Source organism: Thermobia domestica, chromosome 8, assembly GCF_964235325.1.
Source record: "Thermobia domestica chromosome 8, izTheDome1.hap1.1, whole genome shotgun sequence".
In the NCBI taxonomy this organism is placed as follows: domain Eukaryota; kingdom Metazoa; phylum Arthropoda; class Insecta; order Zygentoma; family Lepismatidae; genus Thermobia; species Thermobia domestica.
Genome location: NC_137461.1, coordinates 162,986,213 through 163,130,391, shown reverse-complemented (window position 1 = coordinate 163,130,391; position 144,179 = coordinate 162,986,213). Strand labels below are relative to the sequence as shown.

The 144,179-nt window shown below is 35.4% G+C and overlaps 1 protein-coding gene across 1 annotated transcript; it reads left to right on the top strand.

The window, feature by feature from the left end:
- The first annotated feature begins 31,880 nt into the window (after positions 1-31,880).
- gbb (TGF-beta family member glass bottom boat) lies at positions 31,881-123,972 on the top strand. Its single transcript, XM_081769217.1, has 6 exons — positions 31,881-32,486; positions 71,287-71,464; positions 86,466-86,617; positions 93,189-93,380; positions 119,544-119,620; positions 123,167-123,972. The coding sequence occupies exons 1-6, from the start codon at positions 32,120-32,122 to the stop codon at positions 123,425-123,427; spliced, it is 1,227 nt and encodes a 408-aa protein (XP_081625343.1). The 5' UTR covers positions 31,881-32,119; the 3' UTR covers positions 123,428-123,972.
- The last annotated feature ends 20,207 nt before the right edge of the window (positions 123,973-144,179 follow it).

Below are 144,179 nucleotides of genomic sequence, written 5' to 3'. Positions count from 1 at the left end.
GTGCCAAGTTTGAAGTAAACCGGATGATGAAAAACCCTTGTGAAATTATTTCCTTTACACTTTCACTTTTTGGACTTCACGGGTTTTTGCCACAAAGTCTTCATATGTACTCATGCTTACTGATGACCAATGATGTAACGTTAGAGCCTGCAATGCGGAGTCTCCGTAGTTTGGGGACCGCATATTCTTCCCTTTTCTGAATAAGAAAAGTTATCTTATGTAATACGGCGCTTTTGAACGATTGTCTTAAGTATTCATTATGGGTAGAACACAGGAACTATTAAAATATTTTAGTTTTGTTGTAAGAATACTCATTACCTTTAAGAATGGTGTAAAGGGCCAAGTTTTGTGAATAGATGTCACTACAATCTTCATATATCTCACATGTATTTTTCACCTTTCACGAAAATTTACAATTTCTCTTACAAATTTCAACCTAGAGACCTCAATTTTTTTAGAGAAGGAACTTCATAACTTATGGAGGGCAACAATCCGTGCCGATTTTTTATTTAGAATTTTCTTCATTGTTGAAACAGTACTGTTGTTAGAGGTTAGGATATCCATATCAACAATCAAGCCATTTCAGCAATGAAGAAAATTCTAAATGAAAAATCGGCACGGATTGTTGCCTTCGATAGGTTATGAAGTTTCTTCTCTAAAAATTTCAAGTCTATAGGCTGAAATTTATAAGAGAATCGTGAATTTTCGTGAAAGGTAAAAAATACATGAGACAAATACGGCGATTGTAGTGACATCTATCGGCAAAACTTGTCCCTTTAAACTAATCTTAAATAAAAATGCTGATAAATAATAGTATATCGTTATTGCACGCATGCTGCTTTCCTTTTTTCTAGTATGTACTGTGCTAGCCATGAAATCAGGAGAATCCACCATAAAACAGCAGGAGATATGAAAAACCGAAGTATAAATGTATAAATGTAAGCATAAAATTATAATGGACTTTATCTTTATGGTGCCCGTCTCTACTACACCCAATTAAGAAATTTAAGATTAATCTCTTGTCAATATTTTTCACTGCTATAAAGTAAATTTAATCTATTTTAGGAAATAAAGTGTGAATGAAGAAATGACACTGGGATTTTAATAATAATCTCACCCTGTACATTGTTTTTATGCTTAAACGACTCCTAAGTTTTGCTTTCATCGAATTCCTTGATTTAACAAATTTTGCACTCAAATGAGGAAGACTCAATAGGCACCATAAAAGCGTTGATAATAGTAGAATTATATAATAATGAAATCGCAGCACGTGTTTTCATTCCCAACTGAAAACTCCACGTGGTTGAATTTCATTAAAGGTCAATGTGAATACAATTTAATAAATATTTAAAATGTATGCAGTAGATAAAATACATGGTTACTGAAAGTTGAATTTCTGCTGTCTATATTAATACAAAACATTAATAACTTATTTGCTAAATAAATGCTTAGCACAGATAATGATAATGATAAACAGTACATTACTTCAATTTTTGTCTGCTGCAATATGCCATAGCTAATTGTAACTCATTTTGCTTTGTAAGTGTTTACTGTATATTCAGAAGGACCGAAATTTATTTTTGTAGATGGGCTCATATAGTTACCGTTATACCATTGTTGGTGACCAGAGGCGTACGCAGAATTTTGTCAAGAGCGGGGTTCAAACACTGTTTTTTGTAGGACGTTTTATTTTTGTATATACAATAAATGTTTATTTTGCCGTAAGGTCTGGCTCAAGGAGGCTTATACCTCGAAACGGCAACTCGCGTACGCCACTGCTGATTACTGCACAATAAATGTCTTGCTGGAAAAGCTGACTGATCCCGAACGTGAGGCGTTAGAAAATATATTTTAAATGTAGTTCTAATATTTCTTTTCCCGTACTAAATGTTGACAAAGTAAAAAGTTGTAAGAAAGAAAAGAAATTTAAAACGAAAATACATTTTTCTGTATACTGAACTATGTCCTCATTTGTCAGCTCCTATTACCGTTTTCGATCTATTGCAATTAATATTGAAATTGTAAGCAGTATATATTTCTACCATTTCTGGTTGCAGTAGTCTAATAAAGTTGAAGATGAGGCTTATTCCAACGATATTAACTCCGTATTGGAAGACTGCTTCCTCTCTATGTATTACCGTTTCGCACTATTACAATCATTATTGAATCCGGAAATTGCATATTTCTACCACTTCTGGTTCATACATAGTGATAAAAGCCAAATTAAAAGTTTTTTAGACGTTGTATGGATTCGGAAAAACTGCTTCACGATGTTTCTCACAATTGTTTTGCTCTGATTTTAAAAATCAACATTTAAGCCGCCATTTCTAATTCAGAAACACAAGAAGGAGAAGATAGAATATTCTCTAAAGACACTAGACGGATTGCAAAAGAATCGTTTACTGCTTTCAGTTACTGTTTCCATTCCATGGAGATCAACGGTCAAACCAGCAGTGACTTATTTCTACCACTTTTAATTTGAATATAGAGATGTGGAGATGAAATCTATTCTTTGAACACTGAATGTATTCGAAAAAAAAACACTTCTTGATATATTGTACCGTTTTGGCTCTATGGATCTGAATATTGAAACCGGAAGTATTAGTAAACATCTACCACTTTCAGTTTTAGTAGAATGTTATGGATGGAAACGGAACTTAAATTTTGGACGTTGAATCTATTTTGAAAAAGCGCTCCTCAATATCAATTTTCAATTACCATTTTGTCTCTGCGAGTATCAATATTGAAACCGCAAATACTAGTGAATTTCTACCACTTCAGATTTTAAGAGTCTTAATGGTGGAAATGGTATATTTTCCTGATACGCTGAATCCATAAAAAAAATCTTATTGCTATTTATTAACAGTCACCATATTTGTTCTATGGCGATCAACGTTGGAACCGGAATCTGATTCCACCACTTCCGATTTCAATAGAAGATGATTGGAGGAGGTGGAACGTATCCTTGAAATGCTGAATCGAATGCAAAAACCCATCTCGATATCTCTTACCACTTTACTCTGAAACCTGTCAACATTGTTGGACGGACATGGCCGTTCTATACATTTCCGACACTTATAGATAGCACAGTTTGGAATTCAAATAATGAATTGTCATAGTAAAGAATGAGTTCTCTGTTAGATGTTAAAGCACTCATTTCTAATGTGTGAGGTACCTGGTCCGATTCCAGCTCACGCCAACTGGGTTTTGTAGTGGACAAGCACCATTTACGTAGGTTTTCTGCCTTCCTTCCACTTCCTTCATTTATTATAATCTCCATCTTACTGAGCCTCGGTGCATGATCGTGGGATGATAAACTGAGAAGACAAACCTTCTCTTTTGATCGACAGAACAAAATTGTGGCAGGAGGCGTAAGCGAACATAGTCTCCTACATATATATATATATATATATATATATATATATATATATATATATATATATATATATATATATATATATATATATATATACATGTAAATATATTATAACAAGTAATGAGACTTTTGTAAATTATTGCGTATAAATTATTTTGCTTGTTTCCCTATATTCGTAAAAAAAATAAATAAAAAATAGTTTCCCTCTCTATCTGAAAACATTACGCTTAGTATCGAAACCAAAATTGGTTTCAGGAAACACTGGGTATGCTTCGGAGAGCTGTCTACTTGAAGACCTCACTTGAAAATTGCAGGTCTTTCGATGGAGTTAAATCATATGAACTGTGTTGCGAATATTTTCCCTATCTCCTGTCATTTATAAGACAAAATTCTTTATTTCGTGACTGAATTTAATATTCTATACATTTGGTAGAGTAATTCTCTCTTAAAGTAATACATACTGATCTCTGTTTCTAAGCTACATAGCAAGTTTCGAGAGTTAAAAACAATTTACAGAAGTGTAGTCTACATTTTATTTTTTCAATATGAACAGTAACTTCTCTCGGCCATCTCGTCTCGTGTCTCATTTAAGAGAAGCGAGTGGAGACAGACATTTAGTTCATCTCGTCTCGTGGCCATTCATAATTTTAAGCACCTTGATTGCTGGTAATTCATGCTACTACTCTGTACAAAATATCTTCACATCGCACAGTGGGGCCAAAACACTGAATTCTTGGCAAAAAGTAGAAATGCGCAATATGAAGCAGAAAATTGTAAGAAAACCCAATTAGTTCGGTGTGTGCAGTGGTTACAATAATGTATTCAATATATAGAAGAAAGATTTGGGCATAAAATAAATTTACAAGCAAATAACAACAAAATACAGTTTTTAGGTTGCACGCACCAAGATGCATTATATGAACATGTCTTTGAAAGTGTAAAAGAAGATCCGTGGACTGAAATGTTTATGTTATTTCGACATTATTTCATTAAAAAAATAGTTTTACATCACGAAACGAAGTATTCCTTATATTCTTGCCAAAATTATATAAGATTATATGATTGGCATAAACACACGCATGGGCAATATGCTTTGATTTGGCAATTTACTATTTGCTCACATTTTTTGGCGTGAAAGTAAAAGGTAAGGATAAAAAGTGTAATTATACAATCCACAATTGAAGAATAATAAAATTAAAGAAAATTTTTTGCCTCTCAAAGTTATTTCAAAGTTGTGGAGGATTCGACATAACAATGATGATGCAAGGACGCTTCAATACATAAAAATCATCTCATCGCAAATTCTCGATATGAATATATTATCAAATATATTAAACATATGATTTACACGCATCGGTAAACTGTTCAGGTTGTTTCATATATTGCATCGTGCAATACGTGGGTTCATTTCAGGACTTTGATTGGAACACTGAGCTGGAGCAAGAGGAGGCTGATTACAGTTGATTCCAATGTCACTTCTGTGCACGCATCACAAAAAAACAAAACACTGAATTGATCAACACCATTTTTAATATGGTGCTACCTTATGGTCCATAGATTGTTTACCAAACATTGTCGTTTCAAAATGTCGCCACCATTAATCAAATATGGTTGACCAGAGTGTAGTTCTGTTGGTGAATGCCAGAGAAGTATGACTAGGGTTAGTTTTAGACGGAAACCTTTATCGTAGCAAAAGTCGTATCATCGATATCCTACCGTGTAAAGTAGCAAATGCTATAGCATTTCCCATGTCATGGCATATCCTATGGCATTTCTTATCAATAGAACCTGCTCTATTTCGTAGCATTTCTGGTCCGATTAAGCGTCGTGGTGTGTTAAAAGGAAGCGAAAGATTGTGTGCCAAATATCCATGCTCTTTGTTTTGTGTGGGAAATTGAGTTGTAGTAAAGAAAAATGAGTTGGTGTATGGATGCTCTTTGCCCACATACTTCTTTGTGGTTTTCGTTTTTTAATATGACTGGCGAGAACTGCTATTAGAATTACTATAGCTTTAGCTACCTCACGCTTAATTTCGGAGCCATAATTGCGCTCTTCTCCAGTGATTTGTTTGTTACGTCACGGAGATGCTTATCAAAATGCTACCGTTTAAAAGCACCATATACTTTTGATGCCATAGAATATTATACGAGATTTTTGGCAGCACATCTGCTACGAGAAATGCTACTATAAATGCTTCCGTCTAAAACTAGCCTAGATATTGGGAACAAGTTGAGGCTTGGGGGCGAAGCCTCCAACGAGGTCTGGGGGCAAAATTCCGAGAATCGACTTACTCGTATATTCAACTTTGTCAGTGCGTGTATGGGGATAACACGTCTAATAGAAAGCGCAACACTTGCTGTATCGACATTTGCGGTACTTCAAGTATCGACATTTGTGGTACTGGGATATTTGCGGTACTATTTAAAATAATTTGTTATTCTCCAAGCTGAGAGAGAATATTTTCGGGTGTTCAGTTAGAGGATAGGCACAGAGTATTAACTGCTACACAAAGGCCACGTTTTATCACATTGGTGTAGCCAGCAAGTTGTTCTATGGGAAGTAACATGACTTTTTAAGGGGACCCTGGGTTTTTGCATACTAAAAGCAGACAAAAAGCCAATATTATGAAACCAATATTAACTCGCCAGACACACATATGAACCTTTCTTATAGCGCCTAAGAACATACACCGTGTATAAACGCAAATATGATGATCAATTATATAGAAAAGTGCAAGAACAGTTACTTGTGATACATGGTAACACATCCGAAAGACGTCAACAAATGTTTGTTTGGGATTGGTCAAAACTGGAAAATGTAAACAAATCCTATCTCTGGTTGATCTAACCTGACCATGATATTTAAAGGGAACTCATAGAAATATTTACAATTTTTTTTGTTTTCTTTTATAGTTTTTTTCTTAAAAGCTTTCCAATAACTATTTGTAAGTGGTTACTCAGAGTTGAATATAATATTCTTCTTTCTTCACTTTTAACATATCAGGATATTTGTAATTACGCGTGAGCATTATGAGATTATCCAAAGAGCAACTTGGTAGCTGAGTAATTTGTCACAAGTCACTCATTTGGGACATAGTTATCCATTGTTCTAAGCATGTTTAGGAATTTTTGGTCAGATCAAGCTGGAAATAAGTATAAGAAACAAAGGCAAAATTAACGTTCAATGAATTAGTAATTTTTAATTTTGCCTTTGTTTCTTATACTATAGCATTTGCTATTTTACACGGTAGGATATCGATGATACGACTTTTGCTACGATAAAGGTTTCCGTCTAAAACTAACCCTAGTCATACTTCTCTGGCATTCACCAACAGAACTACACTCTGGTCAACCATATTTGATTAATGGTGGCGACATTTTGAAACGACAATGTTTGGTAAACAATCTATGGACCATAAGGTAGCACCATATTAAAAATGGTGTTGATCAATTCAGTGTTTTGTTTTTTTGTGATGCGTGCACAGAAGTGACATTGGAATCAACTGTAATCAGCCTCCTCTTGCTCCAGCTCAGTGTTCCAATCAAAGTCCTGAAATGAACCCACGTATTGCACGATGCAATATATGAAACAACCTGAACAGTTTACCGATGCGTGTAAATCATATGTTTAATATATTTGATAATATATTCATATCGAGAATTTGCGATGAGATGATTTTTATGTATTGAAGCGTCCTTGCATCATCATTGTTATGTCGAATCCTCCACAACTTTGAAATAACTTTGAGAGGCAAAAAATTTTCTTTAATTTTATTATTCTTCAATTGTGGATTGTATAATTACACTTTTTATCCTTACCTTTTACTTTCACGCCAAAAAATGTGAGCAAATAGTAAATTGCCAAATCAAAGCATATTGCCCATGCGTGTGTTTATGCCAATCATATAATCTTATATAATTTTGGCAAGAATATAAGGGATACTTCGTTTCGTGATGTAAAACTATTTTTTTAATGAAATAATGTCGAAATAACATAAACATTTCAGTCCACGGATCTTCTTTTACACTTTCAAAGACATGTTCATATAATGCATCTTGGTGCGTGCAACCTAAAAACTGTATTTTGTTGTTATTTGCTTGTAAATTTATTTTATGCCCAAATCTTTCTTCTATATATTGAATACATTATTGTAACCACTGCACACACCGAACTAATTGGGTTTTCTTGCAATTTTCTGCTTCATATTGCGCATTTCTACTTTTTGCCAAGAATTCAGTGTTTTGGCCCCACTGTGCGATGTGAAGATATTTTGTACAGAGTAGTAGCATGAATTACCAGCAATCAAGGTGCTTAAAATTATGAATGGCCACGAGACGAGATGAACTAAATGTCTGTCTCCACTCGCTTCTCTTAAATGAGACACGAGACGAGATGGCCGAGAGAAGTTACTGTTCATATTGAAAAAATAAAATGTAGACTACACTTCTGTAAATTGTTTTTAACTCTCGAAACTTGCTATGTAGCTTAGAAACAGAGATCAGTATATATTACTTTAAGAGAGAATTACTCTACCAAATGTATAGAATATTAAATTCAGTCACGAAATAAAGAATTTTGTCTTATAAGTGACAGGAGATAGGGAAAATATTCGCAACACAGTTCATATGATTTAACTCCATCGAAAGACCTGCAATTTTCAAGTGAGGTCTTCAAGTAGACAGCTCTCCGAAGCATACCCAGTGTTTCCTGAAACCAATTTTGGTTTCGATACTAAGCGTAATGTTTTCAGATAGAGAGGGAAACTATTTTTTATTTATTTTTTTTACGAATATAGGGAAACAAGCAAAATAATTTATACGCAATAATTTACAAAAGTCTCATTACTTGTTATAATATATTTACATGTATATATATATATATATATATGTAGGAGACTATGTTCGCTTACGCCTCCTGCCACAATTTTGTTCTGTCGATCAAAAGAGAAGGTTTGTCTTCTCAGTTTATCATCCCACGATCATGCACCGAGGCTCAGTAAGATGGAGATTATAATAAATGAAGGAAGTGGAAGGAAGGCAGAAAACCTACGTAAATGGTGCTTGTCCACTACAAAACCCAGTTGGCGTGAGCTGGAATCGGACCAGGTACCTCACACATTAGAAATGAGTGCTTTAACATCTAACAGAGAACTCATTCTTTACTATGACAATTCATTATTTGAATTCCAAACTGTGCTATCTATAAGTGTCGGAAATGTATAGAACGGCCATGTCCGTCCAACAATGTTGACAGGTTTCAGAGTAAAGTGGTAAGAGATATCGAGATGGGTTTTTGCATTCGATTCAGCATTTCAAGGATACGTTCCACCTCCTCCAATCATCTTCTATTGAAATCGGAAGTGGTGGAATCAGATTCCGGTTCCAACGTTGATCGCCATAGAACAAATATGGTGACTGTTAATAAATAGCAATAAGATTTTTTTTATGGATTCAGCGTATCAGGAAAATATACCATTTCCACCATTAAGACTCTTAAAATCTGAAGTGGTAGAAATTCACTAGTATTTGCGGTTTCAATATTGATACTCGCAGAGACAAAATGGTAATTGAAAATTGATATTGAGGAGCGCTTTTTCAAAATAGATTCAACGTCCAAAATTTAAGTTCCGTTTCCATCCATAACATTCTACTAAAACTGAAAGTGGTAGATGTTTACTAATACTTCCGGTTTCAATATTCAGATCCATAGAGCCAAAACGGTACAATATATCAAGAAGTGTTTTTTTTTCGAATACATTCAGTGTTCAAAGAATAGATTTCATCTCCACATCTCTATATTCAAATTAAAAGTGGTAGAAATAAGTCACTGCTGGTTTGACCGTTGATCTCCATGGAATGGAAACAGTAACTGAAAGCAGTAAACGATTCTTTTGCAATCCGTCTAGTGTCTTTAGAGAATATTCTATCTTCTCCTTCTTGTGTTTCTGAATTAGAAATGGCGGCTTAAATGTTGATTTTTAAAATCAGAGCAAAACAATTGTGAGAAACATCGTGAAGCAGTTTTTCCGAATCCATACAACGTCTAAAAAACTTTTAATTTGGCTTTTATCACTATGTATGAACCAGAAGTGGTAGAAATATGCAATTTCCGGATTCAATAATGATTGTAATAGTGCGAAACGGTAATACATAGAGAGGAAGCAGTCTTCCAATACGGAGTTAATATCGTTGGAATAAGCCTCATCTTCAACTTTATTAGACTACTGCAACCAGAAATGGTAGAAATATATACTGCTTACAATTTCAATATTAATTGCAATAGATCGAAAACGGTAATAGGAGCTGACAAATGAGGACATAGTTCAGTATACAGAAAAATGTATTTTCGTTTTAAATTTCTTTTCTTTCTTACAACTTTTTACTTTGTCAACATTTAGTACGGGAAAAGAAATATTAGAACTACATTTAAAATATATTTTCTAACGCCTCACGTTCGGGATCAGTCAGCTTTTCCAGCAAGACATTTATTGTGCAGTAATCAGCAGTGGCGTACGCGAGTTGCCGTTTTGAGGTATAAGCCTCCTTGAGCCAGACCTTACGGCAAAATAAACATTTATTGTATATACAAAAATAAAACGTCCTACAAAAAACAGTGTTTGAACCCCGCTCTTGACAAAATTCTGCGTACGCCTCTGGTCACCAACAATGGTATAACGGTAACTATATGAGCCCATCTACAAAAATAAATTTCGGTCCTTCTGAATATACAGTAAACACTTACAAAGCAAAATGAGTTACAATTAGCTATGGCATATTGCAGCAGACAAAAATTGAAGTAATGTACTGTTTATCATTATCATTATCTGTGCTAAGCATTTATTTAGCAAATAAGTTATTAATGTTTTGTATTAATATAGACAGCAGAAATTCAACTTTCAGTAACCATGTATTTTATCTACTGCATACGTTTTAAATATTTATTAAATTGTATTCACATTGACGTTTAATGAAATTCAACCACGTGGAGTTTTCAGTTGGGAATGAAAACACGTGCTGCGATTTCATTATTATATAATTCTACTATTACACTAGTTAACAAATTTAAACTTTTTGTTTGTTACATGAGAAAAATCACCTGATCTTAAAGGAACTTTTTGCGCTGAATTCGAATATGCACTCGGTTTCTCTCCATCACGTAAAGTTTTCCCGTAACAGAGGGATTTTCGGGAAATTCCCACAAAAATTTCCCTTTTTCAGATATTTTATTCCCCTAGCTCCTGTCCCCTTACATATAGTAACATAGAAATTATACCTAAGTATACCTTGATTTATATTTAATAAACCCTAAAAGTTTCGTAAAAATCGCTTTGTTCTTTCTAGAGAAATAAATATATTTGTATGTATACTGTGTGCACTGTTTATTGCACCTGATAGTAATGCTTTCAGATCTCCTGAGTTGGGGTAAAAACGATTTGCTTTATTACTACAAACGCAGACATAAAAATGAATATTTACAATAGTCAACAACACACTTGTATTGCTCTCTGTAAATTAGAAACGTGTATAAAAATAGAATGTACTTCCAACATATATTTTTTTAAACGTACAGTATATGTATATCTTAATACATATATATACAATTCTCCAAGTTTTTTCGTTTTGTTCATGAAATGGTTATCAATATTTGTTATCAAATGTAACAGAATGCAAAAGAAAGAAAGAATGGAATACAGACTCATTGTTGACAACAATGAACTAATGCAGTCTGAATTTTCCACTACGGTATCGTTTCCCCCCTCACCCCGCGCATTTCTTTCTTTCTTGTGTTCTTGACACCTGGTGAGGGAGTTTTGTACATTTTTATATTGACGTGTGGTTTAACACTACTTCACTTTCAAAGTTGTCTTTGCTGCTAAGAGTGCTTTCATGTTTGATCTTAACGGCATTATACCCAACTAAGACCAGAAGTTTAGTTTGTGATCAGTACAATGGCGTCAAGAGGACGGCGTTCGTGTGTTAACTCACCAAATAGTTTTTGTTATGTGTGTGGCCAGTTTGTAGTTAAAAGGACAGTGTAGATCCATTACGCCATCGGTGAAACTAGCATATTATATATATTTCGGATGTCGTGTGGGAGATCAGGACAAAACTTGGGCACCCAACATAATTTGTGCGTCGTGCTACGTCACTTTACTTGCATGGGCCAAAGGGAAACGGAGGTTCATGAAATTTGCTGTACCAATGGTGTGGAGAGAACCCACCAACCATCTGGATGATTGTTATTTTTGTCTCACAGTAGTTAAGGAACATTCTAAAAAAAGCAAATACACAATAAGTTATCCCAACGTTAAATCCGCAATTAGACCTATTCCGCACGGGGATGAACTTCCACTTCCCGAGCCCCCTACCAACTGGGAAGAGATATGGCCAAAAGACTCTGATGATGATCATGACCTTGATGAACCATCGACATCAACATGTACATCCAAGGATCCAACGTTCATCCCTGACTGTGTTCGCGAGCCACATTTCATCCGGCAATGTGAACTTAATGACCTAGTCCGTGATTTGCACCTGACAAAACAAGAGGCGGAACTTCTGGGATCAAGACTCCAGGAGTGGAACTTATTGGATGCAGAAACGAACGTATCAGTGTACAGAAAAAGGCATGTTCAATTTTCAAGCTATTTCTCAATGCAAGATAATGTGTTCGTATGTACGGATATAAATGGGTTGATGGCGGAGCTAGGAATTCCTTACGTTCCAGAACAATGGAGGTTATTTATCGATGCGTCAAAGGTCAGCCTTAAAGCTGTCCTTTTACATAATGGAAATAAAAAACCTTCTATACCACTTGCGCACTCAGTGAAGATTAAGGAATCCTATGACACCATGTCAACTTTGCTAAATCTTATAAATTACAAGGACCATTGTTGGCAAATATGTTGTGATCTCAAGGTAGTTGGTATTTTATTAGGACTGCAGTGCGGTTACACGAAGTACCAATGTTTTTTATGTTTATGGGATAGCCGAGCTGATGACAAACATTATGAAGTGAAGGAATGGGAACCTAGAGTGAATTACGTACCTGGAGAATGCAACGTCAAATACGCTCCTTTGGTAGATCCTAATAAGATATTACTACCGCCACTTCATATCAAGTTAGGACTTATGAAAAACTTTGTCAAAGCCATGGACACATCTGGTGAAGGTTTCAAGTATTTGCGAGATAAGTTCCCTAACCTGAGTGATGCTAAGATTTCAGCGGGAGTGTTTATTGGTCCCCAAATTAGGAAATTAATGCTTGATGATAGCTTTAACAGCAAGTTAAACAGTGCTGAGCTAGCTGCCTGGACAGCATTTAAGTGTGTTGTGCGCAACTTTCTGGGCAATAACAAAGCTGAGAGTTACACAGAAATCGTACAGGACATGATACAGAAATACAAAGAGTTGGGTTGTAGGATGTCTTTAAAAATCCACTTTTTGCACTCCCACCTCAGCTTCTTTCCTGCTAACCTAGCTGCTCTCAGCGACGAACAGGGGGAAAGATTCCACCAAGATATAATGGCAATGGAGAAAAGGTACCAGGGACGATGGGATCCTTCAATGATGGGGGACTATTGTTGGGGTCTTGTTAGAGAATGCAACATTTCTTACAAAAGAAGGAAGTAGTGTACGTTTTTGTAACCCAATGGAAGTTTCATATATTGTGATAGTTTTGATTGTCTTTTCATGACCTTTTGGTACATTTGTATTATTGTTTATTGTAAATTGTCACACTTGTAAATTATATTGTATTATATTTTATATATGTGTTTGTGGTAATAAAGCAAAACGTTTTACCTCAACTTCAGAGATCTGAAAGCATTACTATAAGGTGCAATAAACAGTACACACAGTATACATACAAACATATTTATATCTATAGAAAGAATAAAGCGATTATTACGAAACTTGGAGGGTTTGTTAAATATGAATCAAAGTATACTTAGGTATAATTTCTATGTTAGTATATGCAAGGGGACAAGATCTTGGGGTGTAAAATAAACGAAAAGGGAAATTTTTGAGGGATTTTCCCGAAAATCCCTCTGTTACGGGAAAATCGTACGTGATGGAGAAAAACCGAGTGCATATTCGAATTCAGCGCAAAAAGTTCCTTTAAGAACAGGTATTTCCTTTTATGTAACAAAACCTTTGTTAACTAGTGTTATCAACGCTTTTATGGTGCCTATTGAGTCTTCCTCATTTGAGTGCAAAATTTGTTAAATCAAGGAATTCGATGAAAGCAAAACTTAGGAGTCGTTTAAGCATAAAAACAATGTACAGGGTGAGATTATTATTAAAATCCCAGTGTCATTTCTTCATTCACACTTTATTTCCTAAAATAGATTAAATTTACTTTATAGCAGTGAAAAATATTGACAAGAGATTAATCTTAAATTTCTTAATTGGGTGTAGTAGAGACGGGCACCATAAAGATAAAGTCCATTATAATTTTATGCTTACATTTATACATTTATACTTCGGTTTTTCATATCTCCTGCTGTTTTATGGTGGATTCTCCTGATTTCATGGCTAGCACAGTACATACTAGAAAAAAGGAAAGCAGCATGCGTGCAATAACGATATACTATTATTTATCAGCATTTTTATTTAAGATTAGTTTAAAGGGACAAGTTTTGCCGATAGATGTCACTACAATCGCCGTATTTGTCTCATGTATTTTTTACCTTTCACGAAAATTCACGATTCTCTTATAAATTTCAGCCTATAGACTTGAAATTTTTAGAGAAGAAACTTCATAACCTATCGAAGGCAACAATCCGTGCCGATTTTTCATTTAGAATTTTCTTCATTGCTGAAATGGCTTGATTGTTGATATGGATATCCTAACCTCTAACAACAGTACTGTTTCAACAATGAAGAAAATTCTAAATAAAAAATCGGCACGGATTGTTGCCCTCCATAAGTTATGAAGTTCCTTCTCTAAAAAAATTGAGGTCTCTAGGTTGAAATTTGTAAGAGAAATTGTAAATTTTCGTGAAAGGTGAAAAATACATGTGAGATATATGAAGATTGTAGTGACATCTATTCACAAAACTTGGCCCTTTACACCATTCTTAAAGGTAATGAGTATTCTTACAACAAAACTAAAATATTTTAATAGTTCCTGTGTTCTACCCATAATGAATACTTAAGACAATCGTTCAAAAGCGCCGTATTACATAAGATAACTTTTCTTATTCAGAAAAGGGAAGAATATGCGGTCCCCAAACTACGGAGACTCCGCATTGCAGGCTCTAACGTTACATCATTGGTCATCAGTAAGCATGAGTACATATGAAGACTTTGTGACAAAAACCCGTGAAGTCCAAAAAGTGAAAGTGTAAAGGAAATAATTTCACAAGGGTTTTTCATCATCCGGTTTACTTCAAACTTGGCACATATATACTAGACCGAAAATAAATCGACATGTATTTTTTTGGTTTCTTTTGGATAATAGGTTAAGGGGGACAAAGGGCCCCTTTTCAAAAAAGGGCTCCCTTCATTAAAAGGGACACATTAAACAAACGAAACTGCCGATACAAAGATGACTTCAAAGCAGGAAATACGGGTTTTGTCGTTTTTGCGAGAAAAGTGTTGCAGGGGCAATGCCCTCCTCGAAATGATAAAGGATCCCACACAACTCTTACGGAAATTGGATTTCGGTGAAATTGCTTGAAACCGTGATATGTTGTATATATGGTCTTCCTGAGAAAAAGTCTCAATGGGCACAACCACCAATCACTGACCGTTTGGCTACTGCGAGGACACTTTTTTGAAAACAGCCGAAGATAGTGATATTCTAGATTTCGATTAATATGACTGAAACTGTGATATGTTGTAGATATTGTGATTCTGAGAAAAAGTCTCAATAAGCACTACTACCAATCAATGACCGTCTGGCCAGTACAAGGCCTTTTTTTTTTTTTTTTTTTTGAAAAGAAAGTAACGGTATTCTGGATTTCGGTGAAATTGCTTGAAACCGTAAATGTTGTATAAATTGTGATCCTGAGAAAAAGTCTCAAGAGAGACAACCACCCATCACTGACCGTTTGGCCACTATGGGAAACTTTTAAAGCGAGCAGGATGTAACAGTATTCTGGATTTCGGTGTAATTTCTTGAAACTGTGATATGTTGTAGATATTGTGATCCTGAGAAAAAGTCTCAATGGACACAACCCCAATCAGTGACCATTTGGCAACTACGGAGTCACATTTTTTAAAAGCGCAGAAGATAAGGATAGTTTGGAATTTTGGTAGAATTGTATGAAACCTGAAAAATTCTATCCCACAACCCAGAAAAGGGATGGGGAGAGTAGCGGCCAACATCATTTGAGCATAGACAGATGTTCATCTTGCGGGATAAAGGAAAACCCTGGTAAGCCCTAGACGATTTTTCTCAGGATCACGACATCTACAAGATATCACACTTTCATTCATTTACACCGAAATCAAAAATATCGTTATACCCGGCTGTTTTTAAAAATCTGGACCTTTAGTGGCCAAACGGTCACAATTAGATGGTTGTGTCCATTAAGACTTTTTCTCATAATCAGAAGATCTTAAACATATCTTACCGAAATCCAGAACATCGTTATACTCGGCTGTTTTCAAGAAAGTAGACATGTAGTGACCAAACGATTAGTGATTTGTGGTCGTGTCCATTGAGACTTTTTCTCAGGATGACAATAACTACAACATATCAGGGCTTCTGTCATTTTGACCGAAATCCAGAATATCACTATCTTCGGCTCGGCTGCTTTCAAAAAAGTGGCCTCGTAGCGGCCAAACGGTGAATGATTAGTGATTGTGCCCATTAAGACCTTTTCTCAGAATCACAATTTCTACAACATATCACACTTTCAGTCATTTTCACCGAAATCCAGAACATCACTTTCTTCGGTTGCTTTCAAAAAAGTGGCCAAACGGTCAGTGAGTGGTAGTTCTGCTCATTATTAATACTTTTCCTCAGGATCACAATATCTACAACATATCACGGTTTCAAGCAATTCCACCGAAATCCAGAACACCGTTACCGGTACCTTCTGTTTCCAAAAAAGCGACCCTGTAGTGGCCAAACGGTCAGTAATTGGTGGTTGTGCCTATTGAGACTTTCTCTCAGGATCACCACATCCACAACATATCACAGTTTCAGTCATTTTTACCAAAATCCAGAATGTCGTTATCTTCGGCTGTTTTCAAAAAAGTGGAACTGTAGTGGCCAAACGGTCAGTGATTTGTGGTTGTGCGCATTGAGACTTTTTCTTAGGAACACAATATCTAAAACATATCACGGTTTCAAGCAATTCCATCGAAATCCAGAACACCGTTACCGGTACCTTCTGTTTCCAAAAAAGCGACCCGGTAGTGGCCAAACGGTCAGTAATTGGTGGTTGTGCCTATTGAGACTTTCTCTCAGGATCACCACATCCACAACATATCACAGTTTCAGTCATTTTTACCAAAATCCAGAATGTCGTTATCTTCGGCTGTTTTCAAAAAAGTGGAACTGTAGTGGCCAAACGGTCAGTGATTTGTGGTTGTGCGCATTGAGACTTTTTCTTAGGAACACAATATCTAAAACATATCACGGTTTCAAGCAATTCCACCGAAATCCAATTTCCGGAAGGATTGTGGGGAGTCCTTTGTCATTTTGAAGGGAGTCATTGCTTTTGCAACCTTTTTCTCGCAAAAACGACAAAACCCGTATTTCCTACTTTGAAGTCGTCTTTCCATCGGCAGAATTTCGTTTGTTTAATGTGTCCTTTTTAATTAAGGGGACCCTTTTTTGAAAAGAGGCCCTTTATCCCCCTTAACCTATTGTCCGAAAGAAACAAAAAAAAAAAAGTACGTGTCAATTTATTTTCGGTCTAGTATATATGTGCCAAGTTTGAAGAAAATCGGATGATGGGAAATCCTTGTGAAGCTATCTCTTTTACACTTTCACTTTTTGGACTTGACGAGTTTTTGCCCCAAAGTCTTCATATATCGTACATATTTTTTTCGTTAATAACTTTGCAACTAGTCGGCAAGTTTTATTTCAGTTTTCTTTGGTGTATGGAAAACGTAATTCTCTTTACACTACTCGAAACTAGATGGTGAATTTGTCCTAAACTTATTGATAAAAGAACGAGTGTAGTGTTTATGCTTATACGTATTAGCTGGTACACCACTGTAAGCCCTCTTAGCTGGTCTAATGACAAGCGCATGTGATAGCGTTTATCTCAATCTCTTGAGTTTAAAAGCTTGAAATTTAGAGCTTAGACTTTTCCTTTACAATAATTAAACACGTTTCAGGGCTTTTAAATGTTTGACTTAGAAAAAAGAAGACGGTGATTCACTAAGATACCCGTGCAGGTGCATGCCCAGAAATTTATGTTGGAGGAGGTCCAAGCTTTGGGGAAGGGGTCCGATACTACAAGCCAATACGTTTATATAGTATTAAATCACTATACTTCTGAACCCGAAAAAACAATAAATAATTGTAAAATACTTTCTCCTATCTATCTATTAAAATCCTACAATAGCAACAAAAGCGCCTGAGCTCCAACCTATAAATTTGGATTTCAAACTTTTGATTTACGGTTATTTGTGATTTCACGTTCAACAACGAGAAATGTTTTAAATTGTGTGTACTTTAAACAAATCATTTAAATAGACCTTTTCATAAAGTTTGTTTTTTAAATTATTGTTCAAAGCCTTTGTATTTTAATAAGCCTTTTCCAAAATCATTGCAAATGAATTGTGCTGCCATCTTTGGAGTTCTCTTAAGCTATACGTTTGTGGACGTTTACATGTTTGTGGCCAATTCTTTCGACAATGAAATCTCGGAAACTACAGGCTCTAGAAAAATAACGTTTTCACTGATCGATTGCAAATTTTATGTAGATTGTCCAGTTCTAATTGGATATTTAAAAAAACATGGCCAATTAATTTTTACGGGTACACTGGAAGTGTTGAAATTAGGGGAAAAGACTTAAGCATCATATCCTACGGATTATGCATTCCAACACCATACAACTGTATAAAGGGTTACATACCTCTCAGGCGTTTGTTTAATGGCCAAATGATAACGAAAGACGAAGCACAACTATTTCTCTACTCTAAGCTGAATCTTTATTGTTTGGAGTGTTTTGCCCGATGAACACCATATATCACTGACATTATAATTAATTGTGTGCGTAATGTATTTGCTTATTACATACTGCATACAAGAAGAAAGAAAACACTGATCATACGTGAATTAGAAACTCCAACCGCAAATAGGCTCAAAACTTGCAAATGGTGCGAGATATTGAAAAAGTAATCGACAAAATCTCCGCTTTATGGTATCTCTTGCCAATTTATATCAAGACGTCTTTCACTTGTGTCTGTAAAGGGACATGCACAGATGTGAGGAATAACAAGGAGATTCACGTTCATATGTGAATGATGCGCTGTGTAGAGAGCACAGGTTCAGTTAGTATTTTCAGAAAAAATGATAGAACCAGATAGTATTTATAAGAGAAAGAGGTTAAATGAAGAGTAAGATCAAATATTTATTCTACATAAATGATTTTCCTGTTGTACAAGTACAGTTTTATTAAGAAAGTGTACAAATATACACTGTGTGATCAAAAGTATCCAGATACCTTACAAATGAATTACAAATGGCTGAAAATGACTTACAAGTTCGTGGCGCCCTCCATCGATACTGCTGGAATTCAATATAGTGTTGGCCCACCCTTAGCCTTGATGACAGCTTCTACTCTCGCAGGCATACTTTCAATCAGGTACTGGAAGATTTCTTGGGGAATGGCAGCCCATTCTTCACGGAGTGCTGATCTGAGGAGAGGTATCGATGTAGGTTGGAGAGGCCTGGCACGAAGCCGGCCTTCCAACACATCCCAAAGGTGTTCTATAGGATTCAACTCAGGACTCTGTGCAGGCCAGTCCATTACAGAGATGTTATGGTCGTGTAACCACTCCGCCACAGGCCGTGCAGTATGAACAGGTGCTCGATCGTGTTGAAAGATGCAATCGCCATCCCCGAATTGCTCTTCAACAGTGGGAAGCAACCAGCTCTGAATTTTACTGTTGGCACTACACACGCTGACAGATGACGTTCACCGGGCATTCGCCATACCCACACCCTGCCATCGGATCCCCACATTGGGTACCGTGATTCTTCACTCCACACAACGTTTTTCCACTGTTCAATCGTCCAATGTTTACGCTCCTTACACCAAGCGAGGCGTCGTTTGGCATTTATCTGCGTGATGTGTGGCTTATGAGCAGCCGCTCGTCCATGACATCCAAGTTTTCTCACCTCACGCCTAACTGTCATAATACTTGGAGTGGATCCTGATGCAATTTGAAATTCCTGTGTGATGGTCTGGATAGATGTCTGCCTATTTCACTTTACGACCCTCTTCAACTGTCGGCGGTCTCTGTCAGTCAACAGACGAGGTCGGCCTGTACGCTTTTGTGCTGTACGTGTCCCTTCACGTTTCCACTTCACTATCACATCAGACACAGTGGACCTAGGGATGTTTAGGAGTGTGGAAATCTCGCGTGCAGACTTCTGACACAAGTGACACCCGATCACCTGACCACGTTCGAAGTCCATGAGTTCCGCGGAGCGCCCCATTCTGCTTTCTCATGATGTCTAATGACTACTGAGGTCGTTGATAATGAGTACCTGGCAGTAGGTGGAAGCACAATGCACCTAATATGAAAAACGTATGTTTTGGGGGTGTCCGGATACTTTTGATCACATAGTGTATGTTAAGTTAGGAAGTTTTTTGGGTGGGTCTGGACCCAGTGGATCCCCGTGGGTGCGGCTCTGTAACCCTGATAGGCGTTTGAATTTCGTGTGAGACGTATTGTATATAAAGGGTGGAGAAACAAACGCCTAATATTGCCCACCTGTAAACATATGGTATATTTGGTAGCTTCCTATTGTGGAATATTTTGCAATACTGTGAAATTAATGGTTAAGTAGGACCACCCTCGAGTCCTAGAGACCTTTTATCAAATTTTATTTTTTGACAATTCTCAAATATAAGAGACGGGTTAACACATCTCTCCAAAACTTTTAGAAGGAAGCACCAATGTACCCATGTCCTATGAAAGGAAATAGACCCTGTATTCAACTATACAACCATATAACGTGATAAAATCTCATCATACAAGATAAGTGAGATCAATAACCGATCACGTGGTGAACACATGGGAATACGAATGTTTAAGCATTTTTTTATCCACAGAAAGGGATAAGCAGAAGTACCCAAATTTACAGAGTTCAGGTACATATTCCAGCCCTAGATAATATTTACCAAATTTTGGATTTTGTGATTCCCAAATTTAAAGCTGGACCAACGTACTTCTCCCAAAATTTAAGAGAAGTACGCCAATGTACTCATATCTTATGAAAGAGAATAGCCCCAAAACTCAACTGCATAACCAAATATCGTGAAAAAGCCTCGTCAAAGAAGATCAAATAGATCACAAACATCCAAATCTACACTTCTGACACTTTGTTTAATTCAAAAAAGCGAAATATGTGGACCACATAAACTTACAGAGGTATATGCCCCGGTCCTATCCTATATTAGCACACCAAATTTTTAGTTTTAACAATTTCCAAAATTTAAGAAGTGGTCTTATGCACCCCTCCCAAAATTTGAGGGTGTAGGCCAACGTATCTATTGGCAAAATTTAGAGGGTATGATCCTAGGTATCCGTAGAACATTGACCCTGAGCCAGAGATCTTTAAAAAAAATGCCGAACAAGCGTCCGTAATGCTCGCAGTACTACTAATCCAGTTTAGTTCGCTATATTTCTCAAATAAATATTTGAAATTCCTATAATAATTTATTCTGTTCAGCCAATTTTTAAAGAAAACGGGTCTCAGATTATTTTTTATTTCATAAATACATACTTCAGTTACAGCTCTAGTATAAATTAGTGTAACACATTTCTCTCGAAAATTTACAGCAAGGATGATTGTTGCTAATTCTATTTGGATGATGTTTTTCGAAAAGGGGTACTATAATGTTCATATTTCACAAGTGTATATTTCATTCAAAGCAGGCCCGCAACCAGAGGGTGCTAGGGGGGCGCCTGGCCCCCTAAACCTTTCATGGCCCTTCCAGACCTCAATACAAAATTCTATTATTAATTCAAAAAACACAATTTAGATATTTGTAAGAGAATTTTTGATGACTTGCCAACCTAACATATTCATGCCCCCCAAAACCTCTGTGGCTGGTTGCGGACCTGATTCAAAGGCACATAATATAATAAGTTTTGTAGGAAAAAATCTGAAAATATATTTACAAGTGGAGTGAATTTTGTTCAATTTTCTCGAATACAGATATAGATTTTGTTCATATTTTATAAATAAGATTCATTAGGAAAAACGCGATGTGATACAATTTATCTCTCTATCAATTCTAGAAAAATGATTTGTTAGTGCGAATGAGTTTTATTAAAACCATTTTGTTGAAAATAACTCTAGCAATTCATTATGAACTCTCATAATTAATTTCTCTCAAGAAAATGGTGAAAGGCTAATTTATTGATTGGATGGATGCTATCATGTACGCTAGTCATTAAACCAGCTAAGAGAGCCCATAGTAGTGTATCAACAAATAAAAGTTCATTCCTGTTTGACCTATTCCCGTTTCGCCTGAGGATCTTCACGAATATATATCATTATCTCAATCTTATCTTAGATGTAGACCAAACGCGTATTCCCGTTTGGCCTATTCCCATTTTGCCTACACTCACTCGACTAGGGATATTTACTTGTCTGAGTTTTTTTTTTTTTTTTCAAAGATTTATGAATAAGTTTATTTTTCAACGTCAGCAACAGCTTTGACGTGATTGACTGTGATTCTAGCCAAGTACGTGCCATGCCACTAGTAGTTCCAAAGGTCACGATTTCAAAACCGATATACGTTCTTTTTTCTTTTCTTTTTTTTTCTTTTTTTCTTTTTTTATGGACTCTCAGAACAATTTAAAAAGGCGAGTGACTAGCTATTCAAGATCAGTTTCTCGAACTTTACAAGGCTGGTCGGTACTCCAGTGATTCTGAGAGATGAACAATTATGTCTTCCAGCTACCCTGCTAAGAAAATTTCTTAATGCAATTTTTCAGCCTTAGTGGTGGGTGGAAGTAACTTTGTAGTTTTTCTGTCTGAATGCAGAAATACTTGTAATATTGCAAGTAGAGAAAATTGAGGCCCGGAGAGAAGGCTCAAGATAGCGTGAATGCTGGCTATTAAATTCAATTTTCAATGCTTGATTAATGTCTAGAGTGGTGGACGAGTATCGAACCAAAGATAGCAGAGGTGAAATGAGCGGAGTTAGTTCTTTACCTCGTTCTTCCTGTTTGAATAAATTGAGTACGAGTTTCTCTGAATGAAGAGAAATAGCTGTTTTGCTTTGATAGTATTTAACGTGGCTCCGGAGTAAAGGACGGATGGGAACTAATTACTTTCCAAATCTGAATGTCTTTAAACTTATTTTAGCTAAATTATTAATTTTTATACCATTTTTTTTTTTTTTTTTTTTTTATAATGAAGGAATTAGTTTTATAGGGTTGATGGGCCAGGATAAGTCCTCAGTCAAGGGATAACGTTTACAGTGAATATGGTGATAGTAGACAACGACAGGATTTGAACGTTTCTGAATCACATTAAAAAATATTATGGGACCTAACACACTCAATTTACCTTAATCGTAGCCTTTAAAAAATAAATTACAAAAATTAAGTTGAGAAATTTAAGCACAGAAACTTAGGAACACTATAGAGAAGCCAAACTCACTACAGCATTAATTAATTAGTATGAGACTTTTAGACAATAAAATGATTACTATGCAGTGTTAACTCTGGAATTTTCTTTTCTGTAAAATTCAAGTTAATTGGTTTAATTTATTATTCGCTATACTAATTAATTTCCATAGGTTTAACTTGATTGAAAATTTCATGACTGCATTTAGTCGATATATTAATACAGTATTTTCATTATCTTTATGTTGCGTTCCCACCTCAAACACTCAGAAATTCCAGCTCATGTGGTTCGGATTCCACGTTAATCAGTAGGTCCACGTCTCATATAGCCTCGCTGCTGAACGGGACGCTAAACTAAAATCACCTCACCTCACTCAGAAATTCCCTCAATTCTCTCAATATCCCTCGTCGAGTGAGCGTAGGCAAAACGGGAATACCCGACTTAGTTACAGATAAGATGAGAGTGAGATAATGATAGAAGTCGCTGGAAGGTCTGTAGGCGAAACGGAAAAGACCAAACGGGAAAACACCCAAACATAAGCATAAATACAACACTAGTTCTTTTATCATTAAGTTTAGGACAAATTGAACACATAGTTTCGAATACTGTAAAACAGAATTCTACACGAAAAAAAAAAAAAACAATTAAAGTTGACCGACTCGTTGCAAAGTTATTAAGGAAAAATATATATGATTGCTGATGGCCAGTGGTGTAACGTTAGGGCCTGCAATTTAGGGTTTTCGTTAGGGTTTGGGGGCCTGCAGATTCTTTCCTTTTCTAAGTGAGAGGGGTAGACACAGGAATTATCAAAATATCAAATTTCATACTTTAATTTTCTCCTGAGTTTTCGATGCAGTTGCAAGAATATTCATCGCCTTAAAAAAAAAAAAAAAAAAGTTTCTTTCCTCGTGCATTTTTACTGCTTTTCTTTCTCTCAGTACGTATTGTACCAATACCAACCATAAAACCAGCAGAATCCAGCACAAAACAGCAGGAGGTATGAAACACAGAACTATAAATCTAGTTAACGATGCATAAAATTATAATGGACTTTATGGTATTCCTTTATACTCCACTCAATTAACAAATTTAAGATTAATCTCTTGTAAATATTTTTTTCTGTTATACAAGTAACTTAATATATTTAAGGAAATAGCCTGTGAATTAAGAAATGACACTGGGATTTTAATAATAATGCCACCATGTATATTGATTTTATGATTAAACGGTTCCTTAATTTTGTTTTCACCAAGTTCCCTGATTTTAAAAAAATCTTTGCACTGAAACGAGGAAGATTCAATCGGCACCATAAAAACATCGGTAGCAGAAATTCTAATACTGGAATCGCAGCACGCGTTTTCATTCCCAACTGAAAGCAATGCGTGGTTTATTTCTTTAAAGGTCAATCTGACTACAATTTAATAAATATTTAAAATTTATGCAGTAGATAAAAAAAACATATGGGCACTGAAAATTGAATTCATGCTTTTTACATTAATATAAAACATATTAATAATTTATTTGGTAAATAAATGCTTAGCACAAGTAATGATGATAAACAGTGCATTACTTCAATTTTTGTCTGCTGCAATATGCCATAGCTAATTGTAACTCATTACGCTTTATAAGTTTTTACTGTAGTTTAGGTGGCTCGAAATTTATTTTGGTAGTTGATAGTTATCATTATGCCATTGTTGGTGACGACAGGCATACGCAGAATTTTGTCAAAAGCGGGGTTCAAGCACTCAATTTTTTGTAAGACATGCTTGATTTTTGTATATATATCTTATATAAAATAAATGTTTATTTTTCCGTTATGTCTGATTCAAAGGGGTTTATATCTCGAAACCCGTCCCTTGCGTACGCCACTGCTGGTGAGTGCATAATAAATTTCTTCCTGGAAAAGCTGACTGATCCCGAACGAGAGGCGTTGGGAAATATATCTTAAATGCAATTCTAATATTTCTTTTCCTGTATTAGATGTTGACAAAGAAAAAAGTTGTAAGAAAAAAGAGAAATTTAAAACAAAAATATATTATACTCAACTATGACCTCGATAAAGTAGAATAAAATAGTATTTACTATGAGCAGATGACCTCTCTTGACATTTTTCTTTCCTTCTTGTAAGAATTTGTGAATGAACAGCTGTATACAACATTGCTCGAATATCCCACTAAAAATGGGAAGAATCATTAAAAGTCTGTCTCTCACCTCTTTGTCCACCTTAACTCCCGTTCATCATTTACTGCTTTGACCCGAGGGCAAATTACTCGCGGGAAAGGATAGCCAATCAGAGTATGAGGATGGTTTCAAGGACGTCTTGTTACCAGTGTAGCTAACCAGAAGATAGGTAACTAGGTGGTTATTGTTAGTCATTCACATTTGCATGATAGAGAAACAGAGAAGCTAAATGTTCTAATTGAGACGACTCCGAAATGGATTTAGTGTACAAATAACTTCAGTATGTAACTGTGTTGGAATTCATGAAAAAAAGAAAAAAAAAAAGTTTTTCTGTTATAATAATACTCCGGGAACAATAAAGTTTATATAAAGTATTTAAAAAAAAAACATTTTTATTTCTGGTTTTAAAATCTTGATGCAAGTTCAATTTCACTAAAGCTACAGTACGTAAATGCTAATTCCCGTCATCTTCCCTTCGTGATCGCATTTCATCAAACTTAATCTTATTGTCAGCTGAGGCTACAAAAACATTATGTATTCAAAATTTCAAGCTCTACAAAAGAGGAGTGTGATTTTGCACAAAACTTTCCTAGTCTTTTGGACCATTTTTAACGTCATGCCTCAATAGGTCATTTTTTGAGTTCTGTTACGTTTATCTGTTTTCTTTTTCTTTCTTTCTCTCTTTTCCTTATTAAAGAAGCGATATACTTACCTGGAAAATGTTAGATTTTGGTAACCAAAAAAAAAAAAAAAAAATGCAGATTAGTTCTATTCATATATCCAGACATTTTGGGTTTTCGATTTTTGAAATATTGAATATAGATGAAAATCAATTTTGGGTTTCAAAACTCGATCGAAATCTTTTAGTTTTTGACATCAAACATCTGTTTTATAAATTGAAATTGAATTTCGGTTTCGAATACTAGAATGTTTTCAAAATCAACAAGTAACTGACGATTTGGATTGTCTCCATTACAAAATTGCTTTCCTGTACATAAGAATGCTCGACTTAGGAGAAATGGTATTCCTTTTCCTTACATTCATTAAGATTACCATTTGTTATGTACCCGCCAGGAAGGACAAACATTTTTTTTTTAAGTGTTAAAAACAGTTTAAGATAGAAAATGACTAAAAACAATGGAAACCAGTATGCAACTGAATAAAACCTGACCCTACATGCTAACACCCAACCTTTAAATAAATGAATATTAAAGCGGTTTTTAATAATTAGACAAAAGGAAAAAAAAAAAAACAAAGATAAACTTCCAAATAAAGCTGGGTGGGAGCAGCGGGGCCATCTTTCACTCTCATTGCCATTCTTCTCATCTAGTTATTCCAGTAGCAATCAAAATTTAAAACTTTTAAAAACATAAAACTAAAAGCAATAATGTAAATCATTTTACCTTTTCCAATTTATAAACTATAAATTAGGTAGCAAAATCAATATCCCATAAAGTATAGTATTTACTATACTATTTGTTAATTTTGTAACTATAACCGCCAATAAATCAAATTTTGTTCAAATTAAATTAATTTTTCAATAACCAAAATTAACAATTAAGTTATATCTCTAAAAATTGTCTCTTTAAAAAAATCAAAATCAATATTTTAAAAAATCGAAACACATTCATCCTAGCTTTCGAAATAGTCCCTATATAACCAGCACTCGAAATGAGAATTATGGAGCGTGCAAATGCCAGCTTAGGCATGAATTTTGCATATAAATATTCAAGTGCTCGTTTCAATTAAAAACTTCGTCTATATGAGGGGCAGCCAACGCGTCGACTGACAAGTCGCGTGAGAAGTAGCCCACAGTGATCTGTGTGACACTGTCTGTATCGAGCACTCTTATTTCATTTCATTTCATTTCATTTATCCTATAATTCTCTCTAGTGGGCTAGTAAACAGAAAAGTAAACCATCAGAGATTTCTAGAATGAAAAGTAGCTCTGAAACGTTAAAAAAAAAAAAAAAAAAAAAAAAAAAAAAAAAGATCATGCTTGACTATATAATCTAAATTTAAAATGTGCTGGTATGAAAATTAATGCAAAGAAGTATTGACATGAGGAAATTTCGAATCTGGGATAAGGGGCAGGCTGGCGTGTAATTAGTCCCTTACTAAAAATAGTCTATACTTCTGTTAATACGGCTAATCAAATGCTGGAAATCGTTGGTCAAATGTGCTCTGACGGCTGATGGGGTGAAACGATAAATCCGAGTTGTAGAGGAAGGAGCTGACCCCCCTCTTTCTTCAATGCTTTATGTTTTATGGCGAGGAGACGGTCAACATCGTAAATGGTTCATCAAAACTCCTCAAACGATGATCAAGAGATTGGCGTATTATTATTATTATTATTATTATTATTATTATTATTATTATTATTATTATTATTATTATTATTATTAATAATAATAATAATAATAATAATAATAATAATAATAATAATAATAATAATAATAATAATAATAATAATAATAATAATAATAATAATATTAAGATGAAGGGGTGGCCTAACTTCGCGCTGGTAGAAAGTGTTCAAGAAATTGCCAGTGCTGGTGAAGTACAGGCAATTACGGAAACTATGAGTGGGCTAGTCTTTTGTATTATTCACGACAAACGGGGATAAGTATGCACCCTAGCATAAAATAAATTATCTTTAGCATTATGGTCTATTTTTCTCTCTCTTGAAAATGATATGACTAGGGATGCTCTACATTTTTGAAGCGAGCAGTCCTCCCTGTTCCTTCTCATTAATTTTAACTCCAAAAGGTCTATAAACATCTGAGTGGCTTTAATAAATTTTCATTCAAAATTTGTAATATAAAATCGGGAAGAATGCACTCTATCATTATTGACTTGTTTCAATTCCAAACAGTAGAGACTATGGGAAATCTTCAGAAAAAAATGCATCATATTTCATTAAATTTCGTTTTTATTATTATTATTATTATATTATTATTATTATTATTATTATTATTATTATTATTACGAAAGTTATCATAAAATATATATTTTTTTTAATCTGTGGAAGGGAATTAAGTGAGTCAATATATATTTGACTGAATTCACCTCCAAGCAGCGGCAATTATACGAAAATCTCAAGAAACTGTAAAGTCAATAAACTGTAAAGTAAAGTTAATATACATGTGATAAGAAAAGGAAAAATTTTGTCAGTCGAGGGAAATTTTCTTAAGGAAACCTACGAACACTGGTCCAGGGGATCTTTGCAAGTGAAGTGAAGTGAATTGAAACGAATTTATTTGTCGGTGTAAAGGTAACATTCTTGTTTCACATTGCTGGGGTATAAAGTTTTTCATCATGTCCAAGCGCACGGTCTATTCTTTTCAGGAGAAATATTCACTGGAATAGTCAGTGGCGTAGCACACTTTTGCGGGCTCCCCCGCAAAGTATAGAGAAGGGGCCCTAGTTGTAAAGCCGACAGAAGTAAGGTTGAAGTTCTACTTCTTTAAATCTTTATTCATCGCAAGACTTTGAGGCCCCCTATACCTCGGCCCCCCCGCACTGCGGGGGTAGCTGCTACGCCACTGGGAATAGTCATTTATAAAACGATGAAGAAATGGCCGTGAATTCAAATGTAAAATGTGCTATATTAATATAGCGCATGGGGAAAGAGTGAATATCAAATACCACATAGCGTGCAAAAAACGTAAACATGTATTCTCCTAGCATTTTAAAAACACTTGTATTTTCCCCCTTTGATAAAAATTTTCAGTAATTTTCAAATTAAAATTTCACAAGAACTTTCTCTAGCACAAGAAGTGGCAATAACACATAAAGACATGTGTCTTGTTTAATTTTGATACTGTATTTTTTTCTGCCGAATTTTTGGAGAGCCTGCGTAAGTCTTTACAGAAATTTACTTTTTGTTTATCGTTCTGAATTTAGCGTAAATGTATTTTTTCTTTTATGTTAAGTATGTAATTCTTCTATAGTAGTGTTTCTGACAGATGGTGATGCAACAAGGAAAAAACTTTTTCTTCCATCATAAATGGGAGCGTATGTGGTAATTGGAGCAATATTTAGGATCTGTTAAACACAACAAATTAGAATTCGGAATAAGGGACGCCAGGCAGCTCTTCTTATGTTACCTTTTCACATTCCTTATAAGTCCTTGTACGGCTTCATTTGTGCAAACCAGGGTGCGAATTGGCGGGGGGATGCCAGGGATTTCCCCCCCTGACAAAAATCTTTCCCACCCTGGAGAAGAAAAATTTTATCCCTGGCAGGGATAATTTTTCCCCCTCTGGAGTATTTTTAAATGGACATAAAGATAAGATAGAAAAAGGGAACAATTCTTACTTTGCGTAGCTAACCTAAATATTACTTGAGTGAAAATTTATGAAAGATCTCACATCTGAACTGTTTTATACTTGTTAGTAAATATATATACATAATATATATATATATATATATATATATATATATATATATATATATATATATATATATATATATATATATATATATATATATTATGGATGTGGGGGGAAGACTGGGTGCGCATATGGGTGAAATTCATCCCCCCCTGGGAAAATTTTTCAATTCGCACACTGGTGCAAACTATATATAGAAAAAAAAACTGGAAAATTGAGAGTAGTAGACCCTACTCTGGAAAGGTAAAGACAGATAATTAACTAATTTTAACTAATTTTAAATCAGAGGTACCGTACCCTGCCCTTATGTATAGCCTGAGATTGCCCGGTTTTTCTTGTACAAAATCTGGCAACCCTAAATGCTCCGCTTGAACCAACTCATCTTTATATGGTGATCCAGTAAAGTTTCTGATGCTTCTTAATCCCTAGATCTTGAACGTTTAGTCAATTTAGCTGTAGACCTATATGACAGAAACCCTGCACGTTTCTTGTCATTATTGAAAAGTTTATAAATGCAACCTCACTGTTTAGTAATATTTAACAATACTTTTGCATCGGTAGCCAAGGATTGTGTGTACACAAGAGTACTCTTTGGCGACACAGGCATACAGACCTTGTCCTTCTTCTACACTATCGAACTTTTCAGTCGATGTTTGGAAGTATCGGTAGTTGATAAAGTACACAGTACAAGGGCACGCAGAAATCTTGCTCAAAATAAATATAAATTGGTGACATTATTATTATTATTATTATTACTGAAAGTTCGAGAATTCAATGCTGTTTCTGTAATTGAAGAAAGGGAGAAAGCAAAAAGCAAGTATGACCAACGAGTGAGATCGTGAAATATGGAGGGGGTTTACGAAGATCGGGCGTCATGTAAACAAGGTTATATGGTTAGTGTACTGTCTTCGCTGTGAGGGACACGGGTTCGATTCCCGGCGGGAGCTCATATGGTTTGCATTCACGTTATAATATAGGTCAGCGTTTCCCAACCTTTTTCAACTTGCGGCACACTACGGTGTAACTTGAATTGTCGCGGCACACTAATACATATTATTATTATTATTATTATTATTATTATTATTATTATTATTATTATTATTATTATTATTATTATTATTATTATATTCTTAAATATAAAGTACTGTGGTAGTTTTTTTTCTGTGATTACTGATCATCTTCTCACAGAGAAGAAAGCTCGATCACTGTGTTTCCTTCGTGGTAAATGGTTATGCTAATTTAAAAATAGAAAACAATTGCAATGAAATATAGGACTCAGGATTTTAAAAATAAACTTTCTTTTCCGAAAACTGTATCCAACCTTTCACTAAGATGGAAGATCACTAAATAACAAACGAACAAACAAATCTCTCGTACTTTTAAAACACAAACGTATGTAATTTGTGTGCATGTTTTCTTTGTCGAAAGAATTGAATGATATTTTAAAATTTCAAGTTTCGAAATAGTCTGCAATAAAGAAGGAAAAATGGTCATGACAATGATAGCAAATACTTTTTCTTTCAACATTAAAAATGTACAGAAAACTAACACAGTATGAAACTTATGGTTAATATACGTTACAATTTTTAAATATTAATAAAATTTTGTTTACGAAACACGCTCTATGTAGTAATAATGTTTGTACGATACAATCATATATTACAATTACAGTTTTTTTTTTTTTCAGTTTAGAGGTTCATAGTAATGTGAAATACAAATATAATTTTTCCTATGTCTTGTAATTTGGTTGCTATAGACTTAATAATTTTGTTTCGATTTTCTCACGGCACACCAGCGGGCCATTCGCGGTACACCGGTTGGGAAACGCTGCTATAGGTCCATATCTTAAATAGCATTGCTGCTGAAAGTGATGCTGAGCCTCAATCCAACCAACCAAAAACTACAGAAAACAGCCTACAGTATTGTGATGCAATTGGGGAGTTATGGACGTGAGTTAAGAAATATCGGATCCTGGACTAGAAAGCAAAAAGTAATCGCGTCGGAGTCGATGCACTGTCCACGCAACCATAGCCCTGATGCGCAGCAACGTTGGTGAGTTTAGTTCAACTTACAGCTACAGGAAAATTGGACAATGCTCCCAAACTCGAGCTTTTCCAACAACGCTTATTCAGTGTAGGGCACTGACACTAATCAGTTCATTTCACAAAGTAAAAAAATACTAAATCATAATAACACTCTCACGACGTGTTTACTAACAGTGAGGTTAGCCAATAGATGCTTACTGGTTTATGGAGTTAGCAACCTTGCTTTTCGGTTTGGAGTACCTGCAATCATTGATGACGGAGGGTTAGAGTAGAAACAAACTATCAGTGATTGCAGCCTGTTCTGTTGTGTTGTTACTGTGGGTGATGTGCGTTCTGTGGTGATGGAGCTAGTGATCTCTGTGTTGTGTTATCTAACCTCTTTTATTATTGTTCACGCCACGCAGTCTGGCTTGTATATTGACAATGGTGTGGATCAAACAGTGTTACATAGAACGATGAGTCGAAAAGAAAAGAAAGAAATGCAAGAAGAAATTTTGAATCTGTTAGGTCTTCCAAATCGGCCACGACCAAGTGCACATGGTGTTGATAACTCGGCGCCCAAATTTCTGTTAGATGTCTACAAAAAAGTTCTTGGAGAAGACGAATTTTCTCCTAGGTCACATAAAATGAAAAGCGAATTTAACCTCACTGGTAACGATCTTAATGCAATAGGAGAGAGCGACATCATTATGAGCTTTGCAAATCACGGTAAGTTTGCATTTTTCTTTTATGCTTTTGTATTTGTGATTTGAAATTTCAGATACAGGTAGCGTAGAATAAATTTCCAATCTAAATTGCAAAACAGACTGTTGCTTCGGCGAATATCGGAATGGTATTTGACTGTGAATGTTGCAGTTTTATTCCTTTTCTGTCGCTTGGACGATGAAGATTTAAAGAACTAGTAAAAATATCAGATCGCTTCCAAATAAAGTCTGTAACATTAGATCGCTTTATTATTATTGTTATTGCTGGCAGATTTTATTTTGAAAACCTCGTGGAGGCTACTACGTCCGTCGATCTAACATTCAAGTATTGGAAAGTTTACGTGCAAATAATTACAGCGGACAAAATATTTTTTCTGTAGTTGAGAATCTTCAGAAAAACTAATACTGAATTTTTCTTAATATTAGTATAGATCTTATTTATTATTTTTACTTGACTAGTTGAATCTCTTACCTGAAAAGGAAGATCAAATTAAAGTAATTAACATTAGAGAAGAATAAGTAAAACTCGTAATATCGTACAATATAAGTTTGGACGTTGTTAAACGTAAGTGCTGTTTGCAGAATATTTATTTTTTAAAAGCTTGTTGATAAATATTTGAAGTTTTTATGATGAATAACAAATAGACGCCATAAAATTGGTAGTAACTTCTGTTATTATTTAAATCCTTTAATAACCAAAAAAAAAAAAAAGTAACTATATTTACTAAGTAGAAGTTTATAGTATACTGTGTTTAAATGTATTTGTATGCACGAAATTAACGTGTTTATTCGTGAATCGCATGTGGTGTCCAACCATCACATCAGTTTCGTACACATACGTGCCTTTGGTGTGGGAGACCTGGGTTCGATTCCAGGCAGGAATTCATGTGATTCGGATTCCACGTTAATAAGTAGGTCCACGTCTCATATAGCCTCGCTGCTGAACGGGACTTTAAAATCAAAATCAACTCATCAGTTCTGTACGTATGAGCAAACGGAGGGTGTGATTTATCAAGAGGCTTCAGTTCTGCACGAAGTAATTGCACAACTGTATTAGTGCTTGACCTCTCCATTTCAGGATGAGAGCAGATTGTTAGACACAACCTGTAAGCGGTAACATGGGTTTATCAGTCAAAGTTTTTGAACTACTAAGATTATGGAAGTCTGTGTATTTGGATGTATAGTAGCTACCGACATGTGGATATATATTCTTTCACAGGCCAAAATCCAGGCGTTCATTAAACATATTCATTCCTTATATGTGTCTTAATACACTTCAAAGTGTTTGGTAATTGTTAATTTTCTATCATAGTATTTTCACAGCAGAAATGTTATAAGCCTGCAAGAATTTCTTTAAAAAACCGGATTGTAATGGCAAGGATTTGCCTTGCCTTTTCCTCGTCCAACTTCTTAAGATGCCCTCGAGGGAAACAGGTGGCACAAGAGACTCTTGAGGTAGGAATGCTTCAGGAAGAATCTCTCTCACTATGGATAATAGCTTTGTGTGTGTGACGTTCATTTATAACACAAAAAAAAAAAAAAAAAAGTACAAACGTTGCTTATACTTGTATATACTCTCGTTTTTGTTTTGTTTTTAAAGTTATTACCTTATACTTTAGTTGGATATCAAATTTAATGTATACCGAAAATATACATAGGTGTCACATTCAAGATAAAAATTCTTATATTTAGAATATTACCACAGGCCAAGTTACTCCATGATATTACTATTGTCCTAGAAACTAAGGACAGATTACGTAATTTCTTCTGAGCTGAAAATATTTAACCTCATCACTCTTCACATAATGAATGTTTTATTGTATCTATCAATTCACAAAATGAGAACTTCATTTTAAATATAAGAAAACATAAAGTATAAGGCTCATGTCTACCACATTTCTGCACTCTGTATACAAAACGCACTTTTGTAAAGAAAGAAACAAGAAATCCTGTAGGAAGCTATAGAAACATCAGAGATATATGACACACACTGGCGTCTCTGGCATGTAAAATGGGGGGGGGGGCATCCAAGAAAGTGATTTAAATGGTGCTTCCTAGCCCAACCTATTTATTATCTTCGATTTTATTTGTTACCTTTGTGCTTAACTTCACGATCCCCTAAGGTGTATCAAGAACTCGGATATAATAACACAAAATGAATAATATATTCCAAATAATTATTATTATTTATATGGTATTCTGTCCTTAGTAAATCCATTAAATTAAAATAAAATATTGCATATTTTGTACTTCAAAATATTGGGGGGACGCGTCCCTCTTGTCCCCCCGCCAGAGACGCCCATGATGATACACATGAAATTAAAATTTATTCAATTTTGAAACTGTTTCAATCTGCGTTATACAATATTGTATTTATTATTTGATTATTATTTTATCTTAATTGATCTTCATTTCTGAAATCGGTTTTAAAAATGGCGCTCACGGACTACAGAGTACTATTCCACAAGTCAGAATAAAGCGAAAACCATATCGGGTGTTCTAAAAATGGCACCTACGAACCACAGAGCACTATTCTAGAGGCCAAAATAAAACGAAAATATTATATGATGGTAGAGATCTATCCCCTCCGGGGTCTCCTTCAGCCGCTATGGTAAATCAAAATTTCACAATGTGTCAACGTCACAGATTAACTTGGAACCATTAGCATTACTCTACAAATACATCAAGAATTAAATCCATTGCTACACTACTAAGTAATGCTAGTATCAATTTATATCGACTTTAACTGTCATCTGTAAAGAATCGATGTAACTAGCTATTTGATAGATTGGTAGATCTACTCTTTGCTTCTTTATTTGCAACTGAAAGGTATATAAATATATATATAGCTTTATTTTTACTTGTAGAATAGTGCTCTGTGGTCCGTGGGTGCCATTTTTAGAACACCCGGTATATAATTATGTACCTTTCGGCTCCACGTCTGGAGACGCGAATTGCACAATGTGGCGGCGTCGCGTAAAGAACTACAGAGATGATGTACCAATCTATCAAATAGTTACATTCTAGATTCAAATAGTTCTTTCTAGATACAAGTTAAAGTCAGTGTTGCTTAGGGATGCGCACGAGTCGAGTCGAGTCAAAATTTAAGCCTGTCTCGACTCGAAAATATTTTTCTGTCTCGACTCGACTCGAATTCGAGTCGAGGCAAAATATACGAGTTAAAATATACTCACACATCAGCCAGAACATTATGACTACCTACTTAATTGTCAGTATGTCGACCTTTGGCACGGATAACAACAGCAACACGTCTTGGCATGCACGCAATGATCCTTGGTAGGTCGCTGGATAGAGTTGACATCACATATCGGCTTTAGAAGATTTGGAGTGCACTAGTGTTGAGGATACCTGGATTGAAATTAGAGATAGCATTAAAATTTCAGCAAAAGAAAAATTGGGACACACGGAAATACGTAGGAACAAACCATGGTTCGACCAGGAATACATAAAACTAGCAGAGAAGAGGAAACAGGCAAAATTACGCTGGCTACAAGATCCGAATGAAATAACTACACAAAATTTCGCAGATATCAGGCAGGAAACTTCCAAAACTTTTAGAACAAAGAAACGCGATTTTCTGACAGCTAAAATTAAGGAACTTGAAGATAATAGTAAAAATAAAAACATCCGGGACATGTATAACGGAATCAACGAAATTAAGAAAGGCTATCAACCTCGGGCTTACATATATAAGAAATCTGACGGTACAGTTCCCACTGACACGGATAGCATCTTAAATAGATGGAAAGATTTCTTTGACGATTGCTTAACACGCAACCAAAAACTAGTGTGTTTTGAACTTTGTGGTGGACAAACACCGTGTGCGTGGATTTTCTCGGGATTCTCCCGTTTCCTCCCACTTTCTTCATTCCACCATTTCATTCATCTCTCATCATCACCGTCTCCTTTAGCCTAACCGGCATAACCCTGAAACGTAAAACTCAAAAATTTCATTTCATTTTTTTTCTTCGTCTGATGCTAGTAATCTTACTTCTGTAACATGTTTGCAGCATTACACAATGCATTTTGCTAACAGGAAAGATACTTAAAGCAACAGGTTCTAATTTTACTTTTTTTAGTTTTCGGATTTCTGGTAAAATCCTCCCTCTTTATTATTTGTATATTTTTTCGAATAACTGAAAAAGAGAGATGATCTTATTTACACATACACACATATACCGCAGAAGTGAGTAAATTTGAGCAGCGAGAAATATATTATTATATGTGAAACTTCCGTTCATTATTATTACAGACTAGCCGAATAGCTTGCACGGGGAGAATACGTTTCATTTTGGACATAAAGGGCACCAAAACTGTCACCAATGAAGTTATCGAGCCCCAAAACTATGAATTCGATACTAATGTCGGTAATTTTCAATTACCTTTACTGTTCCCGTCCCCTCTTAAGAGTAAATGGGACTGAATTTGTGGATTTAAACGGCATCTTCTGTTCATCGCAGGGACCCCGAAAAGTATGGATTCGACCGCCATTATCGATCATGTATATATCTATATCTAACTTTCTCTCTCTCTCTCTCTCTCTGAAATTATATATTAATAATAAAGATGCCGGTACGCTGGACCGCACGTTCACAATGGTTAAAAATTTGAAAAGTTGGTTGCATACCTGTCAGGATAATAATAATAATAATAATAATAATAATAAGAAGAAGAAGAATGAACACAATTTATAGCACAATTAGCTCCCAATGTTCAGACTACCTACAGTTTTGAACAGCATTTTCATAAAAGATAAATATAAGCACGTACGCAGAATTTTTTTCGGAAGAAAAAATGAAATGAAATCTTTAAGTTTTGCGTCCCACGATTATGCTGGTTAGGCTAAAGGAAACGGTGATAATGAGAAATGAATGAAATGGTGGAATGAAGAAAGTGGAAGGAAACGGGAGGATCCCGAGAAAACCCACGAGCGCGGTGTTTGTCCACCACAAAGTCCACACGACGCTAGCTGGGATCGAACCAGGGACCCCAAGCACCGGAGGTAAACACTCTACCACTGAGACACCGCGCCCTCTATTTATTTCGGAAGGGTCAAAGGTTTCGGGGGGTTCATGTTCAATTTGAGGATAAATTATATTAAAATTTGTAAACTTGCCCCTAGAATTAGACTAAATTTGCACAAAAATCACAGTTTCGGGGAGTCTGGACCCCCAAATTCCACCCCTGTGTACATCCCTGTTGAAATATCTACGTTTTATAGCCTATTCCAGACAGCAACGTAAATTACAAAAGACAGTATAATATTTTAAAACATGGCTCATAGGATAAGAAATGTACTCACATGGTCCTTGGCAATTTTAAGAAAGCGGCTATATATCTATATCTAGATCTATATATATATTTGTCATATCTGGAGATAACTACTCAACGTTCCTCTACACACTACACACTTATACGTACGTTTAATATTCAATTGAAATTTTCATAATTCGAAAATATTTACAGCTTTCTTGTCTGCTACACCACGCAACAAATCACACGACCATCTAAATGAAAGATACTTCATTGCTGAAAATTCATCCTACGACGTGTTAGTGTCCTCGAAACCGAAGCCGCTTTGAAAATGTTCAAATTCACAGGATCTCTTGAGCCGCTGTGGTCGGAACTTCAATCTTTTCCACCTGTAATTGAGCAAAAACTTGAGAGCGCGACGAGTTGAAGTTGCTTCTCAATGAAAAAAAAAAAAAAAAAAAAAACTAAGATTTTAGACAGAAAGCTTGGTTTACTAAATTGCTTTTTTCAACGTGTCCGCAAGTAACAAAAGTGAGCGGGCTTCGATATCCAAAGAAGTTTCTGCCAAAGTATACAAAGAAAGAATAGCACAATAGTTTTGATAACATAACAATGAAAACTTACGGTACTACACTTATAATGCAGTGTTGCAAACTAAGGACGGTATAGTGTCGCAAACTTTGAATATCGACTGAAATATGAAGTGTTTTACAACACTAATATCGCAAGTGAGATAACTGGCTAATGCACATCCAAGATAGTCGAATACTACGGTCATCATATGATGTATTTCAAACAAATAGAAACAAAGTTACAAGATTCAAAAATTTTACTTTTTTTTCAAAAGACCATTTCGAAAACATTTTTAGATAAGTATCACATCCAATTACGTACATGGGTTACAATAGACATGAAGATCATAATCCTGGTTACATTAATTTGATATTTCAAACCACCTAGGAGATATTTTTTAAAAAAATGTAAAATTTGATAAACCCTATATTGCTTAAAATGGCTTATTTGTGGGAGCTTGATAAAACAATTTATGATTTACTTTACTTTTATAACATTACAACAATACTTTTTGGTAGGTATAAGTACAGAATTACATAATTTTGACAGTGTTGCAAACTAACAATTTTATCATATCTCCAGGTTTGAGTTAATAAATTGCTGTAAACGGCATTGTAATCTTCACATCTAGTGAAAAGCAGTTTTTCGAAATAAAGGCTTTTGAAAAAAAGTCTAATTTTCAATCCCTTTCAACTTTATTCATATTCATTCGAAATCCGTCACATCGTGATCATAGTATTAGATATTAAAGTACTTTGAATGTCATTATAGCTTTTATCTCACTTGCGTTATTACTGATGCAGAGGTTAATAAAATGTGAATATTTGTGATACTGTAGCGTCCTAGTTTGCAACACTGAATAATAAATGCAACATCGTAAGTTTCCGTTTAGCATGCAGATTAGCAATGTGTAATAACTGACGTAATGCCATTAAAAATACAACTTTATATTTGGTTGGCAACTTTGTTAACCTTGGATATGGGGAGTACGCCAAATGATGTCCCCCTTCCGATAATAATAATAATAATACATTTTATTGCAGAAACATCTGAGAACATTAGATGTATTACAATCGTCAGAAATAGATAGAAGTTAAAAGTTTTAGGGTTACATATATAACATACCATAATATAAACAAAGATCACTGCATAACACACGCAAATATTTTAACTATCAATTTTGAGTTAAAAAATTCTTTAACACTATATATACAATTATTAATAAGTAATTTCTGTACTTGTTTTTTAAAAGCCAAAAATGGAAGTTCTCTTAAAAATATAAGAAGAAAATTATAAAATTTAACTGACATATACTAAAAGGTCTTTTGTGTCTTACTATATTCACATCTAAATAATCCTACACGGTTCCTGTTTCTAGTTTGATAAGTATGAGAAACCCTAATTCATTGTAAATATGATTGTTTTCTTTGATGTAAAGCAAACATTGGTATATGAAAATTGCAGGTACTGACATAATTCCTAATTTAACGAAGCATGACTTACAATGTGTACGACTAGGGAGACCGAGCATTAATCTTACACATATCTTTTGTATTTTCAATAGGCTTTTGATGGAGGACTGATGACCCCAAAGTATCGTGCCATAACTTAAATGACTGTGAATTTGCGCATAATAAACAGTTATAAGTACCTTTAAACTTACGCACAATCTTAATCTACGTATTAGATAAACTCCTTTACTAGCTCTAGTTTCCACCTTAAGGATATGGTCGTCCCAGTTCAAATGATTATCAATTAAAAACCCCCAGAAAGGAGTGGAATATTTTTTAAGTTCTGCATTCGAATTTTTGTTATTGTAGGTAAGCACCAAGTCTTCGATCTTATCAGTTAATACAAAGCAAGTTGGAAGTACACCAGTCTTTAATAATATCTGAGGTGATGTTTAATATAGACTGAACTGAGTCTTTTTGTCGTGAGTTAACACAAATATTGAGATCATCAGCAAATAAATAGCTATTAACGAAGGGTGAAGCGACATTGTATGGGAGGTCACTGATATAAATAATAAAAAGAATCATATCAAGACTAGATCCCTGAGGTACTCCGTATCTAACAGGCAACAGGTTAGACTCTTTCCCTTCATAAACAACTCTGATATCGTGCATTTAAATACGAATGAAGAAGTGACAGAGCTACATTATTAAAACCATAGAATTCTACTCTTTGTAACAAAATAACACGAGGTTCTGTATCAAATGCTTTTCACAGATCATAAAGTTTTACATGAACAAAGTTTTTACTGTTCAACCCAAAAATACAATTTACCAAAAATGAGACAGCGGCCTTAACAGTACCTAGTCCGGATCTATAGCCAAATTGAGAATTACTAAATAAATTATGTTCAAAATAGTCAACAATCTGTTCATTCAAAACAATTTCAAAAAATTTAGGTATAACTGAAACCAGTGAAATCGGTCTATAGTTATCAAGAGAAGACATTTTCTTTTTTCATTATAGGTACTACTTTCACTAATTTAAAGCATTCAGGAAAATAACATAATAGGACTCAGATTATAAATATCCTCACATCTACTGGTACTCATTTTAATAATCAACCCGTGTGCATGGGTTTTCTCGGGGTTCTCCCGTTTCCTCCCACTTTCTTCATTCCACCATTTCATTCATTACTCATCATCACCGTCTCCTTTAGCCTAACCGGCATAACCGTGGGACGTAAAACTCAAAGATTTCATTTCATTTCATTTTCATTTTAATAATCGCTTTCTCAATATCTTTTACTTCAAATGGATGAAAATTAAACGTAGTAGTAGGTTTGGACAATTTATTTAAATAAAAACTCCTGACTCATTATTATGAGGGTATGATATTTGTATGGTAGAAAGTTATACCGCTTTTTATCCATTAGTTTAAGATATATCAAGATAAATGACCCAATGATCCACCTTATATATATATTATAGGGTGAGTAGTAATTTGACCTATTTCTTGAAAAAGGGTTATTCTACAACTAATCTGGAAGAAATTTGTCCCTATAGACAGGGGATAATAAATCAGTAGTTTCGGAGTAATTTGCAGATTTTTTTTTTTTTTTTTTTTTGTCGACTTACAACCAAAAACTGCAAATAGTTGACAAATTACACCATTCTGAATACTGAAGTGATATTTTCCTAATAGTTGACAAATGAAATACTACTGTAAAAAGAAAGTTAGATATGAATGGGATATTAATCGCAAATCGTGATTTTATTGTTTAGAAATTATTTTAAATCAAAGCGAGTAACTAAACAACTGAGAGACTTGGCATACTCTAAAATGACTACCTCATTTCATAAGCTTTCCACAAAGGTTCAAATGTTACCAACTTTCGATAGAAATTATCAAGAAAATAAACACACAGTGCGCTGAAACACTAATGTAAATTTGATACGTACATTCACTTGAGCTTGTGAAAGCTCTTAGTGCAGAAAAGTGAATGGGGGGAAAAAGTGCAAAGAAATAAAGTTTAATGTAACAAATCGAAAATATTACAAATTACAAACCTTGTTCAAATTGTCTCCCTTTGGTGGCTATACAAACATGCAGACTGCGACGTACTTCAATCACTGTCATTTGCATCAAGAGCGTGTCTTCCATGCGTTGGGCGGATGGTAAGAGCTTGTCTCTCAACTCTCTTATAGATGCTACTGGTATGCGGTATGCCACATCTTTCATGTGATCCCAAATGTAGAAGTCACATGGTCATAAATCCGAACTTTGTGCCGACCATGGTGTCGGGCCACCTCAACCACTCATTTGACTGGATAATTGTTGTCCAGCCATTGTTGCATTTCTCAGTCAAAGTGGACAGGGAAATCATTATGTTGGTAAGGTAAATTATGTCTTTTGTTGTGGTTAGGCCTAATTATATAAAATGCACATCCTCTAGCACTATGGCCATATTCTCTCGTACATGATTCAGTCTCTTTGCGATAGAAAGAAAAGCATGTGTTCTATGTTTTGGACTGCCGACACTTTTCAAATAGCTGACAAACTAAATACCGTAGTGCTGTGAAAAAATACAATGACTTGTGCGTAACGGCCTTCGTGGAACTGAACGTGGCCCGATACAATGACCGCTACGAGTTTGGATTTAACACCATGTGACTTATATACGTATTTAGGATCCATCCATAAGAGTTGAGAGAGAGGATCTTTGCAGCCGCCCTGCACATGAAGGCTCGCTCTCATCGCGAGGAACAGTGGCTGAAGTACGCTGTAGGCTGCGTTCTTGCATACGCAAACGCAACTACGGGAGGCAATTTGAACAAGGTTTGTGATTTGTTTCACTAAACTTGATTATCTCTACACTGACAACTTTCTCATGCTCAAATCAATTTATGAATTGAATTATAAATGGTGCTACAGTGTGCCTTTTCTTTTCTAATTCTGTCGAAAGTTGATAACATGCATATCTTTATGGAAAGCTTATGAAATGAGGTAATTATATTAGGTATTTGTACGCCGAGCGTCAACTTTGTCTTTGTTTTTAGTTATTCGTTTTAATATAAAATACTTTTTTAAAAAATACCACGATTTGCGATTTATGACCCGTTCATATTCGATTTTCTAGTGATTTTGGGCATGTTTTTGTTTACAGTAATACTTCATTCATCAGCTATTAGAGAAGTATCACTTTAGTGGGCAGAGTGGAGTAATTTGTTCATAATTTGCAATTTTCAGTTGTAAGTCGAGAAAAAAAAAACTTACAAACTTGCAAATTACTCTGAAACTGATGTTGCACACCAACTTGAGCGGATACCGGTATCAACATGACGGGACTTTAGTTAGATCTATTATAACAAAGGAAAAATTATATCGTTCAGTTATTTTTAAAATAAGGAAATGTTTGAATTAAAGAAAATCAAAATGGGGGAATAATTAGCCCGGGGAATTAGGTAGACCAAAAGGATGCTTCCTTTTTCTTGTATGAATAGAATAAAGGGTTATATTCACTCGTAAATTTTTGTATCATATCATATAGGATTTATCTGTCTGCAATTCTTACCATTATAACTTCAATTTATGCATAAATTAAAATATATTTAATTCGCAAACTCAGGTAGGCAATTGCCCACTTCCTTCCCTGAGTTGGGCATAACCCCTCGAAACAAAATCCTAAATACGCCATTGGTTGTCTTCAACATTGGTAGGTGGGCAGATTTGAGGTTTATTCTAGTTAAGGAAGATGAAACTCATATTACTGTAGATGAATCTGAGGTGAACCTGTTGTAGAGTATATTATATATTAGGCGATGTAAATGAAGTAGTAATACATATCAATATTACAAATCACTGCCGTCAACACATTCTGAAATGTGAATACATGCATGTTTATAGTTGGTATATTTCTAATTACGCATCCACAAAGATCCACGTTAAAATTGTTTTATAATAATATAAATAATGACTTCCCCAAAAATACGAAGAAAGAATACCAATGATGTATGAGCAACAATACTCTTATTTGAGCAAAATGATGATAATCTCAATAGCATTACAGGAATCGTTACAGAAATCTGACGCATGTCATATACTCTTTAGTTAACAGATGTAACCTTACGATTATGGAGAAAAATATTCCAGCAATTGAATTCTTTTCTTCCTTACGAAGCATCCTCTCTCAAAAGAAAAAATGGGACACGTGGAAATACGTAGGAACAAACTATGGTTCGACCAGGAATGCATTAAACTACCAGAGAAGAGAAAACAGGCAAAATTACGTTGGCTACAAAATCCGAATGAAATAACTACACAAAATTTCGTAGACATCAGGCGGGAAACTTCCAAAATTTTAGAAAAAAGAAACGCAATTTTTTGAAAGCTAAAATTAAGGAACTTGAAAATAAAAAAATAAAAATATTCGAGACATGTATAAAGGGATCAACGAATTTAAGAAAGGCTATCAACTCCGTGCATTAAAGAAAGCTGACGGAACAGTTCTCACTGATACAGATAGCATTTTAAATAGATGGAAATATTTCTTTGACGATTTGCTTAACACGCAGCCAAAAACTAATGTGCATGTAGAAAGGGAGATACACACTGCAGAACCGTATATTCCAGAACCCAACCGAATAGAAGTAGAAATCGCTATAAAGAAATTAAAGGAACACAAATCTCCGGGTGTAGACGAAATTCCGGCTGAGTTAATTTTAGCTGGAGGCGAAATATTGTGGAACAAGATACACAAACTCATCCTCCTCATATGGAACAAGGAAGAATTGCCACAAAAGTGGAAAGAATCAGTCATTGTTCCAATCTACAAGAAAGGCGACAAAACTGACTGTAATAATTATAGAGGCATCTCTCTTCTGTCAACATCCTATAAAATCCTTTCAAATATTCTATTAGCAAGACTGACCCCATACGCAGATGAAATTATTGGAGATTATCAGTGCGGATTTAGACGAAATCGATCAACTATCGACCAAATATTTACCATTCGCCAAATACTCGAAAGAAAGTGGGAATACAATACACCGGTACATCAACTACTTATTGATTTTAGAAACGCTTACGACTCGGTTAGGAGAGAAATATTGTACAACGTTCCTACAGAATTTGGAATAAAAAAAAAGTGAATTAGATTAATTAAGATATGTTTAAATGAATCCCACAGTAAAGTCGGGTAGGAAAATTTTTATCCACGAGCTTTCACGTCGAGTATGGCCTGAAACATGGAAATGCGTTGTCGCCATTATTATCCAACTTTGTCCTGGAATACGGTATAAGGAAAATCAAAGATAGCAACCAGGGCCTAGAGTTGAACGGTGTTCACCAGGTTATGGTGTACGGTGATGATGTAAATTAATAGGGGATGATAGGAAAACAATAGAAAGAAATGCAGAGGTCTTATTAAACGCTTGCAAGGACATGGGTGTAGAAGTAAATGCAGAGAAAACTAAATACATGGAAGTGCGTAGGGATGCGCTCGAGTCGAGACATGTCTCGAATCTCGACTCGACTCGACTCGAATTCGAGTCGAGATTCGAGTCCAGACACACTTTGTAAAATTCGAGACGAGTAGAGACAAACGTATTTCTCGACTCGAATTTTCGAGTCGAGACACGAGTCGAGTCGAGACGGCTCTTAAAAATCTCGACTCGACTCGAATGTCTCGAAAATTTTTCTATAATTTTTAATATTATTTTGAAGAAAGTATTCACTCAGAAACAGCCTTGAAACCAATTCCAGCTTTTATTCCTTCAGAAAGGTACAGAACGCATAAAATTAATAGTTAATCTTTAAAGATCAAGATTTAATTTTCAGCTCAATTCAGTTAATTAGAACTAATAGTTAATGTTGTTGTATTTGGTTGTACTGCAAATATAATGATAATAATAGTAATTGATTATCTAGTTTGTATAAAACTATTATCCGTAGTTTAAATCTAGTTTGTATAAAACTATTGCGATAAAGTGAACTTCATAAATTCTCTGAATGAGCAGTTGATAGTCTATAGTAATTTAGCATAGTTATAATTATTGTTTTTGTTCCCATGAACGCAATAGGGTTACGTAACTTCTGGATTATTCGCTTGCCCAACTATTCTGAGGCTTTAATATGTTGCAGCATATCACGAGCCACGGATAATATATAATGTAACATTTGTTGTACATCACATATTATGATACGAGACTATTTTACATAGTATATCTTATCTAATATAAATAAAATAAAGAGTTTGTTTGTGTGTTTGTCTGTCTGTCTGTGCGACCTGGGGACCAGACGAGTGGACCGAGAGTTCCCAAAATTTGGTCACGGGTACCTTAGTCCAGGCCCCAGATCAAGACGAAGCGTTTTTTTTTTAAATTTCGAACCAGGGGGGTCTCGGGGGGGGACGTTTACTGGGACCGACCTGTGGACCAGACAAGTTGACCGAGAGTTACCAAATTTTGGTCACGGATACCTTGGTCCAGGTCCCAGTCTAAGGCGAAGCGTTTTTGTCAAAATTGAAACCAGGGGGTCTCAGGGGGGCGTTTAGCGAGACATGTAGTAAAAGTAATCCAAATTGATCGACATTAGTGTCAAATCCATAGTTTTCACGGTCGCTGAGATCAATGGTGACACTTCCATCAGCGATGACTTGCAAATTCAGCTACCACTGTACGCGGGCCGGGTGTCAGCGGGTGAGGAATACCGAGACATGTATAAATAGCCCATATTGATTGATACTAGTGTCAAATCCATAGTTTTCGCGGTCGCTGAAATGAATGGTGATACTTCCACAGGTGTTGACTTCCAAATACAGCCCCCATGCGAAGAATGGGTATATTAAGCTAGTATTACAATAAATGGACTGCTTGGATGCCAAGAACTAGTACAGATAAGTACCTTTCACTTCTGTGAATAGGTATTTTTTTAAAGGATTTTTGTAAACACTAAATTATAAAACAATGAACTACATACAGTAGTTATGGTTTTGGTTCCCAACATAAAAGAAATATGAATTGTTCATGAGATATTGAACTTTAACTTTCACTCCTGGAAAATTTCAACTTTGGAGTTAGGCCACTTGGCATCGAAGCAGTTCACTGTAAGATAAATACATTCCGCACATTAGTAACATAGTTGTTCAGGAGCCTTCGATTTCCATCCTCTCAAATGAAAGCTGAACGATTGCTTGGTACATGCTGACTATATAGGAGAAATAGTGTATTAAGTTTTCGAGCTTTGGTGCGTATCCGTATTTACACTCTGATATAACTTTAAGTTCACACTCAAATCGAACTAATTGTTTAATACATTTCGAAAGCTTTTGTTTATATGCAGCTCATTAAGGAAAATCTATTTCATAATCGTAACATTTATGTACTAAGAAACTATGAACGTAAAGTGGACTCGACCTAGCCTCGTGGCTGCTGTGACTCAGTGGCACAGCTTTCACCCTTGGTGTGTGAGGACTCTGATTCTGTGTGTGTGTGTGTGAACTCCGTGGCTAGTGTACGCGTCTTTGTCGTGGAAGACTCGGGTTCAATTCCCGACGCGAGCTCATGTAGTTCGGATTCCACGTTAATCAGTAGGTCTACACTTCATATATCCTCGCTGCTGAAAGAGACGGTAAAGTCAAAATCAACTCAACAATATATATGTGTGTGTGCTTATGTGAATTTCCTCGTGGCTGTATGGTTAACACATACACCTTGATCGCGGGAGACTCTGGTTCGATTTACGGTGGAAGCTCATGAAGTTGTTACCGGTATTCCACTTTAAACTGTAGATCCATGCCTCATATAACCATACATATAATATATATGTCTTTTGATACACTTATTTTCCGACTTGGAAGCCATCGAAAATTTCCGGACACAGAGTCCCGTAGACCGAAAATGAGAAACATGGCTACAGAGTAAAACTGCCATAAAAATTTAAGCTTTTTAGGCTAACTTAATCCTTATATATCATGCAACTAGCTTGGCCAAGCTATAATGAAGGAAATGCTATCATTTGCAACACTCTGAGAATAGAAAATGTTCGCCAGGTATTACTATCCTCCCCTCTCCTGCAGAATGAAAACCCTGACTAAAACTCAATATTATATATATATATATATATATATATATATATATATATATATATATATATATATATATATATATATACAGTGGCGGATCTAAGCGGGGGGCTATAGGGGCTATAGCCCCCCCCCCCTTGACGCTCGGGTATACCCTGGATAAAATGGACTTCAATCCTGCTTTACACTGGATAAAACGGAAAAATATGGTTTAGCCCCTCCCTTGATCATATCCTGGATCCGCCCCTGTATATATATAACTATTTTGTGTAATGTAACAAACAGTGGCGGATAGTATTCATGTTTTCTTGCAGAGGTCCTTACGAGGGTTCGCTTCCATCTTCCTCTCCCCAAGAACTAATAAATTAAAAAATTGCGATTACTTGTTAATCTTGTAAAATTGCGATTACTTGTCAATCTTGTACAAAGGACGCAATTAAAGTCCCAGTGTAACACCCCTTCACATTTAGATTTTTGCCCTGGAAGAAAACCAGTTATTATTGTTTCTTGATTTCTCAGTCCCACCTACATAAACATACGAATAGAATTAAAGGATAGGACATGTTTAGAGTGCTTGCACGTGACATCTAACTATATTTCTCATCAAATGTGTCACAGATGAAAATGTCCGTTTGTACTGCCTCTATTTTCTGGTACACATGTTTCATTTATGTTATGTTGCTAAAATTCGTTAGGAAACAAGTACAGACTGCGCCTGTGTGCCTGACAAAACGTAAATGTACTGGATAATTATTTCTTCACTTTCTTAAAAAAAAAGTAACACATCTCATGTCGGCTAACAAAAGGAGGTAGCGGACCAAAGATAGCCGTTGTTTACCTAAGGTCGTTACACAGCAGGGGTTTCACTCAGTCAGAGAAAAAAAAAATAATTTAAAGTTTCTACATTTGTTTTGAACTGCAATATACTTCTTCCTTTTATTTTAAGAACCATTTCCTTGTCATTTGTCTGCATCAGAAAAAAATGCAAAAAAATCACTAGAATGTGCCTATTTACCCAAAGTACGTACTAGATCACTAGTTCAATAGTAAAATCACTAAATCTAGTATTATACGAAATCATAAATGTGGCATCCCTGGGTTGGAGCGAAAGTAATGGTTGAAGTAAAAACTAGTCCGTATTTCTACTGCGTTCTGTTGTTGAATTCACAGAAATGTTCAAAAATAAATTCAAGAAGTAAAACACGATCCTACAAAAGACTGTTTACTTGCTCACTGGTTTTAGTATTGTGAACTGAAACTCAAGTCGCAGTCATGTTGAATACTTCTGTCCCTTTCTAGTAGTTTCTACTTTACAACTTGAGGTAGGATGAGGGTCGAGTCGGAAGCGGTATGTATTGTTTATACTACTTACAATGTTACCCCCCCCCCATAAAATATAAATTCACCCTTTCTCCCTTCCCTTTTTCGAATACAATGAACCGACTCTTTTGCTGAAGAAAGATGCTAAGAGAAAATTGAAACATCTGTGTCTAAACTTTCTTTGAAGCGCATTCTTTTGTATTTGTAGGGTTTTGCGAGTGTTTTCACGTCAATATGAAGAGATAGTTAGCCAAATCTTTTACCATGGACTCCTGCTGCGAACTGACCGTGAGTAAACATAAACACCCGATCTTGCTGTGCTCAATTTCTCTCGCACACGTGAAATGGGTGTTGTTGTTTCCAAAACAAATAGGAAGTTATCTTGTGCTTTTGCATTTCTGCACGCACACAGGTACCATTGCTATATTTTAATGATCAGAAGAAATATCAAAACCATCCAATATATATGATACGAAACAGCTAACAGAGGGAGGCAAAGATTATAGTATACCAAGTTTTCCGCGTGGTACCATTATGGAGAATAAATATTTGATAAAGTCACGTAGATGCGCTTAAACCTATTCCATCTGTCCTTATAATTTTTCTGGTCTCATCAATTTCTCAGGAAAATACGTACAACATATGTCCAAATTCCATATATACTATTTCTAAACTAATGAGTAAACTCATTAAGAACACCAACTGATATCAATAAACAGGAAAGAAAACAATCTATATATATAAAAGAGAACGTACAAATCCTTTGTCCGCTCATCACGCTAATACGGCTGAACCAATTTCTTTTATTTTTGGGGGGTTATTAGGATTTGGACCCTAGATGGTTTTTATCATATCACTTTAATTTGCAATTACCAGTGTCTTGAGATAATTGACCATTCAGGTGTCCATTACGTACAAATCCTTTGTTAGTTCATCATAGGTATAAAAATAAACGTATGTATATGCAACCCGCATGACCGTGTCACTCGGCGGGTTAACATAAATGACAGGCGTTATAATGGTTTTTATCATATCACTTGAAAGCGAAAAAGTAAAAATTATCTAAGTAACAAAGTTTATTGCGTTCGGGGGTGACCGCAGCGAAGCGGGGCGGGTTAACATAAATGACAGGCGATATAATGTTAACATTTACTGCAATCTTCTATGGTTTTTATCATATCACTTGAAAGCGAAAAAGTAAAAATTATCTAAGTAACAAAGTTTATTGCGTTCCGGGGTGACCGCAGCGAAGCGGGGTGAACGCTGCTAGTACTTTATACTTCTATCATTTGGTACACATCTCTATGAAGCACAGCTTGTTTCTTTTCGAAATAGCTTCTTCGTGTCACAGCTGTGGTTAGTTTTGTTTTGTGTTAGGATGAGAGAGAGAAATGCAACATTTGCTTCGCGGTGAAGTTATATATATTATTAAGATGAGCGGTGATAAGCGAGGTTTAACAAAGAGTGCCTTTCGGATGCACAATTTAACGGGTAGTTGCAGTCCGTGTTGAGAATTGAACCAAAGCTATGTAAGACATGTCAATATTGAGCTCTTTTGTGGTAAAAGTGAACTTCAGAAACACACAAAAGACTTGAAACATCAAACTAATGTAAAGCAATTGAAAAATAGCCCACCTATCGCTGCATCTTTTCTGTGGCTAGGAACATGCAGTGTGTAGCAACAAGAATCGTGTTAAGGACTTTTTTTTTCGAACATAACATTCCCTTCCACACCATAAAAGACAATATAATGTTTGTTAAAAGAAAGTGCACGTAATATTTTTAAATTTTGTTTGTGATCCTATCATGCATAATTATAAATAATGCCTTTCATACTACGAGAATGAGTTCAACTATACGTCATGGCCCCTCTAAAGCGGGGCCGCGGTGGCTCAGTGGTAGATCGTTCACCTCTGGTGCTTGGAGACCCTGGTTCGATCCCAGCTCGCACCAAGTGAACTTTGTGGTGGACAAACACCGTGTGCATGGGTTTCCTCGGGGTTCTTCCGTTCCTCCCACTTTCTTCATTCCACGATTTCACTAATTTCTCATCATCACCCCTCTCCTTTAGCCTAACCGGCATAACCGTGGGACGTAAAACTCAAAGATTTCACTTCATTTTTTCCCTCGAAAGCGATATCTTTCAAAATTATTTATTGTTAGATATTGCAAATTTACGGTATCTATTTTAGTGGACGGGAAATTTTGCATCTAATCGGATAATTTCATGGCTTCTAACAGGAATTCGCAGTTACGAAATTTGCATCACTGTCGTTTGAAAGGATGCCTAGAAAAAATACTACTAGAAAATAACTGAAAACACAAAATGGATTTGATAGCCAAATTCACGTCATCTTGGTTCGTCATCATTTTTCTTTAAATATTTGTATTTAGTATTAGATTAGAGTTTAGTGTCCCTTTCAGCATCAAGGCTATATGAGACGTGAACTTACAAATTAACGTGGGTTCAGAACCATAGGAGTTCCCATCGGAAATCGAACCTAGGTCTCCCGCACCAAAGACGCGTACGCTAATCATATGGACAAGGGTGTTCGATATTTAGTAATGTGTACATAAAGTTGTGAAATTGCGCTTGTATAATGGAATGCAATTCCTTCTACTGACATAAACCTTCACAATACTTAGCTGGACAAAGTATCTTTAAAAAGAAAATGTCACTCTTTATGTTTCAGTTCCTGGTTCGACTGAAGGATGGAACAAATTGCAATGAGCGTTTTTGGATCCTACGTTGTGTAGTTGATTCATCATAAACTTGGTATTTGATACGGATATGAACTATTACACTTATTTGGTGTTTATTTCTAAATAAGTCCTAATACAATTTCATAAAGTTGTAATTCTTCTTTAGTTTGTATCACTTTACACAATGACAAATCCAAAAGGTGTGTTGTATCGGTGCAGTACCAGATTTTCACGTTTTTCAAAATGTTCCAAAACCCAAGAGAAAAATCTTTAATTTCTGATATTTTAGTCGTCACAAATTACAATTTTATAATGTAGTCAATGTAATGTCCCGTTCAGCAGCGAGGCTATGTGAGACGTGGACCTACTGATTAACGTGAAATCCGAACCACATGAACTCCCACGGGGAATCAAGCTCAGGTTTCCCACGCCAAAGGCAAGTATACTAACCGTTAGCCACGAAGGAGCTCCACCATAATTTTAGTGGGCGATAAGAAATATTTCGCCAGTGCTTTTACAATAAATAAAATTTTATAAGTAGGCTATTAAAGAATAGTGGTAAGAGATTTTATAATAGCTCTTTTATTTATGAGATATGAGTATTTAAAAAAAACAACTAAAGAATAGGTTGGCGGAACCACAAAAGACTCGTAAAATAAACTTTCTTATAAATACATACGCACCTTACTCACCTTTTATAATTGCTATGCTTACGTTCTCCATAAAAACAGAAATTCTCTTTTAGTGATACTTTACACAAGATCATGAAGTGGGTTCAAATTTAATTAAAGGCAAAATACAATACAATAATCCACAAATATTGCCTCAAGTGAGTTTAAAGATTTCTAAACACTAGTGCGAAACCGGGCTCTGCCGTTGCGATCGATTTACAGTTCTTGAGACGAAAGTAAGAAGGGGCTTACGCACACAGTAAGTAAAAACAATTAATATGCCTGTAACTTTCCCCCAAATGGGTGTATCTTAAAACTAACCTCACCATTATTTTTCTAATTAAATTTTAGCCCGAAATTATGTATCATATTACCCTATTCCCATTTTGAAAACTTGACCTTAATTCAAAATGGCGGATTTCAAGATGGCTGCCATCAAGGTCATATCTACCATACGACTTCCCCCCAGGACTTATATGTATCCACATGGTTTTCTTCACGCTCCGTTTACAAAGGGTAGTAAGGGACTTCTGTAGTAATCTCTAATAACCACATCACAACTCTTAAAAGTTATTTAAAAAAATAGAAAACATGCACGATGGCAAAAATTTGTCATCACAAGTAATGATGTATACATGCCTTCTATCACCAAAAAAAGTTTCATTGAAATTGGAGCCGTACATTTGAGCAATGTCCCTTGTGGGATGTGATTGAACGTGACGTCAGAACACATCGCCCCCCTTCCCGGAATTTACGGGAATTAGGTGACCTGAGTGAGCACATGTGGTGCCAGCTCTCTCCAGCGACCTATCAAGGATCATTCAGTGTATGCCAAGACGTGTCGCCGTTTTTATCCATGCCAAAAGTCGACATACTGACAATTAGGTAGGTAGTCATGATGGTCTGGCTGATGTGTGCGTATATTTTAACTCGTACATTTTGTCTCGACTCGAATTTCGAGACGTCTCGACTCGAGTTCGAGTCGAGTCGAGACAGAGACTGTCGAGTCGAAACACGAGTCGAGACAGAAACATATTTTCGAGTCGAGACACGAGTCGAGACAACATTTTCTCGAGACGAGTCGAGACAGGCTTAAATCTCGACTCGACTCGACTCGAATGCATCCCTAGAAGTGCGTCGGAACCGTAATACGGCAAATTATGAATGCGTTAAAATATTAAATGATACTTTTGATAAAGTGGATACTTTCAAATATCTAGGATCAATATTAACGACGAAAATCATACTCACGAATAAATTAAATGCCGACTAAAAACAGGGAATTCGTGTTATTATTCAGTTCAAAATCTCTTGTCGCGAATTCTGTCGAGGAATTTGAAGCTTAAAGTATATAAAATGATAATCATGCCTGTTGTTCTGTATAGTTCCGGAACATGGTCGCTTACTCTGAAGGAAGAACTAGACTGAAAGTATTTGAGTACAAGATCCTGAGAAGAATATTCGGACCCAAAAGGAACGGGAATGGGGAATGGCGGGAACTTTACAACAAGGAACTACCTAATTTATACGGATTACCAAACATGTTAGGGTCATCTAGTCTAGGAGGCTTAGGTGGACAAGTCATGTAGCTACGATGGAAGAAAGTAGAAACGCTTTCAAAGTCTTGATTGAAAGACAAATCGGAAAACGACCATTAGGAAGACCTAGGCGCAGATGGGAGGATAATATTCAGATGGATCTCGCATTAATAGGAATACAAAATAAAAACTGGATCCAGTTGGCCAAGGATAGAAGTCAGTGGAGAGCTTTTGTGAACTCGGCATTGAACCTCCGAGATCCATAGGCCATAGAGTTAGTTAGCTTACGAAGCATGAGTAGTTGCCTAAGCTGATACTACAAATAGATGAAATGCGCATTTACTGAAAAGATGGGTTCTACTGACATGGGGTAGTCTATATACTCTTCGTATGCTAGGGCCTAGGGGAGAGGAGGAGATAAGATTTCACATCAGATTACCGTCATGCACAGTCGCACACCTTCATTTCATTAAAAATGGAAAAGCCAAGAGAAACCAACTTCATCTCACTTTCCTTTGTGGCAATCGGACACAAATCACACTTATCTGCAAATAGCACTTTTCAAATCGGATTGAGAGAATCTCCAGTTCCAATGTTGGGGGTACATGTCCCCCCATTTCCCCGGAATTCGTGCCCGTACCTACAACTTTCCAGCATGAAGAGAGGGGCATATTCTCCTCTGGCATTTATTGCAATTTGTGCCCAAGTAGCGGAAGTGTAATTAATACATGTTGATGAGATTACTAAACGCACTACAGCACGAAGTTCAGTTTGAAATACTCCAGAATACGATTCTTTCTTTTAAGAAAATGGAAAAGCCAAGAGAAATCAATCTTATCTTACATTCCTTTGTGGCAGTCGGACACAAATCATCACACTTATCCCAAAAAGCACTTTTCACGTCAGATTATTGGGGGGACAGTTCCCCAAATCCAAGATTGGGGGGACATGTCCCCCTCATCCCGTCGGGATTTGTGCCAGTGCTGTTAAGTCCAATATTACACAGATAATAACGCTTGAGAAAAAAGCTCATGAATTGTACTTTGAGTGCAAAGTCGGGGACCAAGATTTAAACAAAAAAAAAAAAAAAAAGGCTCAACATTGTTGGAAATCTTGTGCAGTGAATCTTCTGTTGTGGTTGAATGAAACACATAAAGCATTGCCATTTGCCATGCCAATGCTGTGGCGTGAGCCGAAAGACCACAAGTCAGATTGTTATTTTTGTTTAAGAAACGTAAGTGGAATAACCTCAAAAACCAATGTCAATCATATACAGAAATTTACCTTCCGCTGTTCGACCTCTTCCTTACAGCAAAGAGTTACTTGTGCCTGTTTCGTTGGATGATTCTGATGAATGTGCTACTTCCGTAGATCGTGATTCCAAAATTGAAGAAGAGGAAGATCCTGTTTATACTGAAAAATCGTCGGAGGCGCAATTAATATCTCAAAGTAAATTAAATGATCTTGTTAGGAATTTGCACTTGTCTAAGTCCCAGGCTGAACTGCTAGCTTCAATACTACAAGAGTGGAACCTTTTAGAGAAGAAGACATAGGTAACTACGTACCGCTTTCGTGGATGTGGTCTAGTGAAGTTTTTCAACTTTCACGAAGGTTTGGTGTTCTATACAGAGGTTCGCAGACTAATGTCTACATTGAACGTTGATTATGATATGAATAATTGGCGATTATTCATTGATTCTTTCAAATTCAGTCTAAAAGCCAAATGATTACACAACGGAAATAGCCACCCTGCTATTCCGGTTGCTTATGCTGTGGGTGTGAAAGAAGCATACGGAAATATGAAGCTTTTACTTGAGAAACTCGAGTACGCAAAACATCCATGGCACATTTATGGTGATTTCAAAGTTCTTAGTCTGCTTTTCGGGATGCAATCGGGATATACGAAATATTGTTGTCTTTTTTGCGAATGGGACAACAACGTAAAACAATGGCTTGCAAGGAAGTTTTTGACTCCCGGACAGAAAAATGTTAGTTACGAACCTCTTGTCGAACCACAGAATGTGCACTTACTGCCATTACACATAAAGTTAGGACTAATGAAGACTTTTGTCAAGGCTCTGGCTAAAGAGAATGTTGGCTTCCGTTACCTGAAGGCACTATTACCTGCATCACAGATGCAAAGCTTATGGAAGGGATATTCGTTGAACCAGAAATAAGAAAAATGATGAAAAATCCTCAATTCGACGAAACCCTGAGAGAAGAGCATGGATAACACTGAAGAATGTGGTAAATTATTTTCTGGGAAACAGAAAATCTTGACAATATGCTGTATAGTGAGATGTGGTATGTGATCCTTGATAGGAAAACCAATTGAATAAGATGGGCGCTTGTGTGAAAATTGAAACAAGTCCACAGAGATGCTTGCTTGTATTTTGAGCGTGTGAGACTCTCAGAACACAAGTAGTCACCTTGAGCCACCACTATTCTTGATGTAGACCGTAAGGTCTCCGTTTATTATTCAGACAGTGGTCTTCTTCCACGACTTCAACGATCATCTGTCTTCGTGGGTCCCATGAACTATGATGAATGAATAATTGCGGTAGAGACTTAAAAAAGAAAGAAAAAAAAAAAACACTTGAATGAAATTTTAATATTGATAATAATCAAAATAGTCCCTATGTAAATCTATTATAAAGCTGTTAATAAAAAAATTCACCCGATTTAAAGATTTACATAGGTGTCATAGTTCATGTAGTCTATCTTGCGGAACTTTAAATTTCTGACTCATATGCTACGAGTGTAGTAGCGTGCCCACCTAAAGTGTGGAACGGAGTCAAAGGCTATCAACAATTACTTATTTACAGGGCGGTAATATTTACAGTCATCTGCTTAGAACACCGACCGACATCTGCCTGAAATAGAAAACATTATCATACACTGATGCACATTGTACTCACCCCTCTTCGGGTCAATGTACCAGGACATCAGAATGAACTTCAGAAATAAAAGGAATTCCAAAGTAGGTGTGATTGGTTAAATTTTAATTTCACTTAAAAACTTTCATATATCACACGGCACACTGTAACTTACACTTCTTCATGTAAATAAAAAAAATTTAAAAAATGATAATTTTTTTCTAGTTTTTTCAAAATGACAAATGTCTGTGGCCACACTTTATCTATATTAACGATGAATTGTCCTATTTGTGTATGGGGTCCTCTTCGTGGTGTCTTCCGTTTTGTACGTGCACTTCCTTCTTATTAGGAAGGTTTCTTGTCATCTATTTGCTGCACGTCTCCCTCGATGATATATTGCTTAGAAAGTAACTACTAAACTAGAGTATTGTTCTGGTAGTAGATTTACAGCTTGTATGACACAGACTGATCACATGTTATCACTGTGATGAAGTGAGTGGCAAACAAGTCCCACAAAATTATATAGTCGAATTCACAACACTTATGATAAACATTTTCTGTGTTGGACGACTTCAAAAATAAAAATTAAAAAAAAAAAAAACTCATTTCGGTAAGTTCCGTAATAGTTCCAATATTGTCAGAGAGAGTATTAAAATTGAATAACATGAGTTCGCTGATCTGTCAGAGAAGTTTTGAAGAGTACTGTTCATTGTGTGTATATCAGTTGCACTTAGTGCTCTCAACGGGTCGGGTCGGGTCGGGTTGAAGACCGACCCGACCCGACCCGTGACCCGAATTGACTGACCCGACCCGACTGACCCGAACCGTGATCCGACCTGATTGACCCGACCCGATAACCCGACCCGACAACCCGACCCGAATAACCCGACCCGACAACCCGACCCGAATAACCCGACCCGACCTGACCCGACCCGAGCTGACCCGACTGACCCGACCCGACAACCCGACCCGAGTTGACCTGACCCGACCCGATCCGTTTGAGAGCACTATGGTCACAACACTGGGTAAACACCAAAATGCACTCCCATTGGGAATTGAACCCGGACCACGTGTACCGAAGTCTTACACGTTAACCACTAGCTAGATCAAGCGGGGATTTGTATATGCATCTTAATGAATATTTGGCACTTTTGAGGTTTGGTTATTTCTTTTTATAACTGATACCAATGTCCGACGTGGGAGAAATTTATTTTTATTTTTATTTTATTTATTTATTTATTTATTTATTTTTATTTTATTTTTTTTCTTTAGTTCTATGTGACGAAATTTTTCTTCAAGGTCAGTGTTCTCACCTGCTGGGCGTCTTCTCGGAAGGCAGTAGCAAGAGTCTCTTGGCGGAGACAAAAGGAAATCGTTTAACTACAATGATAAGGGTTGTGGAAACAGGAGAACACCTGTAATTTTTTCCAACCCTTCAACTTTCATTCCAAAATAGGTTCTTATGATTCCGGGACCCGTACCACTTTGATTTTTCTTTCTCGGTAATTAAAACGTATTTTACAGTATATATAGTTGCACGTAAGAAGATACATAATATGAATTTAAAAATACAGGTTGATATTTAATTATAAAGTACTAATTTTATTTCATCACTTTCAGCCCAACAAATGAAATTCAAACAATTCACTCCCTAGGTCTTGGTCATCAATACTGCGTCTTATTCTTTGTCTTGCAGTCAAGTCTTGGTCCTGCATTTCGTAGTCTTGGTGATCTTTCATGCTATACAAGAGCCAAGAATGCTCACCATATATATATATATATATATATATATATATATATATATATATATATATATATATATATATATATATATAATACTATTATTATTTGTAAATATAAAATACCGTGGTATTTTTATGTGATTACTGATCTCCTTACAGAGAAGAAAGCTCGATCACTGATTTTCCCCCGTGGTAAATCATTATGCTTATTTTTCATTCTAATTTTAAAATAGAAAACAATTGCAAGGAAATATAGGACTCGTTTTTTTTTTTTTTTTTAAATATACTTTCTCTTTCGAAAAGTGTATCTAACCTTTAACTAAAAGGGAAGATCACTAAATAACGAATAAATAAACAAATCTCCTATATGGCGTGGGAGACCCGGGTTCGATTCCCGGCGGGAGCTCATGTGGTTCGGATTCCACGTTAATCAGTAGGTCCACGTCTCATATAGCCTCGCTGCTGAAAGGGACGCTAAACTAAAATCAACTCAACTCAACAAATCTCCTATACTTTTAAAACACAAATGTAGGTAATTTGTATGCATATTTGCTTTGTTGAATTTATTGAATGATATGTTAAAATTTCAAGTTACGAAATAGTCTGCAACAATAAAGAAGCAATAATGGTCATGACGATGATAAATACGTTTTCCAACATTAAAAAATGTACAGAAAAGTACCACAGTATGAAACTTAAAATTGTAGATTTATAGTAGAGGTTTATAGTAATGTGAAATACAAATATACATTTTCCTCTATGTCTTGCAATTTGATTCCTATAGAATTAATAATTTGTTTCGATTTCCTCGCGGCACACCAGCGGCCCATTCGCGGCACACCAGTGTGCCGCGGCACACCGGTTGGGAAACGCTGCTATACGGAAAGCTAGAAAATACGCTCATCGCTACTTGGTGATCACCAAAACAAGGCCAAGAGCAAGATTACTATGCAATTCGTCTTGCATATCCAATCTTTATCTTGTTCTTGTATCGATGTCCTTGGGCTTGGTGAAATAAAATGAAATATCCACTTTAAGCAGGGGTGTAGCCAGCAGGTTCGTGTAGGAAGGGGCCGTCGTTTTTGAGCGGGGGCGGCTACAATGTACAAAGCAAAAAATGTGTTGCTACTAGTGTTTTTCAGGCCTAAAAGAAAGGAAAATTTTGGTTTCCTTCTGGAAAACTAAAAACACTATTTTATCTTATTTATTATTACTATTATTATTATTATTATTATTATTATTATTATTATTATTATTATTATTATTATTATTATTATTATTATTATTATTATCCATAAATTATATTCAAGATAGTTTTTATTATGCTTAATCAAGAACTACTGCCCGGGACCAAACGCTACACTTTTGTGCATAACTATAAAAAATAACCAGAAAGTTCTGTCCCTTTTCGTGGAGGTCTGTGTTCAATTGGACCTCACACAGTGAGTTGAATGCGAGTGGAGATAAGGCGAACGTCAGTTGTTGGTGTGGGTATATCCAACATACTACCTGGTTGTGGCAATTCAGATACACAGTGAACTTGCGTAAAGACAGAGGGAACATGGGACATCCACAGAGCGTCATAAGAGCATGTATGCTGAACGAGTTCAAATGGAGGTCAAACGCCGCTGTAGCGGGACAGAAAATTTGCCAGGCCTTTGTTGAGGGTGTCGTGACGACGCGGACAGTGCAGCGATGGTTTAACAAGTTTAAGGACGATGACCAAACACCCGAAAACACCACATGCCAGAAGACCAACACATGTACGTACAAAGAGGAACTGGGACTACAATTCAGTGTGTGGAGAAACCATTCGGAAGCACATCCATCAAGTTGGGAAGCACTACAAGTTAGGTCTCACATGTTTTGACTCCGGGCCAGAAGGCAACGCGGCAGTCGCATGGGTTTATTTACTGTTTCGGAGCCATTTCTGGACAGGGCGTTGACATGTGATAAAAAAGTGGGTCCTATACGAAGCTCCACGGCGCCGTCATCATTGGTTAGCATCCCATGAACCGATTTCAAAACAGCCGAAACCAGCACTGTACCAGAAGAAGGTCCTTCTGTGTGTTTGGTGCATCGTGCATCGGGAACTGCTACCAGCTGGTCAGAGTATCAATGCAACTGTGTAGTGTCAGCAGTTGAGCTGTGCTCAACAAAAACTCAAAACTCTGGAGCCATCACTTCTGAATTGCAAATGGGTCCTCGTTTACGGGACAACGCTAAGTCCCACGTGGCTAGGATGACTCAGGACACCATTCTCCGCCTTGGATGGGAAACAATATTGCAACCACTATATTCCCCGGGTATTGCACCGTCCGATTATTACCTGTTCCATTCTTTGGACAATCACCTTGAGGCCGCCAATTCAAATCCCTAGTAAAAGTCCAAAATGCACCTGATACCTTCTTCGTTTCACGGCCCACCAACTTCTACCGCGATGAATTCCATGGCCTTCAGGAACGTTTTCAGAAGGTCGTCGATGTTGATGGGGACTATTTGTGATCTTCCAGGTTAGGTGACGTATCGATGTTCGAAGGTGGTGGGTGAAAAAGCAACAAAACTTTTCTTGGTTACCTTTTTATTTAAATTTAAGACCTTGTATACAGAACCTATGTACACAAGATTGATTTTCTTTAAATTTCACTTAATTTCTTTATAGTTTCCTGACAAAAATATTTATTTATTATTCGTGACTAAAAAAAAAAACAATTATTTTATTACACTGAGTAGAAATAAAAGAGAGCGAATGAAATCCAAACTGAATAAAAACATTGTTTCTCACCAAATTTTCCATTCTCTGTCTTTTAAAATACTTGTTAAAGCATATAAAAATATAATGTACTTACAAATCAGTTTAGTACCTTTGTTTTATGGCTGTATTTATAATATCTTGTTAAAATGTTTGTCTTTAAACTGTCAAATATAAATCGCAGTAAATTGTGTAATCTGCTGTCACAAAAATGTATCCTACTTTTCGATCGGTATGGAAAAAAATATTTCTCCATACTATTTTACCGTATATTATTAATTGCCAATAACTTTGTTACTTTTAAATGAAGGAAGCGAGATAATTTTACTATGATGTTTTTAAAGCTGGTCATTGGGGGGAAGCAGGAAACCATTTGGGGGGCCTGGACCCGATGCCCCCCCTTAGCTACACCCCTGAGTTTAAGGTCCCTCGATTCTGCTTCGAGGCTAAGGGATATGGTGACCATGAGAAATGAATGAAATGGCGGAATGAAGAAAGTGGGAGGAAACAGGAGAACCCCTGAGAAAACCCACTACACGGCGTTTCTCCACCACAAAGCCTACTTAACACAAGCTGGGATCGAACCATGGACACCATGCACCAGAGATGAATTCTCTACCACTGAGCTACCGCGGCCCTGCTTGGGCTTGGTCGTCCATATCCAATCTTTCTTTTGGCCTTGCTTAAACAACTTCTAGTTTTGTTCTAAATCCAGACTCCATATTGGCGTAGATATTAATATTACAGTCGATTGGTAAAATCAATCTTCCACATTTAAAAATTAAAGTACACACAAGTACAAAAATAAGCATTTACCATAAAAACACTAGCAAGTGTTCAAAATACATTTATGGCTTCTATAAAATCAATTGAAAATTGCTATTTTTAATTACGCAGGTAGTGTAAAACAGCAGTTTTCGACTCCAGCCGAGTTTAAGCTCAACCTAAACTTAGTTGACCAAAGTGAACTGACCCGACTGACCCGACCCGACAACCCGACCCGATAACCCGACCCGAGTTGACCCGATTGACCCGACCCGACAACCCGATCCGAATAACCCGACCCGACAACCCGACCCGATTGACCCGACCCGAATAACCCGACCCGAGCTGACCCGACCCGACAACCCGACCCGATAACCCGACCCGAGCTGACCCGACTGACCCGACCCGACAACCCGACCCGTAACCCGACCCGAGCTGACCCGACTCGGGTCACGGGTCGGGTCGGGTCAACCCGACCCGTTTGAGAGCACTAGTTGCACTGAACACCTTCACTTATTAATATATAATTGTTCTTGTAAAATTTATATCATAGGATACTGCCTGCGTACGTGTCTTTGGCGTGGGAGGCGCGGGTTCGATTCCCGGCGGGAGCTCATGTGGTTCGGATTCCACGTTAATTAGTATGTCCACGTCTCATGTAGCCTCGCTGCTGAACGGGACGTTAAACTCAAAATTAACTCAACTCATAGGATACTGCCGTTTGATAGTAGTAGTTTGGTGTATCACGAACACCCCCTGACTACCTCACGATAAAAAAAAAATGAAACTAGTTTAATATTAACTAGTTATGCTTAATAAACCGACTATCTCACTCCCGGGCTCAATACTGGTATTCGTGCCAATGAGCTAACATGATGGCTAAGTCGATAGGGTGATATATAGCAGATATCCCCCTTAAATATATATATGTATTGTAAAAATTACTTAAAAGTTGTACGGAGTTTACCTTGGTAGTTCCGTATCTCGGACCGAAGTGTCCTCTGACCGTCCCGTCAACCGTAGTTATTCAGCTGCTAGGAGCTCCAAAAAGGTAGATTCCCTTTCTATGTGCAGTTTTCTGTATGGGCCAACGGGTTTGCCCTGACAATAATTTCGGCTATCTTAAATGAAGTCATGACTTTGAACGATTATATCTTGTTTACATGACACGTAGTGAGAGATTTGAATGTCTCACCACATACATACATCTTTTCTGAACAAACTGATATATTTTTACACACTAACAATGCTTTGTAATATACATACCACATTAAAAGAAAAAACAATTAAAAACTTTCAACTTCCCCACTTCACAATTGACAAGCTTGACAGGTGGAGACCCTATGCGAAAAAACAGGCAGGTCGCCCAGCAGAAAACAATCAGAAGGGATGTAAACACAATACTTTCAACTTATTTACTTTCAACTGCTTAGACATGTATTATAGTTACTGTTCAAACATTATAACATTTACAAAATATATTTAACAAGAGAACTATAGTATATAAACCTATTTATATTATCATGTGGAGGGGTACTACACTTTTCCAAAATATTGGTGCATTGACCAAAGGGGAACATCTTCCATTTGTAGACGAACATCGCTCGCACGGCCCCAAGAATTGTCTGTAAATAGTACTTTTAAATGGCACATTCAGGGATATAAGACCTTCAGACATAGGACATACCGTTCTGAAGAAACCTAATTGCTATTTCGATGTATCCAAGGACCTTTGTAGTTTTATTTATATTAAATGATCAACTTAGCCCAATGCTGGAGTGAATGTGTTTCAAAGTTTGTATCACTACGCTTCAGGCTGGCAGGTTCGACCAGAGGGGAGGCAAAGCAAGAGGTATAAAGTGAGAAAACACGTCATAAGCAAAGAAAATCACGAGTTATTGTTCACTAAAAATGACACTAGAATGTTACTAAAATACAAAAGAAATGTTCTCGTCTTCTTGACGCTGAACGCAAGTGTATCTAACTCGTAGTTAACCACATTTGAGTTGAAGTAGTAGCATTGTCCTATCATAGGTAGCTTAAAATAATACCATCTATGGACCTAAGTGCGATGTTTAGATGGAAACAGTTGTACTCTCCTCTCTGATGTCCAGGAGTATTTCTCTGGAGGCTAAGAGTTTGGTTAGCAGATGGAAGATGATTTTGAAACTTTCAAGGAAAAAAAAGAAAATCGTTGCTTTTGCGAATCTTTCCAATACCGTATTTTCCCAACGTAACTGATATGTTAGGCGCTTATAATAGGTAGAATGTCGGCTTTAATACTCTTATTTACATGAATAATATGCTTAAATGACGTAATATTAATATTAAGTTATAAATAATATATAATTTGCATTTTGATATGCAAACTTTTTGATAGCTAATTTGCTTGTCAAAATTCAAATTAAGTATGCACATGGTATATACAATGCCCAAATTGTTGAAGAACTGATAGTTTTAAAGAAATGGCTTGCAATATGTCTTTCTGCACTTGGACACTTCACTTCGTGCATTTGGACTTCTTTCCCGAGAACTTAGGTGCAGTATCAGATGAACACGGTGGAAGATTTCATCAAACAACTCATGTATTGGAAGAAAGATACTCGGGAAATGTGAGGGGATTTCTATGCTGGCTGACTACTGTTAAACCGTCCAAAGAGAACATATGGTGCATACAAATAGTGATGAGCGCAAGAGTCGTGGTCTTGCTATTGTTGCAAGAGTCTTGCATGCAAGACCAAGACCAAGACCAAGACTCTTGCGCAAGAATCTTGCACAAGTACCGACACTACTTAATTTATATATATAATGTAAAAAAGAAGATGGATTTCTTGGCTTCAGTAAAAATGCTGCTGGAGTGAATGTGTTCCCAGTAGTTTATACAATCCGTGTGAGTCGATCTGCCCCTGTAGCATATAGCTACAGTATGTCGTTTTCTGAATTGGTTGTTCGCGTTTTCTGTAAATATTGCTCGTTTTCAAGCCACACAGGTGTCATCTTCCGCCAAGTGAGCTTTTTTGGTGGACAAACACTGTATGCGAGGATTTTCTCGGTGTTTTTTCTGTTTTCTCCTACTTTCTTCATCCACCATTTCAGTCATTTCTCATCATTACCGTCTCCCTTAACCTTGATGCATAATCGTAGGACGTTAAACTAGGTACTTCATTTCATTTCAAAGCATATTAGTGGTGTTCCTCTTCCAAAACTAAAGAGAAATGTAGTATTGAACATCGGTAATACCGTAACCATAGGTGTCGACTACATGGGTATGGCCTTGGCTCCGAGACTCAAGCATCCGTTGGAAATTTTTAATGTGTGCTCATAAAATTAATATCGAAATAACATTTTCATGACATTGACAAAAACTTAGTGCATGTGACCGCAAGTTTGATTTTATGAACGGATGCTGTGAAACTTTTAACCTCCTTAGGTATACGGCACATCGAGGGTTGAGCGATAATATTATACTACAACAATAAATCTATATTATAAAATTGAAAGTGACTATTTTTGTGACTAGTAATCTCTTTAACCACCCGACCGATCTCGATCAAATTTTCAACATAGATGAGGTTTGGGCCTGGGAGTGTTTTCACCATTTCACTTTGACGGTAAAACTTAGGGGAGGGGAGAAGGGGGAGTTATAAAATAATAAATAAAACTTAATAACTCTTGAACCAAACGACCAATCTCGATCCGTTTTTAACATAGGTGAGGTTCAAGCCTGGAATGTTATCTGTCAATTCGCTTTGACGGAGCAACGTAGGAGAGGAGGAGATGGGAGAGATGTACAAAAATCACAATAAATAAAAATAGTAGTGACTAAGTTTGTGACTTAATAACTCGTGAACCGATCTCAATCAAATTTTTAACATGTATGAGGTTCGGGATTGGAAAGTTTAGTTTGTTTCATTTGATGGTAGAACGTAGGGAAGGAGGAGGTGAGAGGAATATATATAAAACTTAATAACTTTTGAAACACTCGACCGATCTTGATCAAATTTTCAACATAGATGAAGTTTGGAGCAATTTTTATAATTTTACTTTGATGGTGCAACTTAGGGGAAGGGGAGGAGGGAGATATATGTAAAAAAGCTAAAAATATAAGTGACTGTCATTGTGACTTCATCACTCTTGATCCAGCCGATCGATCTCAATCAAATTTACAACATAGATGAGGTTCGAACTTGTGGTGGTTTTTATCAAATCACTTTGACGGTAGAATTTAGGAGAGGGGAAGGGGATGGAAAATGTACAAAAATAAATAAAATTTATTTATTTTATTTGTTCGAACCACCCGATCGAACTCGATCTCATTTTCAACATAGGATCGGACCTGAGATGGTTTCTGTCATATCACTTTGACGGTGCAGTTTAGGGGAGGGGAGGGAAAAGATATTTAAAAATGATCGAAAATGACCGATATTAAAATGGGATCTATAGGTTTAGGGTCGCTGAGCTAAACAGTGACACTTTCGATGCTGTATAAATTCAAATTCAGCCCCGTAGCTTGGCGGAGGGAAGGGAAGAGATATAAAAATGATCGAAAATGACGAATATTAGTGTCGAATCCATAGTTTTCGAGGTTGTTGTGTTGAATACTGACCTTCCGATACCGTTTACGACCAAATTCAGCCTCGTAACTTGGGGGAGAGGGAGATACATAACAATATAAAACATGATCAAATATTAGTGTCTAATCCATAGTTTTCGGCGTCGCTAAGGTGAACAGTGATACTTCCTATCCCGTTTAAATGCAAATTCACCACCGCAACTTGGGGAAGAAGGAGATATATAAAAATTATCGAAAATGATTATTATCAACGTCGAACTCATGGTTTTCGAGGTCATTGGGATGAACAATGACACTTCCGATGCCGTGCCTCGCAACATGGGGGAGGAGGAGATATATAAGTTTATTGAAATGACCGATATTAGTGCCGAATCCATAGTTTTCGGGGTCTCTGAGACGAACAATGACACTTCTGATGCCGCTTAAATCCAAATTCAGCTCCGCAACTTGGGGAGGAGGAGGAGAGAGAAATATAAAAATAATCGAAAATGATCGATATCAGAGAGCGCTTTACGAATAGTAAAAAGTGACTGACGAACGAAATATATTACTATTTACAAAAAAAAAAAAAAAAAAGTTTAACCCAACGAAGTGGGTAATTGATGCTAGTAATCCATATTCACAAGTAAGATTTCGAATAACTTGGAGTTTGATGCCGTTATTTTGTATTTCTAATACAGGTCGAAAGTATTCATATAAATTGAGTTTATACAAAACATAGACAATTGAGTCATTTTCAGTTTTCACTCAAATTATTCTAAAATATTAAGAGGTTTGATTATAATTATTATTTTAATTTTCTTTCTGTTTCTCAATATTGCTAAACATATCATCATCATCATCATAGCTATTCTGCCATTATTGGCAGGTTACTTGCTGCAACTGAGAAGGTTCGACGTTCGGTGGTCCTCGGCTAATCTCTTCGTCTTGACGTAGTAATTTTCTGTTTTAATACCTTCCTTCAACTACAGTCTCCTCCTCCGCCCCCTCCCTCTCTTTCCTTCCACAATACCCTCTAGTACGTCCCTCATAATACAGTTCCTCCTCAGCCAATATCCTAACCAGTTCCTCTTCCTCCTCTTAACAATATCTAAAGTTCTTCTTTGACGAGGGCCGTATGGACCTTGTGGAATTGCCACATACCGGGCATCTAATTGATTTATTTTTAGTTTAGTATTCCTTTCAGCAGTGAGGCTATATGAGACATGGACCTACAGTTTAACGTTGGATGCGAACTACATGGGCTCCCATTGGGGACCGGACCCGGGTCTCCTACACCAAAGGGCGTACGCTGACCACTTAGCCACAAGGGAGCTCGCCGGGCGCCTAGTAACAGCATCAAGCGAATAGAATATTACGGCCATTGAAGAGACCGGCGATTCCATCTTCAATCATTCCCGTACTTGTTCAACATTTCCTACAGTACAGTATATGATGTGATGCATGACAAAGTGAAATTTCGTAAAATGAGTGTTCGGCGATTGCCAAGGAATCATGTTGATATTGAAAAGGGGCAGCAACTAATGATATATCTGGACCACCTGGCACAATACATGAAGAAGTACATAATTTCTAGAGATATCTTTACAGATGACGAGTCTTGTGGTATCGCTACACGCCTGAAACAAAGTGGGCATTTATGGAATGGAATCACCAAAGAATAAATTCAAATGATCAATAAAAAAAAAAATATGCAAGAGACTGTCTTTTGGCATATGTAAAGGAATCTACTGGTGGATTTTCTAGTACGTGTGGCCATTGTGAATGCTGCATCATATGAAACAACAGTAGCAAAGATGCGTCGTGCTCTTCATGACAAATTTCCTAACATTAATGGTATATATGTGTAACTCCTTCATGATGGTGCACGCGCTCATATTACTGATTTTGTTCGTGAGAAACTCAAGAAATTTGAGAGGGAGGTGCTCGACCAGCGTCGCACAGTCCTGATCTGGTAACTTCAGACTAATATCTTGGCCCGATAAAGAATTCATTCATTCATTCATTCATTGTTTATTCATCCATGTCGTACATTATTGGTCAGAGACCAGTACATAGGACTTGTCAAATAATAATAAGACATTTCAATATAATTGATTTACATTATTTTACAAACTATCACCCAAGTATTCGTTAATATGATAATACATTTTGTTACACAAAAAATTAAATAGTTCATTTTTGAAATTTCGTATGTTTTTGATATCCTTCAAATAACTTGGGAGCTTATTAAACAACTTAGCGGACATAGGAAGAACACTTCTTTTGGTGCACGCATAGTTTTGGTATGCTGTGAATATGTTATTTTTTTGTCGTGTGTTGTATGAATTTACATCGTCAACATGAAGAAAACTACTTTCATTTCTCTTTATATATATGATACTTTTGTATATGTACAGACATGGCACAGTTAAAATTTTATTTGACTGAAAGACCCTTTTACATGAGGACCTTGGTGATAGATTAAAAATAGATCTTATTGCCTTTTTCTGTAGACGAAAAGTAGTAACACTGGAATAGGAGGCTCCCCAGAAAATTATTCCGTAATTTAACAATGATTGAAACTTACCATAGTACAATAACAGCAAAGTTTCTTTTGACACTGAACCACGTAGTCTATAAATGACAAAACATATAGGCTTAATTTGCTGTTTAGCTCAGTAATATGTGCATCTCATGTAAGCCTATTGCTTATTGTTACACCTAAAAATTTAGTGGATTTTGAATAGTCTACATCAGTTGAATTTATCACAATGGGTGGTACTGTTCGAGGTGTACATGAGTAATGAAAATTTAGTGCTTTTGTTTTCTTTGCATTTATCAGCAGTTGATTCTGAGATGTCCATTTTATCAAACGCTCCACAGTTTGTTTTAATTTACTTTCTAGTTCAACTGCATTGTCCGCTGTTACAAGGACATTTACATCGTCAGCTTATATGACAATATGTTGGGGATACATATATTGAACAAAATCATTTATGTAAAATAAAAAAAGAATTGGCCCAAGAATTGAGCCTTGAGGAACACCAGCAGAGATAGTAGCAGTTGTGGATGAAAATGTGACTTGCTTATTGTTAATTATTTTTTGTATTTTTACTACTTGTTTTCTGTTTGTCAGGTACGAGCGAAACCATTCATGTACTACACCCCTAATACCATATTTCTGGAGTTTTGCCAGTAGAAGAGAATGTTGAACGCTGTCAAATGCCTTGGAGAAATCAACAAATAAACCTACTGCATATTTTCCCTTATCAAGTACTGTAGAAACCTCTTTAATAAAGTTAAACAACGCTGTATCAATTGATTTGTTTTTTTGGAAACCATGTTGAGAAGACGAGATTAGGTTATGGCAGGGTATAAAATTTCTCAAGCGCGATAACATTAGTGATTCAAAAATCTTCGAGAAAATAGACAAAATAGAAACAGGCCTATAGTTTTGAACATCATAAGTAGTTCCTTTTTTGTGCAAAGGTATAACTTTGGCAGTCTTCAATCTGTCGGGGAAAACGCCTGATTCAAATGATACATTTACAAGAAAGCATAGTTATTTCACTATTAAATGCGCACTCTTTTTAATAATTAGGGATGGGACTTCATCTATACCTGCAGAACGGGTACTAGAAAGCCTTTTGATACAGTCCAACAATTCTTCTTCAGTTACCGGAGTTACATACATACTATGTTTGTTGCATGGAATATTTGACTCTACAGCGAGATCCAACTTTCCAGGTGGTAAATTCGTATTAAGAACATACTGATTAAAGACTTCAGTAATGGCAGCAGGATCAGCGAAAGAATTATTTCTATAATTAACTTGTGATATTTCGCGCATTGGAACAGTCTTTGATGAATTGTTTATTACGTTCCACGCACCTTTCATTTTGTTTTTATATCCGTGTATTATAGTGTCATTGTGGATTCTTTTGGCTGTTCGAATAACATTCTGATATATTCTTTTGTATGTTTTTATATGGGAAATAACTCTAGCTGGTAAATTAACACAGGTTTTCTTAAGTTTATGATAATATATAAGCTTTTGCTTTGAAACTTTTATTCCTTGCGTGACCCACTCTTTCATGTTATTAAGATCTTTCCGTAACTGTAATGGAAATGCTATGTTAAAATTATGTAAGAAAACATCAACAAAATAATTGAATTTGTCATTAGCACTAGGTAAGTCGTACAAGGGATTGCAAGATTCACGAGATAATAGAAAACAAAAATTCTTGACCGGCCAACGCCTCAGCTCCGATGACGAAGTCAAATTGGTTGTTCGCAGATGAATACACTCCCAAAAGACGCGGACTTCTTGAACAGAGTATTTTGTAACATATCATGATGGGAATATGTTGAGAGACTTGGCGTATATGTTAAGAAGTAGCTTTAACATGAGCCTTTACTTTGCACTTTCTCACGTATAGTTTCTTTTTACATACATTATAGTACATGTTTGATCAGTCATTGTATTATTATTTCTTGTAGCACATCACCTGAATAACTTGAGACACGAGCGGGACAAGGTTTTGTGGTTTGATGTATCTGAAGCTCCAGTCGGAGAGAACATTGTGGCTGCTGAGCTTCGGCTGTTTAAAAGAAAAATTGAAGGCAAAGATATTAGTATTTCCATTACAGTACACAAACTGATCGAAGGGAAGCTGGGGTAAGTGTTCATTTGTAGTGTTTATATGTTTTATCTAAAGTACCATTTAGAATTACCTGAATCGATTTGAGATCCTATGTAGATTTGTTACCTGCGTTTACTTTAACGCCAGCACACAAATAAACAAGTTACTCTGTAAATTTGGATTATTAATCATGTAAAGTATTATATGAACCTATTTGGTCCCGTTATTTGTTTTACATAATCTAGATCTGGGCCGTTTCAGGATTAGGGTCAAAATTGATGTTCCTTATAAAAATCTCAGTTTCTAAATAGAAATACAATTTGCTTTTGAGGTACACCTTGTCTCAAAAAGGTTGAGCGCATTCTTTATTGGTGTTTTCAGGCAAAAATTTTCTAAGTCCAGCTTCGGGTATCTTCGGGAAAAAGTAAGCCAGGTTCGAACCTCCAAGCCAGCCTTTGCAATCGGGAAAAAGTTTGCAGATGTGTTTTTCTTTTTTTAAATATAATAAGACTTGTTACCAAGAGTTTAAAAAAGCAACATTGGTTGAAATACTTAATGATACAATATTTCGAAACCTTGCACATGCTTGTTTGTCATTTAGCTCTCTATACGTAATGGAGCATTTAAATACGTTAAAGAATCTTTCCATATGTAAAAGAATGCTCAAAGTTAAGAAATAGAACATAATTATCGCCTGAGTACTAAAATAAAAGTCAAAGTAGAACAGAAACAGCGTTTGTCATGGATATGAATGTCATAATTATCTTGAGATCCGTTATACATCGCTAGAAGCTTAGTTCTAAAAGTCCTTGTGTTAGCTCATTGGTAAGCTGTCGGATTTCAATTCATAAGGTTGTGAGTTCGAATCCAATCTGGGTCAATACTTTTTTTAAAATTATATTTTCCGCAATGCATGAAAAATTATATAAAATAATTACATTAAAATACATAAGTTGTTTATATATAACATAATAATTGCAGAACATAGTAATTATTATGTTTAAAATATAACATCTGAGATAATTTTCACAGTAGGTCGTTATTATATATGAGAATGTTAAATACAAGTTAGGAAAATCGTTTAATAGCAATAAATAAGTTATGTAGTGTATTTATTTGCAGCTATTTGTCATACAGATTTAACTTCTCAATATTCTCATTACAGTATGTTATTTATATTCGTGAAATACAGTATATTCCTACGGATATAGAAAGTGTATAAACAGAGTATCCAAAGTCGTATCCTGCTTCAAGACACATAGCTTTTCCCGATCCCCTTAACGTCACGGGAAGAAACACAAATTCTCTTTAGAACGGAATGTCGTTACTTAGAGTCTCATTCGAATACGTTGAATATGCTTTTGTGTATTCATCTCTCTCTCTCTCTTTCTCTTTCTCTCTCTCTCTCTCTCTCTTTCTCTCTCTCTCTCTCTCTTTCTCTCTCTCTCTCTTTCGCTTTGTTTATGTGTGTGTGTGTGTTGCAGAATATCCCAAGTTGAATACAACATTTGCAAAGTATATGAGCATCATTGTCATCGAATACCAGAAATTGAAAGTCGTGTTTCTTCAGGTTAGGTTTGCGTGTTCATGTTAGCTCACTGGTAGAGTACGGACTTGCCAGTGAAGAGGTCTTGAGTTCAAAGCCTACAGCTAATTATCATTCTTTTGTTAGTAGGATTGCACAGAAATCGAATACAAGGAGTGGTTTACTTCTAGAAATATTTTCAGAAGCGTTTAGGTAGCCCTGAAAAGGGCTGTTTTCGGGAGTTAAGGCGGGGTCATTAATATTGTGTCCAAGACCCTTCTGAATTTATTACACGCTCCATTCTTCTGGGCATGGAATCTATTACATGGGTGACAAATCTATCTCCTTCCCCTACCTCCAGCCATGCTTCGGAAACAAGATGCCACAGGTCATCCTGAGTTCTTGGTGGATCTGCCTCAGGCCAACTTTCCCTTAGAGTACGCTTCACTTCTGCTCACATATTTTCCATGAGATTGAGGTCTGCTCCACGAGGCGGCCAGTCGATTAAATCAATCTCAGGGTGCCCTGCGAACCATTCCTGAACCACACGGGAATTATGTATTGGCGACTGGTATTGCTGGAACTGAATTACACCATCAGGCTGAAACAGATGGCACCATGATATTACTGATAATGTCTAAGTACTGAGCATTGTCCAGATGTCCTTCAATTCTATGAAGCTGTCCTGCTCCGCGACTGGAAATCCAACCCCAACATAAAATAGATACATGGCCACTGCGATTGCAAGCAGCCACATATCCATGGTCATATCGGGTGCCTCTCGGACGATACACAAAACGGCGTCCCTCCTTTGATGTTGTGAATATGGATTCATCTGAGAAAACTACGTTTTCCCAATTGAGACCCACATTCGCCTGTGCAAACGCGAGACGGTAAATTTTGTGGTCGTCTGAGAGTTTTTCCTTCACGGCAGCAACACGGCCACGTAACCCAGCATGACGAAGCCTTCGCAGAGCTGTATGCTTACTACCAGGAAAGAGAGAAGCTTCCCTTATCTGTCTAGACGTCCTTAGTGGGTCTAACCGGGCTTCGTTTACTAATCTCGCATCTTGGGCTTCGGTTGACACAGGCGGACGACCAGGAGATCGTAAATTACCAGTCTGACCTGTAGCACCATATTTCCGAATCCATTGCCTTCCTGTAGAGGCCGGGACACCTACTCGCCTGCTAGCTGCAGTTGCAGAATAACCTTCCAACTCCCATAAAGTAATTACTGCTGTACGTCTATCCATAGTTACCAATGTTCTGAGCTGTGAGAAGAAAGCAATAGGTAAAAGCTAGTACCTGACGTGTGATTGGTTACTTGCACGACACGCCTATTGTGGGGAACAGCGTTGCCAGATCTAGCATAATGATGCTAGATCTAGCATAATTTGCATGTCTCTAGCACCTAGCATCTTGCTTTTAGCATCCTGCCCAAATCTAGCACAATTTCAGCAAGTTATCAAAAAGCTGTAAAACCTGGAGAAGTTGGTCGTGGGAAGAAAAAGAACGGCAGAAATGTATCCTCTTCCATTGATTCATACACTCGGTAAACCATACAGGCAGTCTTATTTTCCTAAGTAAGTTTGGAACGGCTTTGGGCTTTTTTTTTTTTTTGTGGCTCCACCCAGGGTTTTCTAATCCTTTAACTCCGAGGCATGGGCGGAGCTATGGGGGCCATTCTCCCCCCAACTTTTTGACAACTTCACCATCTTCACTTCTGACTTCATGATCATATTTATTCCTGAAATGACAGCTCCGAGACCGACCAAAAATCTGCCCCCTCCCCCAGCAGACGATTCCCAACTCCGCTTATGCTGCGAAGTAATTTTCTTTCAAAATATGTAAACAAAAACTTTGCATTCATTTATACGATATATACGCCATTGCGTTTGGCAACGACTGCAGTAATTTAGTTGAGTTAAAATTTTGGTGCGTGAAGTATTGAGTTCTATCCATGCATTCTTGCTCTCTGTGTATTTTAAGTTACGTTATCGTATCTCAACTTTGTTTTTGTTTTTTTTTTAAACTCCTGAATTAGTAATTATGAGGATCTAGCATAATTTGACCGAATCTAGCATAAGTTCGATCAGGTTTTGGAATAATTCCGAGCTGTGAGTCTGGCAACGCTGGTGGCGAACGACTTGGTCAACGACTCGCGAAAGAAATCTGAAAATGGTGCGCCGTAATAATAATAATAAAAACAGTTTTTATAAAGGAATATTAATACATACGAAAAGCTGTTTAAAGAATGAATTGTTATACTGACTTTACACGTATAAAAACATATACCATATACCAAACAGATTGAGCGATATGATTATAGCTGTTTTGAGACGAACACTTTCGAAGTCCAACTTCGGGTGTCTTCGGAAAACAGTAAACTAAAGCTGCTGGTTCGAACTTCCAAAGCCAACCTTAGTAATCGGGAAAAGATGTACAGATATGTTTTTCCTTCTGTTAAATATAATAAGACATGTTGAAATGGTATTAAGTGTAGAAAAAAGTAACATTGATTGAAATACTTAATGATACAATATTTCGAGACTATGGATTCACACTCTCGTTTCGTCATTGTGATTTCCATACGGAAAAGAGCATTTACGTATGAGCTGAGTTATATTTCAGAAGCAGCTTCCGAAAAGCGGTCATATTAGGTCAGTGGTACACCACCGAGCGTTTAAATCGTGAGTTCGATACCCGTTCAGGTGAGATTCCTTTATGATATTCTACTTTCCTCAATGCATGAAAATTATGTAAAATAGTTACATTACAATTCATCAGTTGTATATATATTTTCATATCATCAGTTGTATATATGAGTTGAATATATATATTCATATCATCAGTTGTATATATCAGTTGAATATATATATTCATATCATTTCACGACATAAGTAATTCTTATCTTTAAAATATAACATCTGAGGTATTCACAGAACGTCGGTGTGTTATGTGTGAATATTGAATACAAATTTAAAAAATCGTGTAATAGCAATAAATAAGTTATGTAATATATTTATTTGCAGCTACTTTCATCGCAGATAACTTCTCAATATTCGCATTACAGCATTTAGGTAGAGCATATCGAAAATCGGATCGTGGTTCAAGACAAAAAACTAGCTAGCCCCAAACTGTCACGTAAGAAATTCACGAATCGCAAAAGTAAAGGGAAGAGATTGAGAGCGGTAATTCCTTAATCGCTCTCTCTCAACTCTCTCTTATCTGCATTTATACATATAAAAGTGTATGTATGTATGTTCCATCATAACTCATGTATGCCTAGAGCAGGGTTTCTCAACCTGGGAGTCGCGGCCCCTAGGGGATCGCGAACATAGGCGGAAGAGACAAATATAGTTAGAATCTAATACCAGAAATTATTTTTAAATATTATTTTTAATTTTGTTCTGATAGGCATACTTTTATTTTTTATACACACTGTAAAGAACAATAAAAAATAAGTCTACTGAACATTTTCAAAGGGTGTAGAATTCGTGTTACTATTCGGTTCAAAGTCTCTTGTCGTCGCGAATTCTGTCGAGAAATTTGAAGCTTAAAATGTATAAAACGATAATCATGCCTGTTGTTCTGTATGGTTGCGAAACATGGTCGCTTACTCTGAGGGAAGAACATAGACTGAAAGTATTTGAGAACAAGATCCTTAGACGAATATTCGGACCCAAGAGGAACGGGAATGAGGAATGGCGGAAACTTCATAACGAGGAACTACATAATTTATACGGTTACCCAACATTGTTAGGGTCGTCAAGTCTAGGAGGCTTAGGTGAGCAGGTCAGGTAGCTAGAATGGAAGAAAGTAGAAACGCTTTGAAAGTCTTGACTGGAAGACCAAACGGAAAACGACCATTAGGAAGACCTAGGGGCAGATGGGAGGACAATATTAAGATGGATCTCGCAGAGATTGGAATACAAAGTAGAAACTGGATCCAATTGGCTAAGGATAGAAGTCAGTGTAGAGCTTTTGTGAACGCGGCATTGAACCTCCGGGTTCCATAGGCCATAGAGTTAGTTAGTTAGTAGAGTTGTTTAAAAATGAATTTAAATCAAAGAGGTATGATATAAAACTAATGAGAACTGTATATAGAAATACTAGAAAAATACACATGAAACAAAACCTGCACATTGAAATACAATTAAAATTAAAACCTCATGAGATACCTAAGCATGGTGTAATTTCACTAGTGCAGCAATGCCCGGTTCAATCTTCATGACGAATATTATCAAGCCGTTTTCAACTGATAAGCGATTTCTTATCTTTGTTTTAATGTTTACCATTAAAAAAAAAAAAAAAAACACTTTCGCACAAGTACGATATAGCAAATGGAATTATTACTTTTAAAGCAGCAATCACCAAACCAGGATATTCTTCTCTCCTCATCAGGCAGAACTTGTCCAAGTCTTCGTTACAGAAAACCAGTTGCAAAGACTTGTCGCATGATCATTCTATTATTTGGTCAAGAAGTTGTGGGCTTAGATCGGATACGTTAATGGCCTCTTCAATGAAGGAGTTTAACATCCATCTTGAACCAGCACCTTCGTCGTTGGGAATATAGATATTACAGTTACTGTATCCACTGTCAGTGCCGGGCGCCGAAAAGAGGGGCCACACATTTCGGAGGAAGTGTGTTACTCAAGTTAGGAAAGTGCATGTGCACATGTGTAAAATAGAAGGAAAAACGTAATAAAATGTGCTCAAAATTAAGGAAAGGTAGGGTTTATTTTGAAAATGTTATTGAGCTTCGTGCCAACCATGGTGGCGCTTCGTAGCTAGTCTGTCGACGTCACTCATATATACGGTGACATCGTACTATACTCTCGCCCCGGGCAATGATTTTCCATGGCACTGTTCACTATAAACAAAAAAAAAAATGGATTCTACTATTATAGAAATAGGTATGTTAAAAATCCCACACAAGCTTATTATAAAACAAATTATAAAAGGGTCGCTGGCAAGAGCGTGTGATAAAAGGGGATCGTGATAGGAATTAGATTGAGAACCACTGGCCTAGAGTAATTTTAACCACATTTCTTATAGTTTCAAAAAGAGTGCTGTCGGGTTACCTATGGTGAATGGGAGGGGGATACATATAAAAGATTGCTAGAAAATGATCGATATTAGATTCATAGTATTCGGGGTCGCTTAGATAAATAGTGAGACTTTCAATTTCGCTTAACTCCGATTAAGCTCTCATTAGTAGGGATGGGCACGAACGACTTTTCTTTGAAACTCGACTCGACTCGAAACAGACATCTTTGAGGTCTACTCTTGGACTCGGCGCGAAAAATATCTTCCAACTCGACTCGGATTAGAGTCAAGTCGAACCAAAACGAGCCAAATCCTGTGTGTAGTCCTACCTAGACAATACATAGACAATAATTATTCTATCATCAATTATACTACTGTTACTACAAATAATAATAATAATAATAATAATAATAATAATAATAATAATAATAATAATAATAATAATAATAATAATAATAATAATAATAATAATTATTATTATTATTATTATTATTATTATTATTATTATTATTATTATTATTATTGTGACAACACCGTGTACAAACATGAACGATAGATGGTTAGTAAAGGAATACTAAAAGCTAGTTGACTGCCGACGTCGGTATTCATGAAGTCTACAAGGCAAGGACATCGTTCATTACCCTAAGCTGTAAGCGTCGGTGGACTACAGATGGTCAACTATTAACCTCTCGCCAGAAATTGGTGGCCCCGCAGCGACGATCCGTGATGGCCCAAGTTCCATATTGAAAACTTTACTATCAGCGGCAGAGACGCGATAAAACGCCAACGAACCACAAAATTACTCTCCCAAAATATGTTAAAATGCCTATATGTGTGATTTGTTTATATTTAGGTGAAACAAAAAAAAACACAAAACAAATACCCCGGGGTGGACGCGAACTATCAATATTACGATTACTAGGCACGTGTTCTTCTGACTTCCCCACGGAAACGATCATAAAAAGCTTGGTTGTTGAAGGATAAATCATTGACGTCTTAATTTAGCCAATCAGACAAACCCCTACATCTCGAGTTCTAGGAGGTCATACCGTGAACCGTTTCAGATTTATTGGTTTCTGGTGGAGTACTATCCATGCGCAAAATTTGAGCATAATAGCCGACATGCATCTTCGGTGCCTCTTATCTTTAGTACAATTTTAACCAGAGATGGTGTGGGTCAATGAAAATTTGATCCACGACCCACCATGACCCACTATGACCCACCACCCAAATGACCCATTGGCCCACTCTGACCCATCAACCATCGTGATCCACTCTGACCCACCAAAACCCATCGACATCAACTCTGACCGATGACCCACGTCCTTTTCTCCATTGACTAAAGAGATTACACTTGTAATAAAACAAGACTGTGAAATTATCACTTATCGGAGTTTGAATTTCTACCGTCATTGGCTCAAGCACCTCTTTGTTACAATACTGGTGGGTCTGACCTTTACGATATATAATGGCAAAGTGTTTCTCATCTTCCGAATTAAAATGAATTTAAATTTATCATATGTAATTATTTCTTTGTTGCCTTACAGACACATTTCAGTAGAAAATAGGGTGAAATTTAAAAGTTTCGAATCAAGGAAAAGTAGACCAACGTAAATAAAAAAAAAAAAAAGAGAGAGAGAGAGAGAGAGAGAGAGAGAGAAACTAATTTTCTATATAATTAAGCATGCCGTACTAATTGGAAATGCCCATGTAATTAAGTTTAGAATACAAATTTTATGGCCATTTTTCTCTAACTTTATGGCTTGATTGCCTTATGCTCGGAACGCTCCATATATTAAACACCAGCTTCAGCAATTATAAATAGAAAGCAGTGGGTATAAAATTCAAAAAGAACTTTAGTTTGCATTACTCAATTTTTTTCTCAACTAATATCAATCGTTTTCGATTATTTTTACAAATCAACCCACTACCAATTTCCAATATATATATAATGCACCCCCGTCCCCCCGCTCATAAAAGACAATTTTAAAAAATGCCAGGGCATATTCTCTTTATTTTTAATAAAGAGTTATATGCTGAATTTCAGCTCTCAGTTGAACGGCTTGTGAGATACTAAATTTTTCGCAAAAATTCGGACTTCTACTCCCCCTAAGGATATGTATTATAATGAAAGTGACACGCGTATGATAACTTCTCAGTTGGGATTGGAGCCTGATTATATACCAAACGTCAATTCATTTGACTTTGCAATTTGACCGTGATGATTACGCAGACATAGTTACTTTCAATTTTTTATGATACATATTCTTATTTCATATGTTACAGATGATTCAAAAATATTTTTTCAAGCAGTTAGCTCCTCTAGAATCTCACAGGCTGCATCCCAAAATCCAACTCCTACTATCCTATGACAATCCAAAAGTGACTGAACTTTTTTTATTAGGAACAAATGACAAAAGAAAAATGGAGATCTTGAAAGTAAAATGTAGAAAAGCTCGGTGCCCCCAATAACTCCATATTTCTCCGCCCCTTCATTCCGAACTTAAAAATAAAACTTAATTCGAATATGGTTAATTAGTGAATTTATTACAGTTAAATTCCACTCACTACATGCTACAGCTACAACTATGTAAGAAAAAATAACAACTGTGAAACATGTTCTGAATTACTATTACATTTCTTGCGCTATTATTAAACATATTAGAATAGTAAAAGAGGATTGTTCGTGAAATAGTATATTTGCTCATGATTTTTAACTTTTTCATACGGAAAAAATTAAAATATTATTCAAGTTTTAAAATTTGCACTCTGCAAATATGTTGCCCTCTAGGCAATGGGACTAATGTGGACTAATGGGAAATGCTGCACTCTTAGCGGCGCTGAAAACTTATGATTCGATTCTAATATCGGTTGATTTCGATATCTTTATGTCGCTACATGACCACCCTGGGTGCTAATGGGAGCTTAATTGGACTTGAATTGAAAGTAGAGCTATTCACCTAAGCGACCACGAAACTATGGATTCAATAATAATATCGACCCGTTTCTAGCATTTTTGATATGTATCCCGACAGTACTCTTTTTCCAGACTGTAAGAAATATAGTTAAAATTGCTCTAGATATGTCAGAATTATGTTGAAACACACATATAAATCCACTTTTGTATTCTGTATAAATAGAGAGAGAGTGAGCGAGCGAGCGAGCGAGAGAGGGCGACTCAAGGCATCACCACTTCCACATTGCAAAAGCATATATCAGGAATTGAATTGAAAATCTATGTAAAAACTTTCTGCTGTGGCATGCTTCATAAGGACAATTCCAGTCTGCTCACGTGACCTTTGGGGTTCATGAATTTTTTTGCGAGCGTTCCGACTTTGGATTCTCTGTTTATACCCTCTGTTTATGCATCGAATAACTTTTCAAGAACATAAATGACATTCTATATTATGAATGTTGAGAATTACTCTCTATATGACAAATAGCTGCAAATAAATACACTACATGATTTATTTATTGCTATTGAACGAGTTTCTTAACTTGTATTTACATCCTCATATATAATACCGACCTACTGTGAAAATTATCTCAGATGTTATATTTTAAACATAATAATTACTATGTTCTGCAATTATTATGTTATATATAAACAACTTATGTATTTTAATGTAATTATTTTATATAATTTTTCATGCATTGCGGAAAATATAATTTTAAAAAAAGTATTGACCCAGATGGGATTCGAACTCACAACCTTATGATTTGAAAGCCAACAGCTTACCAATGAGCTAACACAAGGACTTCTAGAACTAAGCTTCTAGCGATGTATAACGGATCTCAAGATAATTATGACATTCATATCCATGACAAACGCTGTTTCTGTTCTACTTTGACTTTTATTTTAGTACTCAGGCGATAATTATGTTCTATTTCTTAACTTTGAGCATTCTTTTACATATGGAAAGATTCTTTAACGTATTTAAATGTTCCATTACGTATAGAAAGCTAAATGACAAACAAGCATGTGCAAGGTTTCGAAATATTGTATCATTAAGTATTTCAATCAATGTTGCTTTTTTAAACACTTGGTAACAAGTCTTATTATATTTAAAAGAAGAAAAACACATCTGCAAACTTTTTCCCGATTGCAAAGGCTGGCTTGGAGGTTCGAACCTGGCTTACTTTTTCCCGAAGATACCCGAAGCTGGACTTAGAAAATTTTTGCCTCAAAACACCAATAAAGAATGCGCTCAACCTTTTTGAGACAAGGTGTACATAAGTAGCTAATGTCACACCAATTTACTGTCCATGCTTAAGTTTGAATTCTTCATTTTTACTTTTTTTCTTAAAAAAAAATAATAATAATAATCCTTTTATTCGTAAATGTCCTACCGTAACACGTCCCCAGCAACAAGTACGTGAAATTCATTATATTTTATAGTAATTACATGTGTGAAAGTTTGTTTCTTTACTTGTTTAGAGAACATGAGCCCATTTATACAAATGCATATATGCACTTTTCTTTTCTCTTCATTTAAGGTGATATTTTATATATATATATATATATATATATATATATATATATATATATATATATATATATATATATATATATATATATATATATATATAAATGGTGTCCCTAGCTTCTACTGTCACTACCGTTACTAGTTACCTTTTCGTTCTTAAATGCTTTTGGCTTCGTAACATTGCATCCAAAGCAAATGTACAGCGTGTCTTGTATACTTTGCGTGTGTTGTAGGCACTTGGGATCAAACCTACGGCGGTCTGAAGTATTTTATCTCTGCTTTTGTCTACAGATAAGTTATTGTTTTCTCAGTCACCACCGTGACACAGATTTATGCCATAAAGATAATGTATAACTGAAAACATTTAGCGTCTATTTTGTAAGCCTCTCAGATCAGTTTCTTCTTTCATTCGTTTCGACCTGCCACTTATCCAACATTTTCTAGAATTCTTTTGTAATACGAAGAACTGTCACTACCATAATGGTCATTACCGTTACATGAAATTTCGTTATGTTTCTTAACGTTCCATTTAAACAGAAAGAATGTGTAGGACCTACTCCACGTTAATTTCTCGGAGAATTATCAGTGTAAATGTTCTGAAGGAATACAGTAGATACATTTTGGTGCTTCTCGCAAACAGGTATCGTTGCATACATGTGTTACCTATGTTTCTTCGCTCACATTGTGTATTATATTGTATATTATTATTCACTAACTCTATTAATAAGAGCTTAGTACAGAAATGGTGTAACACAAATAAAATTTCCTACTATTTTTTGTATTTTTTGTCACTTCATTATAGTATTTTTGTACCCAAAAATTTTGTACTCTTTTCTGGCACCTGAGAAAAGTACAAAAATGTTTGAGTTTATAAATACTATAATACAGTCAACAAATACAAAAATAGCTCCTAATTTTATTTTTGGGTCACACCTTTTCTGCACCAACCTCCTGATAAGAGTATTATATTATTACATATGTATAACTGTATTCTCTTAAATGTATTCCTCTAATTGCCATCTTGTGTGTCATTAGTCATCATCGTCACATTTACGTCATTACCGCCACAACAATGTATTTTCTTTAAATAAATTACTAACAATTACTAATAGTTTTAAATTTTTGTTGCAAAGTATTTTTGCATGTGGTTTCGTCAATTTGTAAAATAATACTGCTTTTTAAACAGGGATATACAGTGAAGCAAAATTTGGAAAAGGATTACGGTAATGACAAATAGTAAATCTGATGGTTTGGGAAACTTTGTCACGCATTTCAGAAAATATAAAGGTTCCTGTGCTGCCCCGCATAAGGTATATTTGCCACATTATATGAGACATATTTAAGGGGAAAAAATCATTCAAAATATATTGTTTTTCTTTCAGATTTTGCACCTTCAATTTCGACCCTAATCGTGAAACGGTCCACCTACATTATCGAAATTTTGAAGTACATATCCATTCAAAATTAATAAATAATTAGTCTCCAATAACACTGTTCTACACACGTTTTGTTACAAAAATGAAAACATCCACGTTTCCTCTAAACTGGCTCTCATTTCGGGTAACAGAGGGCGCATATCAACACATTTCTATTTATGTGCCCAAACACATTTCTATTTATGTGGCAACACTGTTGAAAGTCTGGCAACGTCGCATTTCAGTTATGTACATCAGCATTTGCGACGTAGTATACTCGTAACACAGGCTTATAATCAGAAGGGTTTACGGGGTCCTTGTCCCTTCTAAATTATTCATTACCTCTACCTAAAATTGCTGTTATTTGGCGAAAAAATCTTAGGGCTATATGCATAGTGGATCCCGTAGGTGTCCCCTAGACGAACTATCCTGTGGGATACCTCAACCTGGTTAAATCGGATCCCTTCTAACATTTAAACTTTTTTGGCTGGCACAAATAATATCTTTACTGACCTCAGTGCAGAGTATTAGTTTGTTATACGGGTGAAAATACATTTTTCTTACTGAAACCATTGACACTGGATAAAAACGGTCTCCGGTTCAAATTCCGCAGCTGGTAGTTTTTTCATTAAATAATATCCTATGCTTAATCCTATTATCTTAACATTTCGAATGGACTTTTACTGTAGACTCATTATATGAGCTACTTGCAAAAGTTGACTTTACAAACAGCGTTTCTAATACAAAACAATGTGAAGTCAGTGAGTCTCGCTAGCATCTCATAAATTTATTTTCTACAAACGTTCGCGAAATGACACCTATGCTCGCGAAAATAGTCAAGAAATCTATAGGCCTACCAGTAACATATATTAAATACGAATTCATTATCTTCGTTTGTATTAGAAACTATTTTTACATGGATAACATATTCATTACCATTTTTGTGTTCTAAATACAACGAAATTCTTAATGAGAACAACGAATTTATGAAACTTATCATAATTAGGATATTCTCAATCAAGAATTTTATTAAGATATTTGAAGAAGTAAACCTGTAAATTTGCCGATCACAAACGAAGCCTAAAAGGGGACTTCAGTTAATGATATAATTTTCATTTGATGGACGTTGCTGTTAATTTTATTAATCTCAGTTAGAGAATTTATGACTGATGTATATATTATTAAAATGAGTGTTAATTATATTATGCATCCAAGATGTACACATGTACGAATTGTCCTTTTGTGAAAATTGAGTAGAACACCATATTTTATTAGAAATGAATATAATACATAATATTGTAAACAAAATTCATTACAGTATTTAAAAATACCCACTTTACGCCACGTCGTATGAAGTAAAGCAGGTCTCCATTTAAATCAGGTTCTAACCCAAGATTGTCCAGGTAATGCCTTACAGCAGTAATTCCCAATCTTTTTTGACATACAGCACACTTTACTGAACACCCACATCATCATGACACACTTGTTTGACTTATTAATAATAATAATAATAATTTATATTATAATAGTGTAAAACTATTAGTGTCGATAAAGTAGGGACTCTATATAGTACTGAGCATTGATGTTGTCGCTGGAGATGTTAACTGGTACTGTCTGTCTCAAAATTGATTTAACTAATTATTACATGCTTCATGATTTTTAAATTCTAGAATTTCGCGACACATCGGACACATCGCGACACACCCTGTGGAACTGCGACACATCGATTGGGAACCACTACCGTACAGAACAATGCGAACAATGCATCGCGTTCAAACTCCAGTTTGTGACTAGTAAGAAGCTTGGTAGCTTAGTGGCATCAGATATAGAATATATTTCTGTTCCCGTCGTGGTTGAACTATTTCGAAACTATTTAAACTACAATGAGGCTGCTTTGTGCAATGATAATTTCGAACCAATATTTTTTCAGCCATGTCTGTGAAGAAATGTAAAATAAAGACCAATACATTTCATATTTGCAAATTGAACATATTTTCATTTTATTTGTTCTGAAGCAATTTTGAAACAGAGAAAAATTGAAATATCTCCTTCATCTAGTCAAAGCTTCCTTAATTGAAACCTCTCTCATTGTCACATTTTGTAACTATGTTGTCCAGAGCAAGGGAAATCCTTCCCCCTCGGAGCAATAAAATTCCTCCCTGGCAAGGATGGGATTCGACATATACCCACCTAATATTTTTGTAGTCTAGTGTATACTCAAATTTACAAATGAACTAGAGTGTACGGAGGTGAATATAGTCTATATTTTTGAAAATGGTCTAACGTATATCCACCATAATTTTAGCATTACATCACTACTCTTCGTGACACTTCTCCGTGCTCAACCTGGGTGACCAGTATTTTTGTAGCACTACTTCCAACTCCCGTTTATTCAAAGTCACTCGAGAGAAATCTTTGAAATCATCGTGGTCGCATTACTTCCACAAATAACCTTGATATCTTGCGTAGCTGAATTTCGTCTCACAAATGTCGTTACCTAATCATTATTTGTGTGTGGTATTTATTTTTTATGTATTTATTTTTATTTACTTATTTTCAGTGCCAAGGAATTAATCTATTCCGACTCCGTGAATACAACATTAAACTACGAGGGATGGTTACAGTTGAATGTAACAGGTCCATTAGTATCATGGGTCACTTTCCCAAATTCTAATTTGGGACTTTACGTTTCCATCTTTTCTACAACAGGTGGTAAGTGTAACTCAAATTTCATGGTAAAGCAAACTTAAATTACTGCATGTATTAGTATGATAAGAATTAGCCTACTTCTTTCATGCGTAAGTTTTCAAAATAGTGCCAAAAATTAATAATATAGAAAAGTCTTTGCGGGAATTTAGATCTTGGAAAATTATTTTTTTCAATGAATCCTCGATAATTTGTAGTATTTCAAGAAATAATTTTCAAACCCGACTGAATTCCACGAAGACTTCTGTAATTTCATTTGCCGTGCAAGCATGAAAATCCTTCATTAAACATTATTACAACTCTACTGTTTAGCTTTCTAAAGTATTTACATATCAGTATGGATTTATTATAATTTAAATGTTCATAGTTGATACATTCGTTGCTTATGTTCGTAGCGTCCTAATTGTCTCGTAGATAAATTGCTAAATATGATCACTAATTCTAATCAATATCCTGTTTGATTCATAGCACGTGTAACTAAGCTTCTAAGACGGTAAACAGTAGTGAAATGATATTGTTCTGTAAATTTTTAATCTAATATTTTGAATACAAGTGAGTTCTGAAGATACTTGAGTTTAAAAATTATACGTGTCTATATGAATGACCAGTTCCCTTAGATAAACGAATCATACAGTTACTCTTCTTGAAGAAATTACTGTATTGCAAAATACCTTAAAGATTTTATGTACTAATTTAGAGTATTAACTATGCCAAGTAATCTGTGTTCGAGCCAAAAGCAATGTAGCAGAAATAAATGCTTAATTCCCCTTTCCTTTTACGAGAATGCATAAATTTAATATTTAGATGCAGAGGTCCATCAGAACTCGAAATCTTTATTATAGGTGAATGTTGAAATATCAATAACAAAAACAGTATTTAATATTGTCATTTCATTTATAAGCATAAATTCTGTAATAAATATTTATACAACCATCTAAATATTACTCAGTGGTGGTTCTTCAGTTCCACAAGAGGGAAGTCACTTCAGTATAAACTAAAATTTTGTTGCACTGTTACGCTGATGGACAAAAACTTCTCTAAGTTGGATAATTTTTGTATATATTTACTTTTCTAATTTGTAAAATTAATTCACTTTCCTTGAATAAATAAATTATTTTCAGGTCTTCTTTCTCTTTAATATTTTCTTAGCGACTAAAATAAATATTGTCTGCTAAAGAAAGAAAAACAGGAATCACGTAATAGTTCTCAACAGGAATTTCACTAACGGTCGTTTTCTGAAGTCTTCTGCATTTGACAATGTTCAACCAAAGTTTTAGCCAATTTTTGCTTTTACAATATTCCATTCACTCTTTTCCAAATTTGATACACTTCGGAGAATGACTACAAAAATATGAAGTTTCGAGGGACTCACCTGGGCACCAATATTATGCGGTTGGCAGTGTTATTGTTAGGGTATTGCACTTGGTCAACTCAAAAACAGTCAAAAACTCCATTCCTCTTCTTCGTCTTTCAGAGTTATTTAACAACATTGTATAAATAGTGAAGTTAGCACGAGCAAATAGTAGTATTTTTTGTTCACCAGAATATTTTGTTTACAGGTTCAGATTTGCAGAAATGAACTACAAATGCGTGATACGTTGTTAGTGCATTGATTTCCAAGCGCCATTATTTCTGGCTTTGTGGACTGGAATACATCTTAATTCAAGTAGCTTCTCAGTTGCCTAGTAATGCTGAGTGAATATCGGAAAAATTTTAGTACTCCAACCGGGAGTTGAATCAGGGACCACGCACACCGAAGTTCTGCACGTTAATAATTCACCTAAGCAAGAGTTCAGTAATGTCAACATGACTTTCACATTTTTAGTGTTTTCTATCCGCACCCGCAGATACATGCGCTAGCGAGACAGAGCTCAAAAAGATTAATAAAATATATAACTAATTTACTGTAATCTTATGTAGTGTTAAATGGCGCTTCTAGTAAGTTAGTTTTTGTACAATAAGTATGTGTTTCTTGTGAAAAATTAGGGAAAAAAATCATCAGAGATAAGAAACCATACATCATGTAAGCAAAATTAATTCTCACATCCCTATACTGAGGAGGAGAAGGAAGCTTGAACCAGGTCATCCTCCTGGCTACTGATATACATATATTACAAATTCTACAATGCTATTAGCGTTTAACGGGATTTTTTTTTTTTTTTTTTTCGAAAATGAGACATGTACCAGCCGGTAAACTTAAAAATTGACGATGTACTTGAACCATTGAGGTGAAACTAATATTGAATTTTATTGTCATTAAACACTTCAATACAACACTAGCAAAATAACAGCACACAATTATTTGTAAGATATAGCCCAAAATTATGATTAACTCTAAAACTTCAATTTATGTTTAACTATAGTGTTGTTCAAAGGTAACACATATGTATTGACAGATTACTTAAAGCTGAATATAATGACATGAATAAGAATAAATTTTCGAGAATATCGAACAAAACAAAATTTTGTGGCTCTAATAAGTATGTTGTTTGCTGAAAATAATTTTTAACAGTTTTATTCTGCTGAAGCAGTTTCTTTTCTCTTAACAGTGGAACACATACCCCTTTATACACACACATATACTTCTAACACACACATATATACTTCTAACAGTTACGTTAATACTTGTAAACATACGTAGTATAATCTCGATTTAACAAATTGCTCCGGATTTTTTTTTTTTTTTAAGTGTTTCTTTTGCTAAACAGGTGTTTGGTATAAAAGAAATGCGAATCATAAGAAAAAAAAAAGTTTCACTAAGATGTGTAATATGAAATTTTAACAATCTAACACATTTTGTGTGTTGAAAACAGTAGATCTAAGTGATTTCGATTTGCGCTTCTAAGGATTGTTCATTTAAAGAGATTGCAAAATTAATGTTTAGATAAACATAGAAAACCTCTTGCTTCAAACACATTATTAAATAGCAAACCTCTGAATCTAACCTGCTGTTTTTAAAACCGTGTACACTATCAGTGTTTTTACGTTCCCAAACATATCAAAGTAAGAACTTTAAAAAACCTGAAGAAAACTAATTGCTAACTTCAACATTTTTGAGCTCACTAAAATACTGATTTTAGTGTCAAGACAAATAATGGTACAGAGGATCACTGTTGAAAAGTCGTTGAAACTGTTTATCTATGGTATTTGTGGTCGAAGGGCTGGTGATATCGCCAGTGATATGAAATGTGTCCACTTTGTCGATTCATATCTTGTGTGTCTATCCCCTAAAATATCCCATGCCCTATGGCGAAGAGGCGAAGACTTCTCTGTATTTATACAACAAATTATGTACAGTAGTTTTCTCTGATTCTGTCAAATTTGGATTTACGTCGAAGACACTATCAAAAATGTAGCCGTTTCTTTTAATCTTCCTTGGATTTCGTAGTCCGTTCTATTTGGGAATTCTTCACGGTTTTTCGTTTTTTTCCTTCATTGATGTGTAAAGTAACTTCCTGAAAATCTGTCTCTATATACGCCACTGGAGTATTTTTCTCTAGATTTATGAGATGGTTCGTCGGATTAGAAATTTAAAATGTAAGGTTGTCATTTGGTATCTTCGTGGCCAATGCCTCTAAACTACAGCAATGTAACAAAGATTGCAGAGGTATGACGATAAAGAATGCTGCGTCATTATTTTTCTTTATTGATACAGGAAAGAAGTGTGATCTAGCAGAAATAGTAATCTTCCATGTTATTAGTACATCTACCGTAGAACGCTGATGTATAGAATGTGTCATTTTCTGGAACTTTTTTTTTTTCCGTTCCTTCCTTTGGAAAAACGGGTTTCTGTAGATTTCGATATACAGATATTGTGTTGTTTTCCATATAAGTTTTAGCATGGTAATTTTTCCTAAAGATCTTGGCCGAAAATAGAGTTGAAATGTCCGTGTTCTAGGATTCTAAAGTAATGAGAGAAAAGAGTGTTGGCAATTTTGAATTTAATGAAGGGAACATGCTTCAGTCTGACGGTTTTATCTGAAATCTTTTTGATGTTTGTCACAAAAGATATTAGTTTACAGTTTGCTGGTAAGTCTTTCTTTGCCCGAGTGAAGAACATGTGTCAACTATTACTGGGAAGATGTTGTAATCCACTTTGACGTTCATGAACAGTTTATTCTCCTCGGTGTTTAGATTTGTATTTTCTCTTCGATCGCTAGTTGGTATTTGGCTCGAAAATGAGTTGTAAATTTCAGAAGGATTCTTAGTCATGTTCGATGGTAATTTATTGGCTATTCATTCTCTATAGCTTGGTGTTCATGTTGCGTGGGTTCTTGCTTGCAGGTTTTTGTGTTGTAGCCCACAGGGTTTGAGTAGTGCTTTGGGGCAAGTTTACACGTTTCCCGAGCCAGAATTCTGTCGACATTGGCTGGATCCATGTCCTTTCTTTTAACAAGTACAGCATACTGATATCGCCTTTCTTAAAATTCTTATTATTATGATTGCTGTTGGAATTATTATTGTTGTTTCTTCCCTTTTTGTTATTTTTCATTGTATCTGCTTCTTTAAGTGTTATTCCGCCCACCTCTAATGCGTCATAATTGAAAGTTTCTCATGGCGTTCTGTGCTACAAGTAATAATAGTTCTGCCACTTGGTTAGTAATTGTGGTTATGTCTGTTGGATTAGTGGCTGTTGAGAGGTTAGTTTTTGACTTCTGCTGGGTTGGCAGGGGGGGTGGGGTTAAAAGGTTGTATAGCTTGTGCTTGCTGGAAAGTGCAGGTGATAGATTGATTTTGAGGAACATTTGTACAGGTGATGCGGAAGGTAAAAGGTTATGAGAATTGCAATTGTTGATAGTTTGGTATAGTTTGAGGATTTTGCCAACTTTGTAAGTTATTGTGAACACTAGAAGTTACTTGTTGTCTGTGTATAGGTAAAAGAGAGTTAAAAGTAGTAAATTTTTAAGCTTGTTTGTAGGTAATGATACTTGAAGATTTGCTGTAAAAGGAATAAATTGCTTGTGATTATTCTACTTAATCCCTTTTCTTCATTAATCATTCATCTAAAGAATGGAGATGATTCTGGAGAGCCTACACCGTCTGGAAAGTTTCTAAGACAATCTTCTGTAGGAAGTTCCTCTTCAATTCCAAGGATAGATAGTGTAGTTTTTTGTTCCTCCGTGGCCTGTAGAATAACCTGACATATTACTATTAGTTTCCGGAGAAAGTACGAATTCATCAGTTCGTTCTCCCCCTGCTGAATTTGAAAAGATTTCTAGTTCTGCTTTGTACATCGGAAATTTTGGACGACTAAAGGATATCAGTTTTTCTTTTAGTTGTTTATAATTAAATGTAATCAATTGGTTTTGTTTCTTTGAAATACCAGACCAAGGGCGACGTCTTGAAGGTACGCAGGTGATATTTCCTTCATTTTGTTTGAAGTCCACGCTTGGGGAAGTACCAAATTGTCAAAGAGCATAAAAAAAGTGATTTGAGTCTTCTGGATTCTACCGGAATATTTTGTCAAGTGTGTGTGTGTATATCCCGTTTCCAGTTAATAAAAGGGTGTCCCGTAGTACAAAGTCTTTATCAATTCAGGACCTTGGAAGAGAAAGGCCAAAATCGAAAAATTGATTTTTATTTTTCTTGGCATCAAACAGGTCTAGACAACACATAGATACCGCATTTTTGCCCGGGTTCGCCCTTAGTATTCTCACAGTTTCTAGATAAACAAAGATTCGACCTTGCTATCTTAAGGAACTTGCAAAACTTTCAGCTTGGTTTCCCAACACCCAGATTTCAGGATTTGCCCTTTCTCTTCCAAGGTCTGAATTGGGTCAGATTGACTCCGACGCGTCTACTATGTAAAATTCTGCGGAAAGCGGGCTGGTAAAGACAAATGATGGTGCATGGGGTTTGGACTTTCTCCCACAACCGTTTATTAGAAAACTTCACTCAAGATTTCAAGGTTTTAACAAAAGGCGGTCCGAAGACCAATAATGTCCCTTATTTTGATGACAGGTGATTAGGATTGTCCTAGTGCTCAGTCGCAACCAAGGGACAGGTTCAGGAAAATCTCAGCGCCCAGTCGCACCCAAGAGATCAGTATATGGTTTGTCTCAAGGCCCAGACGCAGTCAAAACAAAAGGATTGTGTTACTCACAAGACCCAGACACAGCCAACAGAAGGACAGGAGTGATCAAGCTGGCGATACTGATACTGTCGAACTGCGAATCCTTTTATATCGAATCCTTGTGAATCATCTTGGTGTAGTCGTCTCCAGGCGATAAGTGGGTGATGTTGTAGTTGAGCACGTGGATCATTGTCATATGTAGAATATATTACAATATCAATATTTTCTATTTATAATGATGTTTTTTCTGCATTATTTTTCGTTAAAACAGGTTACAAGATATATATTAAAAATTTTTCATATAAAATGAAATTAAACTAGGTTTATTTAAAAATAATAATAAATGTAGATGTTATTGATTGAAATATAGTGTGAGTATATGTCTCAATGATCTGATGCACCTTATTTCATGTCATGATAATTATCAAATCTTTCTGTAAATCTGATTGTCAAGGCGCCTGGGATTGAAGCTTGTTTAATTGACATTTTATTGTTTGATTGTAGGCCATGAAATGGACCCTGAGGATGTTGGTTTAGTTGGGTCCAAAGGTGAAGAGGGCAAGCAGCCTTTTATGGTTGGGTTTTTCAAATCTCCGAGCCACAGTGATATCCACGTACGAAGTACACGGGAGACAAGACGGAGGAAAAAGGCTGAAAGCTATCCTGAACCACATTATATAACAAATACTTACACAGGTAATTTTATTGAGTTTTTGTGGTGGACAAACACTGAGTGCGTAGGTTTCCTAGGGGTCCTTCCGTTTCCTCCCACTTTCTTCATTCCATCATTTCATTCATTTCTCATCATCATCATCTCCTTTAGCCTAGCCGGCATAAACATGGGACGTAAAACTTAATTTCATTGAGTTTTTCTAGTATTTCTGTAATTTTGATATTCAAAAATACATGTATCTTATATTTAAATACAATTTAAGTACCTGCAGAATTATAACATCGGACCAAATTATCCTTATCGATGTTATTCAAACACTGCAATCTCTTCCAGAGGCATGCATTATCAATAAAAATAAAGGTTTCTTTTTAAAGCTTTATTAACATTTATATATTAAATATCCTACCAAGAGATGTGAAAGTTGACTTTTAAAAGATGTCGTTTGGACTTAATGAATACTAATGTTGCTCTCCTGCCTTAAACAATCAGATTAACATTTTAGACATCGGCGCAAATCTGTCTTCAACATTGGGGGGGGGGGGGGGGTAAGACCGTTCCCATATATCTATATATTTATGAAGTTGAAAAACAATGCTGTGAAGGATCAGGGGAGCAGAATTGTCTTCAATGGCGTATTTAGGTGGCTATCAGACTCAAGCTCAGCCCGAAATAAATTTGTTAGTTTTTCGCATTCCACGTACAATAATAATCCTTCTTACCATTTCTAAGAATGTCATTGACTTTCCATTTTCTTATGCTCTTTGTTCATAAATAATACTGTATTTGTCAAATTTCATTCTATGTAAGAACTAGGGATGGGCCAAACCGGTTTTTATAAAAACTGGAAACCGGTTTCTAAAAACCGAAACCCGAAATTTTGGTTTTCTCAAAAAAACAGTTTTGTTTTTACCGAAACCGGTTTCGGTTTTATTCGGTTTATGTTTTCTCCAAATACCGGTTCGGTTTTTAACCGAAACCGATTTCGGTTTTATTCAAAACCGGTTCAGTTTTCACCGAGTTTCGGTGAAAACTTTTGGAAAACACAAACTATTTCTGTGGAAACGGATTCGGTTTCCGAAAAGCAACGAAACACTATTCTGGTCAGAAATAGAACAAGGTTTTGAAAAAAACCGGACCCGGTTGTGAAGAAAACCGAATCCGGTGAAAAACCGAATGGTTTTGGAGAAAACCGACAACCGGAAAACCGGTTTGTACCCACCACTAGTAAGAACTGCGTCCTTTTGTTCTTTCTTTCGTCCTTTCTACTTTTCTGTTTCTTTTTCTTGACGTTACTTCTTTCATTTCGCCTATCATACTTTATCGACCGTTGTCAGTTGTGATTCAAGTCGGCCGTCATCAGTAACACCAAAACTAAGAGGAGTTGATAAGCGAAACTGGTGTTCAACATCAACTTGCCCGGATACGAACATGACATGACTTTAGTTATTATAACAAAGGAAAAATTATATCGTTTAGTTATTTTTAAAAGAAGGAAATGTTTGAATTAAAGAAAATCTAAACGGGGGAATAATTAGCTCGGGAAATTAGGAAGGCCAAGAGGATGCTTCCATTTTCTTGTATGAATGGAATAAAGGGTTAGATTCATTCCTAAATTTTTGTATCATATCATATAGGATTTATCGGTCTGCAATTCTTCCCATTATAACTTCAATTTATTCATAAATTAAAACACATTTAATTCTCAAACTCAGGTGGGCAATTACCCACTTCCTTCCTTGTGTTGGACATAGTCCCTAGAAACAAAATCCTAAATACGCCATTGGTTGTCTTCAACATTGGGAGGTGGGCAGATTTGAGGCTTATTCTAGAGAAGAGAGATGAAACTCATATTACAGTAGATGAATCTGATATATATATATATATATATATATAAACAAAGATTAAAAAGACCATTTTAGATTTGGACTAGCTTTTGGCTAGCTGGGGGCTTCGCCCCCAGACCCCCAGGTTTGCTCGGCCTACGGCCTCGCATTTCTTATATATCGGCCTTTGAATCAACAGTGAATTTCGTGAACTTGCTCTTCATATTTTCTGAATTTGCCCATCCGGGAGTTTCGCTCGCTCCCACACACAGTCTTTACTCGGCCTACGGCCTAGCATCTCTTGAACCCACAATTCTACCGTTTCTTTTCCCATTTCAACTGTCTAAAAGATAAGATTTTGTATCCCAAGAAAACGCCCATTTAAATAGCATGGAAATTTCTTCATCCCTCTTTAGACCCCTAAAAAATTACAAATGTTCACTTTTGGCAATTTTCCTTTCGGTTAGTCCTGGAAGGCTACAATCATGCGAAATTTCATCATTCTAATCCTGCCGGAAGTGCCTAAACAGTTTGGGATGTAGAAGACGTCCCATATAAATAATATGGGAAAGATTTTTCAGTTCTCCATAAAACCACCCTACGGTTGGAAATTTTTATTTCTGATGATTCACTTAAGTAACGCTAACGAAAACGTACAAGTATACTGAATTTCAAGTCTTTATTCCAATTTTAAGTACCTAAAACATGAGATTATAGGTTCAAAAAAAAGCCCATTTAAATAACATGGGAAATTTTTCACTCCTCTTTAGACCTCATAAAAATTTAAAATATTCACTTTTGACAATTTTCCTGTGGGTTAGTTCCGGAAAGCCACAATCATGTCAAATTTTATCATTGTAGCCCTACAGGAAGTGCTCAATAATTTATGTCAGCTCATGTAGTTTTATATATATATATATATATATATATATATATATATATTCAACTAATTTCCCGCGCATAAAGATAAAATTAGAATTCTCAAAATATTTTGTTTAAACTGGGAGACATTTAAATAGCGCGGCAGGCACGTAAACACATAATACGTATAGGTATACATTCTAAACTGTTAACACTAATTTTGGGCCCAATCAACTACAACAACCTTCACATTCAGAGTTACCAGTGGAAACAAACGTAGGAAGAGCTAATAACTTGACAAAAGATTCTAAGCGGATAATGATAGAAGGAAACGAAAGTAAAATTTAATCGTAGACCGGACAGTTGCTTGCTACTGCGGTTTGTCAATATGGTGGAAAAATAGATAGATAGATAGATAGATAGATAGAGAGAGAGAGAGAGAGAGAGAAAGCGACGCCAAAGAAATAAGCTGGGACACTAAACTACAAAGATAAGTGGTCGAATTTCAACCTACAACAACCTACAAAAATACCTTTATATGCCGGAAATGGTTGGCATACTGAAATGCGTAGCCTAAAATAAATATCTCCAAAGCAAGTCCGTGCCCACAAGGGAATTTTCAAAAAGACAAAAGCTTTAGGGAAATTCCCATCCTCGCTGTAATCCGGCTGAGACCTTGGAGACTCCGGCACTACCGGAAAGTCAGTGTGGTTTCCTAATTTGGAATTTCTAAAATTTAGAAAAAACTATCCGACCCCTCAGAAACTGAGAAAAGTTCCGAGGAAAGTATGGAAAATTAGAGTAAATTGATAAAATAGAAGAAATCCTAACAGTGAATTGCCAAATATGAAAAAAATAAATAAAAAATAGATTTTGTACTAGTAAGTTGTCCACCAAATCTTGCAAGTCCACCAAGTCCGCAAGGTTGCCAACCTTGAGGCGTCAACTAATTTCAAACACTATATACTAACAATAAAAGAAGTGAAAATTCGTGGACATTGTGGGTGTAGACGCCCTGGCACGGTATTACTAGAGTCTACTGTAATAGATTTACTAGATTATTTAATTCTGTCCACTTCGTCACCTCTATACACAATAATAAACTTGGTTTGGTCGGGTGACGTGAAAAAAATTCAAAGTTGCTCTCTATTATCATAAATACAAGTCAAACGCATATATCTAAACTGTACTAATTCTGCAAACGGCTATTCTGTCATCTAATTAACTGTGAGGTATCCTGGATCATTTGCCATATGGCTATTATTTGTATTGTCAGGCTGATTGATCAAGTAACTAGTGTATTTACTATGGAAAAGTCGAGCCACCAAGTGAAAAATACCATCCATCGTTTTCTACATATCACACTACCCTCATATAAAAATCCTAACGTGATAATTATATATATACTCTTGTCAGTTCTTGTGTTGTAATGCTATTGGTGACATCCTGGATCCTGGTCTTGAGTTCTTCAATTGTGTGTGGATTTGTTTCGTATACTCTTCCCTTTAACAACCCCCATAAGTAAAAGTCACACGTGGACAAGTCTGGTGACCGAGGAGGCCACAAGCCTTTGCTGATTGTCCTCTCTGGTGTAAACATCTCATGCACAAGGGACAATGATGCAGCTGATGTGTGGCATGTTGCACCGTCCTGCTGAAAGTAACATAACTGACGCTAATCTTCGGTCAAGTGTGTATAAAACTCCTCCAGGATTCCCATATACACGTCACTGTTCACTGTCGTCTCAAAGAATATGGGCCCAATAACGCGTGTGGCGGAAATGGCACACCAAACACCAATCTTCTCATCATGCAAGGGTACCTGGTGGATTGCGTGTGGATTTTCTGTCGACCAATACCGGTTGTTTTGGGAATTTACGTACCCAGACAGGTGGAACCACGCCTCGTCACTCATGATGAGCATTAGTGGATCCAAGAAACCACTGGCAACATTCTCGACAGCCATGAACAGAAATGCACCCTCTTCTGCAGGTCAGGCTCCTTCATTTCTTGCACAACACTTATCCGGTACGGTTTTAACTTCAGTCCCCTTAAAACACGTCTGCAACTTCTCTCACTCGCATGAACCTGTTGACTCAATCTCCTGGTTGACTTTCGAGGACTTCTTGTCATTATCTCCTCCACCTGCATCTTTAATTCAGGTGTGCAGACAGATGATCGTCTGTTCCTGGGAGCATTTTGAACCGATCCTGTACGCCGCCATTTTTCAATCAATTCCTGAATGGTGCTTTTTGCTGGCACAGAACGTCCTGGAAATTTCTCCCGAAACAAATTCTTTGTTTTCACAAAAGATCCAGTGAGAATGAACCCTTGAACAATGGCAACACGCTCGGGTATCGAATACGGCATTATCACACACTGACACTCACCCGGCTTAACCCAACGAGGCCTTTTTCTCAACTGGTTTCGACAAGTTTCACTGGCTGCGGCTGCACGTGACTGCTGCAGGTCACGTAAGTCGACCCGACCTCGACACGCCATCTCTTGGTAGGAAGATAGATTATTTAAGTGTTGCCAAAAACACAATATACCAGAATATTACGACGGGCCGGTTTTACGTGCCGCATCCTGTATATATATTCAATACTTCGTAGCAAACTCTACCACTGGGCACATATACACATAGGCGTCTTGCTATTTAATGACACTCTTTACTATACACATTTATATACTAATAATATTATCATTACTCATTTATTTATTTATTTATTTATTTACTTTTCTCTATGACGTCAATTTATTTTTAGACACCCTATACGTTCTTGATAAGCCCAAGACTGTTGAAAGCAGTCTAACTAACTATATTACAATCAGCAATTACCATAATACATTAATTAACACGTGTGATCCTATATGAACTGACTATAAATTTCTTTCGTAACAAACTAGGGTATAATTCACTTCACGGCTTCGAAATTTATTTTATATGCAATGAAAGTTCAATGTTCCAAATAGCATTTAACTATATATCAGAAAATGTCAACAATGTAATTGCTCACAACAAGCAACGGATAAAGAGGATTCATAAACGCAGCCTGGCGATAAAAATACTGCCATATAGACAAACTTGGAGTTAAGTAGAAACGCGAAGATTATTATTAATAATATTTTGATTACTACGTTATATAAATGATTGTGCTTTTCAGGAATGTTCAATTATAAATCAATTTGTATAAATAACTATTCATATGGGCCTAAATTAATATTTACTGAAGTTAATTATAAAAGAAGGGTAATTTTCGTATAAACCAGATCACTAAGTATTTGGATAACAGGACATTAGCAATTGGCAATATTAAATTCGAACGCGGTGGCGCTAGTAGTATGAAAACAACCTGTGCACAACTGAATAATCTTTGCACTATTTTGTTAATTATAAACCATGTACTATAAGATTTCGGTACGAACTACTATAAAATTGCTCGCTATGGAGTAACGTACTTGTTATGACGGACCAAAAAGATAAACAAACAACAATACACTGTTTATCACTACATATATCACACTCTCACTCACACCTTACTCCTAAAATCTACACTACTCACTTAAACACATGCAAATTACATTCCACGTACCCAAGAAAGTAAATACTGATACATATAACTATACAAACTGTTACATGTATTATCACACCGCTCAACTATATGTGAACCAAATAAGATTATCTAATTTCACCAATCGGCTCTATGAACTGAAAAGGGAGACGAAATGATCAGAGCCAAGTAGCCCTTCTGTAAACTAAATCATGTTTTCAAAATACTGTTAATGCCCTTGAAAGGACATATCAAAACTGCTAATTGTGTGGGTCCCTTTCCTAAAGGGAAAAGAACCCTAACGAAAAATCGTTTAACCCATTTTGGTTGGAAGCTTGATCAACTTAGCAGTAAATGGGAACCCCTTTTTGGTTTACACTACCATAATGATAATTACCCTAACTACCACGAAATCATATACCGCCATGTTAATAATAAAAAAATCACATTTACTACATATACAAAACTATACTTGGACAGGCCTAGCGTAACCTTAAACCTGCATTCCAAAAGGGGTGAGAAGGAGATTTAAATGTTTAGATCACTGAAACTTCATTTAAAACTGAGAATTAACACACAGCACTGCAAATCCTATCCATCACTATTAATATGCAGCAACATGGCGTCCCTGAGTCGAATCTCTTATTTTACTGTTTTCAGTCTGTTTTGGGTACGGTTTCAAATTTCCAGGACTCCCATTAGCTTCCAAATTATTTACCTCTTAACTGAAACTAATTTTTACCTTAATAATGAGGCTTTTCGGTCCAAATTCCACTATTTGCAAGAGCCGAAGTAGTTTGGTGTGGCTTCGTTCTTTCTGGTTCTAGAATGAGCAATCTCGCGCCTTGATATGAGAGCGTCAGAAAATAGTTCAAGCGGAAAAAAAGTGTTTTGGAGGCGGAAAATTATAAAACGAATGAACAGTAGCAAAAACTGGATAAAACCGGATCTTGGTAGGATATGGGCATCTCAGAGGGATAAAGGGGGTCTAAATTATTCTGCCAAAAAATCAGATTGGTGGGTAATTTCAAGACTTTCTGTCCAATAGTGGGTCTATGTTTTCGTATCGCATTAAGATGATAATTTCGGTGCTTATCCATCTGAAATGTCCATATACGGGACTCATAATAAGATAATGTATAAATAAAGATATTATTCCCCAAAATATGATTCCTACTAACTTATTCAAACCTTACACATTAATTTTGGTTTGGATGAAGAACGAGTGAATACACTACACGGACCGAAATTATAGTTTGAAAATTCACGTAGTACAGTGCGTTCAAAAATTATTGGACCCCTCTAAACAAAATTTCATTACCTGTAATGGTACATTACAAACATAATATAAAATCCTTTCAAACATTCTATTAGCAAGATTGACCCCATACGCAGATAAAATTATTGGAGATTATCAGTGTGGGTTTAGACGAAATCGATCAACTATCGACCAAATATTTACCATTCGCCAAATACCCGAAAAGAACTGGGAATACAGTAGCCCGGTACGTAAACTATGTATTGATTTTAGAAAGGCTTACGACTCGGTTAGGAGAGAAACATTGTACAACGTTCTTACAGAATTTGGAATACCGAAAAAGCTAATTAGATCAATTAAGGCATGTTAAAATGAATCCCAAAGTAAAGTCAGGGTAGGAAAATTTTTGGTCACAGCTTTCACATCGAGAATGGCCTGAAACAAGGAGATGCGTTGTCGCCATTATTATTTAACTTTGTCCTGGAATACGTTATAAGGAAAATCAAAGATAGCAAACAGGACCTAGAGCTGACCTGTGTTCACCAAGTTATGCGTAGGCTGATTATGTAAAGTTAATAGGGAATGACAGGAGAACAATTAAAAGAAATGCAGAGGTATTATTAAATGCTTGCAGGGACAAGGGTTTAGAAGTAAATGCAGAGAAAACTAAATACACGGAAGTGTGTCGGGATCGTAATACGGCAAATTCTGAATGCGTTAAAATATTAAATAATACTTTTGATGAAGTGGATAGTTTCAAATATCTAGGATCAATATTAACAGACGAAAATCATATTCACGAAGAAATTAAATGTCGACTAAAAACAGGGAATTCGTGTTATTATTCAGTTCAAAATCTCTTGTCGCGAATTCTGTCGAGGAATTTGAAGCTTAAAATATATAAAAACGATAATCATACCTGTTGTTCTGTATGGTTTCGAAACATGGTCGCTTACTCTGAGAAAAGAACATAGACTGAAAGTATTTGAGAACAAGATCCTGAGACGAATATTCGGACCCAAGAGGAACGGGAATGGGGAATGGCGGAAAATTCATAACGAGGAACTAGGTAAATTTTGTAATGTACCATTAGAGTTAATGCAATTTTTGTTTGGAGCGGTCCACTAATTTCTCAACGCACTGTACTACATGATTTTTCAAAATATAAGTTCGGTCCGTGTAGGATATTTATTCGTCGTTTATTCAAACCAAAATTAATGTGGAACCTTTAAATAATCTAGTAGTACTGTTATTTTGGGGAATAATATCTTTATTTATACATTACTTTATTGTTAATCTCATATATGGACATTTCAGATGGATGAAAATTGAAATTCTCATCTTAGTGCTATACGAAAACATAGGCCCACAATTGGACAGAAATTCTTAAAATTATCCAGCAATCTGAATTTTGGCAGAATAATTTAGACTCCCTTCGTCCCTCTGAGATGCCCATATCCTCCCAAGATCCGCTTTTATCCAGTTTATACTATTTTTCATTCGCTTTATAATTTTTTGCCGCCAAAACACTTGATCCTGATTGAACTATTTTCTGACGCTCTGATATCAAGGCGCGAGAATGCTGATTCTAGATCCGGAAACAAACTAAGCCACAGTGTGTAATTTTGGCTGCTTAAAAAGGTGGAATATTTTGAAGACATAGCAGCTTGAACAACGTAAAATTAGTTTCTATTAAAGGATAAATAAGTTGGAAGCAAAAAGTGAGCCCAAGACAGTAAAAGTTCAGCAGTAAATTCATGAAAACCGTGAAATATAGAAGTTGGCTTTGAAGACGCCATGTTTGCAGATATGAATAGTGATAGACAGGATCTATAGTTGTGTGTGAATCATCGGTTTTAACTAAAGTTTTCTGTGATCAGAATATTCAAAAACTTCCTTTTCTCCGCTTCCGAAATTCAGTTTAGGGTTACTGAGGCCTGTCCTAATACAGCTTATGTTTGTATAGGTAGTATGTGTGACTTTTTTTTTTTAATAATCACTAACTTGGCGGTATCCAATTCTGTAGTAGTTAGGGTAATTTTCGTTATGGTAGCTTAAACGTAAAAAAGGGGCTTTCATTTATTCCGAAATCGATTAAGCTTCCAACCAAAATGGGTTGAACAAAATGCTTTCATAAGGGTTCTTTTCCCTTCAGGAAGGGGACCCTTACCGCTAACATAGTATTTAAAAACATGATTTAGCTTTGCAGAAGGGTCACTTGGCCCTGATCTTTTCGTCTCCTTTCTCTTAAGTTGATAGAGCCGATTAGGGAAATCCGATAATTCTACTTGGTCCGTATATAGTTGAGTGTTGATAATATATGCATTAGCATGCATACTTATGTGTATCAGTATTTACTTTCTTGTATATATGGAATGTGATGTGCATTGTTGAAGTGAGTACCATAGATTTTAGTAGTAAGTGTGAGAGAATGTATGAAATATATATCGATGGACAGTGTACCTATTGTTGTTTGTTCATTTATCTTAGTTTTGTAATAGTGAGTACATTATTTCTTCTTGAAGAGTTTCGTGGCAATACGGTACCTTAATTATATAGTTCATTGCTTATGATTAATAATAATAGTGCAAACACGCTAAATAGTGCAACAGTTGTGGACAGGCTGTTTTCAGACTACTAGCGCCATCGCGTCTAAAGTTACTATTATTCGTTGCTAATGTCCTATTATGTAAATACTTAGTGTTCTGGTTTATACGGAAATGACCCTTCTTTTATAATAAATTACGTGTAAACATTAGCTTAGGCCCATACCAATAGGTAATTAGACAAATTGACTTGTAATTGAACATTCCTGAAAAGCACGATCGTTGGTATATCCTAGTAACCAAAATATTAATCATAATAATCTTTGCGTTTCAACTTAACTTGAAATTTGTCTATATGGTGTTATTTCTATCTTCAGGCTACATTTACAAGTCTTCTTATCCGTTGCGTGCTGAGAGCAATGGCATTGTTGACATTTTTCTGATATGTAGTTGCATATTATTCCTAACTTTGAACTTTTATTGCATACAGAATGAAATTAGCTTGTTACGACAGAAATTTATATTTGGTTCATGTAGGGACACACGTGCAAATTGATGGATTATGGCAATTGCTGAATTTAATATAGTTATGTAGACTGGTTTGCACAGTCTGAAGCTTAGTGATGAGGTATAGGGTGTCTAGAAGGAAATCGAAGTCGTAAAGAAAAGTGAATGAATAAATAAATAATTAATGATAGTATTATTAGTATATAAATGAGTATAGTAATGAATATGAGTAAATAGCAAGACACTCGTGTGTATATGTCCCCAATAGTTAAGTTACTATGAAGTATTGATAATATATATAACAGTAAATTCCTTAGTGCATGAACTTTCACGTCGGATCTTATATGAGGGTAGTGGGTTACGAAAAATGATGGGTGATATTTTTCACTTAGCGGCTCGAATCTATTAAAGTAAATACACCTGTTAATTAGTCAACCGGCCCGACGATACAAATAATAGCCATATGACAAATGATCCCGGATACTTCACAGTAAATTACCTAACAGAATAGCTGTTTGGAAGATTTAAAACAGTTTAGATATATGCGTTTAACTTGTATTTAGGATAATACCGGCAACTTCGATTTTTTTCCCCCACGTCACCCATCCAAGCGAAGTTCATTAATGTTCGTAGAGGTGACAGAGTGGATAGGATCAAATAATTTAGTAAATCGATTACCGTAAACTCTAGTAATAACGTACCAGGGCGTCTAAACTCCGATCCCATGAATTTTCACTTTTCATTTCTCGCATATAGTGTTCGAAATTAGTTGCCGCCTCAAGATGTAGCGAATCTTCCGTACTGGGAGCGACTAGTAAGATTTGGCAGACAACTTATTAGTACAAAATTTATTTTTATTTAATTTTTTTGTTCATTTGGCAAGTCTCTGTTAGGATTTCTTATGTTTTATCGACTTTAATCTAGTTTTCCATACTTTCCTCGAAACTCTTCTTAGTTTCCGAAGGGTCAGATATTTTTTTTAGAAATTCTAAATTAGAGACCACACTGACACTTCGGCTGGACCGGCCGTAATCTGAGTGAACTGGTACCGGAAACAGTTAATAGCCAATCATTCCACAGGGCTTATTCCTTATGAGAGGGTTGCCTAGAAGATACGGACTCGTACTTAGGCACTCAGAGACCTCTTTGGGCCACGCATTTTAGTAGGACACTTTTTTCGGCATATATGTATATTTGGCTGTGGATTGTTGTATGTTGAAATTCGATCACTTATCTTTGTAGTTTTAGTGTCTTAGCTTATCCCTTTGGCGCTGCTTTTTCTCTCTCTCTCTCTTCCTTATCTATTCCTCTACTCTTTTCTTCAAGATACTTTTTTAAAATTTTAACCTCCTCCCAAGTTTTAAACTTTACAAATATCGACTATTTAATATATAGCTTTTGAACCTAAATTCTCAGCTGAGACGTCGCAAGACACGATTCGTAGAGGTATTCATTGGTGTGAAGTATAAAGTAAACGTTTTCCGCCATATTGACGGATTGAAGTAGCGAGCGATGGTCCGGTCTATGATTAAATGTCACTTATGTTTTCCCTCTATCATTATTCAATTAGAATCTTTCGTCAATTTATTATCTAATCCTACTTTTATCTCCACTGGTAATTCTGAGTGTGAAGATTGTTGTAGTTATTTGGGCCAAAAGTATTATCAATATCTTTAGTTACATTTATATCTATATTCTTTGTGTTTACGTGCCTGCCTCGCAGAGTGAATGTCAGCTGTTCTAAACAGAATATCTGGAAGTATGAATTTTATCTTTATGCGCGGGAAATTATTTGAATTTATATGTATATGCTAATAAAAATGTAAAATGTTGCAATCTGAAATTTCAATTTGTCGGGGTTAATAGTTTGAAAGATTGAATAATTATTGAATATATGTATATGTCGAGATATGAATATATATTGAATATGAATATAATATTGAAGTAAAATGTATGATATTGAATTGAGTAAATGAATATATGTGTAAAGGGTCTTGGTACCTTACCCCGAACGGTTCTTAGTTGCCACGGTCGTGAAATATCCGATAAATATGAAGTATAACTACTGAAAATACCGCCGCATGTTGCATATTCTTTTCAATATGTGTCTTATTCTCTAATAACATATGTAAGAACTAACATCATTTGCACTACACTAACCGCATGTAGCATGGGTTTAAGGCAGGTCGGCGTAATCCCAATTTATTACCAACTCGATCCTCAGACTAGTAAACTTAAATCCTATTATAAAATTACTTTTAATCCAATCCCTCCTGTACAAATCCTGAAATTCAACCAGTGTTTCCACTTTGATAAATCGTGCTCTCATCGACGAAGATCCTTCTGGACTTGAGAAATTTTCGTTCTTAGTTTTTTTTTTTTTTTTCTCTTGAGTTGTGCGAATCTACAGATAAATGTGAGTATTTCACGATATAAGGAGATAACAGTTCAGACCTGGTCAAGGAACTAGCAAATCAAGTGAAATGACCAAAGAAGGGAAATAGTCGCCGTAAAGGTAGAGACGAAACTGTTTTTGTAACCCAAAAGTGGATGAAATATACTGACAAGTATATTTATAGACGGAATAAGTGTCGATTGCAATTAGTAACCTAATTTCATGTATGCGTACAAAAAATAAAATAAAGTAAAAGATTTGGACACCATGAAAGGGTGCTTTAATATTCAGTGTAATACGAACGTTCATTGCTAACTACGAGATAGGACTCGTAAAAAATTTATTTAAAATCTTCATATGTGAGAAAGGACTCATTTAAATCCTAATATAAAGTTGTTTTTTTTCCTGTTCTTCACCCAGTCATGATTTTGTAAAATATAAATACCTTTTTATTTTTATTTTTTTTCTTTCTCTGTTAATTCATACTATATGTTCAAACAATCTAAGCAGATAGATATATGTATATCCAAATATAAAATGTTCCTCTTAATCTTTGTCAATACATACGTACATATATATATATATATATATATATATATATATATATATATATATATATATATATATATATATAATATGTGTGTGTGTATGTGTTTACAAAATTGTAGTTAGATGGTTTCTATTACATTATTTTTATTCATGTCGATACGCTGTCCTGTATGTATGTGAGTGTGCGTGAATGAATGATGAACTTAGTTTTTAAGTGCTAACATTAATATTGCTTTAGGATAATAGTATCTGTAATATATGTGTAATAATATGTTATATGTATTAGTGCATGACGGAAGTCATGAAGGAAAGACTAATTCAAAAGTACTCAAAATCGGCTGTATGAGGAAAGCCAAAACAAAAGGACGAGCCAGAATAACGAGTCTCTCCAGAGATCTTAAAACTTCTACTTGTGGAAGAAATATACATTTTTTTTTCTTGGCCGATTCAAATGTGTGGTTGATCTTCGCTATGGGAATTCAGATACTGAGTAAAGGTTATGCAACGTTTGGAAATAGCAAATAAACTATTTAGTAAAGCTTTCTCGTCACCCGGGCTGGGTCGGGGCAACTCCCACTTGCGTAGTTGCCTGGATCCAGGTAAGGGTCGTATGAGGGAACATGTCTCTCTTCCGGATCACTTCAGCATTGATTCTCCAGTAATAGCAGTTGGATATGAATTACCTCTTAATAACTATTCGAGTTCCTTCACCATAGAGGGGTCGTGACCGGGAGTTGTCGCTATTGACACGGTCATAAAATTGTTTTAATGTTTCTTCGGAAGTCCGATACCAGTTAGTCAACCCAAAAACAACCATCTGAAGTTAGAATATTCTGAAAGTTCATTTATTTTAATGTTTATATTTCAACTGAATTACACAAGATTTCAATTTCAATTTAAAAACTAGCGACTGCAACAATCCCCACTCACGATTTTCTCTTCAATTATACAGCTTACCAAACATTGTTAGGGTCATCAAGTCTAGGAGGCTTAGGTGGACAGGACATATAGCCAGGATGGAAGAAAGTAGGAACGCTTTCAAAGTGTTAGCGGTAAGACCAATCGGAAAACGACCATTAGGAAGACCTAGGCGCAGATGGGGAGACAATATTAAGATGGATCTCGCAAAAATAGGAATACAAAGTAAAAACTGGATCCAGTTGGCTAAGGATATAAGTCAGTGGAGAGCGTTTGTGAACGCGGCATTGAACCTCCGGGTTCCATAGGCTATAGAGTTAGTTAGCTTACGAAGCATGAGTAGATGCCTAGGCTGATACTACAAATAGACTCAATGCGCATTTACTGAAAAGATGGGTTCTACTGACATTGGATAGTCTATATACTCTTCGTGTGCTAGGGCCTAGGGGAGAAGAGGAGATAAGATTTCATATCAGGTTACGTCACGCACAGTCGCACGCCTTAATTTTCATTAAAAATGGAAAAGCCAAGAGAAACAAATTTCATTTCACTTTCCTTTGTGGCAGTCGGACACAAATCATCACACTTATCTGCAAATAGCACTTTTCAAATCGGATTATTGGGAGAGCCTCCAGTTCCAATGTTGGGGGGACATGTCTCTCCATTTCCCCGGAATTTGTGCCCGTACCTACAGCTGAGACAACTTTCCAGCATGAGGAGAGAGGCATATCCTCCTCTGGCATTTATTGCAATTTGTGCCCAAGTAGCGGAAGTGGAATTAATACATATTGATGAGACTACTAAACGCACTACAGCACGAAGTTCAGTTTGAAATACTACAGAATACGATTCTTTTTAAAAAATGGAAAAGCCAAGAGAAATCAATTTCATCTTACATTCCTTTGTGGCAGTCGGACACAAATCATCACACTTATCTCAAAAAGCACTTTTTAAGTAAGATTATTGGGGGGGGGGAGACAGTTCCCCCAAGTCCAAGATTGGGGGACATGTCCCTCTCGTCTCCCCGGGATTTGCGCCAGTGATTTCAGAACATAATTTTCTAATACTAAAAGAAGTGTGTAAGTTCTAAACTAGAAATTATTTTCATATTACCTATTTTTGAGCATTTTTCTCCAAAATGCGTGATATAGACCTAATCATTAACATTACTAAGGCGTTTCTTAATAATAAAGTTCTTAAAACATTGATCATTTTATGTCACTTAAAATTTTGGGAAATATTTGATGCAAAAGGAAACTAACAAATAGGTGAGTGGGGTAAATTACAGAATGCGGAATTCCACAACAGGAAGTCACCTAATGTGCGGTATGAACAATAAGATTGAGTCGTCCGATTGGGTGGAATACATCCACATTTGATTGATTAAATCAAAATTATTTAAGTCGTTGGAGAACTGAATAAAGTGCTAAATCTGAAAGTTCTGCGATAGAAACCGAGAGTACCATACAAATCTCTGCTTAGTTATATACACAACTATACATAAGTAATAGTTCAATACCCAGGTGTAGACTTTCATTCCTTACAAATGTCTGTTTCTTAGTAACTCACAGTATTCTCTTATATTCGGTATTCATTTACTACAAAACTTACTCTTTAATTAAGGGACTCTTTACGTTCTGAAACTACATTAAGCACAATATCATCACATCCAAAACTGTCAGCCACCAACACTTAAATGTCCATCATCTCTAAGCAACACAATTCAAATCTTAAACAATAAAATTCTTCTGAGCAAGTTTTCCATTAAAATCCTAATGTCATGTCAATGACATTTCAACTTTGAATTTCCAACAAAAATTTGATTCGAGTTGGATGTTTTTACTCTCGAGTATGGTGAAAAAAGAAATATAATTCCAAATTTCAACTGATTTACAAGTTGCATGGTCCTTACGTATCGAAAAAGTGAATTTTCTTTATCTGTCCGCTCGTTCGTTCTGATGTAAATTCACGTACAGGCCACACCGTTCAATGTATCTGCACCAAATTTTAAACTTCAGTTTTTATGAGCTGCTCCTAAGGGGTTTCTCGAATTTTCTTCCTACTTCAAAAGTAAGGACAATTTACTGAACGATGATATTTTTTTTTAATTTTCTCGAATACAATTCTAACATTTTGTTCATTTTTCATAAATTAATATTTCATTAACAGTCGTATAATATACTATAAGCTGTTCCTGTGGGGAAAAATTCAGCAGGGGTGGTTTATTCTTGGAGAATTTTCTTAAAAGAGGCTCAGGTAATTTTATGCATATATCATAAATAAATGTTCCATCAACAAACCTAAAATATTATATCAACCATCATTCATTTAAAAGTTCAGAAGAGGTAGTAAACTCGTGGGGCTGTTTTTCTCGGACAATTTTCTCAAAAATGACGTAGGAAATTTTATTCATATTTCGTAAGTAAATTTTCCCGTAGTAAACCTACAGTACGATATAAATAATCTTTAACCTAAAAACAACCACAACCAGTAGTTTGCTCTTGGGGTGGATTTTCTTAGCTACATTTTTTTGGGGGGAAACAGTTATTATAATTTTGTTTATATTTTGCTAATAAGTGTTTTCGCAATAACTACAGCATGATATGATTCCATTTAAGAACTGAGAGCTAGAAAGTTTAGTGCAGTAGCCCATACCTTTTATTTATTTATTTATTCAGTTTTGGAAAAGAAACAAATCTAAATTGAGTTTGAGTTTGTTTGAGATAGAAACAAAATATCATATTGCTCAGCATCATGAGATACACGAATTGTATTAAGTTTGAAAGTAACCTCTCAGACTAGAAGCTGACGGAGAATTGATGCTTTTCCTCTTAACCAGCTTATTCTTCACAACAGAACAACACGTTCAGTTGGGTGGAACATTGCTGCGTCGTTGAATTGACGTAGTTTCTTTGTGATATTTGACGCTGTCTTGTTTTCTTGAAGTGTTGTGCCGGAAGGTAGGTCCTAGCACATTTACCTAACCAGAAGAGAAGGGTTAACTCGCTAGAGTAAATACGTTTTTTCCTACTCAAGTGTGATAAAATTTACACTTATGAGATATAGTTTAAAGTTGAACGTTTGTCAAAGCGAGGGCCAAACAACGTAGAACACGTAAAAATTTCCTTTAGAAAAAAGTGTATAAGCTAAACTTTGAAAATTGCATGATATTATTTAAACATAATTTATTTTTGATTTGTTATATTTCATAATATGCTTGATCATAAATGAATTACATTTATTATTTTGTGAGTGTTCCATAAACTATAACTATAACTAGAGACGGGAAGTTTTATTTTATCCCTGAAATCGGTGTTATTTTTTGCCCAAAATCGGTTATATTTTTCGCGATTTAATACAAGTAAATAATGGTTATTTGCTTTATTTTGTAATGGTTTTGAAAAGCAAGTATATTGTAAACATAGAGAAATTGGTCTTTGAAAACTAATTAAAATAAAATATAATTTTAAAATAAACGAATAGTTTTAAATTTTGACATCTTAAATTTAAAAGAATAAATTATATATTTGGACTTAGCCTGACAAGTGAGAAAAAAATGACTCGATATCCCTCCTAAACTTGGATTTATTTAATGTATGATTTGAATACTTATAGCGACTAAAAACCACACTGCAGTATTTCTTAACATTGTCTTCACTTCAAAAAACAATCAATTCACAATATATTTATCTAAAATGCAATTCATATCATTATCAACACACATTTTCACTTAACGGCGAATTTATAGTTTCTTCAATATTTCTGATTTTCCAAAGGACAAGATTGTCAATATTTCCACATTTTCTGCTTTAAGCTTTTGCCTCCTTACCGCAACTACGTAGTTGTATTCTGAAAAATATCTTTCAGAATCAACGTTGGAAGCTGGCAAAGATATTGCTTCAAGAACACAGACAGCAAAATCTCAGAGGCAAACTTTCACTAACCAATCGGTCTAAAAAGAACAGGACTGATGGTCTTCTCTGAATCACATTTTGTTGCAAATGAAACTTGTGTTATTTTATTAGTATTACCGCCCAACAAGGTGATTTCGCGAATTTGGTGTTATTTTGAAAACAGTACCAAATTCGCGTTATTTCGCGGTTTAAAAAACAAAAATTACCTTCTATCATATATTCAGGTATATCTATATACTTTACTTTGTTTTTTTTAAGTTTTCGATGTTATCATTAACCCTTAACTAGTCGCGTGAAAAAAGTTACTTAATTAGTCGCGTGCGGAATTTTGTTCCGCATAATAACTACATAGTAAAACTCGTGTAGTATTTGTTTTTTTTTAATTTTTATTTAATTTTAGGTTAAAATATTTGTTTTAATAGTCGTCTTAAGTTTTTTATGCTATTGACTAATTATACTCCTCCTGCAAGTTCAGTCCTCCTGCAAGATACAGAAGGCCCAGCAAGGCCTTTACTTCTGTTATATTAGTATTTTGAGCATCTCTTTCTCTGCTATAAGCGTCCCTATGTGTTTCAATGCACTGGTTTTTAAATTCAACGATTCTCTCCAGCATAGACGTACTAAAGAACAAACTCCAAAATTCGCTCGGCGCTTTCGCTTCTTTAGTATGTCCTTTGACTCCTGGTAAATGGGTCAAAATATTCTGACTTCTTCTTCGTATAATTTGCCGTGGAGCATGTGCGTACCATTTAGTGACATTGTCCTTTCCTAGAAGATATGGTCCCCGTGCAGTAGTATTTGAGAGTGATTTCACATGATCTGCTTGTGGCAACACTTCACCTTCATCTGCTGATTCTTTACTGGCAGAGATTTGGTCGCTTTCTTCAATGATATCTTCTTTATCGCCATCTTCCATATCCGGAACATCTAAGTTGTCGTCTTCAGCCAGAAGTTCCAGCAACATGTTTCTAATTCTGTCCACATCACGTTCATGATGATCCATTTTGAAACAAAAGACTGACTCTCTTCTCTATGTATTTATTTTCAGAGCGCACAATGCACATATGAACCGCTTATAACTTCAGTTGCTTACAAATTAACTGTACCTGAAAATATATTTTTGTAAAATAAATTTTAAAAAATAGTGGTGGTGGCGCTTGCTTGTGATATGTTTCGTAGTCACCGAATCACTTAATTGTTGTCGACTAAAAACAATAAACTGAAAGAAAGCGTAGAATTTGTAGGAGAAAAAAAGGGTAACTTATTTAGTCGCGCGCGGAACTTTGCTCCACAAACTGCATCACTCCAAAATCAATAACAAAATATTCACTAGTGGCTTGGGCAACAATAAAAATATGTATTGTTGTTTAATCATGAAACTTTAAAAGACAGCTAGACAAAAGTTCAAAAGCATACGATCGAAAGTAAGGAAAACAAAAAGAGAAATGTAAAAGTGCGGAACAAAATTCCGCATGCGACTAATTAAGGGTTAAAACGAAAACTTCACGTCCCTATTTATAACTAATTGTAGCACGAAACGACTTTTTTTTTAATATCTCACAAGGAAACAGATTCAAGTGTGACGCGAAATTGTGAACGAGTTTATGCACAATCGAAATGTTTTTGTGAACAATGAATTCCATTAGAGAGAAAAACCCTCGATCTCAACCGTTCCGGAGATATAGAGGGGTAAAGGGAAAGCTGGATTTTCGGCTATGTTGCGAGTGGATATGTTTGAAAATTGCATTTAACGTTACGAAAGATGCACAAGAGTGAATAAGAGTGGTGTTGAATGTTGAGGTGAGTGGCGTAGCTTTTACCTGACGCCAAAAAAGTACGGGCTGTGAAGAATAACAAATGCCATTGACACGAAAACAAAATTGTATGATATTGCTTGCAAATATGTGTCTTTAGTACGTAGAAAATGAGAAAAGGTGATATGAAAATGTATTAGTTATGTTGTCAAAGGAACGTAGTTATTATGTGAACAAAAACACAAAATATTCTGTGTAAAAGCTCTATAGGAAAACAATTCAATAGTATGAAACATAAACACATATTGTTGCAAACTTAATTTTTTTCATAGATCGTTCCGATTTTCACCAACTATTATATAGTAAAACGCACTTTTGGGCCACTTTTCGTTCCTATCGGTTAATACTTAATACTTAACTTAATAGAAGTTATAAATAAGTTCGGACGGCCACCATTTTTTACATTTTTCAACCTATTTGACCTGACGATACTTTTATTCGATTCAGTGTACCAGGAAACCTATTCATAGACACCTTACACGCCTGTTTCAGGCAACAATTGAACTCCGTTATTTTCGCCTTCACACTCGAAAACATTCTCCCCCCCCCCCCTAATATTTTTATGGATTCTTCGTTTTTGTAACCCTCATGTCTAAGGCGACGTATTACTAAAGTTTCGTGAATGAAGGAATTCTTCATTTTTAAACGTCCCTTTTACTTGTACTATCGCTACATATTCAAAAGTTTGCAAAATATCGGAGCACTAGCCTTCCCCTTATTCCTCTATATCTCCGAAACGGTTGAAATCGAGGGCTTTTCCCTCTAATGGTTTTCATTGTGCACAAAAGCACTTCGTTTGCGCATAAACTTGTTCACAATTTCGCTTTAGACTTAAATCGGTTTCCTCGTCAGTCCACTTCTGAACATAATTGTCATGTCATATCATGTTTTAAAACATATATCCCAAATCATCCCTCACATTCATGTTCAAAGAGTAATATGTTTCATTCATCAAGCACATGAGAGGATGAACTCTGCATTACGTTCGTATGAAGGTGCGTGTTAACATATTCTAAATGTTCTTTTCTTTTTTTTCTTTTTTTCTTCTTTTCTTTTTCTTTTTTTTTATTGTAAAATGTAGCTCAATTTTACAGCTTCTTGCTTTCTCAAGATTTATAAACTTTCCACTTTCTCATGCATTTATAATGTTTTGCATAGCTGAAAACGTATGCATTCTTCGTAACGTTTCAGCACTATAAAACACCTTTCTCAGACTATTTTCCCTTTTAATTGAATCAGTGCAATTCTACCACAGTAAAAATAAGGCGGGATTGCCTAATTTAGCATTTATAATTGTTCTATAATCCAAATGGTAGATAGTGCACTTCTGAAGTTCTGGTCAAAAAAACTAAACTGCCTTCCAGAGACTAAATCCAAGAAAATTACCCTTGTTCCTTACGAATTCCTTTAGGTCAGATCTATTTTCCCTAGATTTTTTGGTATAGACAAGGTTGAAAATTGAGCAATAATATTACTGTATGTGTACCATAATTTGGTTGACTGTACGGTGTATAATCGAAACATAGCTACTGTAAAGCAAAACTCTGTAATTTTAAATCGCAAATTTAATATATGATCTCTGTATTTCAAACTAGAGCGATTGAATAAAAGAGACATGGAAGTAGGGGTAACATCATAACTACAAATGGACTATGATGACTAGCCATCTGTTTTAAGTGTCTTGTTAATTGTTTCACTCCCAACATACACTTTTCCTGTAATCTTCCTGTAGCCAAAACCAAGAGGTACTTTCTTCTAAGCCTATCGAAATCAGCACATTGCAAGCAATAGTATTCGAAAATATTTTGCTCTTTCTGGAAACATTAGGCTCATCCTATTCATCTAATGCATAGGTGACAGAGAAGAAAGCCGATCTTTGTTTCTAAAAGTTGAAGATCTCAAGAAACAAAGAAAAAAGGGCATTTATTGCATTGTCAGTATTATATACTAAAGAAATATATATATATAAAATTGATTCATAACACTGTAATTGGTAAAGTGTATTAGTATCCCACAATAATGGAACGAGTAGTATAGTGGGATTATAGTTGTACTGCATTGTCTGTCACATAGAGACCATTACCCAAAAAAGAAACAATTACGTGTAAGTCAAGTGCACAAATATATTATTAAAAGAAAGATGCATACAATAACTACAAAAATATGTAAACTGCTAATAGATAATTTTAACTTGTCATGCAATACCATACATTACTCATACTTTCTTTTTGAGTTTATATTTAATGTCCTGACGACCGCTACTCAGAGACTCTCTAATGTTTCGTAATTTTAAAATAAAGAGATTTGTTGCCAATTTGAATTCGTGATTATAGGATATTATTTATTGTTTATTTTCGGTAGAAAGACAATGTTATTTTAGATGTATTTAGATTATTATTGAAACAAGTTACATAGAGAAGAAGGATACAAAATAATAAATATAGAAATTATAAATTTTAACAATTTATGCCTGTCATGGAGGAAGATTTTCATGCATGAACTTCTTATGTGTTGCTTTTTAGCTTAATTAATGAAGTACTTATAGGAAAGTTTGATGGTATAGGCTGAGGTCCATATTGAGAAGAATTTAATTTGAAGGTTGATTTACGATGCCCGTTCTGACCGATTACTTTATTGATTCAATGACTGACGCTTTGTTTACCATTTGTTTAGTTTAAATACCCTGTTTTTTGGCTTTTCACCTGTATAAGTTCCTTATTTTGTTTTTGTATTTTAACATTTTCACTTTCATTTTTAAATTTCACTTCCTTAAAAGTGCGTTTACAGAACCTCAGCCTGTTTATTTTTTTTATTTTTTATTTTAAAAGTTTTTAATATACATTAATAAATTAAATTTACATTACACTAACAAAGTGAGTCTGAATAATAAAAGCCGAATGGTTTTTTGATCTGGAATCTGTCTTTCTATACTCGTAAATGTCTTTGTTTGTTACAACTAATTGGCACTATATTTTTGAATTTTAGACAGTCCAAATAATAGTTTTTTGATAAATATATTTGCTATATATAAAAATATAAAGTATTTGTTATTTTTGTTTTTCTGTCCTGTTTCGGAAAATCCGTGTGTTACTTGTTTACCAAAACGTTACTAAATATTTTGTTTTTAACTTTTTTTTGCAAACAATAAATCAAATCACAAATGCACATATCGAGGTCAGCTAGATGTTATGCTGTAGTTTGTTGTGAGAAAGTTTATTTTCCAGTTCACACAACCTTGGCCTCAGGTTATTCTTACTTTTGGATGCTTTGACTATTCTCTCAGCTCCCGCGTTCCAAATATTCGCACTGAAAACTATTAATTTAATTATCCATTCTGTTCCATGTTAATTAAAGAACTTAATGCATTATTAAGTGATAATTCACTTATTATGTTATAAAAGTTATATGTTAGAAGATAATAGAACATGAAGTAAATTGAAATTTGAAGATCCGATACGTTAATATATTTTGTTGCACATACTGCAGTCTTTTCTCATGATCCTTAAAACTATCATTCTTCTGCCGAAGCAGTTTAATTAATATGTTACTTATTTTCTGTTACATTGTGTGTTTTGTATGTAACATCAACTAACTTTTGAGAAATTCAATTTGCTAATAAACTTCGTAATTACGAGTAGTAATAAAAATAAAATGCAAATACTGAAGTGAAGAAATATTTAAAATAAAGAATCCGTTTTTTAAAAGATTATTTGTAACATCTTTTTTAAATTAATACACAAGAAACTATTCTGAGAGCCCGCAATAGCTCAGTGATACAGTGGTTACCTCTTGAGCGGGTCCATGGTTTGACCACAGCTCGCGACAAAAGGATTTTGGGTAGACAAACACTGTATGCTTGGGTTTTCTCGGGGCTCTCCTACCTTCTTCATTCCACCATTTCATTCGTTATCATTACTGACTTCTTTAGCCTCGGACCTAATACTTCCTTCGCGGTAGTAAGCAGGCCAGTTTTCATGAATGACCATTCCTGATTAATTTCTTCTTGTGTTACCTACTGTCTTAGCAAAACTTTCTTGAATTTCTTTGTTTTTCAGCTTGCCTATATTGAGTTTTTCAGTTATTTCTTTTCACCATTTTGTCAAATTTCAACTCTTTTCAGCATGACTAAGTTGTGGTTCTGTTCATCTCCACTTCTGAGTATTTTCCATAGTTCTTAATTTGGGTTCTGAATCTTTTCTTAACGAGTACGTAATCTATGTGGTATTTCTGTTGATCTCGTGGTATTTTTCACGTACAAATCCTGTTTTTCTTGAACAAAGCATTTGCTACTGCTAGCTTGTTCTTCGTACAAAATTCAGTTTCATTCTCCTCTTTCGTTGTTCTTTCCTAGTCTATATTTTCCTTCTGTTTTCCTTTCCAAGCCTTCTTCTATGATCGCATTCCAATCTCCTACCAAAATAAAATTATTTCTTCTTTTCTGTTATACATGATATTTTCAATAGTTTCGTAAACTGGTCTTCTACTTCATCTTCGTGGCCTTATCGTTGTGGTTATACTCTTTGGTTGGTAGCTAGTTATACTATTATGTGTTTGTCGTTTGCAATATTGTAACTTTCGTTGTCCTATCTTCTCATTCGTTATAAATTCAACTCTATACCTGAGTTAGTAATTCTATATTCACCTTACTAGAAATCATCTTGCTCCTTCCATCTTACTTCGCTGATCCCCACTATACCCACTTTCAGTCGTTCTCTCTGACTCTCTATTTAGATTTTCTAACTTACCTGATGTGTACAGTCTTGCACTCCATCCGCCAGTTTGTACTGCCTTCCATAACCAAGCTACTTCTTGCACTTCCAAAATTAATGGAGCGACTGAGTTTTTGTTCTTTCTTTTTTCTTTTCTTTTTCTCTATTTTTTCAGTATGGGATTCGAACTTATTACTCTACCCACTTTTGGTAATTCAGTTTGAAAAATCGTCATTCCTATGCTGTTTTCTCCTGGAAGAGGCACAGTGACTGTCTCCTGTTGCCTTTCACCGGTTAGAAATGCACTTCTTCACCGATACTCTTGATTTTCGCCATTGTCCACTGCTGTCGAAGGCACGTCTAGACTTTTCCTGTAGATCAGGCTGTAAGACTACTGCATAGGCTCGAGTATCGTTGCTCAGGAGTCACTCCTAAAAGCCATGTGCCATGTCCTAAACACACTAATAAAGACCCAACACATCCGACCTGATAATTCTATCACACCTGAAAATTTGTGACAATAATACAATAAATTTTACGGTATTATTTGATAATATTCACTAGTCCATTATACACTTGCGAGAGTTTGCTTTGGGAAATGACGAACCTTCTCAAAAATTTTGTTTTCACTCCAATCGCTATTGAAACCATTGGTGCTTGGGGTGTAAGAAGTCTTGAATTCATTAGAGAGGTAGGAAGACGCATTTCTTGTGTTTCCGGCGAAGTTCGCTCCACATCTTATCTAATACAGCGCATATCTGTTTCTATCCAACGTGGTAACGTGTCGTCGGTCCTTGGCACTTTACCTCCTGGAAAGGAACTGGATGAGGTGTTTATACTCTGATAAGAATAGTTTTATATATATTAGTCCATGGACAATAGTTTTTCTTTGACCTTATAATTATATATTTAAATTGCAATTTATATGAATGCAGTGCAATTAAGTCATTTCGGTTAATAATCTTATAATTGTAAGTTTTATTGTGACTTATTGTAATAGTTTATTAGAAGAAAACTTCGATAAAATAATTTAAAAATTACATAATGATATGTCTTGGAATAAGTATGACAACTTGTTATATTACATTTATTGGCAGTTGAAATGTTCATAAGCTATACAGATTTATTTTATTGTAATATTTTTACTATTTAATGTTGTATGCACTTCATATAATAAATTATATTATTATAAATTAGTTGGAGCAAAAAACTGAAATACTTGACTCATTATATTTATAGAGATGTCATATAATGTTATTAATGTCTGATATAGATTTAATACATATCAAATTATTCTATTTTAATATTTGTCAACTAGTTCAAAATTTTAATTTTTCAGATTTCGCTAATAGGAAAGGAAGCAGAAGCTGTCAGAGACAGAATTTATATATAAATTTTAAGGAGCTAAATTGGCAGGTAAGAAAAAAATTAGGATCTGTGTAACGATCTGAAAAACGATCGTTACAAATCTGATTTGTTTGGTCTACATTGGTATTATTTAATTGTTTTATTTTATTGTAAATACTTGTTCATTTCATTGTAAGATTTGCTGTTACTAATTTTAAAATGTTATTATCAATTTTCAATTCAAATTTTATTAAAATGAGTCGATAAATTATGGTTTTCTGGAATACTAAATGAATCACTGGGCGGAAAGTGCTTTAAATTATGTATACATGCATTTTTATCTTTTTCGTATTATTGATCGATTGATGGATATACAAAAATAAACAGTGAAAGTTGATAAACGTAAAATCGAATTAATTTGACGTTTAAAGCCAAGTTTTTAAGTGCTATTTAATCAAACTGCCATAAAATATTGAAAATTATATTATTTTGTGCAGTAACAATATAAACGGTAAGACGTGTTTGTGGAATATCGTTGAGATGTACTATAATATGAGTTGCTAAGAGCCTAGCCCCGCCTACTTCCGTATCCCAGTTGATTCCCAATGTAAAATTATTAAGTTTGATTTTGTATGCAATAATTATTTTATTAAATAATATGGATTTTCCGGAATTTAGAAAGCTAATATTATAGCCTATGTACTAACACGAGATGGATGTTACGGATGTTTTATATGTATTCTTAGCCATTGTTTATAAAGCTTCGCAGTCATGTGGAAATACATCGTTGTCTTGAAATATGTACTTGCTGTAGGAAGTAAAATGGTTATAAGATAACGGATGTATTCTATAATCCGGATCGTTTGAAAGCAGACAGCTGTAATATAGCTTTTGTATCCTGGTAATTGAAATAAGCATTAAAATTTTGGAACTGAGATTTGGAATCTGTATTATTATTGTTATGATTGTTAAATGCTGTGAATCTACTTCCACGCATAATATCCGGACCTGCTCGACCGGTGCTAATTGGAATGGAAGTCCGAAATACAAATAATATAAAAGTTAAGGTTTTCTTAGGGCAACGAATGGCTGTTCCTATAGAAAGAAAATGAGAAGTACTAGTGAGTGTTTTTAGAAATAAATTTAACAGTTGCATCTGTTTAGAATGATTGTCCTGAATGTTGCAGACAACCCACCAACGACTTTACTAAATATACTTTTTTGATGTGTTGGATGGTATGACCATGTTTCCTGAGACACTAGGCTAAGATATAAAGATGTATTATTAGGGGTTAAGCTTCATATGTGGCATAATCATTCATTTAAACTCATTTCTCGCAATTTTTTTTTACCAGATAGAGAACAATCGTGTCACCTGTAACGCAACAGTAAAAGGTTTCTGACTATATTAACAAGTCGCTAATAATTGCATTGTATAGTACATAATTACTTGAAAATGTTTGAGTTGTTTTATCCTATTACCAATCATAAAATTATACTTCTAAGATTAAATTTCTATTTTGTTGCTTTGATGTTGCTGCAAATATAATGTAATATATGGGTATAATAGTATTAAAGACACAAGGAACAAAGTATTTATACAAACTATAGTAAAACGGACACCTACGTACAAGTTTTCGCTACATGCACATAATGAACTCTCTTACAGTTTCATGTTTAGGCCCGGACTCAGTAGTCCAGTGTTCCTAGGCAGTTAAGAATCAGGGCCGCCTGTTTGTAATTTAAGGAAAAACAAGCTTTACTTTTATTTATTTAGCGTTCTTTAACTTTAGAAAATAGACAAGCAGGCTCAGAAATAAAATAGACAAGTACCAACTGCATTTTTTTCACACAGATATATTATAATTTTACCATTTATATTACAAGATTACATTGTCAAGCAACGAACTTCCTTCTCTACAAAGAGACAAATGAACTCACTATAGTTCAGACTGCATTATTTCTGACTTTGTACAACACAGAGAGTTAATTATGCCTGTTCTTTTGTGTGGTGAATATTAAATAATTCTTCACTCTCTTTAGCACTAAAAAGTACAATTTTGCCTCTTCCTAGATTGGGACCCTCGGCAGCTGCTGAATTTTCGTAGGCATAATATTTTTCGCTTTCATGTTTAAATTGTTAGTGTAGTAATAAATTAATTAATTTTAGACACCTCAAAACGTTTATTTGTTTCCTCGCGATGAACATAACTAAGTAGAAGTAGTTCTTAAAATTCTTATCTATAGGAAATTGTTACAGGTAAATATGTTTGTTGTTATTACTGTCGGAGAAAGAAAAAAGAAAAGTATTCATTAGTAAAACTAGCACAATAGAAGTTCAACTACGACTGTATTCTGCGCAGAAAATGCAGTTGTACTTTTTCATTGTTTATTGTTTTGGTAACGACAGAAACAATTTTTGACTTGGCTACTCTTCCTCAGACAGTTACACACATTAAATGAATGTGTACACTTCACTCAGAATATATACATTCCTATACAGTTTCCGATTCTGTCTTTTGCGTAATTAGTTTATATGTATATCAAGAAATCGACTATAGTCTTTAGAAAATCTCCGAAGAAACTATTTTTTTTTAACTTGTTCCTACAATTCCCATACAATACAAAGTGTATGCTATTTCAAATATATTGCCATCTTCAGTTTAGGTTTTAGATTTGCAACCTTCAGTAAATACTTCAGATACATTTCTGCTTTGTTTCATGTTACATAATAATTTTGGCCTCCTTCTTTCTATCGGACATACTTCAGATACTTGTTACTTCCTTGTTGTCATCCTTGTTACTTCTCAGCATTCCATATGAGTTTCTACCTATAGTTAAGTCGATCTTTTTCGAGTGCAAGTAGAGAAGTTCATATCTGATATTGTGTCTGTCGCAAGATATGTAGAGGAATGCATATCAGTTATGTAAGAGTTACGAGTAACTATAACGGTATATTTTGATGTAATTTATTTCTACTTTTAAACCGTTAACTTCATATAACCCTATTAATAATTTTAATTTGAATTTAACCACTTATTATACGATTAAACTGTTTTAAATTATGACCTTAATATATCCTTCTAAAATAATCAAATCATGTTTTATCATTAAAGAAATAATTATTAAACAATTTCAACTTTTTCCATAATAATTATTTACTTTTGTTTACTTACTTATTGACAGGGGTTACCACTCTCCTCCATTTTTCTCGGTTCTCTGTTTATTTCTTCAGTCCTTAATGCCTAATTTCATTAAATCCTCTTCCATGATGTCTATCCATCTTCTCGGCCGCCGCCTTCTTCTTCGACTGTCTGGTTTCCCTATGAACCCTTTCCTAGCCGTTCTACTTTCGTGCATGCACTGTATATGTCATCTTAATATACTTTTGAAAATGCCCTTTACATTTTACTGTTAAAGAGCAGTGATTCGTAATTTGAGTGTTAATTTCAAACAATCGAATTTATCCCAAACTAACTATATGATGAAATATTTTTAACTACATTTTCGTTGTTGAACATGCATTTTCTCACAGTTAGAATTATCATGGTTTATTGTCTCCTCTAAAAATATGTCATTGTTAACAGTTGTTTACTTTTTATTCGTTTTTTGTAGGATTGGATAATAGCTCCAGATGGTTATGCTGCTTACTTTTGCCACGGAGAATGCGCCTTCCCACTGAATGCACAAATGAATGCAACAAATCATGCGATTGTACAAACTTTAGCGCATTTAATGAAGCCTGAAGAAGTGCCAAAACCTTGTTGTGCTCCAACAAAACTTAGTACCATATCTGTTCTTCATTTTCTTGACGATTCTAGTGTAATATTGAAAAAATATAAGAATATGGTGGTAAAAAGTTGTGGTTGTCATTAAAACAATGCAGTGACTTTTAAATATATACTCAATCTGAGTTGAAAATTGATTTTAATAAAAACTTATAAGATTTGACGATGTTTAAGACTTCTGTTACGTGAAAATATTCTTTTATTCATGATTCATATTATTGTTTTATTAAATTTTCAAACTTTTTCTTAATACCATGTGTGTTTCGTTATCGAAAATTTCTTGTTTCGATTTAGAACCGAATATTGTGAGAACTCTTCCCAAATCATTCCATTTAAGGCTGAATTGGTGTATAGAACTTGAAGTTATACAAGAGAAGCTGTCATGTTCATTCACTTAGAATAGTTTACAGTAAATGTTTTTGCGAAAGTTAATTATTTAAGGTATGTAAGAATGTTCATGAGACAATTTTCTAGAATGTAAATAACAATACTGAAGTAAATACAAATCTAAATATTTTCTTACAAATAGTTAAGTGTTACAACAGTTGTAAACATTTTAACACAGTGTTTCAAAATATTTAAAATGTTACATTTTTCTTTGAACAGATATTGAAAATACAATATAAGAAAATATGTGGTACAGTTTCTTTATTTATTGAGTAATTGATTTGTTGATCGACCCATTTTATTTGGTCTAATGGCTTGAATATGAAATGCCCTCTCCATAGTAAGAATCTTTAGGATCCAATTTAATCTGTATTTATCGGTTTCGCTTTACTAAGTCCAAATCCATACTATTATTATTAATCCATAATAATAATAATAATAATAATAATAATAATAATAATAATAATAATAATAATAATAATATTATTATTATTATTATTATTATTATTATTATTATTATTATTATTATTATTATTATTATTATTATTATTATTATTATTATTATTATTATTATTATTATTATTATTATTATTATTATTATTATTATTATTATTAGTCGTCTCTCCTATGCCAGTGTAAAAAAAAGTACTCTATATAATATATATGTAACCAAATATTATTTTCATTTACGTACATTATACATATAGCCATGTAAATATAAAGGTAACCATGTAATATTTTTATGTCGTCTATATGCCATTTTTGAGAGACAATGCTCAAAATTTTATATTCTTTTATTGCGGCGTTTCAGTTCAAAATTTCTCATGGTTTGCAACGTCTTTACAGTATAATGCCATACTAACGTACCTAAAACAAAATAGTATACACTTATGTAAGAAAAAATTGGAAACTTTAACATATCAAGTTATACGTTAAAATGTAGCTTTTTTTATAGCTAAGGAATTAGTTTCATTATGTGTGTAAATGGAGAACAAAAGTACCTTCAATCTCAAATTTCATCTTCGAATTTTCTAACAACTTCAACATAATCAACCCCCCATCTATTTTCCTATGTTTCAGCTGGAACTGGACTTCAACAAATTAAAACTATACTTATTATAGTATATAGGTTGCTCGGTAGCTATTTATAATACACATAACAAAAATATTTACGTTTTTGAATACCCTTATATTTTGCGTATAGGAAATAAGATTACGTCCCTGAAATAAATGCAAGTAGCACATTAAATAATTAATTTGCTAATATGAAATTTAGTGATTCTTACGCATAACGAAAATTTTAATTTTTCATACATTGAGATGAAGATATGTACTATACATATTATTCGGATATATCAGATAGTTTCAATTGAAGATATAAATACATAGTTTCGAAACATAATATGAATACAATCCTATAAGCAAAATCCAAAGCAAACAAAATCCTATAATATTATTAATGTCTTGTAACAAAGGAGTTCCGAAGCAGCATGCAAAATGAATTAGCAAAAATAGCTCAAATATTATCACACAACACTAAATGAAAAAAAAAAAAACACTAAAAAGTACGATATAAGCTTTTTCGCTAAATACTTTATAAGATAGGAAGTGGAGGTGAGAGAGAGAAATAGTAAGAAATGGAAGAAAAAGATTAGAAAAGTATATATGAAACACACAACTGACTGCTATCTTGGAACATAATCACATGATAGTTGTTTCATTTAGTTATTTATGTATTAAAGGAGACATAACTCTGAAGTTACTGTCCCCATCACGAAAAAATCAATGGCCGACACACCTTCTCATAAAATATTCTTTCAAAATGAAAACAATTAGACATTCAGCCTTGGGGTACACAGTTTTCCTTCAGCAATTCCTTTGAGAAACTAAAACCTACTCGCATACTAAGATAACGTTCATCTAGAAAGTTCTCGGTGAATATCTCCACGTGATCACGAACAAGCTAGTCATTAAGCTATTTTAAAATTCCGAAACAAAAGTTGTCATAAAATATTCTTCAAGTCGTAGAATGTAGCAGCAGTTGCTGACGATGGAGGAAGGGTTCTTGAATCTGGTTTTCTAATATGAGCAAGATTGTCTGTGAACATGAAATGTTGAAACCCACACTATTACTTGCTCAGAGGAGACTTCAAATATCATACCAGGCTCCTTTCCATCATGAGCTCAAAAAGGTTACACACGTAACTTGTAAGAGCAATAGGACGGTAACTGCTCCTGATAGTCGTTGCAGCTTTCTCTGGTTTCAAGATTGGGAAGCCAGAACCTCACGCCATCAAGGCAGGAAACTCTGCTCCACTGGATACAATTAAACAGGTAAAATAGTGCAACGAGAGTAATCGTGAGACGTTACGGAACATATCGTAAGATAGGTCAATTCCTGGAACTGTATTGGTACTAATCGTGTAAGACAGAATCGAATTTGAGAGTTATAAATAAAAAGGTCTAACCCTCTGTATGGACGCTACGAAGATTAATGATTCTTCTTGACACAAATACAAAAGCAATTAACTCACCTAAATAGAATGCAGAGTCAGATAGAGGAAAATTGTCGGCCCCAGATTCCCTGTGGTGTTAATCTCCGAGACTCCATTTTTTGGTAGAGCAGGCTCAGTGTCCATTTATGAGGTGAACCTGACACTAAACAGTCTTCATGGGAGTTCGATTTCTGTGATACGTAACGTAATATTTCGAATTTTAGCGCTTCTAAGCTTTAATGAGATCTAACATGGGCCTGAAGAATTCGAAATTCAACAATTCTCGGCAATATGATGATTAAAAGTGGCAAGAGTGCGCGAACAAGCCAAAACAATTTCACCACAATGAACCTCGTCGTCTCCGCATTCTGAATGGATCACAGGCAGTATTGATACCGATCTGTCCGAACAAATCTAAGAAGCACATATCGACAAAGCATCGGGAAGATCAACTTATTTATCTCCCAAAATATTAGCCAATCAGCATACTTAGAGTTGAATCGTAGTACATGAGATATATTTATAATAGGCAGGCCCTGTGTGATCACAGACACGGAGGTGCGGGTGCACTTTCCATATCGAGGAAGCTACAAAGGCTCTTGATTCCGTCGCGTCGAGTGTTGGTGAAATCTTATCTTGGTTCTAATAGAATTTGATATCAAGGATTCCGGAAGCCTTATATGCCCTTATACACTATGTAATCAAAAATATCCGGACACTCCCAAAAACATACGTTTTTCATATTAGGTGCATTGTGCTGCCACCTACTGCCAAGTGCTCATTATCAGCGACCTCAGTAGTCATTAGACATCGTGAGAAAACAGAATGGGGCGCTCCGCGGAACTCGCGGACTTCGAACGTGGTCAGGTGATTGAGTGTAACTTGTGTCAGATGTCTGTATGCGAGACTTCCATACTCCTAAACATCCCTAGGTCCACTGTGTCTGATGTGATAGTGAAGTGGAAACGTGAAGGGACACGTACAGCACAAAAGCGTACAGGCCGACCTCGTCTGTTGACTGACAGAGACCGCCGATTGTTGAAGAGGGTCGTAAAGTGTAATAGGCAGACATCTATCCAGACCATCACACAGGAATTCCAAACTGCATCAGGATCCACTCCAAGTATTATGACAGTTAGGCGTAAGGTGAGAAAATTTGGATTTCATGGTCGAGCGGCTGCTCATAAGTCACACATCACTCAAGTAAATGCCAAACGACGCCTAGCTTGATGTAAGGAGCGTAAACATTGGACGATTGAACATTGGAAAAACGTTGTATGGAGTGACGAATCACGGTACACAATGTGGGGATCCGATGGCAGGGTGTGGGTATGGCGAATGCCCGGTGAATGTCATCTGTCAGCGTGTGTAGTGATAACAGTAAAATTCGGAGGTGGTGGTGTTATGATGTGGTCGTGTTTTTCTTGGAGGGGGCTTGCACCCCTTGTTGTTTTGCGTGGGACTCTCACAGCGTAGGCCTACATTGATGTTTTAAGCACCTTCTTGCTTTCCACTGTTGAAGAGCAATTCGGGAATGGCGATTGCATCTTTCAACACGATCGAGTACCTGTTCATACTGCACGGCCTGTGGCGGGGTAGTTACACGACCATAACATCCCTGTAATGGACTGGCCTGCACAGGGTCCTGACTTGAATCCTATAGAACACCTTTGGGATGTTTTGGAACGCCAACTTCGTGCCAGGCCTCACCGACCTACATCGATACCTCTCCTCAGTTCAGCGCTCCGTGAAGAATGGGCTGCCGTTCTCCAAGAAACCATTAGCACCTGATTGAAAGTATGCCTGCGACAGTGGAAGCTGTCATCAAGGCTAAGGGTGGGCCAACACCATATTGGATTCGAGCAGTACCAATGGAGGGCGCCACGAACTTGTAAGTCATTTTCAGCCAGGTGTCCAGATACTTTTGATCACATAGTGTATATGCTAGCTAAAATGATGGTTCTTCGCACGGGAAGAATAGGTTTATTGAAAATATTTGAACTCAATTCCCCCTTAGGGTGCGTGTTTCAATGAATGTGGTTACAGCAACCCATAAGACACTAGATTTTGGAATAAATTTCTCCACTTTTCTTCTCAGGATACGCCCTTTAAGCAATGTGATATGATACAAACCCCTGCTGTAGGTACTAAATATGTTCTAAAATTAATTTCAAACGGGTAAGCCGTTTTCCGTGAGACGTACAACAGACAATGTCGATTCCAATATGTGGACAAAAATATATATATTGCTTCTCCCTCCTTAAAACTGGAAATTTTGGAAAATGCAGGGTCACGTGTTCACTTATTTCTAATATAGTTTCATCTTTCTATTGAAGGGACTCGTGAGATACTCTATTTTTCGCATTAATTCTGAACCCCATATCTCCCTTAAGATACACCCTTCAACCAAAGTGATGATTAAAGCCTATCTGAGGTAGGTATCAAGTATATTCCGAAATTCATTTCAAATTGTTCTTCCGTCTTCCCCTGCTGTGATCACAAAAAGCAGACATCGTCGTCTTCAATGTGCATGAAAAAAAAAAAAAAAAAATAGAAAACATTACTTTCCTCTTAAAAGAGGAATTTTCAGTATCATGTACGCTTAAATTTAATGAGTTTATATGCCAAGTTTCTTGTCCCTAATTTCAGGGATTCATGTGTACTCTATTTTGAAGAAAACATTTGAATCCCCTTTTCCTCCCTTAGCATACGAATTAAAAAAAAAAAAAAACTTATTCATTGCTCTCTTAACAAAAGGAGCTACCTGTCCAAATATCACGTTTCTAGATATATTAGTATGAGCTGAACGTCTATAAGTGGGTCACTTTAACTCCTTCAGATAATAGTATAGATCTCCACCTTTATTTAATAGTTTATACAATGAAATTCACAGTTTCAACTTAAAGGAATCCTTACATTATAGACATTTTCTGTATAAATAATAGGATATCTTAATGGGGAAATTATCCGTCTTTAGAAGCGGATTGTCGCAGACACTGAAATACGTATTTCCTTACTTTTATTTGAGAATTCATATACCGATTTTCACATATCCAACTTAGATGAATTCTCACATTGCGCACTTTCTCGATAAAGAAGGGAAATTTTGGATATTGTAGAAATGACTCTCCTTTAGGAAAGGAGTTTTCGAAAAGGTTGAAACACATGTTCCATAATTTTTGTTAACCGAATTTCTCATTTCCAAATTAAGCAAATCCCTACAATCGCCACTTTGTTAATACATAAAAGGGAATTTCATTATAGAAATTTACCCCTTCCCCCTCCCAAGGAGCGTAATTTTCGAAAACGTTGAAACACGTATTGTCTTATTTTTTTTAATTTAAATGCATATATACAGCATTTTATATCTTCAACTTATGCAACTACACTCGGCATTTTGTAAACGAATAAAGGGGAATTTCAATATTAGAGAATTTACCCCTCCCTCCCAGCAAACAATACAGCAAAATTTTATGTGAGAGAAATGTGTGATTTAGTTATTGTCAGAGACGCGAAAACGCTGGTAATTTTTCAAGTCCTTTACGCTGGTCTAGTGGCTAGTCCACACGCCTTTGATACACGGGATCCTGGGTTTGAGAAAAATTCGAATGCATTATCGTGATTGGGACTCCACTTTAAACTCTGGGTCCACGTTCTATGTAACCTTGGGACGGAACTAGTGAAAGGAACGCTAAACTCTAATCCAACCAACAAAGCTAATTAGTTTTCCTTATTAATCCTGATAGTTTTTGATTTGGCAAATGTAAGTGTAATATACATACATTTTTGCATTCATTAATGCTTCAGTTTTAGCATTTAAAAATATGGCTATGTTCTATAATTGTGTTAACTCGTGTCTTGCTTTATCTGAATAAATGGAATATTTGGCATTTACCAGGATCCCCATACTAATTTCAGCATCATTATCAACTCTAGAATGATATAAAGATCAGATGATACAAAATTAAGGACAGTTTCTGTATTATATCACTTCATAAATTCACATTTAGAATAACGGCGACAGAAACATAGTACTAAACTGATGCATATAATGATTTCAGCTTCAACATTCACAATACAGGTAATTTTTTCTTAATCCCCATGGAGGCTTTCTAGCAACACCCATTTATATATAAAAACATAGAATTTGTTCACAGGATTTGGAGAATAGGAAAATGCAAGTTACATTACTTTCAGTGTATTTTAACGTGCACTAAGGCAGTGTTTGTATGGTCTATTTATAAGATTTCTTACAAGGGAATGATCCCAACCTGACGAGTCCGAGTTGGCCGAAATTTCGTATAGATACTAATTGGGAGGTCGGTAAATAACATGGGAATAGTCATTCGATTCGCTTTTGTGTCCTTTACGAGATATACAGGGTGACGCAAAACAGAATGCAACATAAGACAACTATGTAATCCGAGTCCAAGTTGGACGATCATGTATGCCTATTTGAATCGTGTATACCGAATTACAGCCTGACGTGCACAGGAAAAGAAATTGACAAGTAGGTCACGGCCTGCCGCACCCGAACATATGAGTTAGGCTGTTTGTTTTTCTAACCTTTGTCCATTACTTTTTACTTTACAGTCGCTGGAACCCGGTCTCCGTTCTGATGTTGACCTTCCACTGTGCAACTGGTAAATGGGCGATTTCACGGATATTTGTCCTCAACGACTCGTGCTTCTTTCCAGGATCTCAACATCGACCACTGTTTCCCCTTTCATTTTCATGTGGAAAACCCCCCTTCCTCAAAGGGAGATTTTCTGTGACGCCACTGCGTTCCTTATTATCGCCATGAGATTCCGCATATTCATTTTGTTATCCACTTTTCGGCATTCATCGTTTTATAATATAGAATGCTTCTATGTTATCTTATTTTGCATCACCTTGTATATCTCGTAAAGTACGCAAAAGTGAATCAAATGAGCATTTCCACGTTATTCACCGACCTCCAATTAATATATATAAGAAATTTCGTCCAACTCGGACTCGTCAGGTTGGGACTATTTCTTTGTTAGCTAAGCATGCAAATATTTCTGTTTTAGTTCGTCTAACGGTTATGCTATGTATGCTAAAGGAGATGATGATGATGAGAAATAATGAAATGGCGGAAAGAAGAAAGTGGAAGAAAAAAGCGAAAAAAAACGAGAGAACTCACACACAAGGTGTTTGTTCACCACAAAAACCACTTGGCGCGAACTGGAATCAACCATGGACCCCACACGCTAGAGCTGAACACTCTACCATTAATCTCCATGGCCCACAATTAGATAAGTATGAATATTCCAATTTTGTATAGACCAGGGTTCGGTCATGTGGTTCGGATTTCACGTTAAACTGTAGGTGCATGTCTCATATAGCCTCTGTGCTGAAAAAGACGCTAACTCCAATTCAACCATTTTAATCCTGAGTAGGCAATGTTAATCTGGTTTCCTTACTACTGTACAATATCTAAAAGTGTGTAGGCAGATTCACTTGGCTTTAGTGATGGGCAAAAGAGTCTTGGTCTTGTAGTTTCGGTATTGGCGTTGGTCTTGCATGTATGACCGAGACCATGACCAAGTCCAAGATCAACCTGCAAGAGTCTTGCATTCGTAGTGCTTAAATATTTTTAGAGGGTGGAAAGGAAGAAAAAACACGTATATTTGATTTTCTTTGTTATTAGAATTATGAATTTAAAATTTACAAGGTTTGGCTAAATCATAAGGGGACTGGTACCAAAAACAGTTTATTGTCACGAACTTACAAATTAAACATGATCCTCTTCAACATACTCCCCTCCCGTTTGCATATGAAGTTTGCATTGTCGGAAGTTGTGGAAATCTTAAGGTGTTACCGTCTTTAGAATCGCTGCCGTTTTCTGCTTTACCTCTTCCACTGTCTGAAAATGAGTTCCCTTGAGGACAGATTTCACTTGCGGAAAAAGAAAAGATCGCACGGTGCCAAGTCCGGCGAATAAGGTGGCTGTTTGAATATGAATTCTTCTTAGCTCCTAGAAACTGCTTAACTGTCAAAGTGGTATGCGAAGGAGCATTGTCGTGATGCACAATTCATTTATCGTTCTTCCTCACCTTTTCTTTCTCACGCGTTTTCGAAGCTTCACCAAAACCTCCTAATAATAGAATACTGCTTGTTCACTGTCTGACCTAATGGTACCCATTCAATCAGGAACAGACGATTGATATCAAAGAACACAGAAAGAGTTTCCAATGCGTGGATCGCATTTTCGTTTTAGGATCATACTGAAAGATCTACGTCTTGTAACCTGTAATGATTTTCGTTAAGAACTGAGGTTCTATTTCCAGACGTTCCATTGTGTCACTACACACGTGCTTCCGGAAGTCCTTCTGCTCCTGCATAATGCTTCTTGCTACATTTTAGCGCAAGCTTTGCTCATGTTCAGATTGTTGTGCAGAATTGCGCTGACAGACTCTTTATCGATGTCCACGCCAGTGGCGGAGCAAAGGGAGGGCCTGGGGGCCAGGCTCTCTTGCTCAAATTCTTGGTCCCCCTAATGCCCGTACACACAGAATGATACTGCTATAGGCCGACAAATGATGAGAGATAGTGGCCACAAGTGAAACTACTACCGAAACATCTCTCGACAACAGACATACCAACTGTATAATACCGTATGTTGCAATAGTCTGGGTTCCGAGTAAAAAGCTTAAGGCTCGTTTTTGTTTGTAGTACAGTAAGATATAATTAATCGAAATCTGTACGGTACATGCATTGACCTCACCATCTGAACCTTCATTTTAACCTCTATCCCTTATCTGGTTATCTTCTTTGTTTTCAACAAAGAACAAAAAAAAAAGCAAAATCAGTCAGCATTCTCATTCGCTTTGATGCTGACAGTCATGGATCTCAGCCTACCAAACAAACTTTCCTGTAAGTACTTCATTAATTATGCTTAAAAAAAAAAAAAAAAAAACATAAGAAGTTCGTGCATAGAAGTCTTCCTCCATAACAGGCATAAATTATTAAAATTTATAATTTCTATATTTATTATTTTGTAACCTTCTTCTCTATATAACTTGTTCAATAATAATCAAAATGCATATAAAATAGTATTATCCTTCTACTGAGGATAAACAATAAGCAATATCCTATAATCATTAATTCAATTAGCAACAAATCTCTATATTTTAAAGTTACGAAACAATACTAACATAAAGAGAAGCTTACTTACAAATAGCATGCACTGCAGTAAAACATTACACTTGTGTTGCATGAAGGCGACATAGAACAAATACATAGCATCCATTAAGTAATTTTGTATTATTATTATCAAATAATATCGAGCCGTTTGGTTTCATATACAGTAAAAGAAGAGAGCAGAAGTTTTTATTATTTCTGTCATTCTCTTTGTTGTTCATATCCCAATCGTTCGAGAAAATTAAGATACTGAATACCACCAACACCTACTATTTGCTACTGATACTGGTTCTCCTTCTCAACTACCTTCTGGTCTTGTCTCTAGCACTATAGATTTCCTGACGCTCTTGGCCGTTGACAACTCAATAGAAACCTTCTGCTGTTAACAAGCAGCAACAAGCAATACTAGCGATCTCCAAGGAAAACAGTCAATGCTAGGTTGTCCTATAATACTAAGTAAAGCCTGGGGAAATGAGGCTAACAAAAGTTAGTTATTCTTTATAAATAAATCGTTCAGAAGTATTTTCTTTTAAACGATTTTAACTGTAGCTTAATCCCAAAACTGCTACTACTAAAGAAATTCCGAAGTTTATCACAGAACCAGTGATACTATCTCCTCATTACTAACCATCAGGTAAGTAACCGAATTGAAACAACTTGGTCGCAGCAGTAATGCTATTTTGTGTAAAAGTGGTTGTTACTCCCGTGATCAGGTTGTATCATCCCGTTATCTGATGTTTAGTAATCAGAAATATATCAGGAGTTTGTGGGACTGGTCCACAAATATTCCATTCAGTAAGTGCAGTCAGTGAATACCGTACCCATTTTTATCCAGATTTATATTTATTCTTCGTCAAAATATGCATTTCTGAGAAAATTACATTGTAGGAATTATGCAGAACAGTAAATCAATGGTGACATGAATTTTCGAGAGGATATACTAATTAATGCTCCTTCTTTCAAATCTAATCTCAAAACTAACAATATTAATTTAGCATCGACTACGGGATAGTAGCGTTAAATTATTTAAACTATATTTTAATTTCTTTTAAGGCTTTGAAACATTCAAGACTCAGAGGATAAAAATGTGGGAAATGAGTCAATAGGGCCATTAAAAATGTCCCTAGTAACATCGAGGAAGAATCTTAGTAATCTCCTCAGTCGAAATATTTATCCATAAGGGATCGATCACACCATCATCCGAGTCTTAAGCTGATGTTCTACCGTTTAGCTTTGGCCATTCCGTGTGGGTGTGAAGTGTTTGTGTATTTGAATTGACGTCAAATTCTAAAAACTAGTGAAGGTAAACAAACGAAAGAAAGAAAAAAAACACGTATACTTCTTTGCTGTAAAGAGTCCCGTCAGTGCTGTTCTAACACTGTTTGCTATTAGGAAAAGAAAAACACATTTCCTCTTTTTGCTTCAAAGAGTGTTCACTTCATCATTTTAATAAAGTAAAGGTACTCCCATGCGAAAAAAAAGCGCGTATACTGTAACTCACGATTTTTCGCAATTATTTCATTTTCCTTATGTTTATGGGTAAAATTCAGTTATTAGTATGTGGAGATAATAGAAAGCAATCCATCTAAGGAGATATTTCCAAAAAATATAATAAAATAATAAAAATATAAGCAGAAAACAAAATTATGTTCGGTTTTGTGTATACTGGCAATAATGTTTTCGAGGGAATTTTTGGAGTAGCACAGCACGATTGTAGAGGGAATTACAGAATTGGTAACAGAACAGTTGAATCAAGGAACAGGAGAGTGGAGTAAAATATTGCATTTATTGGCTTAAATCTAGGGTGTAAATTGTCTGCCAAATATAAATTAGCTTCTGTAACCAAGATGTTGTACGGAAATATATAAACAAAGAGAAAAACTGTTGTCTTAAGTTTGGAAGTGACATGCTCTATAGCCATGAGCATTTATTTCTTAAGAAAAAGATAAGCAATAAAAGAAAGTCTGTGTGGTCAAGTGGGTAGAGTAACGGATTAGTAATTCTTATACTGTTTTGATCCCAGATCGAATCCCATCCGATCCTGTTCAATTTTTTTCTTTACAAAACATTGTAGAAAGTGTATAATTTTTATCTTAATAAGAACCGAAACAATACAATAAAGAAATAACTTTTTGTTTCCTCTGATGACGTATTTATTTAGAATTAGCTTACTATTTATTACTAATAGCGATTGTTTTTAGTTTATGGTATGGTATGCTTAATCATTCCCTCTCCGTTTTTTTTTTAACACAGCAGAAGTAACTTCAAACTTCAACTCACTGCGAGTGTGTCTGTAAAAAACTAAACAAGCGCGACCTGCAGCTTTACACACAGCGTGACGTACACAATCACAGCCATAGCTCGTTGTCTGTTCTAGTGTTTCTGTGTGTGTGTGTTCCTTTTTAGAGTATTGACTCTCTCTCTCTCTCTCTCTCTCTCTCTCCTTTTGTTTCATATCAACAAGTGCAACAAATGCAAGTCTGTGTAAAAAAAAATCAAGAATGCTTTCTTTAAACAAAACTAAATTTTACAGCTCTCTTTGTGAATAACACGAATGCTTCCGACGAATTATACAGTAGCGTGAAAAACTGATAATAAAATTATCTAACATGCATAAGCTTCTTTTTCTAGCGTGACAACACATTAAATATAACAAATTAAATTTTTGGGATTACAAATTATCACATTACGTGTCGGTGTAGGCCTATTCGTTTTCACATTCGAGCGACGAAAGAAGAAAGTGTGGTTATAGTTATAAAAACCGAATACCAGATTTCAATGAATTCAAGTTACATGGCTCCTACATATCGAAAAAATGATTTTTCGATGTCTGTCCATCTATTCGTCTCTCGGTTCGTCACGCTTTTACACGCACTCAAATAGAGGCCATACTGTTCAACGTATCTGGACCGAATTCTAGACATAACGTTTTAATAACATACTATCTTTCGAATTTTATGTCCTTCGACATCTAAAAGTAACGGTAATTTACTGAAGGATTAAAATTTAAAACAATTCAATTTTCTCAAGTAAAAAAAGCTGTGACGATTGTATTTACTTTTTATAAATATGTATTTTATTAACGAATCTCCACCGCATATAAATAATTTTTCTGAAAAAATATATATGGTGTAATTTACTGTATGGTATGCGTTCTTTTTGCAGAATTTTCTCAACCACATTTCATAAATAAACGTATCATTAATAACCTAACAAACAACTCGTTCGAAGGAGTAGCTTAATCTTAGGTGAGCTTTACCCCGATAGTTTTCCCATTAACGCCTCAGGCAATTTTGTTCATATTTCGTAAAGAAATGTTTCATTAATAAACTAACATACAGCATAAATCGTTTATTCCGATAACATACAGAAGAAGTGGTTTTCTCAAGGGTTGAATTTTTTTGGACAATTTTCTCAGCAACAACTGAGACAAATTTGTTCTAATTTCAGTAAAATATTTTCTGTAATAATCTTACAATATGGTATAACTCGCTTGTTCCGAAAAGAAAAATCCAAAAGAGATAGTTTGACAGTGAATTTTTTCCCCGACGATTTGCTTAAAAATTACTCGATATACTGTCAAAATTACAGATAGAAGAGTTTACCTTTGGGGGTAAACTTTTCCCGATGACCTTCCTAAAAAACACTCAGGAGATGTTTGTTGTTCATATTTTATAAATACATGTTACATAAATAACCTAGCTATATGGTATAATTCCCTCATCCGGAAAAACTAGAAATGGTATATTACTTTTGACAGTAAGTTTTACCCTGCGATTTTCTCAAGAACGACTCAGGCGATTGTGTTCGTATTTCATAAATAAATGTTTTACGAAAACACTAACAATATAGCATAGCTCGTTTGTCCTGAAAAGATCCACAAGGGATAATTTATTCTTGGGGGTGACTTTTTTCGTGATTTTCTCAGAAATTATTTAGACGCTTTTGCTTATAGTTCACATACAATTATATCCTTAATAATTCTAATATATGGGTCAAGTTATTTCTAACGAAAATATGACTAATGGGTACTTTACTTTTGGGCCTGAAGTTTCTTCTAGCAAAGTTTTCCAAAACATGATTTTATTCGCAATTTCCCAAATAAATGTTTCAATAATAGTTACAGCCTAACATAAGTCAGTGTAAAAAATTCGAGCGAGAAAGTACAGTGCGTTTGCTCCGTATCCTTTCTTAAATATATATTTTTTAATGTTACACCTAATCACAATTTTCCGAACAAAATCGAAACTACTTTTTAAATGTGCCTTGTTGTGGTCAAATGGTTCAAGTGCATTGGTTCTGGATTTGATTTCCAGTGAGAGCTAGTGTATTTTCATCCAAGAGATGTGACACGTCGGTGCAAAGAAAAAAGTGTTTAAATAAGCCTAACCAAGCTAATCAACAAAAGAAATAATACAATGTTACGAAATTATCGTAGAAATGTTGTTAATATTAGGTAGGTGCGACTGAAATGTCCAAACGATTATTGTCAATTCCAAAGGCCTTTGTTTTCGTCCGGCGGGAGCTCATGTGGTTCGGATTCTACGTTAATCAGTAGGTCCACGTCTCATATAGCCTCGCTGCTGAAAGGGACGTTAAATTCAAAATCACATCACACATCTTTGTTTTCGCCTTTGTTTTAAATGTCTCTGTTCATGAGATCCTTAGTGGCTAAGCGGTTAGCGTACTCGCCTTTGGCGTGGAAGACCCGGCTTCGATTACCGGCGAGAGCTCACGTGCTTCGGAGTCCACGTTAATCAGTAGGCCGACGTCTCATATAGCTTCGTTGCTGAGCGAGACGTTAAACTCAAACTCAATGTCTTTGTTCATGAATGTCTTTGTGTATGGTCTTTGCATATACGTGGCATGGACATTAAATTTTGATTTCTACGCCATATGTATCTAATTACATACACAGCTATAGAACGAACACAACAAACTTGGAATATCTACATTGTTTGCGTATGGAAAATAATCACGCTCTACTGCACAGGAGAGCCGTGTGTATGGAATTCCATACACATGGCAATCAACGTAATAAGAAATGTATAATAGGAAAAAGTTTTCGTCACACAGTTCACTTTGCTGGACACATCAGTGCGTCGCGTTATACCGATTGTGGCACACTGGAATATAGGGTATGTTTTTTTTACTTTCTTTTTCCAACTATTCCAACTGCTTCAATTGAAATGGATCTATAATAATAAGAGAGTGAATTTAGTCTTCTTACCCTTCGATTTAGAAATAAGGTTCGCGAGAATTTCATAAAAAAATAATGTACTCAGAATTGTATATAGTAGTTTGTTTTATTCGAAATTACATACTTCCTGCAACTGTTTTTTGATTGAAATGATTTGAAATGAAATCTTTAAGTTTTACGTCCCACGATTATGCCGAATATGCTAAAGGAGACAGTGATGATAAGAAATGAATGAAATGATCGAGTGAAGAAAGTGGGATAAAACGGGAAAACCTCGAGAAAACCCACGCACAGTGTTTGTCCAGCACAAGGTTCACTTGGCGCGAGCATAGATCGAACCAAGGACTCCATGCACCAGAGGTGAACGCTCTACCACTTAAACACCGTGGGCTCTGAAATTACTTAAAGAAGAAAGGGACTACTTTATGAATACATTTGTTAAAAAATACCAGCTTTTCGTGAAATATTGCTTATAGACAGGGGCGGATTAAGGCTTTTGGGGACCTAGAACCGACTGTTTTAAGGGGACCCTATGTTAAGAATAGTTCCAGTGCATAAATTTTCTTTTCTGCCTTCCACAGCCTCATAGGCTTATGGAACTACTGAGAACTATGCTGTAATATTTGAATGTGCTCCAAGTTTAGAATAATTAGTTTAGTTAAATTCATTATTAACAATTAAATAATTGCATTCATTATTAACAGGTAAATGCTGCTGATAGAAAGACTTAAATCTAGCGATACCGCGAGCGTAACGAGAGGGAAAAAAATAGCATCGGTCTGAAGCCTATATTATAATAAGTTGATTACTATATTTTAGTATTAAACAGAGAAATTTTAAAGAGCCCCCTGAGCTTGGGGCCCCGAAGCCTGGGCTCCATTGGCTCCGCCCTTAATCCGCTAATGCCTATAGATTATAAATTAAAGGGGACGGGCCGGGTCCGTTCTAAAAATTCCGGCCCGTGCAGACCTGTGTATATGCTATCTTTGAAAATACAGTAGAGTTTCGCTTATCCGACATGAAACAGGCAGGCAGAACGCCGGATAATATGGATGTATTAAGGAAAGACCTATTAAAAGTCAAACTATGATATAATTTTACATATTACGCATCTAATTATCATGTTTTGCAAGAAACAAATACAATGCATTGACTCAGTGACGTATCCAGCATGAGGTCCTGGAAGCTGTCCCTTACCAAACCTCAAGCACTTTTTAATAAACCTACTTTTTTCCTTTTGAGGTTCTTTTATGTCAGATTACTTTGAGTCAGTGTCCAAACTGTGGACAATGCGTTGTTGTTATAATTCTAACAAGTAACACTTCCCAAGTGTAACACTCCGATTTTGATAAAATTTGGCAGGTAGATACTACATATAAAATAAACAAATAAGTGCTTCTTTATTTTTTGCTAAAAAACGGTTTTAGGGGGCAAAAGCCCTCACCCAAAATTTTGAAAGTTGACGCCCGAAAGGCAAAAACAAGTGGACCAAAGTGAACGAAATTGTGAACAGATATTGCGGACATAAAATTAGGAAATACGTGTTTTGTATTTTCCTGGAAAAACCGGCTAGGTGGGGCACAGACCCCTCCAAACCTTTGATCATGAAATATCAAAAGTGCTAATAACAGTATGCCAGAAGTGCCTATATTTACACGAAGAATTGGAACAAAACTTTGTGTTAGTACAATAAGCAAAAAATAAACAAATACGGCTTTTTTATTTCCTGCGAAAAAACGGTTTTAGGGGGCAAAAGGTCCCACCCAGAATTTTGAAATTGGACGCAAGAAAGGCAAGAAGAAATGGACCGAACTGAATGAAATTGTTCACAAATGTTGTAGAGGTAAGATGAGGGAATACGTGCTTCGTATTTTCCTGAAAAGAAAAAAAAACTGTTGAGTGGACCGAGGCATTGAGTGTCGGAAGGAGAGGACCGAAGCGAATGAAATTGTCTGTAGATATTGGATATGAAAAATAAAGCCTCTCGTGTTTCACAAGCGTCTCCATCAGATTTCTTCAAATTTGGCAGATCAACAAGCACAAACAGTTAGCGTATTTTGTAGTATATCACGAGGCAACTTTAACCCTTATAATGTTTTTCCGCATAAACAAAAACACGTGCCGATTAATTTCCTGTTTGTTGTTGATGTGCCAAAATTGATAGGGACATCTTAAAAACACGAAAGTCCTTATTTTACATACAGTCTATACAATACCTACACACAATTTCATTTGCTTCGGTCCATTCCTTCCTGCACTTTTACGGTAATATTTACTTTTTTTTTTTTTTTTGGGAGGGGCTCTAGGCCCCAACACTGTTTTGTCGTACAAATTAAAACGCATTTCATTTATTGTTTTGCAAATTGTCCCTATACGAAGTTTCGTTGCAATTCTCCATACTCTTTAGGAACTTCTGACGTATACTTATTTGCACTTTTAATATTTCGTAATCAACAGCATAGAAGGTCCGTTCCCCACTCAACCGCTTTTTTTTCAGGAAAGTACGAAACACAATTACCTCAATTTACGTCTAGAATATCTATGCACGATTTCAAAATTTTGGGTGGGGAATTCTGCCCCCTAAAACCATTTTTTCGCAGAAAATAAACCCGTATTCGTTTGTTTTTTGCGTATTGTCCCTACACAATGTGTCGTTCAAATTCTTCATGTCCTTTAAGCACTTCTGACATACTATTATTAGCACTTTTGATATTTCACGATCAAAGTTTTGGAGGGGTTTGTATCCCACCCAAACGTTTTTCTTTTTTTATTTTTTTCAGGAAAATACGAAACCCGTATTCCCTCATTTTTCGTCTGCAATATCTTTGCACAATTTCATTCATTTCGGTTCACTTCTTCTTGCCTTTCGGGCGTCAACTTTCAAAATTTTGGATGGGGGCTTTTGTCCCCTAAAACCATTTTTCCGCAGAAAATAAAAAAAACAGGTATTCGTTTAGTTTTTGCGTATTGTCCATACACAAAGTGTCGGAATTCTTCGTCCTTTACACACGTCAGACATATTGTTACTAGCACTTTTGATATTTCATGATCAAAGGTTTGGAGGGGTCTGTGCCCCACCTAACCGTTTTTCCAGGAAAATACAAAACACGTATTCCTTCATTTTACGTCTGCCATATCTGTGCACAATTTCGTTCACTTTGGTCCACTTTTTTTTGTCTTTCGGGCGTTAACTTTCAAAATTTGGGGTGAGGGCTTTTGCCCCCTAAACCGTTTTTCCGCAGAAAATAAAAAAAACATGTATTCGTTTATTTTATGTGTAGTATCTGCCTGTCAAATTTTATCAAAATCGGAGTGTTACACTTGGGAAGTGTTACTTGTAAGAATATACCGTAATACCATTGATACCAGGTGGAATTAAAGAACACTTTTAAATGGGATTACAATCCGTTTCCGTTCTGTTTATAACATTACTGTATTAGAACGATACACTCATTGCCATTTGCTATTTTTGTTATGTGATATACGTAGCAAACAGTTTTCCTTACATGTCTCTAGAAAATATTTTTTTGATTTCGTTTGTGTTAGAATGCAGTTTGACCGGTTCATAAATGAAAAGTAAGAAATGTTTAAGAGAAATACAGAACTGTTGCATTATTATTATTATTATTATTATTATTATTATTATTATTATTATTATTATTATTATTATTATTATTATTGATATTTTTGAAACATTAGAATTACGTGCTTACGAGCTTTCGTGTCGGGCCCCCTTCGAAAAGTAAAGCTGGATATATGCCTGCACTGAATGATAGACGTATGAGTCAAGGTATAGACGGGCGTGCTAGGCGATCGAGTCCGGAGCATCAAAAACAGACTAAGACCACAACTTGCAGTTTTTCTTGCCAATTGATGCTGCTTTTTACCTGCTATGGTATGTCGGATAATAATGTGAAATAAACGAAGGTCAAGACCATGGCGTATTGGTGTTTCATGCACCTAGACCTGTAATATATTTGTGCCGAAAACATCATTCACCCACTAGCTAAATTTGTGGGTATGATCGCACATCTTGCATTATAAAGTATAGTCTTATAAAGAATATATATAGCATGCTAAAAACCTAAAGACCAAATTCAATGATTTTCTATAGTTTTCTTTTTTAATAACGGGAAACTTGTTTATTTCATCACGATAAATCACGTTTGATACTAAGATGTCTGTTTCTGTCTATATATATTTTTCATACTTTATTGGAGACAAATTTGTTTTTTTGTTTTTTTTTTAAGAAAAGAGGATGAAAAAAGAAGCTATATAACAGCATAAACTGAAAGCAATGGCTATTACTAATAGTACACTAATTCTAAATAAATACGTCATCAGAGGAAACAAAAAGTTATTTCTTTATTGTATTGTTTCAGTTTTTATTAACATACAAATTATACACTTCTATAATATTTCGTAAAAAAAATTGAACAGGATCGGATGAGATTCGATCTGGGGTCAAAACAGTATAAGAATTACTAGTCCGTCACTCTACCCACTTAACCACACAGACTTTCTTTTATTGCTTATCTTTTTCTTAAGAAATAAATGCTCATGGCTATAGAGCATGTCACTTCCAAACTTAAGACAACAGTTTTTCTCTTTGTTTATATATTTCCGTACAACATCTTGGTTACAGAAGCTAATTTATATTTGGCAGACAATTTACACCCTAGATTTAAGCCAATAAATGCAATATTTTACTCCACTTTCCTGTTCCTTGGTTCAACTGTTCTGTTACCAATTCTGTAATTCCCTCTACAATCGTGCTGTGCTGCTCCAAAAATTCCCTCAAAAACATTATTGCCAGTATACACAAAACCGAACATAATTTTGTTTTCTGCTTATATTTTTATTATTTTATTATATTTTTTGGAAATATCTCCTTAGATGGATTGCTTTCTATTATCTCCACATACTAATAACTGAATTTTACCCATAAACATAAGGAAAATGAAATAATTGCGAAAAATCGTGAGTTACAGTATACGCGCAATGTTTTTTTTTTTTTTTTTTTTTTGTGCATGGGAGTACATACATTACTCAGTTTCAGAGCACAAGGGTAAAAATAACCAAAAACAATTGAAGTAAGACCAGATCAAAACAAGATGCTGCAACCGGGGCAGTTGCTCCGGGCAACAGCAAATTAATCTGTGTGTTTATTGGTGTAGATGTAGATGAAGGGGATTCTAATCTCAAAATTTGCCCTGAACACCAAATGTCTAGTTTCGTCACTGATTAGGCTACCATATTTTTAGAGCGTGAAATCGGGACATTTTTATGAAATATTAAGAATACATGATCATTATTGGCAGTTTACTTTAAGGTGAAATTTAAGCTTCAAGAGCAAGGCTTAAAATTTAAAGTGAACTAGGACGGCAAATTAGTGTCCTGTTGGGAGAGTTCAGTTCCTGATTTTGTGCGATGTTTGTCTCAAGAACATTTGTCCTTGTCCATCACTTTTTACTTTATTATTTATTAATGCAGTTTATCTACGAAACAACTATTTATATTATTATGCGGTATTAAACCAAATCTGGAATTTACTTCCATCTAGCAAATTAGTGTGATCTGTACGAGAGGGAATG

Excerpts from the sequence above, each read along its gene's own strand:
- gbb (XM_081769217.1), top strand. The coding sequence starts at position 32,120 with ATGGAGCTAGTGATCTCTGTGTTGTGTTATCTAACCTCTTTTATTATT. Across the intron at positions 71,465-86,465 it reads CTGATCGAAGGGAAGCTGGG|TGCCAAGGAATTAATCTATT; the intron begins GTAAGTGTTCAT and ends ACTTATTTTCAG. Across the intron at positions 119,621-123,166 it reads TTAAGGAGCTAAATTGGCAG|GATTGGATAATAGCTCCAGA; the intron begins GTAAGAAAAAAA and ends CGTTTTTTGTAG.